The 144,179-nt window shown below is 37.4% G+C and overlaps 11 protein-coding genes and 3 pseudogenes across 15 annotated transcripts in view; 6 read left to right on the top strand and 8 right to left on the bottom strand.

Annotated features, from left to right (window-relative positions):
- The window catches only part of LOC110627979 (rhamnogalacturonate lyase), a 5,153-nt gene extending 4,284 nt beyond the window's left edge, over positions 1 to 869 (bottom strand). The window contains exons 1-2 of one of the 2 annotated variants that reach the window (XM_021774404.2): positions 529 to 869; positions 278 to 391 (exon numbers count right to left, since the gene is read on the bottom strand). In XM_021774404.2, coding sequence (XP_021630096.1) covers positions 278 to 375 — 98 coding nt within the window. In that variant the 5' untranslated portion in view covers positions 376 to 391; positions 529 to 869. The remainder of the gene's footprint in view (positions 1 to 277; positions 392 to 528) is intronic. The other variant, XM_043948662.1, reaches the window with a different exon arrangement.
- Positions 870 to 8,182: 7,313 nt separating this feature from the next.
- LOC110627415 (L-type lectin-domain containing receptor kinase IX.1) lies at positions 8,183 to 10,656 on the bottom strand. The gene has a single exon (XM_021773712.2). The coding sequence runs from the start codon at positions 10,398 to 10,400 to the stop codon at positions 8,352 to 8,354; it is 2,049 nt and encodes a 682-aa protein (XP_021629404.1). The 5' UTR covers positions 10,401 to 10,656; the 3' UTR covers positions 8,183 to 8,351.
- Positions 10,657 to 11,514: 858 nt separating this feature from the next.
- Positions 11,515 to 14,628, top strand: LOC110627416 (APO protein 4, mitochondrial). 4 transcript variants are annotated; one of them, XR_002489882.2, is made up of 4 exons: positions 11,516 to 11,971; positions 12,230 to 12,504; positions 12,675 to 13,486; positions 14,087 to 14,628. XR_002489882.2 is itself a non-coding variant. In XM_021773714.2 (3 exons), exons 2-3 carry the CDS (start codon positions 12,251 to 12,253, stop codon positions 13,396 to 13,398), a joined length of 978 nt encoding a protein of 325 aa, XP_021629406.1. In that variant the 5' UTR covers positions 11,515 to 11,971; positions 12,240 to 12,250; the 3' UTR covers positions 13,399 to 13,753. The 4 variants fall into 4 exon arrangements, 3 of the variants coding, with proteins under 3 accessions (XP_021629406.1, XP_021629407.1, XP_021629405.1); XM_021773714.2 differs by lacking the exon at positions 14,087 to 14,628 and having other exon boundaries at positions 11,515 to 11,971; positions 12,240 to 12,504; positions 12,675 to 13,753; XM_021773715.2 differs by lacking the exon at positions 14,087 to 14,628 and having other exon boundaries at positions 12,291 to 12,504; positions 12,675 to 13,753.
- A 2,438-nt stretch (positions 14,629 to 17,066) lies between these two features.
- On the top strand, positions 17,067 to 19,583 carry LOC122721308 (serine/threonine-protein phosphatase 7 long form homolog). The gene is made up of 3 exons (XM_043948503.1): positions 17,067 to 17,922; positions 18,690 to 19,092; positions 19,228 to 19,583. The coding sequence occupies exons 1-3, from the start codon at positions 17,365 to 17,367 to the stop codon at positions 19,581 to 19,583; spliced, it is 1,317 nt and encodes a 438-aa protein (XP_043804438.1). The 5' UTR covers positions 17,067 to 17,364.
- A 4,147-nt stretch (positions 19,584 to 23,730) lies between these two features.
- LOC110628053 lies at positions 23,731 to 39,077 on the top strand (annotated as a pseudogene).
- Positions 39,078 to 44,548: 5,471 nt separating this feature from the next.
- On the top strand, positions 44,549 to 68,062 carry LOC110628651 (glutamate receptor 2.8). The gene is made up of 5 exons (XM_021775434.2): positions 44,549 to 44,879; positions 45,602 to 46,890; positions 46,984 to 47,296; positions 66,743 to 67,152; positions 67,292 to 68,062. The coding sequence occupies exons 1-5, from the start codon at positions 44,624 to 44,626 to the stop codon at positions 67,826 to 67,828; spliced, it is 2,805 nt and encodes a 934-aa protein (XP_021631126.1). The 5' UTR covers positions 44,549 to 44,623; the 3' UTR covers positions 67,829 to 68,062.
- A 3,249-nt stretch (positions 68,063 to 71,311) lies between these two features.
- On the top strand, positions 71,312 to 72,574 carry LOC110628645 (glutamate receptor 2.8). The gene is made up of 2 exons (XM_021775426.2): positions 71,312 to 71,827; positions 71,967 to 72,574. The coding sequence occupies exons 1-2, from the start codon at positions 71,516 to 71,518 to the stop codon at positions 72,501 to 72,503; spliced, it is 849 nt and encodes a 282-aa protein (XP_021631118.1). The 5' UTR covers positions 71,312 to 71,515; the 3' UTR covers positions 72,504 to 72,574.
- Positions 72,575 to 73,268: 694 nt separating this feature from the next.
- LOC110628933 (L-type lectin-domain containing receptor kinase IX.1) lies at positions 73,269 to 75,754 on the bottom strand. The gene has a single exon (XM_021775771.2). It carries the CDS (start codon positions 75,451 to 75,453, stop codon positions 73,498 to 73,500), a length of 1,956 nt encoding a protein of 651 aa, XP_021631463.1. The 5' UTR covers positions 75,454 to 75,754; the 3' UTR covers positions 73,269 to 73,497.
- Positions 75,755 to 81,497: 5,743 nt separating this feature from the next.
- Positions 81,498 to 83,879, bottom strand: LOC110628889 (L-type lectin-domain containing receptor kinase IX.1). Its single transcript, XM_021775711.2, has one exon. It carries the CDS (start codon positions 83,601 to 83,603, stop codon positions 81,807 to 81,809), a length of 1,797 nt encoding a protein of 598 aa, XP_021631403.1. The 5' UTR covers positions 83,604 to 83,879; the 3' UTR covers positions 81,498 to 81,806.
- Positions 83,880 to 86,186: 2,307 nt separating this feature from the next.
- On the bottom strand, positions 86,187 to 88,389 carry LOC110627509 (L-type lectin-domain containing receptor kinase IX.1). The gene has a single exon (XM_021773856.2). It carries the CDS (start codon positions 88,284 to 88,286, stop codon positions 86,334 to 86,336), a length of 1,953 nt encoding a protein of 650 aa, XP_021629548.1. The 5' UTR covers positions 88,287 to 88,389; the 3' UTR covers positions 86,187 to 86,333.
- Positions 88,390 to 92,600: 4,211 nt separating this feature from the next.
- LOC110627633 lies at positions 92,601 to 97,599 on the bottom strand (annotated as a pseudogene).
- A 12,730-nt stretch (positions 97,600 to 110,329) lies between these two features.
- On the top strand, positions 110,330 to 112,914 carry LOC110627635 (uncharacterized mitochondrial protein AtMg00810-like). Its single transcript, XM_021773981.1, has 2 exons — positions 110,330 to 110,722; positions 112,810 to 112,914. The coding sequence occupies exons 1-2, from the start codon at positions 110,330 to 110,332 to the stop codon at positions 112,912 to 112,914; spliced, it is 498 nt and encodes a 165-aa protein (XP_021629673.1).
- A 974-nt stretch (positions 112,915 to 113,888) lies between these two features.
- Positions 113,889 to 116,222, bottom strand: LOC110628068 (L-type lectin-domain containing receptor kinase IX.1). The gene has a single exon (XM_021774527.2). It carries the CDS (start codon positions 116,002 to 116,004, stop codon positions 114,061 to 114,063), a length of 1,944 nt encoding a protein of 647 aa, XP_021630219.1. The 5' UTR covers positions 116,005 to 116,222; the 3' UTR covers positions 113,889 to 114,060.
- A 2,885-nt stretch (positions 116,223 to 119,107) lies between these two features.
- Positions 119,108 to 125,622, bottom strand: LOC110627636 (annotated as a pseudogene).
- Positions 125,623 to 144,179: the final 18,557 nt, after the last annotated feature.

Genomic DNA, 144,179 nt, shown 5'->3' with positions numbered 1-144,179 from the left:
GACCTTGTGCTTGTGAGATAAGCAGAGGGTACAATTGAGAGTTTAGCACTATATGGGAAAGAAGCACAAACAATAAAAGAAAGGAGAAGAAAGAATAGGGGCCACCACTCACCTAACAGAATGTGACTCTTAAGGATAATTTCTTTTTTTGAAAAAAAAAAGGTTATAACAATGTTTATTCTTGGAATATATGCCTATCATTTTACTGTTTCATATTAAATCTTAATAATAATGAAAATGGCAGAGAAAAATAACAAAGAGGAAGATGAGGAAGAACCTAACTGGGGTCTTCGCGTAAGAAGCAATGAAGAAGAAGAAGCAGCAAAGAACGATTTCCAGCCAGCGAGACCAGACAAGCAAATGCATCTTTCCCATTTTGTCCGAAGAAATTCTACAAGAGAATGACACAAATCAAAAAACCAGAAAAATAAAGAAGGTTGCCTTTGAAGCAAGAAAAAGAAAACCCAAGAAAGCTGCTATTAGATTAAAAGAATAGATAATTTACAAAACACAAAACATAAGACATACCTTGCTTAATCCGAATGTATGTCTGACGAAAGCTGATCTTTAAAGCAAAAGAAAAAGAATACCAAGGTATCTCATAAAGGGTATAGCTCTTCTTCTCTCTTGCGTATCTCTAAATTTTCTAATTAAATTTTCCGGGAAAATGAGTTAACGTCGATCAAAGGCGTGCAGGTGATCAAAACGAGTGAATGGCCTTTCAATAAGTGGGAAATGGTTCTTGAGCCTCTGCATATGTTGCGGTTATGGCTGCCTTAAATATGGTTTTTAATGTTGGAAAAGCTAAGGAGTCGAAGCTCTCTGCTTTTTGTTGTTTTCCGGCGTGAAGCTCGAAAATACACGAGACCCACAAGTGCTTGAATTGGAGAATAATCTCTGCAGAAAGTTTATATTAAAAAAAACTAAATTACATAAATTTTAGAGATTTATGGAGAGAAATTTTAGAAAAAATAGAAAAAAAAAAAAGATAAATGTAGTTTCACTCTATCATTTTAATATTTATGATTTAATTTACATAAAAATAATATTCTATATTATTATACTGTTAGTAAATAATAATAATTTTTATATATTGTTAAATAATATTAATATACTAAATAAAATATAATTATTAACTAAAAAATATATAAAAAGTTACTATATGATTTAATTTATTTTTATTTTAAAATTTTTTGAGAAAAATTTTTATTTTAAATTTATACTTTAATTTATATCAAAATAATATATTATAATATAATTTTTATATTAACATTCTTAACAATATCTAAAAATTATTAATAATTATTAACATTAGGATATGATAAGATACTATTTTAATATAAATTAAATTATAAGTTTTAAAATAAAAAATTAATAAAATTATATTATAATTTTTTATTATTTTTATTAAAATTTTATAATAAAATTATTATATATATAATGTTTTTGTTATGACCAATAATTATAATACTTTCTATATAAATTTTATAATAAATAATATTTAATATGTAATGTTGAAAGTATAATGATTGCATTAAATAATTTTTTTATCGAATATTATACTTTAAAACTAATTAAAAAACGTAAATTAAGAAAATCTAGATAGATCCAAAGTAGGAAACCTAATAAAAAGAGAAAAAATGCAATCTTAATTAGATACATCCAAAATAGGAAACCTAATAAAAAGAAAAAAAATTGCAATCTTAATTAGAATTGAAAAATAATAACTAAATAGAAATAACATTAAAAATTTTAAATTAAATAAGAATATAAAATACAATATAAAAAAATCCTATTTGGATTGTATTTTCAAAATTTTACAATATAATCGATATATATAATACTTATATATTTATTCTAATAATAAATATATCTAAATAAATTTAAAAAATTTCAAGTTTTACTCTCTCAATTTTTATTTTTTTAAAAAAATAATAATATATATAATAATTTTATTATAGTATTAATTATGTAAATTTTATGATAAATTATTAATATCTAAGGACTATATATATATATAATAATTTTTCATTTTAGGACTGAGTCATTAGGAAGAATATCACGTTCAAAGTTTCTTGTGCACAATTTTGACGATCTTGTCTCATTTTGGCATATGTTATATTACCGAGTTGGAGAGCTAAATATTCTAAGTCCAATTACAACCTTTGGTTGTTTAATAACGGTAAAGACTTGAGTCGGCTAACATTTTTTTTTTTTGTTAAAATTAGTCTAAAATATTTAAAATTTATTAATTTGACTAATTTAAATATATTCAGAATATATGCTAAACGTGTTTATTAATTGAAAAAAAAAATTACTATTTAATTTTTATAATATAAAAAATTCACTAATTAATTTTTTAATTTTAAAAAGTATATTAAAACATTTTTAACATTTTAAAAGCTTACTAATTAATTTTTCATTAATTTTTCGATTAAATATTTTATTATTTAGTCTCTATAATTTTAAAAAATTTATTAATTGATCTTTAAAATTTTTAAAAAATTTATTAATTAGTTTATCCATATTAAAAATATCTTAGATTTTTTTATAATATCTAGCTACTCAACTAACGGAGACACTAACTAATAAATTTTTTAATATACGAAAAATATTTTAATGTATCTTTTAAAATTGAAAAATTAATTAGTAAATTTTTTCCTATCATAAAAATTAAATAGTAATTCTCCATTAATTATATAAAAAATGGCTTTTAAATTTTTAAAAATTTCATATTTAATAGTCTTAACTCATTTCAAAATTGATTTATATATATATTTAAAAACATTAATGGCACAAGAAAAAAAAGTCAATTATTATGCCGAACACATGAAAGCATGTTTATTTTGTGAATTTGAAAGAAAATACATTTATTGAAATACTTATGTTTAGACCATACTGCGTGGAATTAATAATATTTTAAGTAAAAAAAGGTCATTGTAAGATTCTCATAAGCATCGCCATTTCACATTCAAGATTCAACTAATCTTTTTCTTAACGGTAGATGTTTCTGAATTCTACAATAGACTTTTCCATCACAAGAAAAACCCTCCTGCCACTGATTTCGGTCTTTGTGAATATTAGCAAATAACTTATATATTTCTAATATTTAAAATATTTATATAAATTTTAAAATAATTTATTATTTGATATAATTAAAATAGAATTGTATTAGAATTGATTAATTCAGCAAAAAAAAATATGAAATTGTTGGTGTTTACGATAATCCTTCCGACGCTTAAATTAATAAATTAGAAAAAAAAAATAAACATAATGAATTGTTTAAATTTTAATAATAATAGTAGTAGAAAAATATACGTTTGTTTCTGTGATTGTTGGCCTTATTATACTATAAAATGATGAAATTAATGATAATATTTTTTAGAAATTCGACAAGTGCTCGCTAAGAGATTTACTGTCTAATTGATCGGAGATCCCAAAATTATTTGTGTAATGAAAATTTATTGGATTGTGTCAATTAACGGTAATTTTATTAAAAATTCGCCTTGTTTAGAGGGGCAAGTCTCGATAAAGAGTCGGACGTCATGGTATCCAGGTCTTTTTTTCCATAGGTAGAACTGCATATTAATTTATCGTACTATTATAATGTGATTCTATCTTATAATAATAATTTTTCACTCTGATCGATTATTGTGTTAATCACTATTTAATTTTTATAGTACAGAAAAATTTACTAATTAATTATTTTATTTTAAAAAATACATTAAAATATTTCTAAAATATTAAAAAATTTATTAATAATTAATTTACAACATTAAAAGTTATACTATCGTTTGTGGAAGCGGCTGAATTCATGGAAGCATCGTGCGCTGTCCCAAACAGTTAAAGAGGTCTTCTTGAAAACAGTCCTCCAAGTTTTGCCAAACTATGTTATGAGTTTGTTTTTACTGCCTCAGACTTTATGTGTTGATTTGCAGCGTATGATGACCCGGTATTGGTGGAGTAAGGGTACTGATCAAAATCGTGGTATTCACTGGCTAGGTTGGCATAGAATACAGACTGGACGGCGGGTTAGGGTTTAAATCGCTCCATGAGTTTAACTTAGCCATGCCTGGTAAGCAGGGTTGGAACATTATTACCAGGCCTCATTCTTTAGTGGTCCGCGTTCTTAAGGCTCGTTATTTTCCGACAACGTCTTTTTTTGAAGCTTCTTTGGGTCACAATCCTAGTTTTTTGTGGCGTAGTATATGGGCAACTCGGAGTCTGGTTAAAGCTGGTGCTTATTAGAGAATTGGGAATGGCATGTCAGTTTCTATTTGGTCTCACCCTTGGTTGAAAGAGGCGCCCGATTCATTGGTTTCTACACCCCCTCCTTCGAACTGTACTTTTTCTGTTGTTGCAGATCTTATGATCGGCCATAGATGGAATGAGAGTTTAATAGCTCAATTGTTCAATGACAGAGATAGAAGTTGTATTTTGAACATCCCTCTAAGTCTTTCTTCGCGCCCAGATGCGTGGTGCTGGAAGTTTGCGTCCAAAGGTCACTATTCTGTCAAGAGTGCTTACAGGTTGCTGGGTTTCGACATAGGGAAGGTAGCGAGATATGGAGTCGTTTTTGGAAGACGAAGGTGCCTCCTAAAGTGCTTAATTTCTACTGGCGTGCTTTAGTTAATGTTGTTATTTGCCTCTCTTTACTTCAGTCCAAGAGAGTTCCGGTTGATTCGATGTGTCCGTTATGTCATGAGACTCCTGAGACTGTCTTGCATATTCTTGTTCAATGTCCTTTTGCCCGCAGTTGCTGGTTGAGTTCGCCTTTGGGTTGGCCTGCATTCTCTGCTGCCTCTCTTAGGGAGTGATTCTCTTTAGCCTTCCTTATTGCTTCTGCGGAGAATGCTTCCCTTATTCTAATGATATGATTGGGCTTTGTGGCATAACAGAAATAATGTTGTTTGGAAAGCTTAGGGTCGAATTGCAAATGGTGTGTTCTTCATAGCACTGAATTTTTTGCAGCAATGGAGGGGGCCCTGTTCTGATTCTACCAGCTGCACCAATGTTGTGTCGGTTTTGACTGTCTGGTCTCCTCCACCGGAGGGTTGGATTAAGGTTAATATTGACGCCTCTTTAAACTCGCAACGAAGTTCACTAGGCTTCGGCTGTATAGTCCGAATGCGAATGGTAGATTTATGGCGGTTAAAGCAGGCTGTTTTTGCAGTCAGATGGAGGTTAAGTGTACTGAGACAATGGCTTTTCGAGAGGCGTTGAGCTGGATTAAAGAGTGCGGATGGGATCGAGTTTTTTTCAAATCGGATGCTCAAGTTCTTATTGTATCCATTAACAATGCTTCGTTAGATGATTTATCACCTTTTGGTCTTTTGGTTCAAGATTGTAAATTGCTTCTATCCAATTATGAAGAAGTAAGATGTGGTTTTATTCATCGGTCTGCGAATGATGTCGCTCATATTCTAGTAACATCGGCTCATTCTGAGTCAGGTCAAGAAGTTTGGGTTCATGTCCCTCCTCCTCATATAGTTTCTTTGATCGTTTTGAATTAATATCCTTTTCAAAAAAAAAAAAATTGACCTATCAATTTGATAAAAATATAAATTAAATAATTTTTTAAATTAAAATTTTTTTAAATATTTAATGATTAAAATTAATGGAATAATTAATTATTATATTTTTAATATTTTTTAAAATCAAACAACTATGAAATTTTTATATATTTTATGATTAACAAATTATAACCCATTGTGATTATATAAAAAAAAAAAAAGAAAAAGAAAAGCAAGAAGTTGCAGACCCCCTGGTGAGCCCACAGTTTGGAAAATGAGGGTCGGCTATATATAAATTCATATGAATTTTCCACTAAACTCAGCGATGCCGATGCCAAAAATTGCAGCATGGAAGCCACAATAGCACTAATTGGGCGGCCGATAAAAATTATTTTCAGAGCTTTAGGGCTTGTCTGCTGCATGGGTTTTCTTTATGGAAAAATATTATTTATTATTTAAAGAGGCAATTTCAGGACAAAACACAACAGGAATGTGGCAGTAGTTCTTTCTTCAAGGTTCAATAGTTTAATGTGATTAAACCTTAGTGGTATAGACACTTTAATATGACGTGCAACAATGAAGAATATTGTGAATCTTCTTCTTCTTTTTTTTTTAATTAATAATTTTCTGTCTTGAGTTCTTAAAGTCATTGAGCATATACAAAAGTTGTTTATTATTATTATTATTTTATTTTTAAAGTAAAACCATCCATTATTCATAATTTTTTTATAATAAAAATATTTTAGATTTTTTATCGTGACTTTTTAAATTTTAAAAATATTTTAATATATTTTTTAAAATTAAAAAATTAATTAATTAATTTTTTTATATTATAGAAATTAAGTAATAATTTTTTTTATTTTATTAAAATGTTATTGTATTATGCAAAATAGTTAATTCAAAAAAATTAAAATTTAATTTTTTATTAATCACAATTGCATTTTATTAGGACAGAGCAATATTGAAGATTATTTATTCTAACTATGTGCGTTCTTAAAATCGCTTGAAGATAAAATTTAGTCATAATATACGAAATTATCCCAAATAAGCAATTATTTAATAATTGGAGTCGAATTTTTTTCTAAAAAAAGTAAATATAAGAAACTCATAAACTATATTATGGATGGAGCAGAATTCGATTCTTTTCGTATTCGGTTCAAATTTAAAAAATTCATCAAATTGAATTAATTTAAAATTTTGATTTAATTTTTTATTTATTTTAATTTATTTAATTTTTAATTTTAAAATTTTAATTAAATTTTATTTAAAAAATTAAAAAAATCAAATTAAATTAATTAATGATAATAAAATATTATTTTTATAATATAGAGAGATTTGATTATAATTAAAATTAAAATATTTTAATTAAATTTTAAAATACTAAAAATAAAATATATAAAATAATAAAAAAATTATTAAAAATTTCAACTGAAGTAAATTATTCCTACTAATTCCATTCAAATTAATTTTTATTTAAAATTATTTTAATTTAATTTTTATAAATATTAAAATTTTAATTTTTAATTTATTCGGTTAATTTTGCTTTATGCATACATATGTGATGTGTAAATTCTTTGGTATTGACTTGTTGACCTTATACATAAATATATGATGCGTATATTCTTTGGTATTGACTTGTGGAAACATTGATTCATCATGACCTCATGGTTAGAACCAGGCTTCGAGTTGCAAAATAATTAGGGCAGGTAACAGTTTCCGGAGGTTGTTCTTATTATTATTATTATTTTTTTTTTGACTTTCTAGACAACATAGACTGACATTTTTCAAAGGATTAGGGATGTTAGGAATTATAGATTAAGAACAAGAAATCATAATGAAGATAGTTAACTTGTTTTTGGTTGAACAACACAAGATTTTTTTATTATTATTATTTTTTTAATGAATTTGTTGAATACTAACCCCAATCCTTCCTTTTACTTTCGGACATTAGTTGGTCAACCATCCTAATAGATTATGACTCAGTTTTCTAAACTTTGTAACTCCTTAGGTTGTAAAGTCAACAACTTTAACTAATCCCTTTGCCATCATTTCTATTTGCAATAATCAAATTTAACCAATAATATCATTATTATCTCATTAATTAATTAATGATATCATACCCATTCCATATTCTCCCATCCTAATTGGAAAAGAGTAATGAGAAAAGACTTCGGCACCTCGTGAGGACCTAGTAATCCCAAAAGGTACAGATAGGATGCCAAAGAGGATCCCACCTCCACCCTTTGTCATACTTTGTGGATCTGAAAATTCTTTCCATGGTTGATGTTCCTAGTATTGACTTTGGGCTTTCACACAGCTATTGGTGAGGTTTGCCTTTTGTGCATGCAAGATTGAGTTCCTCCACCATGATGATGGTGGGTTGGGCTGTGATGGGGTCCTTCCTTGCTAGCCAGTAATGGGATCAGGCTCTATAAAGCTATGCGATTCATTGATGCAGTGGATCTGCTGCTGGAAGATTCCAAATGAGCCGCAATAGTTGCCTCAATCTCTCTAGATTTGCCTTTTGGGTCTTGACCCTCTCTAGGGTTTGTTTTCATAATGCCTTTGGGCCTCTTATGCTTCATTGGATTGGGTTTAGGCCTCAAATTAGGATGTTCTGTATATGGGCCTTGCTCTAAATCTAAATTTAATTGCGCAGGTAAATGAAATATTGTGAATTTAAGACAATATATAGATCTCACTCTGTGTGTACATGCTCTGATAACTCGTCAATATAACCGATGAAAAATTAAACTCTATAAGCTTAATATGGAAATTTACAAGCACAGATACAGTACAAGGAAAAGTTGATTCTTGAAGCTTGTAAACTTGAGAAAATCAGACACTAGGTTTCTCTTGTTTCAAAAGTGATTTTGCAGACCCACCTGACGTGAGCGAGGAATTCGTAGTGCAGCTGCCTTCAGAAGTTGTCAAGCCAGAAGATGCGTATGAGAAGTTGCATAGGTTCATGGGTGGTGCATAGTACATTGGAACTGGCAACTTTGCAGGAAGGCTAGGCAATGGAGCTTCAAAGTTGAGAACATTTATCACTTGCCTTATAGATGGCCGACATGCAAAATCAGGGTGGCAGCACCATAATCCAACAATCATCAAGCATTCCAATTGTCGCTCATCAAATTCTTTACTCAATCTCTTGTCCACAGCTTCAAGAAGCTGCCCTTTTCCATACAGGTCCCATACCCATTCCACAAGCCTCACCTTGCTTGGCTCTTGCCTTGCATCGACTGGCTTTCTTCCACATGTGATTTCGAGTGCGACCACTCCAAAACTGTAAACATCTGATTCTTTACTGGCTTTGCCTGTGGTGACGCATTCTGGAGCTAAATATCCCATCGTGCCTGCCAACACTGTTGTCTGTGAGCCCAGCTCATGGTCTACAAGTCTGGCAAGACCAAAATCTCCAAGCTTAGCATTGAAATTTGAATCCAACATGACATTGCTGGACTTGATATCTCTATGCACTACACATTGTTCCCACTCTTCATGGAGATATAACAGTGCAGAAGCTAACCCGTGAGCGATTTTGTACCTGACACTCCATATTAACACAGTTTCCCCACCAAACAGATGGGAATCAAGGCTTCCATTGGGCATGAACTCGTACACGAGAAGCAACTCACCTCTTTCATGGCACCAACCAATAAGTTGAACTAAATTTCTGTGTCTCAAACGACTGATGATCCTCACTTCTGATACGTACTCCTTTTTACCTTGTTTTGATCCTCTTGAGACCTTCTTAACAGCGATTTTTGTGTTGGATTCGCTCAACAATCCCATGTAAACTCCTCCAAATCCTCCTTCCCCTAGCTTTCCATCCTCAGCAAAGTCGTTTGTTGCGCGACTTAGCTCACGAAAAGTGAACCTCTTAGGTCCAGTTCCTTTTTCAAATTCATCATCCATGGAAACATCCTCAGGCTCATCTTTGTTTCTAACGACATACCTTTTTCTCCAAAACACAAACCAGAATACACCTATGACAGCACAACCCAAGAATCCCAAACCCACAGATATTCCGACAAACAATCCTGTTTTGTTTTTGGCTTTCTGATTAACTTCCAACGTCGAATTAAAATCCCAAGAGATAATGTCATGTAGTTCAACCCAAGAACCTGTAGAAGCAGAGAAACCTACCCTAACCCACTCGGGCAAAAAATCCCTCAAATCAACGACATATGAAAGACTAGAATTACCACTAAACACAGGATTCTGTGCATAACTTAGAAAAACACTTAGATTTTTGGTAGTAGAGTTATAACTCACCCACGCATTAGCCTGTGATCCGTTCCTGATGCTGCTTTTCCATGTTACGTTCCTTACAGATACAATCGAATCCACAAGGATGCCCACATGATTATCGTCTGGATCCCATGGATTTTCAAAACTATCAAACTCAACTGCAACGATTTGATTTTCTTTGGAAGCATTGAACGCAGTATCAGGACTAAACAATGCAAGAAACCCACCACTCGAATTTTCTGGGATCTTAGAGTCAAATGGCGCGAGGAAAAAAGTCATTCCATCACCAAATCGATCTGGGTCAAGCGCTTTCATGGTGAAGGAGAAGTGGGTGGTGAAATCTGTAAGCCTTCTTGTCTTTGCATCCCAGATTCGCACCGGCTGCTTATACGAGGCTCGACCAACGCTACTTCTGAGATTAGCACCTTGTTCATTCTTTGTAAGTTTAAGAACATTACTGGACGAGAAAGCGTCACCCTGGAAGTTTATATCTTCCATGTTGGGATCAAAAGAAGTGAAATTGAAGGACAGAGAGTTTGCAGTTGGCAGAAACAACATGAACAAGAAAATGGAGATTGCCATGACAAGAGTATAGAGAAGGCATGAACTTGAGCTATGAAGAAGATCCATGGCTGAAAATCATAGAGGAGAGAAAGAAGATGAAACGGGTGGAGAGTCTTAAGGGAGTTAGTTCAACTATATGCAATTGTCTGCCGCAAATCTTTTGATTTTCTATTGACATTTTATGAATATTGTACTCATTCTTTGGCCAAGTCTAATCTTACTGAGATAGATTTGTTAATATATTATCGCAATCTTAATCGGAAATTGGATTTGGTTAAAATGTTACGGCAAAGCCGATTGCCCATTACTGGCTGCTGGTGCAGAGAAAGATTTCTATTTTGTCTCTTATTTTATTTTAAAAAGCAATTTCTATTAAAATGAACTCTTTCAGTGAGAGTACCGAAGCAAACATCAAATTGTTTATGCTATTAAATGACCTGATTGCTTACATTTGGACAAGCTAGAATGAGCAAAGAAGATGTTGATGTAACCACTGAAAATGAAATTTAGAATCAGAAGAAAGAGATTCAGACAAGCACATGAAGTTGATTCAGTATTAGACCAAATCAAGATTAAAAGAACAATAAAATGCCGGTTGGTTGCCGTCTTTGGTTCTGAACTTACAAGGGAACTGTTCAGATAGGACACAGGCAATTTGCCTCAGCACTCTTACTTAATTGAAAACAATAATGTGTGGGAAAAACTTCTCCATTAATCCTGTTCATTACCACCAGACATCACAATGTATCTCTACCGAAATCACTTTCATATTTTTGAGTCAAGACTATTATTCATTGTTATTTGGATTAGCCTATGGCATTTTAAACTCTCAGCTGTCCTTTTCTCATCAAGATTATAATTCTCTCTATCCACCAGAAGTAAATTGATTGCATGGGAAAAGAAATACGAAGCATGAATAAGACTTTTAAAACTTGAAATTAAAGACAATTGAAAGATAAGTGATTGTCAGTGCACTGGCTATTTTAGCTTTTTAGTTAAATTAATCCAAAATTTTTCATTTTATCTAATTAAGCCTATTTTTGGCAAAAAAAAAAAAGTTACTTTTCTATTTTTCAAGATAAATATTAATTTCATTATTTTGAAAAATGATTTTCAATAAATCAAAAATTAAATTGGAAAAAAAAGGGAAATAGTTAACTAACTTCGCTTTTTTCACAGAAGCCAGCCGTTGTAGGCCGTGGCAGTGTGGCCTTTTTTCTCACTGGCCGTTGCTATTCATTCCTTTTGATCATCCAACGCCATCTCGTTTCCGAAGCGAAACTTATTCAGACCAGAGTCAGTACGCAGTAATAAACAAGCATCAAGCAGGAGCACATGAAAGGCCAAGAAAGGCAAAGTTGCCAGCGAAAGCATCACTTGGACTGGTTGTGATGTTGAGCAAGGAAAACGGCGTCGCATAAGGGTTACAGCTTTGAAACGGTGTAGTTTTAATGCGATAACTATTTTGTGTCAGCGTCACACGAGGAAGAGGAACAGAAAAGCCCAGCAGCTCACGTCTGGATCGCGCTAACCCTACCCTTTGCCGATGTTGTATATTCCAATTTGATCCCAGGAGAAGCTATTCGCTTGATTTTGATCTCATGCAACAACATATTATACATTATCTACGATTACCAGTAAGTTCCTATGGATGAAACATCGTCTTCGTCTTCCTCGTCGTCTTAGCTGTTTAACCGATCCTCTCGCTGGGTTCTGAAAATGTTGTTAATTTTCTCTTCTTTGCCCAATAATTTTCAATTACCAAATGATGCTTTCTAGAGTATTCTATTACTTTGGAATTGTGTTTACTTGTATTGTTTTTATTCCCTCGATCACCAACTGTTTGATCTAAGGCCTATTTTTTTTTTTCTTTATGTTTTGATATTTCGCGCAAGTCTGTTTAAGGAATGCTTTAAATGGCTTTGAGGAAGATAATGTGGCAAAATCTTGCGGCAGATTGCAGTAGATGCATTACGCAATTCAGATGTTATAGCTCCCAAATTGTCTGGAAAGAACTGCGGCCTATGATGCTGAAGAGAATAGAAGAGCGACCTAAGGACTATCCTATACGGGACATGGTTCCCGTTGCTCGAGATGTCCTCAAGGCGAGAATGCTTCTTATTCAAGGGGTTTCCACTCTCATCCAAGCGATTCCCGTAGTTGCTTGCAAGTAAGTAGCTGAGTGTTTGTTGTTTGTGGTTTGATCGAGTATTAAAGATAAAAAGAATTGGCAGGATTTATGGGCAAGAAAAAGATAACTCTTTCTCTTTGTTTGATGACCATTTCCATTCCCATATCAAAAGGCCCATTTCTTATTTCCATCTAAAAATGCATTTGCAGGTTCTGTCCAGAAGTATATATTGGAGAGAAAGGTCATTTAATTCAGACTTGCTGGGGTTACAATAGACGTGGCGCTAAAAATCGGGTTCATGAATGGATTACTGGTGGTTTAAATGATATACTTATCCCAGTAGAGACATTTCGCCTGAGTAATATGTCCCAAAAGGTTATTAAACATAACCAAAGATTCAATTTTGATCGCATTCCTGCAGTTGTTGAGCTATGCAGGCAGGCAGGTGTTGATCTAACTACTGAGAATTTGTACCCCAGTACAAGTACTTCCCAATCTGGTCTCGGTGGTATTGATGGAGCTGTCTCTTTGTCATCTGGGGAGCTTAACTTTGTAGCCAATAGAACATTGAGAGCATGGGAGACCCTTAGATCAGGGGTGCAAAAGTTGTTGGTTTATCCAGCAAAAGTTTGCAAGTATTGTTCAGAAATTCATGTAGGCCCATCTGGACACAAGGATCGCTTTTGTGGTATATTTAGGCATGAGAATTTGCATCCATCACACTTATGGAGGAAGGCAAGGGTAGATGATCTGGTGCCTCCTAAGATTGTTTGGCGGCAACGACCTCAAGATCCTCCGGTTCTCTTAAATAAGGGGCGGGAGTTTTATGGACATGCACCAGCAGTGGTGGATCTGTGCACAAAGGCTGGTGTTATTACACCACCAAAGTATTCTTGCATGATGAAAGTTCAGGGGTTGTCAGCACCAGTTTGATTTTGAAGAGCTCTACTAAGCGAATAAGTAGGGGGCTGGGCGTCTAGGTATTCTGTTTTGGCAGTTGGAACTCTAGGTCATACTCAAGGTATACTAGTTAGTGCTTTGTATTGCCTCCAATCTTAAATTTTATTCATTAACACTATCCTAACCCTATACTTTATTTATACGAGGTGAACCTGAATCCATCAACTATGATCTCTGTACTTGCAGATAATACTTTATATACATTTATTACCTGCAGCCTTTTGTTTTGTATACATTTTTGTGGCACTGAAGAATGTGAACATTCTCTAAATTATCCATGTTGAAGCACTTGCATTTCAGAATTAGGAGAAATCTTGGTTCCATTTCTAGCCAGTCTGATAATTAAATGTTCATTGTTTCTTCCCATTGTGCACACGTAAATGTAGAATTCCTCGACTTTCCAAGTGAAATGATGCATCTATCAGAGAGCACCTTGGTTTCAAAATAAATAAAATTGTGAACCTATCATCGTTTAACTGCACGAGTATCTGAATACGTTCTAAAGCAGACATGGAGGAATACAAGTAAATATTGGCTACAATACGAAATATATGCCAAATATTTTGTCTTTCAATTGGAAAATTAACATTTTCTTGTTTATTGCAATTTTTTTCCAACTTCGAAAATTCATCTACTTTCCATTTCTTCTCTTTTGTTTCAGTCGGAAATAAGTTACAAGCGCAAAAGCAAAGCAGATAATGGACGTTTCACCGCGATGCAAGTGATACTGGAATGTGACATGCATAGCTTTTGAATTTCTACTGTAAATTTCGATATTTCTAATTGGAAAATCTATTTTGAGAGGCCTTTGCAATCTATTCATTTGCTGCAAAACAATGGACAGTAAATTCCCTTCTTGTTTTTTTTTTTTTTATTTTTTATTTTTTTTATTTATTTTTATTTTTTTTTTATAGCCGTATGCTATTCGTGGACGGCATCATGTGCGACTCGAGTTCGGGTCTTGGCGAAAAATACAACCTTTTCTTCTATGTTGTAGTCCTGGAGCAGTCAATTCTTTGAATTCTGCGTCCCACAACAGAAGGAAGTGGCTCTATACCATAACATTTTTCAGCCACAACAACTAGTAAGTAATAATAGAGGCTGGAAGAACCTTGTAGTGAAGGGCAAGCATTTATGTGTGCAATGGAATATTGAGACCTGAGGCTGGTTTCCGCAAAGCTTGAAATCTATTATTGTTATTTTTTTTTTTTATCGAAGACAAAGGGAGCTCATAGAAAACAGAATAAGAGCCCTTAAAGAATAACTGGAAAACCGATTGTTTTAAGGTTGTTTTAGCAAAATTGTGCATCATCTTGTTCCCTTCCCTTTTCCTTTTAATAAAACTGAAAGAGATAAAATCTTAGAAGGTGGCTATACCCTTAATGTCGTTAATCACATTTGCAAGGATAGTGGATAGAGAGTATCTTTCAAAATAGAAATGAGGAACAAACAATTCCCTTTCACTAAATTATTCATCACATCTTTGATTCGATAGTTTCAGAATCGGGCTTTTTGCAAAATAAAGTTAAAAAATATATATATTTCTTAAACCCTGGTTTGCAGAAAAAATTTTCCTGAACCAGGGTGAATCAGTTACCGCACTTATAAAATGCAGTAGAGAGCCGTTGAACCAAAATTATAATTTTTTTTAAATAAAAAAAATTCTACCGCACTTTTGAAGTGCGGTAGAATTTTTAATAATTTTTTTTAAAAAATCTACCGCACTTCAAAAGTACGGTAGAGCTCTGCTAGGTGCAGGAATCCCTGCACCTGGCAGAGAGGGCAAAGACAAGACCCGTCTCTGCCCCGTCAGCAGGAGGCAGGCACGCTTCCTGCCTTCTACCGCACTTTACAAGTGCGGTAGAATCTCTGCCAGGTGCAGGGATTCCTGCACCTGGCAGAGAAAGTCCTCTACCGCACTTTAAAAGTGCGGTAGAGGAGAGAATATATTCTACTCCAACCCACTATAAAACCCCATCTTCTTCCTGCTCCATACGTCCTACTCCCCATCTTCTTCCCCCATCTTCTTCTCTGCTCCCCATCTTCTTCCTGCTCCATACGCCACCTTCTTCTCTACTCCACCTTCCTGCGCCACCTTCTTCCCTGCCTTCTTCCCTGTGCTACCTTCTTCTCCTGCTCCATACGCCACTTTCTTCCCTGCCTTCTTCCTTGCTCCACCTTCCTGCCACTTTCTTCCTTGCTCCACCTTCCTGCCACTTTCTTCCCTGCTCCATATTTATTTTCTCTCCACGCTGCAATTTTTTTTCTCTCCAAGTTTCACTGCTTCTCTTTTCTTTTAAATTTCTCTCAACCCATCTCAATCCATCTCAAAAAAAAAAAAAATTTCAATATTTTCTCTATGCACAACCCATCTCACCAAATTTTCAACAAAAAAGTACGTGTTATATTAATTTTTTTTATGAAATTTAGATAAATAAAAATTTATTAATATATATACATTAAGTACTTATATTTTTACCTTTCAGCTAATCAAAATCAGAAGCGAAAATTTTATGATGCAATGAATAAGATACGGGAAGTCAGTCCTGAAACATTTGAGTGGACCCTTAAAATACCTTTAGAAACATGGACACGGTCACATGATGGAGGAAAAAGGTATGGATCCATGACAACAAATACAATTGAATCTGTCAACGGGATGTTGAAGGGGTTTCGCGCATTGCCCGTCACAGCTATGGTTGAAAAACTATTCTACCAATGTGCTAACTACTTTGACATACGTCGCACAACGTATTTGAATTAAATGCAAATGGGGCACACTTTTATGCATGCATGTGCAGAAGTAATTAGAAACAATGAGATGAAAGCAGCAAGACATCGGGTGACACGATTTAGTAACGAAACTTTAGTTTTTAAAGTTCGTACCAGTGGCACCGGGAATAAGCAAGTTGTTAAATTAATAGAAGGTACATGCACTTGTGGTAAGTTTCAAGAGATGCGAATCCCATGTTCACACGCCATAGCAGCTTATCTGTCAAAATCCATGGATTATGATCAATATGTTGATACATACTACACATTGGAACGTACTTTAAAATGTTATGGCAGTATGTTCAATCCATTGGGTCATTCTGATTACTGGCCAGAACCAGACGATAAACCTCTAATTCCTGATATGCAAAGAATTAGAAAAAAGGGTCGACCAAGAAGTAGCAGAATTCAAAACGAGATGGACTGGAGGGCATCAAAGGTTTCTTCAACTTCTAAAAACCATTATACTATATGTGGAAAGTCTAGTCATAATAAACAAACATGTATCGTCAGACGTTGTTAAACTGATTTATGTGACTTTAATTTGATAATTTCTCTATATTGGACGGATTAATAAAGCACTGCTAATTAAAATACATATTATTTTTAAGGGTGTTGATGATAATGATTTTTTAAAATATTTGCAATGTGTTTTGACATCTAAGTTGTTAGTGATTAAAATATATAACATAAGCATAGTACAATTTAGAAAATGTACCAGAGTACCAATCCGATGTGCCACTGTCGGATGATAATTGTAACAATTGAAAAGAATAGTAGAATGGTTTGTAAAATGTTAAAGTGAAAAAAGATATTTGGTACCTTTCTTTTGTTAAGTAAGAAAAAATTATTGATCATAATACATTCACGGTATATAACATAGTAATACATAGCACATACAGTCCGCATATTAAAATTATAACACATCTAATTGTAAATAACATAACAATACAATTAGTTGCCACCACAAGTATTAAAATGTGACAGTAGATAACAGTTACTCTTCATCAGACATCTCTTCATCAGATGCATAATTTGGATTATTCATTATATTTCTTATCTCAGCTTCTGTGAGCTCATAATTTGGATTATTCATTGCATGTGACTTCTCTGATAAAATTGCATGTTACTCGTACTTATGTTTTTAATAAAAATTATCATCAATTTATGACATATTTATTAACATTTTATTTCACAGATATGACGGGCAGACAAAATTATCATGATTACACGAGTCTGGGCCCTCTTGACCAGTCTTTATTGACACAACAGCAGTCTCATGGATCACAGTCGGTTTGGAATGAGGAGATTGAAAATGAGCCACTACTTTGTAGGCAATCAGCGAGTGTTTTGAAGCAGAATTTCCACCCCCGTATTGAAGCCTATCTCAGAATTTCTGGATTCTATGGTGCTGTCAAATTAGGCTACTTTTCACTGGATCATCATTTAATTACATCACTGGTTGAGAGATGGCGTCCTGAAACACACACATTTATGATGCCAGTGGGAGAGTGTACAATTACTCTCCAGGACATCTGTGTTATTTCCGGCCTACCTATTGATGGAGATGCTGTTGTAGGTAATTCTATTATCAATTGGATGATGTACTGTCAAAATACTTTAGGACTCGTACCTCCCACTAATATTATGCAGGGTAGCTCATTGCCATTAAGTTGGTTAGTCGAAAATTTTAATGAGCTACCAGATGATACTGATGAAGAAGTGGTCTAGAGATATGCCCGTGCTTACATTCTGCGGATCATTGGGGGTTACTTATTTACTGATAGGAATCCTAGTAGGGTGAACCTAATGTTTCTGCCTCTAATTGCTAATTTACATAGAGCAGGCATGTATAGTTGGGGTTCAGCTTGTCTTGCCTAGTTATATCGAGAACTTTGTCGGGTCACTGATCCGAGCGTGTCTCAATTAGGTGGAGCTTTACACATTCTGCAGATATGGGCATGGGAACGATTTATTTCAATATCACCATCTATAAATATACGAGACCCACATAATGATGCTCCACTAGGAAGTCGATTAGTATTTTATGCTTATTATGACATTATTATGATTTGTATGTTATGCATTTATATTAAATTCTTGTATTTTTTTAATAGAAAAAATTACTTTTTAGTCCCTGAGATTTAACGTAATTAACACTTCTTCTTCTTCTTCTTTCACACTAAGAGAAGGGTATTTCTGGAAAAAATTATCACCTCTCACTTTTGACTCTTTGACCAAACGGTTTAAATAGACGGAAGGACTACGAATTTGGACGGAAGAGAAAGTGAGGGACTTAAGTGTTGGGTCGCCAAAATAGAGGGACAGAAGTGTTAATTACGTTAAACCTCAGGGACTAAGAAGTAATTTCTCCTTTTTAATAATATTTTCAGGTGGAGTAATGCACGACGTATCACTCAAGTCGTAACACATGTCTTGATATGATATTTTTAACAAATTTCTAATAAATATATATATATTTTTCATTTCAGATGGTGTGGGAGCCATATTCCGATGAACTCCTTGCATCATTGCCATTATATTGCATGCAAGGACGTGATATTTGGAGAGCAGTGGTTCCCTTGATATGCTTCCACGTGGTAGAATGGCATCAACCTGATAGAGTGTTGCGCCAATTCGGGATGCAACAACCAATACCACATCCACCATACCAGCCAGCTGATCTTCATAACACATCTCTATTATCATCCGACAGTAATTGGATTACAATTCATGCACATTGGATTGCCATTTGGGAAGATAGATGGCAAAGGTTGGTTGAAGCAGCACCATTACATGGGCCACTACATTATCATTCAGAGTACCTCGAATGGTATAGACGAGTTTCTCATCGATGGATATCGCATCGTGGTGCAGCTATTGGCACTATGGTAATATTTAATTATTCATTACATTTACATATGTTTATTTTTTTAAAACATATCAATGTTTAATTTTTGTTTTGCCAACAGGAGGATGGTATCGAGAATATACATTTAATTAATCGATAGTTTTCTAATTCGGGCACAGATCTTATTGAAAGACAAACAACAGCAATGTTCTATGCCATGGAAGAAGAGAAACGAATAACAAAGATACTTCCACCACAGCCAGCACCTCGGGCGCAACCTATGCCAAATGACCCTGAAGAGCCTGTTGACCCGCCGAGGAGGCCTAGGCGTAGACGTAGCTCTCGCCAACAAGCTAATCCTGATGTATATACTATTGTCCCGGCAAATGTCATTATTCCGGCACCCGTTTATTCCACACTCATCGATCATTTGGTGAGATTGGACAGTATTCAGCAGGACCTAGTGTTCCACAAGAAGGTGTATCACAATATACAACGTGGATACATGGTAGTTATATGCCACCACCTCATATAACCCCAACATAGTGGTCCTTCCAGCAGGTTGGTATTCAAGATAATCCATTTCAGATGCAGACCCCGATAGGTAGTACCTTTGATGCTTTTGCACGACATAGTAGCTCCATTAATGCATTTTCGGCTAGACATTCTGTGAATATTCCTTCATCTAGCCTAGGCACACAACCATTATCTGGCAGTTTTGTACAGTACACATCGGGCCAGCAGTACTCTACTTTTGCATTTGATGATATCTATTTACCATCGCATTATACTGCAACACGAGATCCGAGCTCGGTAGCTCCTGATCTTAATATTAATCCTACTGCTGCTGAAGGTGAGGGTACAAGTGGTGACCGTCGGCCATATAGAACTCGACGTCCACATGAACGAAGGGGACGTCCATGTGGCACGGGAGGACATTTGGGACATCATTATCATTATTTTTTTATTTTATCATTTGTAATTATATTATTTTATTTTATTACATTCTATAATTTTAATTATTTATATGTTTTTTTTAAATTTTTATGATTCTTAAATATTTTTTTATTTATTTATAAATATAATTCTATAAAAATAATAAATTCTATGAATAAATATAAAATATATGATATTATATTTAAATAAATATAATTATAATGTTATATATATAATTTTAATTATTAAAATAAATTTTTATATCATTATTATATTAAATTTTAATTATATTAAATAATTAATATTAATATAATTTTTATAATTATCTATAAATTTCATATATAAATAAATAAATATAATTAATATAATATATTTAATATAAACCCTACTATTATCGCTTTAAAAGTGCGATAATACCTAAAATGAGAAATTGATATTACCGCACTTTAAAAATGCGGTAATACGTAAATTGAAAAATTAATTCAATTATTTAAAATTATAGAAATTTTCAATTATTGTAAAATTTAACATTCTACTGCATTTTTAGTTTGCGGTAGAATTTTAATTATTAAAAATAAATTTAAATAAAATTCTACCGCACGGCAAAAGTGCGGTAAAATTTTATTTTTTTAAAAAATTTTATTTTTTATATTAACCACTTTCTACCACATTTTATAAGTGCGGTAAAGTCTACCGCACGTATAAAATGCGGTAGAGATCTGATTCACCTTGATTTAGAAAAATTTTTTCCGCAAACCAGGATTTAAGAAATATATTTTTTTTAACTTTATTTTGCAAAAAGCCCTTTGGAATCCCTACCTTGTCGTGAAGCAGTTAAACTTGCAGCAATAAAAGGCTGGAAGAACCTAGGCTGGAAGAACCTTATAGAGGAAGGGAATTTTTAGTCCCTCATTTTTAGTTTGAAGGATGTTCTTATCCATTTATCTTTGCAAATGGGGTTAACGACCTCAAGGACATGATCACCTTTTCAGATTTTATCTCTTTCAATTTCATTAAAAGGGAAGGGAAGACGATGGCGCACAACTTTGCTAAATGAACCTTAAGACAATCGGATTTTCCAATTATCTTTCAAGACTCTTATCAAATTTTCCAGATATCCTTTAAGACTCTTATTCTATTTTTTATCTATCTGTCTGAGTAGAGCTCTCTTTGTATTCGTTAAAAAAAAAAATTTCAAGTTTTGTGGAAACCAGCCTCAAGTCTATATTCCATTGCACGCATAAATGCTTGCCCATGTTTAGAAATAATATTTTAGTATAATATCATATACTTGACAATCAAAGAAATTTCTTGGAACCATGCAACGCCATTCAATTCTGTCTCTATTTCCTGCATCTTCGTTCTACTTCACAAATAAAAGAACTTTATGCATTAACGTTGAAATTTGAATTTTTTTTTTTTTTGATTTTTTTTTTTTTGAGTTGGAGATTTGGGAAAGTGGAGAGTCAGAAACTTGGTTTACCAAATGCGCAATATGCTTTTAGCATTGAATCAAATTGGGGTTAGGCTTTCAAATACATTTCTAATAGTTTTAATTAATAAATTAAGACAACAGGTTAAACAACAATATCATATAGATTTTTAAGTAACCATTTCTAGATGGATTTTGGAGTGTTTATATTTTGAGATTATTAATTGAAAATATTTGATAAATCATTTTGATATTGGGTGTACTGGAAATGAAAAATTCAAAGATGGGAGTACGCCGATAAAATTTTTGGTTGGAAATTTATGAATTTTTGTCAAGTTTATGAATTAGTTTTAAATTAATAAGACTACAAATTGAATATAACTTAAACAATAAAAATTTAAAAATAAAATTTATTCTAATAATATATGGATTATTTTAATAAGAATAAATCATTTATTAAAATATATTATTATATATAAAAAAATTAATTATTATTCATAATAATTTCAAATTTCCATTTTAATATTAGTAAAATAATAATTTTACAGTTTGCTGCTAAAATACCATTATTTAAGTGAACCCTTGAAAATCTTGATATCAAAGAATTGAATGTATATGATTACAAAAAATTATTAAAATACCCACTATAATTGAGATAATATACACTGAAAACATTTTAGAAAATTCCAAACTGAAATTTAACGTTACCTTGGTTTGCATGTATAATTTATTCAATAGGCTATGATTTTCATCTTGCTTTTAAAATTAATCATTTTATCCTTTGCATTCATAATAATATATCAAATAATTAAAACGTTATTCAAAAAAAAAAAATTATTAAAACGTTACTCTTCATTTTGTGTGGGATTTATTGTCTACTATAGCTCAATTTCACCCATCTATTTATTGTAGAAGTTAAATTTAGCTTATTTTTACTTTTTTTTTTGTTCAATTTACTCATTAAAAATTATAATTCCAGCTCAATGTAACCAAAAATCTAAAATTAAGAAATTGAACTTTTTAGTTTTAGACTAAATCAAAGAAATAAAGAAGTGTAGTAAAATTATAAAAATGAGATTCTTATTTCTTTTTATTTAAGTCAATCAATTAAGAAATTTTGCATAAAAATATATTTTAGGCTAAATTGAGCTTAAATTAAAAAAAATTGAACTAAGGGAGATAAATAGTTAAAATAAACTAAGTTAAACTTTTTATATAAGTGCATGAATAAAATTAAACATTTAACCCATATGTTATTATTATTTAAAAAATATATAATAATAAAATATAAATCAAAGATAAATACATAAGTTTTTTTAATAATTCTATTTCAAATTCACTTGAAAATTATATTAGCAAGTGATACAAGTATAACCGTTTTCTATATTACAATTCACTTCTTTAAAAAAAGAGTTAGAGGATTTGTGATTAAAGTGTTAAATATGAGACTTTTCAAATTTAATTAAATATATTTATAAATTATATTTACATTATAACTATTTGATTAATCATATTAAATAGCTTTTCTTTGCAGGTTTACTGACTTTATATAATTTTTCTGATTTATTCTTCTGTTATTAATAGTAATAATTTAATTAAAAATATATTAAATAATTTTTATACTCATTTTTACTTGATTTAAAAAAATTTTTAATAGTTATAAACTAGATCAATAGTTTTACTATTTCCCTTTTGGAGCCGACGTGGGACTCATTCTCACAAATACTCTTCATTGTAATGCCGACTCCTCTAATATGTATATATCCTTTGGCTGTTCAATGATCATCATTAAAGAATGGTCTAAGATTCAGTTCAAAAAAAAAAAAGAATGGTCTAAGACAAGATGGCTTTTTTAAATTATATATTTAATTGGAACTTTTTAAAATAAATATATATATAACTACATGTGGTAGGCAAGTACGTAGGTAAAACACAGATGACAGTCCAATAGAGAATCAGCTATTTAATTAGTTATGATTAGCCAAACTAATTAAAAATTAATGACACAATCATACTTCGTATCTACTCAATGACTTTTGGGAAAAGCTTATCATCAACCACAAAAATAGTGGGATATTCTTATTAAATTCTTTCAAGCATTTGAGTGTATATATTCGTCTAATATAATTCTGGAACGTAATTTAAAATTAAAAAAAAATCTCATCTAAATATTATAAAATTTATATATTTTCAATTGTTGGATGTACAAATCTAACTTATACGTTCAGATGCATATAAATTTTTTTTATAGATACCTAAATGCAATCGGAACATTACTCAAGTTTTCTCCATTCTCTCTTTCAATTTTCAAACAATGGATATTCAAAAGCTTCTTTCACTTCTATTTTCTCAGCTGATTCTTGTCTTCCTGCTCTTATACCTAACAAATTCTCAAGTGTTACAACTAGGGTTCTATGACCAGTCATGCCCAAATGCAGAGAGTACCATCCATGGTGTGGTTCAACAATTCATTTCCAAACAATTGCTGCCGCTTTACTGAGAATTAATTTTCATGATTGTATCGTTAGAGTATGTTTCCTACAAATTTATCTATAGTTATCACAATTCAACTTATATCGATGAACATGTTGCATGAACGTGACAGGGATGTGATGGTTCTGTGCTGTTAAATTCTACAAGCACCAATCAAGCTGAGAAAGAAGCACTCCCTAACCAAACCTTAAGAGATTTCTACGTGATTGATGCTATAAAATCTGCAGTAGAAAAGAAATGGCCTGGTGTGGTTTCTTGTGCTGATATTTTGGCTTTGGCAGCTAGAGATTCAGTTGAGCTGGTATATATATTGATGATCTGAGATCCAATGGAATAGGGTTTTACAAGGGTTTTGTATTACTGAATAAGGCCTCCATTTCCTGAGGAGGGGACTCCTCTTTTATACATTGTCTTGCTTGCCGGTGACGTGTAAAGGTCTCTCCAGGATTGGGCCACGCGTCTCTGCCATGCGGATTCGGAGGTACTAGGGTATCAGCCGCCTGCTCCATGCGTAACGGCTTCTGATTCTCCTCGTGCGTACGTTCAAGCGGATCTGCCAGGCTGTCTGGTGAATATTATTCTGGATCCTGGGCTGGGCTGAGAGCTGGGCCGGATGCTAAGCCTGGGTAGAGAGGGTCGGCTTCGTGCGGGCCGGGCCAGCTTGAGGAAGATGGGCCGAGCCCGGCCTTGAAGGTTGGATGAGCCAGGCTTGTTATGCACATCAGGTGTGTGGACCCCTACATCGTGGGCCTTGGGCTGTGGTCAAGCCCCTGGTCCGGGGTGAAGGAATCCAGCGGTCATCAATTGCCCCTTCACCTTCTCGGCAGTTATTGCTCCAACTGCCGAGGGGGTGAATACCAAGAACTATTATGATCGCGTCTGTTCGGGTTCAGGTACCTTAAAAACATCCTTTCATCTTTCAGTCGTTGCGCAGTTTCTGAATTCTATCTGCTCTTTCCTCTTTCTGTCTTTTTTTTCTATTTTTCTTGTCCTCTGCCGCCTTTACTTTCTTGTCATCATTATCTGGACATCTCCTTTCTTTCCTTTTCTGTGAATATCTTTTAAAAATCTGACGCCATTAGCTTAGAGTCTAGTGTAGCTCTGTCCCGTGCTAAGTCTTCAGGCTCCGAGTATATATCAGCGCCAGCTTTTATTCATTCTTGAGCCTTCTGTTGAAGCGAGAAATTCTTGTTTTATCTGTGGCAGGTTTATCCGACGCCCTCTTCAAACAGGTTGCCTTGTGCCCCAGAGTTTTGCCTTGATTGTGCTCTTATCATCTTAAGGGAGAACTGTTTCTGACTTGTCCCTGTTTTGAAACTTTTTGCCGTTCCTGAGATAAATATGGGTCAGTTCAAAATTCTTGAAAATTTGATGTTACCTCTAAGGCGTCTGAAGGGTGCATTGAAGATCCTTCGGGTATGGCAGGCGAAGGGCGGGACCATCCAGCAAGCTGCTGAAACTGCTTTACCCAGGTCGTCTGGCCGGCCTCCTTCTCTGCTTGTTGTCCGGGCTCCAGAGAAGTTCTAGACTGTTGAGGGGTTGGATCTAACTTCGCCTTTTTCCACAGAGAAACAGGGAATTTCCTCGATGCCCCTGTTGTCCTCTTTTGATATAAATGGGAGTGGTGCCGGCGCTCAGCTTGTTGTTCTTTTTGGTGTGAAGTACCAGTATTATTATTCCCTTTGGTGTGAAGTACCAGTATTACGTGAGACTGGGATCTGCTGCACTCAGTCAGGTCTCCAGCGATTTTTTCGAATGTGTACTTCGCGATCTCTTCGGGGTCATAGCCTCGAAGACTTATGTTTTTCATGTGTGGTGCACGGCCGGCATACCATATCTGAGCTTGTTCGAATGTACCGTGCATCACATTTGGGTAACCGGACGTTCGCCCAGGGGAACAGTGAGAAATGCTTATGGGAATCAACTTGTTCAGTTCCCCTGTAATAGCGAGACAGATCTTGGCCTTTTCTGAAAAACTCTCATTCCGAGCTACGAGAAGTCCTCCGAGCTGAAGACTAGAATAGTAGGGTAGGTGATAGTCGTAGATGAGGAAGTATCTGGATATGTAAATTCTTTAAGGATAGTCTTTCATCCCGTAGTGTAGGCCTTTGTAACGTGCTGTAATGTGCTTTTCTTTTAATGAAGTTCTTGTTCTGCTCTCATGCTTAAGCTGTTCTTTTTTTATTATGTGTGAAATACTTTAGATTGCTCGCCTTATAGTTTTAACCAACTGAGCTCTGTCCTGCTTTTTCCCGAGCTAATCTAACCTATCTGCGAGCTCTGATGAGTTGAACTCCGGATCCACTTAGTCAACTGGGCTTTCAAGTTTTTCGAACTGGGCTGTCTGACCGACCTGTGAGCTCGGTCTTTACTTCGATGAATTGAGCTTTGAGTCTCCTTCATCCGTCCGGGCTCTCAGGTCATGTTGTCCGAGCTGAACTGACCGACCTGAGAGTTCTGTCTTTGCTTAGTGAAATGAGCTCTGAGTTTCCTTTAGCTGGCCGAGCTCTCAAGTCATGCTGTCTGAGCTGGACTAATCCGACCTCTGAGCTCGGCTTCTGATGAGTTGAACTCTAAGCTCTCAGCTTTGTATGACTCCGAGGTGCTTTTGGCGCTTCTTTCCGATCTCCCACCCTTTGTTTAGTAGCGGTAAATCAAATCTTATAACTTTTTAAGTGATGCGCAAGTCTGACCTTTATCATGCTCCCTTTTGCTTGTACTTTTGAGTCTTTTCATAACTTGCCCCTCTGTTTCCTCGGCATTTACCATAGGGATGGTAAAGTAGTAGGCTCAGTTGCTCTGACTGATGAGTTGGGCCTGTATTATGTGGGTGGCGAATGGGCTTTTAAATGATGGACTGTCATCGTATACTTGGCCCTTGATAGATGTAGAGAAGCCCAGCGATCATCCTTTTGCCCCTTTACCGTCTCGCCGGTTATTTCCTAACCGTCGAGAGGGTAAATTTCGAGAACAATTAATGATCGCACCGCTCCAAGACAAAACTGTTCAGTATCAACGCTTTGCCTCATAATAGCCTTTCTTTCTTTCTTTTCGAATTCCTTTTGTCCTTTGAAGAACTAGCTCTTGGTTGCTCTCTGTCTTCCTGCAATTCCTTCTACGTCTCTTTTTTCATCCCATCGTGTTCTCAGGTACGCTTCCTTGTTCTTCTATGGCAAGTTTAAAGCTTCCTGATGTTTTTGATCTTGAGTCGCATATTACCCCTTCCAACATAACTAATCACATTTCCCGGAGGCTTTTAGATACTCCGTTGTATCTTATTCGAGCACCTCTTCCAAATGAGAGGATAGTTCTTCCTTACCCTCGCCCTCCTGGTTTAGTGGATCCTCAGGAGGTTCGTAGCATAGTGTTTTTTCTGAAGCAGAGAGAATTTGGTCTACCGCTTCCTTTTACCCCTTTCTTTGTTGAGGTTTTTGAATATTTTGGGGTAACTCCTCGAATGTTATCTCCAAATTCCATTTTATTCATGTCCTGTTTCGAGTCTATCTGTCTGGGTTGGGGTTTCGCCCCTACGGCCTGTCTGTTTGTCACTTTTTTCCGCCTGGTTAGGGCGAAGCAAAACTTCTATTACTTTTCCCCCCGTAATGGGCTGTCTCTTCTTACGGGCTACAAGGATTCTATAAAGGGATGGGTAGAGAATTTCCTTGTGGCGGAGTTGAAATTAGGGTCCTGCCGATCGTGGGATGTGGACCTGAGGTGGGGGGAGATCTTTCCGGGCTGCAACAATCTGCCCGAATTGAGTCTTATTGAGCAGGTCGGGCTGCTTCGACTGACTTCTGTTGAGAGGAAGTATGATGTCGAGAAGTGTATGTTTGCGTCAAACCTTAGGGATATCCAGGACACGGGTATAGTGCTTTGTCCGGTTATTCTGTTTTTTCTTTGCTCATGATATCAGGAAGTATGCTGACTCTTTATAACTTCTTGTTTCTCGCAGCTTCCGAGGTTAGAATGGATGGCATCAAATTCCCCAAGAATTTTGACCTGTCTCGGGAGAACATGCATGCGATTTTTGACGCCTTTGGGGATGGGCATTCTGTAACTGAGATTGCTGCGGAGCTGTCGCAGGCCGCTTCTTCCAAGAAGATCAGCCGACCTCCTGTCAAAGCCTCTTCTCGGACTTCCAAACCGGGCTCTCGCAGCACCAAATCAGCTCGGTCATCTAGCCATGGTGGGTCGAGCTCGACCTCGACGCCTGCTGAAGGGTTTAGATCCGTTCCAGCCTCCTCAGAGGTCGTGAGGGAAACTTCCCTAGCTGTTGTGGAGCAGACCCAAGCTACTGAACAAGTGGGGCAGGGTGCCGTTCGTTCTACTGAGGAGGCGTTAGGGGGGAAATTTAAGTCCCCCGTTGAAGATAAGGAGATCTCTAGGACAGGGATGGAGATCGTCCTCCTGGAGGATCAAAGCCCGGAGGTTTCTGGTGAAGGTGCCCCTGCCCCTGTGAGGACTGAGCCTGAGGGATCTGAGGGTGTCCCCTCAAAGACAGGGGGCAAGCGTCCGACCCCTTCTGGAACGCCCGTCCCATCTCCTGCTCGGAAAAAATCCCGGACTGCTGTGGGTCCTTCCCCACCTCTTCCTCCCATTGGGAAAGGGAAGGGTGTTTCTGCTGTTCCTTCGTCGTCCCCTACTGACAACATTCTGGACCTGTCAAGCATTTCCTCGGAGTCTCTGGCCTCCGCTGTTGCCGCACTTCTCCGGGAACGGATGTTCGGCGGGATAACGGAGGCTTCGGATCCTCGTCTGCTGGCCCTGACTGGTCACTTGGCCAGTTCTACCAAGGAGCAGGTGTCCTTCCAATCTCGCTCTCGTGAGGAGCTCGGATCCACGATTGGAGAAATGCTGCTGATGGTAAGTTATTTTTTCACCTTTCTTTGAGTTTGCTTTGTTTCTTTTCTTGACAATTGTTCTTCCGTACTAGGTGTTAGGCCTGGTTATGGAGGTGGATGCCCGTGATCTCTCTCTCCGGGAGTCCGTGGACCGCCGGATCGAGGAAGCGCGTCGTGATGAGAACCTGACTGCCACCAGCGACGCGAGGGGCCACCTGGCAGCCGCCCGGGAGCAGATCCAGTCTCTCCGAGTGGAGTTGCATTCTGCCCTGGAGGCCTCTAAGAGAGTTGAGGACAAAGCAGTTGAGGCGGCAGAGCATAGCAAATCCCTGGAGTCAGAGCTATCTCATACTCGCAGAGTTCTCCAGGAGTCTGATGAGAGGGCAGCTGAAGTGGAAACTCGTTGTGTAGAGGTTGTAAAACAGCTGTCCTCTATGACGACGGCCCTTCAGGAGAGGGATGAGGCTGTAAGCCAAAGGGCTGAGGTCCAGCGCCAACATGAGGCCTTAAAGGCTGATTTTGAGGGGCTTCAAGCTCACCTGAGTGAGGTGAAGGCTCAGAAGGAAAGTGCCCTAGCCCGGGTGGAGGTCCTTGAGCAGGAATTGGGCACAAGTTCTGAACGTATCAAAGATCTGTCTTCATCGGCTGAAGAGTTCAACCTTCGCCAACAACAGCTGAAGAATGAAGTCAGGGCTTTGGAACGTAAATGTTTAGCCCTGCTTGAGGTGGTAAAGTATGCGGAAGGGAAGGCTCAGCTGAAGCGTGAACAGTATATAGCGGAGTATCAGGAGTCTGATGAGCTGAAGGTTAAAATTGATCAGGCCTGTGAAGCTCATCTTCAGGACTACAAAGACTCTTCTGAGTTTAAGGAATTTGTGGCTGAGGCTTGTGAAGAACACCTTGATGAGTATAAAGCGTCTGGTGAGATGAAAAAGGCTATCCTTGATAAGGCCTACCGCATGTATGTAACTGGCTACAATCGCGGTTTAAGAGAAGCTAGACAGGCTCCTGATGTTCCTTTGGCCAAGCTTCGGAGGCGCGAAGTGGACTCAGATGGCGAGTCAGTGCTATACGGGGAGGATGATTGCCCTTTGCCCCGAGGAGATTCTCGGAGGAACATAGACCGGCCATCTGAGTCTTCGTTAGAGGAATCTGAGGTAGGGTCGGAGGAAGATGATCTTGATTCTGAGAAAGACGGCCTCCACCCTAGGTCAGAAGTGGCCCCTACTATTAATGTTGAGAGCTCTGGCCCCAGGGACACCGAGCTTCCTTCGGGGATGGCTGTAAATAGAGATAATGCAGGCGAGGGTGTTCTTACTGTTGTAAGTCCTTTAAGGACTATTTATCCTCCTTCCTCGCCGGAGAAATAAATTGTAATAGTTAGTAATGCAATATTAGTTTCTTTCTTGTTTTTCATATTTCTTGACATTTATCTCTACTCTTTGTAAACTATATATTTTCATTCAGAAGCTCTGAATTAAGCTTAAGTTGCGAGCTCAGCTCTTAGCTGATGATTTGGGAGATCAAGTCTCGTACCTTTAATGACAACTATCATGTCAGTTTTTGGCTTTTAGTCCTGCTTTCTGCGCTGTGACTTCGTATATTTGTTTCAGATAAATTGATTTAGGCTTTGATTATAGCCTTTTTTATCCTTCTAAGGATATCTTCATTTATGAGTCCTGCTATGGAGGGAGCTCGGCCGTTCTCTTTGGCCTTCGTATCTGGATCCTTTAAGGATATAAGTCTACCCGAGTTGAGGGCTCGGTCGTGGGCCTTTGCTAACATCGGTCCGAGCTGGGAGTTCGACCTTGAGTGTCGTAAGAATATAAGTCTATTCGAGCTGGGAGCTCAGCCCTTTTTTTTTTTTTTTTTTTTTTTTTGGGAGGCTCTTAAGTCCTTTACCGACCTATTTTCGATTCTAGGAGATCTTACGGGATCCTGGTTTTCTTTCCGGGACGACCTCGGGGCCTCGCCGGTTGTTTTTGTCTCCAGGAGATCTTACGGGATCCTGGTTTCTTCCGGGACGACCTCGGGGCCTCGCCGGTTGTTTTTGTTTCCAGGAGATCTTACGGGATCCTGTTTTTTCTTTGAATTTTCGGGACGACCTCGGGGCCTCGCCGGTTGTTTCTGTTTCCAGGAGATCTTACGGGATCCTGTTTTTTCTTTGAATTTCCGGGACGACCTCGGGGCCTCGCCGGTTGTTTTTTGTTTCCAAGAGATCTTACGGGATCCTGTTTTTTCTTTGAATTTCCGGGACGACCTCGGGGCCTCGCCGGTTGTTTTTGTCTCCAGGAGATCTTACGGGATCCTATTTTTTCTTTGAATTTTCGGGACGACCTCGGGGCCTCGCCGGTTGTTTTTTTGTTTCCAGGAGATCTTACGGGATCCTGTTTTTTCTTTGAATTTCCGGGACGACCTCGGGGCCTCGCCGGTTATTTTTGTCTCCAGGAGATCTTACGGGATCCTATTTTTTCTTTGAATTTCCGGGACGACCTCGGGGCCTCGCCGGTTGTTTTTGTTTCCAGGAGATCTTACGGGATCCTGTTTTTTCTTTGAATTTCCGGGACGACCTCGGGGCCTCGCCGGTTGTTTTTTGTTTCCAGGAGATCTTATGGGATCCTGTTTTTTCTTTGAATTTCCGGGACGACCTCGGGGCCTCGCCGGTTATTTGTAGAAAATTCAGGCTCATTGGCCTTACTGTCGCTTCGTCATCTCAGCTGGTTTTTGTGCCTAACTGAGGTCTTGTTTGCGAGGGATCTTTCTGAGCCCTGTTCTTTTCTTTATCATGAAAAATGTTTTTTCACAAAGATAATCACATTGTATAAACAATTTTCATTTATTCACATTTGTCAAAATACGATGTTTTTTCTTTACAAATATTTCAAGGAAAATACCTTTTTAAGTGCTGGATGTTCCAAGCATGGGGCTCGGGGTTTCCTTGCATATCTTCAATTCGGTATACCCCGGGCTTAACCACTTTTGTCACCTTGAATGGACCTTCCCAGGTCGGTGCTAGTTTGCCTGCAGCTGCTCTTTTTCCGGTAGCTTCCAGGTTTCTTAAAGTCAGGTCTCCCACCTTCAAGCTTCTTTCTCTGACCTTTTGATTGTAATATCTTGCTGCTCGTTGTTGATAAGCAGCAGTTCGGACTTGGGCTTCTTCCCTAACTTCTTCAAGAGCATCTAGGTTGCTCCTTAATTTGTCCCCATTAGCGTTCTCACTAACGAATTGAACTCGATGAGTGGGGATCTGCAATTCAACTGGGACTACAGCCTCTGTGCCGTATGCAAGTGCAAACGGGGTTTCTTGAGTGGGCGCTCTGGGAGTGGTTCGGAGTGCCCATAGAGTGCTATTGAGCTCTTCTGCCCAATTCTCCTTTGCGCCATTCAGCCGTTTCTTTAATCCTTGAAGGATAGCTCTAGTAGTGACTTCCGTTTGGCCATTAGTCTGAGGATGAGCCACGGAGGAGAACTTGTGCCATATGCCCATGTTCGTCGTGAAGGCTCTGAAAGTGCTGCAGTCAAATTGTCTGCCGTTGTCTGAGATAAGTACTCTTGGTATGCCAAATCTGCAGATGATATGTCCCCATACGAAATCTATCATCTTGCGAGCTGTGATTGTGGCTATTGCTTCTGCCTCTGGCCATTTCGAAAAATATTCCACAGCCACCACTACGAATTTCCTTTGCCCCGTAGTCTTGGGGAAAGGTCCCAGGATGTCAATTCCCCATTGTGAGAAAGGCCATGGACTGGATATGCTTGCTTGAGGAGTGGCAGGGGTCCTGATGGCATTAGCAAATCTCTGACATACGTCACACCTCCGAACAAACTCTTCTGCTTCTTTTTTAACAGTGGGCCAGTAGTATCCTTGCCTGAATATTTTGTTAGCTAATGTCCCTGCTCCCTCGTGAGCTCCACATAGGCCTCTATGTATTTCCTCTATTACCTTTGCAGCTTCTTCCGGACTCACACACCGGAGCCATGGGCTGGATTTCCCTTTTCTGTATAAAGTTCCCCTTATTACTTGGTAATTGGCAGCTCGAGCTGCTATCTTTTTGGCTTCAACTTTATCTTCGGGGAGTTCGCCCTTTTCCAAGTATCTCAAGTATGGAGTCATCCAAGTTGGGCTCTGCTCTACCTGCAGTACTGTATATATTTTCTTGAAAGCAGGTGTGCTGACATGCTGTATGTAGACTTCATCAGAGAGCTGCTCTAACTCTTCTTTGGTCAGCCGACTAAGCAGGTCTGCCTCCTCATTTTCATCTCGAGGTATCCTCTGAAATCTCGTAAATACTCCTCGGCGCGTGAGGTCGGCTTCCACAGCTTTTACTTTATCAAGATAACTCTGCATGATGGGATCTCTGGCCTGATATATTCCCGTCACCTGGTTGATCACCAGCTGAGAGTCACTATTTACTTCGAGGTCGGTTACCCCTATTTCCAAAGCTACCAACATTCCGTTCACCAAGGCTTCATATTCGGCCACATTATTAGAAGCTTTGAATTCTAGCCGTAAGGCATAACATACTTTGAAGCCCTCCGGCCCCTTAAGTATTATCCCAGCGCCACTGCCCTCAGAGCCTGATGCTCCGTCTACATATAGCTTCCAGCTGGACTCTTGGGAAAGCTCTCCCTCTCCTTCTTTGCTTGGTATCTCCGAGGATGATCCTTCCTTCTCCTTGTTGAACGAGCATTCTGCTATGAAGTCAGCCAGCGCTTGAGATTTTATAACTGTCCGAGGTCGGTACTCCAGACAGTAAGGGCTGATTTCCACGGACCATGCTAACATCCGTCCTGAAGTTTTCGGCCTACGTAGGATCTTCTTTAACGGTTGGTCCGTCATCACAACTCCTTGGTGGCCTTCCAGATAAACTTTGAATTTCCGGACTGCTAACAACAAGGCATACGCCAATTTTTCAATGTTCGAGTATCTGACCTCAGTGTCTCTGAGTACCTTGCTAACGTAGAAAACAGGTTTCTGCTCCCCTTCTTCCACTCTTACTAGTACTGCGCTGACTGCTTGCTCTGAGGCTGCCAAGTATATCAAGAGTTCTTCCCCTTTTACGGGGCTGCTGAGCACGTGAGGTGAGCTGAGGTATTCCTTAAGTTCTGTGAAGGCTTTTTGGCAGTCTTCTGTCCATTCAAAATTCGGGACCTTCCTCAATTTTTTGAAGAATGGCAAACACTTTTCTGCCGACCTTGACATAAATCGATGAAGCGCCACTACTCTCCCAGTTAATCTCTGGACGTCCCTTACACAGGTCGGCTCTGGCATATTCAATATGGCTTCCACTTTCTCCGGATTGGGTTCAATGCCTTTTCCACTCGCCATGTACCCCAAGAATTTTCCTCCCCTGATGAAGAAAGCGCACTTTGCTGGATTCAGCTTCATCCTGTATTGATCTAACATCCCAAATATCTCCCTTAAATCCGTTATATGTTGTTGAAAAGTTGAACTTTTAACCACCATGTCATCCACATACACTTCTACATTCCTGCCGATCTGATTTTTAAAGATTTTATTCATTAATCGTTGGTAAGTTGCCCCGGCGTTTCTTAATCCGAAGGGCATAGCTCTGTAGCAGTAAGTCCCGTCTTCAGTTATAAATGAGGTCTTCTCCTCATCCGTTTTTTCCATTGGGATTTGGTGGTAACCAGACATAGCATCCAAAGAAGACATATAATCAAAACCAGCCGTTGAGTCGACCATCTTATTAATATCGGGGAGGGGGTAACAATCTTTAGGGCAGGCCTTATTCAGGTCGGTAAAATCTATACACATCATGTATTTGCCATTGGCTTTTTTGACTAACACAGGATTTGCCAACCACTGTGGGTACATAACCTCCCTAATAAAGCCTGCCTCTTCTAGCTTCTGCACCTCTTCCTGGGTAGCTTGCTGCTTCTCTCTTCCCACTACTCTCTTCTTTTGCTTTACTGGTCTAGCCTCGGGGAGGACATTCAATTGGTGTGTCATCACTTTGGGGTCAATTCCCGGCATGTCTGAGGGCTTCCATGCGAAGGTCGGCGAGTGACTTCGGATCAGGGCCATGGCTTCACCTTTTTGTTCTTTGGTGAGGCCGGCATTGAGACTGAAGACCTTACTCGTTTCTTCTTCTGATAGGGAGAAAGTCTCCAGCTCTCCAACGGGCTCTGTCCGGGCTTCCTTTGTCTCATCCCTGACCTCCAAAACTTCCGAATCAAGCGCTTCTCCGGTTGAGTTCGGTTCCGTCACTGTGGCCAAGTATACTGCCCTTGCTTCCTCCTGGCTTCCCCGGACCATTCCCACTCCTCCTTCCTTTGGGAACTTGAGTGCCAGATACCTGATGCTAGTGACAGCTTCGAAACTGAACAATGCCGGCCTCCCCAAAATCGCATTGTAGCTCAGTGGGAGTTTGACCACCAAGAACACCTCATAATGGGTGCGAGCTTTGGGTGCTTCTCCCAAGGTAAGGGTCAGCTTCACCTTCCCTTCTACAAGTACCGGTGCTCCTCCGATCCCTTTGATGGGTGACTGGTCCCGAACCAGCTGTTCCTCTGGGATTCCCATCTGCTGGAAAACCCGATATGGCAATAAGTTAACCTTACTCCCATCATCCACCAGAACCTTCTTCACCCGAAAATTATGGATGACTGCTTCAATGACAAGCGCGTCATCATGGGGCATCTGAATGCCCTGTGCATCCTCCGAAGAGAAAACGATGGTCATGGGAGAGTGTTCAACGATCTGCATAACCTCGCCATTACTGGTCTCCCCTTCCCGGTTTCTCTTCTTTCCTCGACGGTTCATCCGTCCTCCAGTTCCTCCAACAATCATATTAATAGTCCCACTGGACCCATCATTCACTGGTCCAGCTCCAGTTCTCCTGGGCATCTGGGCTGCCGGACCGGGTTGAGGCCTCTGCCCCTCCGGTTTCTTCACAAAATTTTTGAGATGCCCCCTTTTTATCAATCTTTCAATCTCCGCGATTAACTGAAAACAGTTATTTGTATCGTGGCCATGCGTCCGGTGGTACTGACAATACTTGTCAGGATTCCTCTGATCTGCTTCCGACTTCAAAGGTTTGGGCCACTGGAGAAACTCCTTATCCTGGACAGCCATGAGCACCTCGGCTCTGGACGCATTTAATGGAGTCGGTTTCTCCGGGACCCAAGGAGGGAGCACTCTTGGTTCGAGAACCCGAGGAGGAGGAGGCCTTTGATCCTTTCTTTCCCAGGCCTGCTTGTACGGCTCAGGCCTTTTTCCACGCTTCTTCTCGTGTTTCTCCGACCTCCCCTCCCCCGGGGCTTTCTCTTTTCCTTCCCCCCCTTTGGCAAATCTACTCGTTACTAAGGCGTCATCCTGCCTTATATACTTTTCCGCCCTCTTCATCAACTCGGCCAGTGAGGTCAGAGGTTTCCTGCTCAGAGAACCAAAGAACTCGGCAGAGGTTGTTCCCTTTTGCATGGCCTCTACCGCCCTTCCTTCGTCAAGCTCGGGAATCTGCAGGGCCTCCGTATTGAAACGGGTGACATACTCTCTGAGGGATTCACCAGCTTTTTGTCTCACTGTTTCCAGATAGCTCGTCTTCCTATCTGCTGGCACCCCGGCTACGAACCGGCTAATGAAGCGGGTGGCCAGATCTCCGAAACTTTTAATGCTTCCGGCCTCCAGGCTGTTGAACCATGCCCTCGCTGGCCCCGAGAGCGTTGTTGGGAACACCTTTCACATCAGAGCATCTGACAGAGTTTGCAACTCCATGAAGGTCTTATAGTTCATGACATGCTCTCTCGGGTTACCAGCTCCATTATAGGCCGCCATCGGCGGCATCATAAACTTTTTGGGAACGGTCTCCTGCTGCATTAACTTTGAGAAGGGAGAAGAAGTAGGCAAGGAGGTTTGACTCTGATCTTTCTTACCTAGCTCGGCTAGGAGCTGCTCCTTCAACCTTTTCAGCTTTTGGTTCATTTTCTCGTCTTCCGGGCTGGATCTTTTGCCCAAATTGCATTCTTCCTCCTCTGTTTCAGTTCCCGTTTCTCTGGTTGTTTCGGCAGAATAGTCGTTCACCTCTTCATTTTCTATCAACTCTCTTGCCCTTCGCCCATGAATTCGGGCCTCCGGTTCTTCCTCTTCTCCAGCATCGTGGTTGTTAGTTCGGAGGCGGGCAGAGGTAGGTTGGGGTTCATCGGTTCTGGGTTCCTCCACTACTGGGAGTGCGTTTACTGGGGTGCTAAGTCCCCTTTGTTGCATTATCTGGCCCAACCAGTGAGCAGTGGTTTGTAGCTGGAGAGCCATGGTTTGAATGTCTTGGTTAGACAGGGTCATGGTGGGAGTATTCCCTGCCAGGCTTGGCGAGGGATTAAGAGAAATAGGTGTTTGGTTATTCAACGTTGTAGGGCTAGAAAAGGAGAACTGCTGCCCATCTTGGGCAGAGCTCAGGTCATTTGGAATATTAAGGTTACTGTCTTGGTGGTTTGCCATCGTGGATCTCAGTGGGTTTTGAAAGTGAAAACTCCGGTGATGAAAAGATCTCCTTCGTTTCCCACAGACGGCGCCAATTGATGATCTGAGATCCAATGGAATAGGGTTTTACAAGGGTTTTGTATTACTGAATAAGGCCTCCATTTCCTGAGGAGGGGACTCCTCTTTTATACATTGTCTTGCTTGCCGGTGACGTGTAAAGGTCTCTCCAGGATTGGGCCACGCGTCTCTGCCATGCGGATTCAGAGGTACTAGGGTATCAGCCGCCTGCTCCATGCGTAACGGCTTCTGATTCTCCTCGTGCGTACGTTCAAGCGGATCTGCCAGGCTGTCTGGTGAATATTATTCCGGATCCTGGGCTGGGCTGAGAGCTGGGCCGGATGCTAAGCCTGGGTAGAGAGGGTCGGCTTCGTGCGGGCCGGGCCAGCTTGAGGAAGATGGGCCGAGCCCGGCCTTGAAGGTTGGATGAGCCAGGCTTGTTATGCACATCAGGTGTGTGGACCCCTACGTCGTGGGCCTTGGGCTGTGGTCAAGCCCCTGGTCCGGGGTGAAGGAATCCAGCGGTCATCATATATATATATATATATATCATCTCCTTGCACAAAATTCATCAAAAAATTTTACCCATATCCCATTGATCATGCCTAATGATTGATCAACGATTTTGGTTTTAGGTTGGTGGACCATCTTGGGTTGTTCCAACTGGACGTAAAGATGGAAGAATCTCTCTTGTTTCAGAGGCTTCAGCACAATTACCATCTCCCTTCGCCAATATCGACCAACTAAAGCAACACTTTGCTGCAAAGGGCTTAAATGTGAAGGACCTAGTGGTTCTATCTGGTATCTACAGTTCATTTCCTTAGAAAAAAAATACCAATAAATTTTTATTAATATTATAAAATATTATGATATAAAATTATAAACACTACTATATTATCTTAAATTTGTGACTCATACTTTATTAGAATTCTTTTTTTTTTATTAGAGTGAGATTCTTAATTAAATTAAAGATGAAAAGTCTAACACAAGATTGTGATTGATAAATTATCTAGTTTTGTCCACATTGCATGGGTGGAAAAGGGTTCTTGGCAATTGATAAGGAGGGTTTTTAAGAGAATGACTTTTCTTTATTATATGGAAAGTGATTTTTACCAAAGTAATGCAATACACGCAATGTAGAGAAAACTTTATTCATGTAGCTGGAGAAAAATTTTATTCATGTAGCTGAAGAAATTTTTATCGTGTATGATATAATTATAATAAATATATTGAATTATTTTTAGAAAAGAAGAGATTAAATAAATAATATATTTATTATGAACGGCAAATAATAAATAGTTGATTGGATATAATTAGAATGATGGTAGATAATATGAACTTCTAATTGAATATTTTATTGAAATACATTAAAATTTGTGGGTAATTACCACAATATTATCGTTCCAAATACTCCTTTATATTCGCAGGCGCACACACCATTGGAATTGGACGTTGCTCCACACTCAATAATCGGCTGTACAATTTCACTAGGAAAGGCGACACAGACCCCTCATTGGACCCAGCATACGCAGCTGAGTTGAAGACAAAATGTAAGCCTGGAGACACCAACACAGTTGTGGACATGGACCCTGGAAGCTCCAAATTATTCGATAGCAATTACTACAGTGTTGTAGCTAGAAGAAGAGGGATGTTTCAATCTGATGCAGCTCTTCCCAATGATATCCAAACAAGAGTTTGTCACTCTTCAGGCTTCAACAAAATGAATCACTTTCGCTCGTGATCTTGCTGTCGATGGTGAAAATGAGCAAAATTGGAGTCCTCACTGGCAGCCTGGGTGAAATTAGGACAAGGTGTGCCTTTGTAAACTAATTGAATTAATTAATGTTTGAGTGTGTGATATTCTTAATTTGTATTGATTTTCTGCATTTGCACCAAGTGGTTGCTGTCAAATTTGGGTAAGACCTATCTCACTGTCAAATTATGAGAAGCCCAATATCAGATAGGAGACTCTGATACCATATTAAATTTGAATCAAGTCTAACTCACCCAAAAAGAAATTACCCTTTCTACAATCCACGTGAAATTCAACTGTTGCAAAGCATGATCTTGTAATTTTGATCTGTGTCTTGATTTCTTAATCCTATTTATATCGTTGGAATTACAACGGTTACAAAGGATGATCTTGTAATTTTGCTTTGTGGCTTGATTTTTTAATTTTATTTATATCGTTCGAATTAGATGGATTTATAATCGGGAGTTTTTTTCTGTTGTCGAGACAAGTGAACGCATAACTTAATATAATATATTAAAAATAATATTAAACTTAATTAAATAAAAAAATAAATTAAATTTATTTAAAATTTAATAAAAATATATAAATTTAATTGAATTTATTTCTAAAAGAAAATAGTATAAATTATTACAAATTATTTAACTAAAAAACATAGATTAAAATTTTTGTTTTAACAATACCATCTGTACAATTATAAAATTTCAAGTTAAATAATTTATTTAATGACTTGAATTTACTAATTACATAAATAATTTATTTATAAATAAAAATATGAATAGTGAATATGATGTAGGACTATTTAGACTCCGTCAGGAGTTGTAACTAATATCGTTTGGTTAAGACGAAATAAGAGAAAAGAAGGACTATTTAGACTCCGTCAGGAGTTTTAACCAATATCGTTTGGCTAAGACGAAATAGGAGAAAAGATAAGCTGAAAGACTAAAAGTCTTATTGAAATTTCTCAAAGATTGAAAAGTGAAAAGTCCCTTCCTAATAGCCAAGGGAGGCTATTTATAATAGAAATAAAATAATCCTAATCCTAATAGGAGTCTAAAATCCTAATAGCCAAGGGAGGCTATTTACAATAGAAATAAAACTCTAATATGCAAAATAATCCTAATCCTAATAGGAGTCTAAAATCCTAATAGGAGTCTAAAATCCTAATAGCCAAGGGAGGCTATTTACAATAGAAATAAAACTCTAATATGCAAAATAATAAAAATACCCAAAATATCCAAAATAATAATTAAAATATAAAAGTTAGCCCCGGTCCAACTCTGCCGTAAAATCCAAGGCTAGTTGCCCCGTATCATTCCCTTCCACTTGTAAAGAACTCGTCCTCGAGTTGTCATCAGCAGGGTAGTACTGAAATAGATTTGACACATTAAACGTTTTGAAAATTTTCATTTCATGTGGGAGGTCAAGAACATAGGCATTGTCATTGATCTTCTGAATGATCCGGAATGAACCAATCTTCTTGGCGTCAAGCTTTTTCTGTCCTCCACCACGCTCCTTGCGTAAATACACCATAACTTGGTCACCAACATTGAAGGACTTGAAACGCCTATATTTATCAGTTGTAGCTTTATATTTGTCATCGGCTTCTGTAAGGTATTGTTGTACCTGTTTGAAAACATCCACGTGCTGCTTTGCCAAGTTGCTTGCTGCAATACTGTTGTAAGCAAATTCCACCTGGTCTTGGAGGATTTCACTCTCCTTTGGACTCATCTTATAATGAGGCAGATTCGGTAATTTTGATCCAGGAATGAGATCAATCTGATGTTGGATATCCCACAGGGGTGGAAGCTTTGATGATTCCTCCACCATCTTAGGAAACTCCTTTAACAACTCTTTGACGGGCGGTGGTAAAGATGGTGCATCCTCCATTGTACTTTTTTCTTTCACCAATAAAGTCTGTGTGTCCCCAGATTTCTCAACTGCGCCTGATAGCTTCTGCACTCCCGTAGAAATAGCAACAACATTCTTCTCTTTCACTTTAGAATGTTTCGCAGAACCGGAAGGCAAGATAGTAATCTTCTTTTGATTCCACGTGAACATATATGAGTTCTCCTTCCCTTTATACAAAGCATCAACATCGAACTGCCAAGGGCGGCCTAGCAAAATTCCACAACAATCCATATCCACAACATCACAATTAACAAGTTCAGTATAAGATTTACCGATCGAGATAGGCACGCTGCAGATTCTGTTGACCTTAATTGTCGGACCTTCCTTAATCCATCCGACTTTGTATGGCGAAGGATGCGGCTGTGTAGGCAACTGCAATTTCTCCACCAATTGCTTAGCTATCAGATTCTCACAACTGCAGCTATCTATAATTAGCCTGCAAATTGCCTCTCCTATTCGACACTTTGCTTGAAAAATCTTCCTCCTTTGCGTTTCATCCTCCTGTTTTGTTGAACATAAGATTTTCTTCACCACATAAGTGACTTCAGGATTGGCGGCCACAGGATTGGCGGCCACATGAGGATGTGCGGCGGCGGCGGGTTGGTGGATTCCCTGTTGCAGGGTTAGCTGTCCGATCATCTCCCTCAATTCTGCCAAGGATGCCTCAATCGCAGCAAGTCGCGCCTCTTGGTTATCTGCCATGGTCGAACTTCGCTCTGATACCAATCTGATGTAGGACTATTTAGACTCCGTCAGGAGTTGTAACCAATATCGTTTGGTTAAGACGAAATAAGAGAAAAGAAGGACTATTTAGACTCCGTCAGGAGTTTTAACCAATATCGTTTGGCTAAGACGAAATAGGAGAAAAGATAAGCTGAAATACTAAAAGTCTTATTGAAATTCCTCAAAGATTTAAAAGTGAAAAGTCCCTTCCTAATAACCAAGGGAGGCTATTTATAATAGAAATAAAATAATCCTAATCCTAATAGGAGTCTAAAATCCTAATAGCCAAGGGAGGCTATTTACAATAGAAATAAAACTCTAATATGCAAAATAATCCTAATCCTAATAGGAGTCTAAAATCCTAATAGCCAAGGGAGGCTATTTACAATAGAAATAAAACTCTAATATGCAAAATAATAAAAATACCCAAAATATCCAAAATAATAATTAAAATATAAAAGTTAGCCCCGGTCCAACTCTACCGTAAAATCCAAGGCTAGTTGCCCTGTATCAGAATACTTGATGACCTTTTATTACATACAAATAGAATTAGTACAAAAACTATTTAAACAAAAAATTTTTTTATGCCATATAAAACTATGTGTATTTATAGTATTCCTTCATTATATAATTTTTATTTATTTATTTTAATTATTTTAAAATTATTATCTATTTTTTATTATAATAATATATAAATTAATTATTATAATTATTTTATTTTATTTTATTTTTAAAAAATTTTAAATTTTTTTTAATATTTAATAAAATTTAATATTTTTGAAATTGATATAATTAAAAAGTTAATAAAAAAATTTTATTTTTTAATATGTATAAAAAATAAAGTGAATAAAAAAAATTATGAAAGATAAGGAAGGAATATAAATTTATATATATTTTTGATATAGGCAAAATTTTTCCAAGATCAAGATTTCAACTAAACACATTTTAGATTTCCTCACTATCTTTTTCTCCCGACTTTTCTCTTCCCCTCAGTCTTTTCCTCGTTTGCTGTCACCATCTTTCATTTTTTTTAAAAATATTTATATATATTTTTTAAAATTAAGACAATAACTAATAATTTTTTTATTATAAAAAAATTAAATAATATTTTTTTATAGAGATAGTGCATATTTTTTAATTAAACAGAATTCTTTAAAATTAAATTATAAATGTAATTAATGAATATAAATAACGTGAAATACCACGTTTAAAAAATCAAAAAATATATAAAAAAGTAAGAAAACAATAAAATAATATGCATATTTCAATTTATTTATAAAGAGTGAAAATAACAGAAAGGTCATTTGTCAAGAAATTATAGTCCTTGGCCTATAGCCCACTTAAGCCATCATGTCATTCAACATCACATTAATTTGTTTCTGTCTGGAGGGACGACTTTCACCCATTGGGTCAATCCACGCATCCCAGAATGTCGCACCTATGCCTAATTGTTCTGAAAATTGAAAATTTCAAATATCAAATCAAACCTCATTTTCTTCTTTATCTTTAAAAAAAAATAAAATTAAAAAAAAATCGAAATCACATATTCAAAAAAATAAAACTGCGTTCAAATTTGATTATTTATATCACTTATTAAAATTATAAACTCTGCATCTAATGGAAACTAATTTTGCAAATGAAAAAAAAAAAAAATCTCATACGCATCTATGAGTATAGATCCATTTAATAAAAAATTAACATAAGACTTAAATTATAATTATAATAATATATATAAATATAATATTCTAATTTTTAATTAATTGATACATGACATTTGACAGATTCATTAGAGGAAATGTCATAAAAGCTCCTGAAGTCTACTGGTTGAATAGTGTCAGTTATGGTACCAACCTTATCCGATTCTTGTACACTCATATTTCACTCACTCAGCCGATAAGTTACTTATAGTATTTAACCTTTAAAAATTATTTTTTAATTTTTCAATTTATAAAATCCAACACTTTTATCCCTTTAAATTTTTAGATTTCTTCCCACACACTCATCATTATCTATGTCTATCCCATATCAAAACTATAAAGTTTATATATAAAAAAAAAACCTATTTTGCGATAATTGAAAAAAAGATAAGAATCAATTAATAACACGAGCGACTAGTGACCCAAGTAGCAAGTAATACGAACGATCAATGAACAACGATCGATGCAAGCGGCTGGAGATGAAAGGAGTGGGCAATACAAGTGGTTAAAAATGTAAGCAGTCGCTCGTTGGAGACCCGATCAGTGAACACAACTGACTGAAGACACGAGTAATGAACGACGCTAGTTGTTGGAGATGAAATCATCAAACAGTGTAAGTTGCCAAAGATGCAAAGAGCAAAGCGAGGAAGGGGGATGAGTGGCAAGCAATGAAAATGACTAGCAATTCAAATATCAAGCAACTGGAATAATGAACGATGAGATGTAATTGATAGCGAATGAGATTATAAAAATAATTTTTATTGAATTTTAAATTTTTATTTTTGATAATTTAAATTTTATATATTTTAATTTTTATTATATTTATTGAGTTTGAATCTTGAATTTATTAAATTTTTATTTGTTCGTTGAGATTAAGTTTGAAATTTTTTTTTTTAAATTTTGACATAATTAAATTTAAGATATTAAAACATTGAATTCAAAAAATAGAAAGATAAATTTATTAATTATGTTATATTTTAAAAATAAAAAATAATTATTTTTAATTTTTATTATATTTATTGAGTTTAAATTTTAAATTTATTAAAATTTTTATTTATTTATAGAAATTGAATTTAAAATTTTCAGTTTGTATTTTGATTTGTAAAATAGAATTTTGTTGATTTAATTTTTTGAGAGAGAAACCGTTGGACTAGTTAATGCAAACACTGTTCAACTTGCTCCAGTAAGTCCAAAAGTGTAAGGCTGGCTAGCTTATGAAGATGTTGACCCATTAACTTGCTCTAGTTTTAAGTCGAAAAAGGCTTGCTAGCTACTTGCAATCTTGATTCTTGAAAATGGCTGAGCAGAGATGGATATTCTCTCTTCTCTCCATTCTATTGGTTACTCTGAGGTTCGAGTGCTTGATAGGGAAAGAGATTAAAGTGCCAGTAGGAATAGTTCTTGATCAGAACTCAACAGTAGGAGAAATGGCAGAAAACTTCATGGCCATGGCAATCTCAGATTTTTATGCTGCAAATGATAATTATCAAACAAGGCTCTCTCTCATAAAGAGAGATTCCAGAGGTGATGTTGTTTCTGCAGCTTCTGCTGGTAATTTTTTCATACTCGTTAAGCGTATTTCATTATTTATTTTTGGTGAAAATATATCATTCAATAATGCAATCAATGTAAAACCTCGTATTTTTTATATGAGACTTGCTATTTTTCAGTAAAATGTAAGTTGTTGATGAGTTGGTGTACGCATCTAGCTGCAGGCAAGAATTACTCGAGAGTGGGTTGGCGGAGATTTTGATTAATTAAGCATATTGTTTCTCAATATCAATCTCTTTTTTTTTTATAAATAAAACTATGATATTCTTTACTCTTCATTAATATATTTTCAATATATATTCATGTATTTATACATTAAATTATAGAAAATAAAATAACAACGTTCAAATTGATCAAAATAATTTTTTAATTCATTTTTATTTGGCGTAAATTTAACAGTTTAAAATAATTAATTCAAATTACTTAATAATTTCATGCTAACTATCGTATACAACTTTAATAACTTTAATTTCCTGTAAATCGCTAGTGTGGGATTTTTTTCCCAATCAAGTAACTGAACATCACAAAAAATCTTTAACATGTGATAATAAATTTTTAGATTAAGAGAATAAAAATTGCCTTAAATATAATAAAAATTTTTTTTTTATCAATTATATCAAAATTGTAAAAATATGCTTTGCATTTTCTTTAATTAGGCCTATAATTTTTCCTTATCTTTTTCTTTCTAATATAATTTCATTATAATTATATGAAATATGCAGTGTTGGATTTAATGGAGAATGAAGAAGTGCAAGCCATTATAGGGCCTCAAAGTTCATCACAAGCTAATTTTGTGATAGAGCTAGGAGGAAAAGCACAAGTTCCGATCATTTCCTTCTCAGCCACTAGTCCTTCTCTTTCACCAGCCAAAAGTCAATACTTTGTCCGAACAGCTCATAATGATTCATTTCAAGTGAAAGCCATTGCCAGCATTGTGCATGCTTATGGTTGGCAGGAAATTGTTATCATTTATGAAGACACAGATTATGGAAATGGTTTGATTCCATATTTGTTAGATTCTTTCCAAGAATTAGGCACTCGAATCTTCTGTAGGATCAACATTCTTGCGTCTTATACAGACAATGAAATCACAAGAGAACTCAATAACATGAAGAACAAGCGCAGAAGTATTTTTGTTGTGCACATGGCAGCCACCAATGGAGCTAGGCTTTTTTCACTCGCCAAGAAAGTGGGGATGATGGGAGAAGGCTATGCATGGCTAGTGACACAAGGATTATCAATCTTATTAGATCCTGTAGATGAAAAGGTGATGATGGATTCCATGCTAGGTGTATTGGGTGTAAGGCCATATATTCCCAATTCAGAAAAGCTTAAAAAATTCAAACCTAGATGGGAAAAAAATTTCTCTTCAAATAGGAAGTTAGATGAATTAAATCTCTTTGGTTTATGGGCATATGATACAATTTGGGCAATAGCAATGGCAGTGGAGAAGACTGTTGATAATGTAAAATCAAGCAGCTTGAAGCATAATCGCACTGGCCAAAGCACAAGAATTAATCTTGAAGCTGCCATAGGAATTTCTTCAATGGGGCCAAAACTCTTGAAATCTATACTGAGTACATCTTTTCAAGGGCTAAGTGGGGAGTTCCATTTAGCTAAGGGAGAGCTGAAACCTAAAGCCTTGGAAATATTCAATGTGATTGGAAACAAAGAAAGAATTCTCGGATATTATAGTCTAAATGGAGTGCTTTCAAAAAGCTTAACTTCGAAAGACAAATTCAAACAACCATTATGGCCAGGAGACACACTTGAGCAACCAAGGAAATTAAGAATTGGGGTTCCAGTGAAAACTGGATTTAGTGAGTTTATGAAAGTGAAATGGCATCCTGAAACTGCTGAGCCTATTGTTTCAGGATTCTCTGCAGATGTTTTCCGCGAAATGCATAAGATGTTACCATTTCCATTGCCATATGAGTTCATTCCCTTTGCTGATAAAGACAGGAAGAGTAGAGGAACTTATGATCAACTTCTTGATCAAATCAGAAAACAGGTTGGTTGATGATCATCTGATTTCTTACACTTATAACTCCATAATTTTATCAAATATATGTTAAATTTATAATCAAAACAAAATGTGTGGCAGGAAGTTGATGCTGCTGTGGGAGATATAACAGTAGTGGCTAAACGTTCATTGTTTGTAGACTTTACATTGCCTTTCTCAGAATCAGGAGTTTCCATGGTGGTTCTGATGAAACATGATGAAAGGGACAATATGTGGATTTTCTTAAAGCCACTGAGCCGGAATCTTTGGCTGACAACTGCTCTAGCTTTTATCTTCACAGGTTTAGTGGTATGGGTGCTCGAACATCGAATAAATACAGATTTCAGAGGGCCTCCAGATCAACAGTTCAGCACAGTTTTCTGGTTCTCCTTTTCAACACTAGTGTTTGCACACAGTAATTTCTCTAAATTTTTCTCCTTTATTATTACTTTTCTTTTTCAATTTCATCATTGGTTATTAAATTTAGGCTACATGTATATAGAAAACTAAATATTTGTAGTATAGGCTGAGAAATAGAGAAATATTAAAATTAATTTTATGTATTTAAAAAAAAATTATTATTTAAATCATTCACTGCAAAAAATGCTAAAAGCAGTAGCAAAATTTTTTTGCTGCAAAAATATAAACTTTTATAGACAACAGTATAGGATTGTTGTATACCATGCTACATGATGATTGAGATTCAAAATTAGTCTCGGATTAGGTGTGTGTGTATTTTTTTTGAGTTCCTTTTTGTTTGATATTCTCCATTTTATTTTTATTTTTTTTTTCTTTTTCGGGCGTGCATCCTACACCTTTACTTGTCTGCCACTTTCATGCGGACAACCTATTCGTAAGTACAAAATACTGATTATCGTCAGACGGCTATTTAATTCCTCTGGGCCCCTTTTGGACACGATCCCTATTATTACGGACTTTGTTCTCATGCCATCATTAGTAATTAATTGGGTTCATCTGCCTGAACTCCTTCGAACCTTATTCGGCCCATGGACTCAGATCAACCCATGGGCTCAGACCTTAGTTGGTCTAAACCTCATTTTATGCAACGCGCTGTGGGCTTATATTGGATTGGTCCAGGCCCTTTTTTATTTGCGTTGTAGCAGGCTTGGCGGTCCGAGACCCATTAGGCATCAAGTGCCCCTTTATTCCTTTACCAATTATTCAATGATTAGTGAGAGAGTAAATTTTGAGACTTCCATTACTTTTACTCGGCTCGAGGAAGGAATTTTGATAAGTGTCATTTCTTTCTTCTTTCCCAATTTCGAATCTCGCTTTTCACCCATTGCTCTCGTTCTTGCATCATCTCTGCTATTTCGCTCTCCCTCCTTCTGTTGCTTCTGTAACAAATTCTAATAGTATAGTTAGATGATGAATAATATTTCAACTTTCTTAGTTATTTCCATAATCTTAGTTTTTTAGTGCTTGTTTGAGTTTTGCTTTATTTTGGTTTAATATGCTTTGATACTTTACTCGCAGATTTAAATTGACATGGCTGTTGTCTTAATTGTATTTTATAACTGATTAATCTTAAACTAGCTTTCCGAGTATCCGATCTCTACCGTTCACTGACAGGAATGCAATTTATTAATGCAACTAATTTCCACACTGGAGATTATTTAAACCTCATGACTTAAATGATTTTTCTGTTTCTTTGACACTAGAACCTCTTTTTGAGGCTGATGTTTGCTAAGTTTAAAATTTTATGTGTTCGTTTTGTTCCGCAACTCGGTTTGCTTAGTGTCAAGGGTCAATTTTCGAGATCGACACTTATTGTAGTTGGACTTTTCTTTCTTTTCTCCTGCAACTCGGCTTACTTAGTATCAAGGGTCAATTTCTGAGGCCGACACTTGTTGTGGTTGATCTTTTCTTCTTTTCTTTTTGTCCTGCAACTCGGTTTACTTGGTGCCAGGGATCAATTTTCGAGGTCGGCACCTACCGTTGTTGGTATTTTATTTCTTGTATCCTGCAACTCGACTTACTTAATGCCACGGTCAATTTCCGACCGGCACCACCGTGGTTGAACTTTTTTTTCTTTTATTCCGCAACTCAGCTTACTTGGTGTTAGGGGTCAATTTCCGAAGTTGGCACCTGCTGTAATTGGGCTTTCCTTTCTTTTGTTCTGCCACTCGGATTGCTTGGTGCCAAGGATCAATTTCTAAGGACGATACCTATCGTGGTTGTACTTTTCTTTCTTTTGTTCCACAATTTGGCTTACTTGGTATTAAAGGTCAATTTCGAAGGCCCGCACTTGCTATGGTTGGACTTTTCTTTCTTTTATTTTGCCACTCAACTTACTTGGTGTCAGGAGTCAATTTCTGAGGCCAGCACCTGCCGTGGTTGAGCTTTTCTTTCTTTTGCCAAATTTTTATAACCGAAAGCTTTTAGGAGGAGAATGAACTCATAAAAGGAATTTCATTTCTTTCATGTTAATATTACATCAAATTTTCTATTGGAAATACCTCTTTAGATGTTGGATGTTCCAGGTGTAGGGCTCCGGGTTTCCTTGCAGATTCTCGATTTTATATAACCCTAGCTTAATGACCATCGTGACTCTGAAGGGGCCTTTCCATGTCGGCGCTAGTTTACCTATAGCTGCCCTTTTTCCAGTTATTCTAGTATTCTTAGGGCCGATTCACCTACCTTAAATTTTCTTTCGCGAACTTTCTGGTTATAGTACATGGCTGCTCTTTGTTGATATGCTGCTATCTGTACCTGCGGTTCATCTCTGATTTCCTCAAGGGCGTCCAGGTTGCTTCTCAGCTTCTTGCTATTGAGGTCTTTGTCGTTGAACTGTATCCGATGTGTTGGTATCTACAATTCCACATGAATTATAGCTTCTATTCCATATGTCAGTGCGAATGGAGTCTCTCCTGTGGGAGTCCGGGATGTAGTCTGAAATGCCCACAAGCTGTTGGGTAGTTCGGACGCCCAACTCTTTTTGGCCACATCTAACTGCTTCTTCAGTCCTTGGAGAATATCTCTTTTTGTTACTTTTGTTTGGCCATTCGTCTGTGGATAGGCCATTAAGAATAACTTGCAATCAAACTGCTTTTTGTTATTTGATATAGCGTCCTTAGTATCCCAAATTTGCAAATGATGTTTATCCATACAAAATCTATCATTTTTCTAGCCATGATGTTGGGAACTACTTTTACTTTGGGCCATTTGGAAAAATACTCCACAGCTACTATCATAAATTTCTTTTGCCCTACGGTTTTCAAAAATAGTCCTAGTATATCTATTCCCCATAGTGAAAATGACCATGAGTTGGATATACTTGACTATAGAGTTGCTAGCGCATTGATCACATTTGCAAATCTTTAGCAGATGTAACATCTTTTTACAAAATTTCCCGCTTTCTTCTTCACTATCGGCCAATAATAATCTTGTTGAAAAATCTTGTTTGCTAGCATAGTAGCTCCTTCATTGACCCCAAAAATTTCTTGGTATATTTCTTTAATTATCCTAATCCCCTCCTCAGGCCTTACACATCTTAGCCACTGGCAGGATTTCCCTCTTCGATACAATGTCCCTCTTACCACCTGATGGTTAGCTGCCTTAGCTGCAATTCTCTGAGCTTTTATTTTGTCCTCTAGTAACTTTCTTGCCTCAAGATATTCAATATATGGGCTCATCCAGCTTTGTTCCTCATCTATCTTCATTATTGAAGCCGGTTTTTCGAAGGTTAGGGTACATTTCTGCTGTACATACACCTCATCTGAGAATTGTTCTAATTTTTTTGCTAATAGTTCACTATGCAGGTCTGCCTCTTCATTTTCATATTGGGATATCTGCTCATACCAAACTACAATTCCTTGTTCACTCAATTCCCTTTCCAGTGCTCGTACCTTGTCCAGGTACTTCTGCAAAATTTGGTCCTTCACCTGGTACACTCCCTTTATATGATTTACCACTAATTGCGAGTCATTGTTCATTCGGAGGTCGGTTACTCCCACTTCCATGGTTATTTGTATGCTGTTTAACAAGACTTCATATTCAACCATATTGTTGGATGCTGGAAAGTCAAACTGTATAGTATAACATACCTTAAATCCATCAGGTCCCTTTAAAAGGATCCCTGCACCATCCCGATGCCCCATTGATGGGTGTCGAAGCCACCAAAAAATAACCTATTAAAAATCAACAAATATGAATTATGTATAGAATAAATAGGGTTGAATCTACAAGGAATTGACATTAAAAATTTTCAAACAATGAACTAGGAAAATAAACAATAAAAGTAAACAGGAGGGGTTTTTAATGATGAGTTAAAATAAAAATCAAAGCGATTAAAGAAAGCGATAATTACAATAGAGTAAAATCAAGGCAAGTAAATTCTAGTTGAAGTTCAGGATTCAGTTTTGAAAATTGATCATAGAAATAAAATTACCTTTGTCCATTCGAATAAATCAGTTCTAGTTATGGAAGATACTCCTCATAGCCAATCTATCTTTAGGTATAAATTAATTAGGAAACGTTCGCTAATTAACCCTAGTCAATAAATCACTCAAAGAATTTCTTTGAAATTTTAATTTATCAACCGACTTAAGAATTAGAGAGACCCAATTCTAATCAATAAACCAAACCGCGTGGTGAGTTTAAGCTAGATCATGCAATTTCTTGGTGTGTTACAAATTGTTACGTATTGTTGAATAACTCAAACAATTACGGACTTCAAGCATCCAAACTAACAATATATCACTTTGAAAATATAAACAATGGGCCCTATTGATCAAATAACAAAGTAATAATAATATTAAGAACTGAAATTATATAAATATTGGAAGAATAAAAGATGAACAATTATGTTTATATCTCACAATTCATGGATAAACTAAAATTTCAATCTGATATCAACTAGAAATAAAGAGTTTAGCCATTCATGACATTGAAAGAAAATACAAAAGAGAGGAGAAGAGATTCAACTGGAAGAGATAGCAAAAGATGATGATCCACCGTTGTCCAGAAAAACAAGGGTAAATAGGTGTTGAACCCTAATAGAATCCTTTTGGGAATAGGAATTCTTTTATTCAATTTAGGAATCCTTCTTTTAATATGTTTTCACTCAGGAGAGGACTCCTTAATTTGAGGAGGATATCGTGCCATACTGAAAGAGGAAAAATTGAGTGGGGTCCCGTAGCTTTGAATGAGAAGACCTAGTTTTTTTTATTTCAAATTTGAATTATTTTTTCATTCACTATCAGGTCTCTGAGCAAACTGTTTGATTTGCCCAATTGTTTGGGCAAACCACTACTCCAATATTCTAACTAGAATATAGTTAACTTAACTCGAGAGTCTGGACTATTCTGGATTCTGTGAAGCATAATCATCTGGTAGGTTTGCCCAAATCGCTGGTCAAGTCAATTTCAACGCTTTTTAACACATTTTTATCAAATCCACTTCTCTTTTGCTTTTCTGTGAAATATCACCAAAAAAATACAAAATTAGTTAGAAAAATACTCAATTTAATGCTAAGTATAGTATGAAAAATGTGTTGAAATTTCATTTGATCACCCATCCACAAATAGGTTTCACGTAAACTTGGGCTCAGGTCTGTTCTCTATTTCCCCTTTCTCTGGTAGTGAAGGCGCCTTATTCTGCTCCTTCTCAACTGTACTAACTGAATGAGCACTCACCTATAAAATCTGCTAGAGCTCGCGCTTTGATTGCTGTTTGAGGCCGGTAAATGAGGCAGTACGGCTGATCTCTATCGACCAAGCTAGTTCGTCCTTAAGTCTCTAGCCTATGTAAGATCCTCTTTAGGGGTTGATCTGTCATTACAATTTCCTGATGGTCTTTTAGATACATCTTGAACTTCCTTACTGCTAACAGCAAGGCGAACACTAGTTTTTCTATGTTCATGTATCTGATTTCGATACCTTTAAGTACCCTGCTAATGTAGAAAATTGGTTTTTGGACCCCTACTTCCTCCCTCACCAGCAAAACACTCACGCCCTATTATGATGCAGCCAAGTAGATCAAGAGTTCTTGCCTTGCTAAAGGGTTGCTGAGCACGTGTGGAGAGTTAAGGTATTTTTGGAGGTTTTTGAAAGCTTAATGGATATTGAAGCTACAAAAAATAACAAATATGAATTGAAGCTACAAAAAATAACCTACTAAAAACTAACAAATATGAATTTTTTATAGAGTGAATAGGGTCGAATCCACAGGGAATTGACACTAAAAATTTCCAAACAATGAGCTAGAAAAATAAACAATAAAAGTAAAAGGGAGGTTTTAATGATAAATAAAAATCAAAGCAATTAAAGAAAGCGATAATCAAAAGAGAATAAAATCAATATAAATAAATTCTAGTTGAAGTTTAGGATCCATTTCAGTTTTGTAAATTGATCATAGAAATAAAAATATCTTTATTCATTCTAATAAATTAGTTACAGTTATGGAAGACGTTCCACATAACCAATATCTTCTTAGATTTAAATTAATTAAAAAATGTTAGCTAATTAACCTTAGTCAAAAAATCACCTAAAGAACGTCTTTGAAATTTTAATTTATCAACCACCTTAAGAATTAGAGAGACCTAATTCTAACCAACAAACTAAACCGTGTGGTGAGTTGAAGCAAGATAATGTAATTTCTTAATGGATTACACTAATTGTTACTTGTTATTGAATAACTTAAACAATTACGGACTTCAAGCATCCAAACTAATAATATATCACTTTTAAAATATGAATAATGGGTCTATTGATCAAATAACAAAATAATAATAATATTAAGAATTGAAATTGCATAAATATTGAAAGAATAAACATGAACTATTATATTTAGATCTCACAATTCATAGATAAACTGAAATTTCAACCTAAATTCAACTAGAAATAAAGAGTTTAGCCACTCATGACTTTGAAAGAAAATACAAAAGATAAGAGAAGAAATTCGGCTGGAAGAGATGGGCAGAAGATGATGATCCACTACTGTCCGAAAAACAAGGTTAAATAGGTACTGAACCCTAGCAGAGTCCTTCTCAGTATAGGAAATCCTTGTTGCTTATTTAGGAATCCTTCTTTTAATACGTTTCCATTTGGGAGAGGACTTCTTGATTTAAGGAGGATATTATACAGTGCTTAAGGAGGAAAAATCGAATGGGGTCCCGCGGCTTTAAATGAGAAGACTTGGTGTTTTATTTCAAATTTGAATTAATTTTTCGTTCACTGTAAGGTCTCTGTGCAGACTGTTGATTTGCCCAGTGGTTTGGGCAAACTGCTGCTTCAATCTTTTAATTGCAATATAGTCAGCTCAGCTCGAGAATCTAGGTAATTCTTAGTTCTGTAAAGCATGATCATTTGGTAGATTTATTCAAATCGTTGGTCAAGTCAATTTTAGTATTTTTTAATCCCTTTTTATCAAATTTAGTTCTCTTTTGCTTTTTCTGTGAAATATTATCAAAAAATACAAAATTAATTAAAAAAATACTCAATTCAATGTTAAAAACAGTATGAAAAATATGTTGAAATTATGATTAATCAAATACTCCCACACCTAACTTCTTACTTGTCATCAAGAATAAGACAATTATGACAATGAAATCCTTTTCGACTTTATCCTGTTTTCCACTTAGTTTACTACTCTAGACCCCTAAACTGAATCATCATAGTGTAGCTAACATGCACTTGTTAGTGTATTTGCCTTAGACCATTATCTTAGACTTTTTGTATGTCATTTTGTTTATTAATAAAAGAGCTTTTATTATCATTATTATTTATTTGCATGTTACATAATAATGATTAACATCCTTGATTACTTATTATTATGATGATAATAATAAAAAATGACTAGTATGATTATTGATTGATAATCATGAGATGATTATGTGTATGTTGATATAAATCAATAATCATAAATACTTGTTAGAGAATAAAGTATTTGATGGACTCACACTGAGATCACTACATGAGTTATTATCATAAGTGAATCTTAAGATATTTATGTTTTAATCCTTTGACTTGAGATTGCCATAGTTTCCAACATAAGGACTGTTATATTTTGACATAACCAAATATTGTCTTTAATCGGATAATCATAAAGGTTATGATTGAGCATAATAGAAATTATATAGATGATATTGAACAATCAAGATAGAATTTGTCCCTTTCTTTGAGAAAAATATCTTCTAGGTGCCTCGATAAGTGAGACTGAGAAATGCATTGCCGTGCTCAAATGAATTGATAATGTGATCATTATCATTTGATTTTATCAGTTTACTTAAAGATCGAGAAATCATAAGTTTGAATATTATAAGTTTGACAATGACCATGACTTATGTTTAAACTAGATATTGTGTGACAAAAAGATTAATACTGTAACGACCCGGAAACCGGACCGCTACCGGCGCTAGGATCCAGATCGACTTAAGGTCGCCGGGACCCGTAGCAAGCCTAACATACATCCTGTACAAATGGTATAATCCCATACATGATCAACATTTTCACTAAACTTTAAAACTTTTCATTTTACCAAGCTTGACCTGTACATGCCCTATGTCTGAAACCATAGAACCCTTATACTGAGCCCTCATCAAATGCTCAAGTAGGGTCAGCATACCACATGTCAAGCTCAGTCCATAAACATTACATCACTAAACATCATTAAACATACATAAAGATCATGTGAAATAGGAACAAACCATAAACATTAGGGCTAAGCGCAATACTAAACCTCATTACAATTCTTTACTATAGATCCTTTTACATCATTACATAATTTTACATTCCATCATGTCCACTACTATTCTATTACATATCTTAACCAAAACCATGACCTACTGACCTCCTGAACTATCTCTGACCCTGCTGACCCTGCAAACCTAGGGTTAGGGGAGAGGAGTGAGCTATAAAGCCCAGTGAGCAGAACAATAATAAAAAGCATTTAAACATATGCTTTCATGAAATGCATCACATCACAAACATATCACATCAAGGATGAACTTGTCACCAATAGCCCTCTACATGTCGTAACATGTCCAACTGTGCCAGGGGCGATACGGCCACGCCTGGTCTTCTCTTACGTAACTCATATCATAACATGTCCAACTATGCCAGGGGCGATACGGCCACGCCTGGTCTTCTCTTACATATACATATTGCCAGGGGCGATACGGTCTCACCTGGACTTTCCATCTCATCTCATATCATATCATATCATATCGTATCGAGGGCTAGAGGATCATTCAATATTCATCCACATCATCATCATCGTATTATGCAATGCATCATATTCGTGAATTCTAATGCAAACAACCTAACATATACATGTTATTCATGATGCATATCTCATGCTAAAACATTTGATTTAATTTAAAAACATAAGGTTCAGTTCTACTCACCTCTGACTAGCTCTGGACTAACTCTGAAGCAGCTAACACTGCTGACCACCTCGGTTCCTCAGGTCCGATCCTACACAGGTTGACTCGAATGAGGGACCAAACAACTCTAACATAACGCTAAACATCTCCCCAAAAACCCCTCTAAAACACCTCAAAACATGCATGCAAAACAAGCAAAGGAAGGCTGGACAGGGCACCTTCGGCGGCACATTCGGCGGCCGAAAGTCTCCTCCAGAGACGAAAGCCATGCAGGTTCGGGGGCACTTTCGGCGGCCGAACCCTCACTCCAGATCCGAAAGTCAGGCACTTTCGGCGGCCGAAAGTCTGCTCCCGATCCGAAACTCCACTTTCGGGGGCAAGGTTAGGCGGCCAAACCATGCATCCACAGGCAGGTTCGGCGGCCGAAACTTCCTTCGGCGGCCGAACCTGAGTTCATCCAGAACTCAGCCCTTGTGCATACAAGCCTCCCAACCCTCCAAAACAAACCAAAACCTCACATACTCTCTCCCAAACATGCATACACACTCCTACAAGCATAAAGGGACATAAACCAGCATAAACTCCTCAACATAACATCATATAAGCAAACATTGGGCATAAAACCCACATAAACCCTAACATGCATATCTACCCAAACTCAAGCGTTAAAACTCCTTAAACTTACTTAAAACTTCATTAAATATAAAGGGAAACAAGGATCTACACTTACCTCTTGAAGATCGAGGGTGGTGCGATCCCAAGCTAGAGATATGGAGAACCCAAGCTCCAAAACTTGAATTTTGAACTCAAAACTTCAAAACCCAAACTAAAACTTGTTAAAACTTGAAGGATTTGAAGAAATAACTTAAAATGAACCAAAGGAGGACATGAACACACCTGAGCTCAAGAATAGGGAGAAAACTCGCCCATTTTCGGTCTGAGGGCCTTTTATAGGTGGCCTGGTCGACCACCTTCGGCAGCCTAACGTGCCTCCTAAACTCATGCATGTTCGGCGGCCGAACTTGAGGTTCGGCGGCCGAACCTGGCTTCTGCCCTCAACACTTTCGGAAGCCTAAAGCACTCCCGAAACAGCCCCATGTTCGGCGGTCGAATTTGAGTTTCAGCGGCCGAACCTGGCAAATGCCTCATTGGCCTATTCTTTTAAAAACTCAATTTCTTTTCTATATAAAACCATAAAATCATGTGAAGATATTTTAGAAAACACATTTTACCCCTCTAGAAGACTCTGACATCTTCAGAATTCTAGATTCCAACGGAAATTCCGCCGGAAGGTAGGGATTCCGATGTCGGAATCTAGCCGGATATTACAAATACATATTCTGTTTATTAGGTTTTATCGGACTATCAATTCTCATATTAATTGGTTAGTCATAATGTCTTATTAAAGTCCGTTTATGATTTATGGGTCTTGTTGGACTAGGCCTATTATCAATTAATGTGAGCCTATTGGGTCACACACAATAGAACGTCATTGATGTGCTATGTCATATTAATGGACTAAGAGCCCATTAGTATAATTAATTATAATATTAATAAAGATGTTATTATAACTAATATTAATTATTTGTAATTATTATAAGATAATAATATCTGCAGCCTATCTGTAACGGTTAAAGATAAAAGGTCTTTTCATTTTTTTTGAAAAGGACTTATTGCACAGATATATTGGTATCGCGATTGTGTACCTGTTGCGATTACTACAACTCTTTTATGAAAAGAAAAGTGTGAAAACGAAAGGTTTTTGAGAGAAAATGAGTGAACAAAAACACCTTCTTTGAGTGCTTTACAGAAAGCGTGAGGAGGGTTTTTATAATCGTTTTCTGTGTTACAAATTTGGATCACATAGCTAATCCATCCGTTCAGAGAGCTAGCACTCCAGACAAAAATATTCTTGTGGATACTATTGAGAGTGTTCATTTCGGAAGCAGTACCATCAGTCCTAATAGGATTTTCAATATCTAAAAGGTTAGTTTATTTATCATTCTTTTTGAATTAAACGAAACACTTGAATCCTAAAAGGGGAAATTTTTTTTTTTTGCTGCGTATTTTTGGGTTGCAGCGATCTCTGGGCTTGCTTTCAGCACTAAGATAATCTCTCCCCTCTTTGTATCTTTTTAACAACTATGGCTCAAAGGTGCCTTCCTCAAAAGAGAGCGAATTACTGTTTTCATTCATACACAAATACTCTTTGCTTTGACTATGCAGCTTTTGAGACAACTAGCTACCCTTACCATTTCAATATATTTTCAACTTTAAGTACTTATTCTTGCTTATAATTTCATCAACCTTTTTACGCAAAGATGCATATTTGTAATATCCATCCCGGTTATGCAGTTGTCACATTGTCAAGTAGCTACTAGTGCTGCTCATAGTCTTTGATCAAGGCTACATACTTTTCATTTTTTGCTTTTATTTTCTTATTTTTTTTTCGATTTGACTGTTGTGGTTGGGGTAAGTCCGTGCAGCAATCACTGTATATGCCATTCCTAATACGCACAATTATCATATTTGCTCATCTCATTATTGATTAGTGACAACCATTTAAACCACGGTGAGCAAAAAGTCAATAAAAAGAGACTCCCAAAAATGAATGCAATCCACTGTAAGTGATTTAATAAAGGTTTAAAGGGTGAGCAAATAAATGGAATCATGATAGAGAGGCTTTGATGACTTTATTATCGTGTTTGGTACATGTGTGCAAGAAAAAAAATTGTTCAAAATGTGTGAACAAATATCGTACCATTTGAACCAGTCAATTTTAATAAACCATTCAAAAAAATTTTTTAACTGAAACCTTAGTTTCCTGGAATATTATTGAGACTCACTGCAGCAGGTTAAGGTAGAATTTTAAAATGCACTATTGGTCTTTTAACAAACAATATCGATTTACTTAAATATAAGGTTGAATATTTCAACTCATAAAGAAAAATATTAGAATCCCCTCATAATTTGCATAGAAAGATAAGAGAAACTCATTTGTGTTAGCTACCTAAAATAATTTAATTTAACACTGAAAGTCATTTTTTTCTCTTGTATCTAAAAAAGAAAAGAAAAAGAAACTATAAATAGACAAATGAATATAAAACAGAAGTTAAAACATAATAAAAGGTAAAACAAAAATAGAATAATAAAACAAAAAAAATCAAAGCTAAAATAAAATAAATAAACTAAAAAGACCAAAGCTGGACATCATGGACATAGATATATGCTCTTTAAACTTCTCCCCCACACTTAAGTCACATTACCCTTAATGTGGAATAAATCTATATAAAGCAAGTTATCAGAAATATTTTTCTCCCACGCTTAAAATTCTTATTTAAATCAACAAATAATAGAAAATAGAAATTCAAGTACTTATCTTGTGGGTGGAGAAGATCTACAGATGGACTGGAGGAGGTTTGCTGATAGTTTGATAGTGTCGTAAGTTTAGTTATGGGCATAACCAAAGGCACAAACATTCTTCCTGTGAGCATATCAGATAAGAAATCATTCTGAAAGTGTTGTGCATATTATATCTTCATGTTCTTACTTTTCTTTCTACTGAAATAATTTTTTTCTATATATTTTTAATAAAGTTAAAGAAAATAAAAAAAATAACTAGAAGGATAAGGAAAGAAATAGTTCTAATTTAATAGTCTTAGCTAGACTTTATTTGAATATCATAACCATCAAACAATTGGTGTTGGGTCACTTAAAGTGACCTTCTTAGTTGGTTCCACCTTAAATCTTTCATAAAATGAATTAAGAAATACTTATTGAAATGATAATTTCAAATTGTCTAAAGTGCAATTATCATTCACGAATGGAGGTGGTTGACCAAGCAACGACTTCAATTCCACTTTTGGTTCCTCCACTTTATAAAATCTCTTAACAATCTCATTCTCTTGTCTCCTTTTTAGACTTGGCTAACCTTTTAGGAAAAGGAAGTTTGATTATCATATCATCTTGTTCAACTTGTTTATATGCTGGTGTCGATTTACTATTTGTTTCAAGTGCTGGAATTTCATTTTCTAGGTCTGCACTTTCATCGTGCCCAAGACTTATCTCACGAGGATTTTGCAGCAACTCTTTTTCACTTCTCAATATAACAACACTTACATTTTTCTTTGAGTTGACTATTGTTTGGGAAGATAATGCTAGTTGGCTCATTTGAATTTTCAAATTTTGAATCCTTTTCCTTGTTTCCTACTGAAATTCTTGAGTGTTAGTTGCTAAACTTTTGACAATGACATACTTGAATTTGATGAAGATGTTGGTTGTTGCTGAGATTATTGAGGATTTTGGGAATAGGTCAGTGTTGCTCCATAGTCGAAATTTGAATGATCTCTCTATCCTTGATTATAAGTGTTCAAACAAGCATTATATTGTTTTTGAGAAGGATCATAAAGTTCACCCCTTGCATCTACTTGCTGTTGCAAGTTTCTTATAGCAATACCTTGTACTAAAGTTGCCAAATATGAAAGTTGTGATGCAAGAAAAGAAAAAGATAGTTCTTAAAAGCTTAGATTTGGATACATCACGTTGCCGCAATACATTCCTATAAACAAATTCAAGATTTAGCTGTAAGATTAAATAAAGTCATTCAAAAGAATTAACAACCAATTAAAATCAGTCCTCGGTAATGGCGCTAAAATTTGATTGGCGTCGAAACTAATAAAAATAAATCCAAATTAATTATAATCAGTTATAGATATTGAAGATGCTTCATACGTCCACTCGTTTCTTAAATTTTAAACTAGCTAAGAGATACTCGTTAACTTGTTCTAATTCTTGGATAACTATAGGAGATACTCCTAAAGTTTAACCAATTACAACATTAAGAATTAGAAAGACCTGATTCTAACCAATAAATACGAGATATTCGGTTCATTTAAGTTAGATTATATTGTTTCTTAGAAAAGTCTTAGACAACCTAATTCACTACTTAATTCCAGTTTAATTAAACGATTACGGATTAAATTAACCTAAATAGTAACATATTATTCTATCAATTGAGCAATGGCGCATTAATGCAACAACCAACGGAATAATAATAAGCAATAGACACGAAAGTAAAATAAATTTCAAGAATAATTAAGGAAATAATAGAATTACATAAATCTCACAACCAATTAAACTGAAACCTTAATTATCTTTTAACTGAAAGAAAAAATTATCCATACATTTTCATGATTAAAATACCACAATAAGAATAGTGTTTTTAGCCTCCTAAACTAATTAAGAATGATAGATGAGAGATGAAATGCCTCTATACATCAGAATATCCTCCTTTTATAGTGCTAAGAGTTATAACTAAATCTAAATACAAGTAGCTAAAATCAAAGTCGAGTGCATCTTGGTAAATGAGAGTTATCTGTTTATTTCTTAGATTTTAAACTGGACTCTAATTCCTTTCATCAAATATATTATGCCCATAACATAGTTCATAACACAGCAGTTTGGGAGTTAGAGTTTAAGCATGACTCTACTTTTTATTCTTCTGTGAACTTGGTTACGCTCATGATTCTTTTAATTTTAGAATGTAGAGTCCAAATTGGATTTTTCTCTCGTTATTCTCCAATCCTTATTTAACCTACCAAAATATCAAAATTCAAATGAATCAACCTGTTTTAAATAAAATCAAACTCAATATCTAAGTATTTTATAATTTTAAAACTACTTAAATGTGCATATTATCATCATCACTTTTATCTATCGAAATTTGGTAGTATCCCGACATGGCATTCAAAGACGATAAGAAATCAAAGGCATCCACGGAATCAACCAATTTATTAATGTTTGGAAGTGGATAACAATCTTTAGGACAGACCTGGTTTAGGTCGGTAAAATCTATACACATTTTGTATTTCTCATTGGCCTTCCTAACTAACACAGGGTTAGTTAACCACTGTGGATGCATGATTGCTCTAATAAACCCTACCTCTCCTAATTTTTCTACCTCTTTTTTCATGGCCTCTTGTTTCTCCTTGCTGAAGACCCTTTTCTTTTGTTTTACCGGCTTTGCATCGGGAAAAATGTTAAGCTTGTGAGTCATTACTTCAAGCTTAATTCATGGCATATCTAAAGGCTTCCAGGCAAAACTCGACGCATGCTTTCTAATCAAAGCCATTGTCTGTAACGACCCCAAAATGGACCGTCACCGGCGCTAGGATTCAGGTCGGCTTAAGGCCGCCAGAACCCGTAGCAACCATTCTTCGGCGGCCGAAACTGGGTTCATCAGCAAGGCAGAACCTTGCTCTGCCTCACGCCAAAATGCACAAAACTCTCCCAATCTCAAACACCTCAATTCCTTAACTTGCATACACCCAAGTATATGCTCAAAGGGGTCAACAACTACCTGAAAACCCCAACAACACAAACACATAACACACAAACAAGCTTTTCGTACAAAAAATAGCAAAAACTCTCCTTTAACCCTATTCATGCAACTCTCTCCCAAAACCTCATAAAACCTTCAGAAAACATAAAAACAAGGTCAGGATCTTCACTTACCTCTTGAAACCAAGAAGATGAACGATCCTAATGTGAAGTTTTGGAGCAACTCTCCTTCAAACTCTCCAAACTTCCAAATCTCAAGTTTTTAGCTCAAAACCTTCAAAATAACATAAAATCAATCACACCTTTGCATGATTTAATGAAAACATGAAGAAAAACTTCAGAAGGACAGGGTCTCACCTCAGAAAGTGAAAGAAGACGGCAAGAGTTATCCTTTCAACCGACTGAGGGTCTTTTATAGGTGGCTGGCCAGACCACCTTCGGCGGCCACACGTGAAACCGAAAGCCATGCATGTTCGGCGGCCGAACCTCAACTTCGGCGGCCGAACCTGGCTTTTCTGCCTTGGTTCTTTTCTTTCAAAAACTCTTTTAAGTTTAACTTCAAAACCTTCAAACATACTATATTACTTTAGAAAAGACATAAATCTTACCTGTCTAGAGAATTCCGACATCCGGGATTCCACCGGTCGACAGGAATTCCGATGTTGGACTCTCGCCGGGTATTACATTGTCGTTGCCTTTTGGCTTTGTTCTAGGCCTGAGCTTATATTGAAGACCTTATCGTTCTGCTGCTTCGACAGTGGGAAGGCTTTTACCTGATCTACAGGTTCAATTTTGGGTTCCTTTCTTTCGTCTCAAATCTCTATAACCTCAGGGTTAATCTCTTTCTATTTGGTACTCTACTCCTCTACCGTGGCCCAGTATATGGCCCTGGCTTCCTCCTGTCGTACTCAGACAATGCCAACCCCTTCATCAATTAGAAAATTCATGGTCAGGTATATGATGCTCGTTACGGACTCAAAGTCATACAATGTTGGCCTTCCCAAAATGGCATTGTAACTTAATGGTAATTTTACCTCCAAGAACACGACATAGTGTATCTGAGACAGGGGAGGTTCTCCCAAGGTGAGATGTACCTTCACTTTCTCTTCTACTGCCATAGGGGTGCCTCCTATTCCCTTGATTGGAGCTTGGTCTTTCACTAATTGCTCTTCTGGTATTTTCATCTACTGGAAGACCCGATATGAGAGCAAATTCACTTTACTTCCTTCATCCACCAGCACCTTTTGAACTCTGAAATTATGGATCATTGCTTCAATAACCAGGGCATCATCATGTGGCATCTATATCCCCTATGCATCCTCTAGGAAGAAGAAAATGATTTAGGGTGTGCGATGAGATTTGCATAACTTCCATATTGCTCTCATCTCCATTCCTTCCCCTTTCTTTTTCCTCTCCGGCTCATTCGGCCTCCGGTTCCTCCCACTATTATATTGATCTTGCCACTACAACCATCATTCATAAGCGCTCCGATCTGTCTCCTTGCTCTTTCCTCAGTCCCTCTCGGTTGTGGCCTCTATTCTTCCATCCTCTTCATGAAGTTTTGAATATGACCTCTCTTGATCAATCTCTCGATCTCATGTATCAATTAGTAGCAATTATTTGTGTTGTGCCTGTGAGTCTTATGAAATTGGCAATACTTGCCTAGGTCCCTTCTTTTTGGATTAGCTTCCAAGGGTTTGGGCTATTGTACGTAGTCTTTGTCTTAGACTGCTATGAGCACCTCAACTCGTGATATATTCAATGTGTAACCTCCGCTGGCATGTGGGCTTGATATGGCTATTAGTCTTTCTTCTCCCATATATGCTTGTTCAGTGCTTCTAGCCCTCTGTCTATCCATCTTTCTAGAATATCTTTTCTCTTGCCATCAATGCTTTTGCCCCTTTCTTTATCTTTTCATGCAAATCGGCTGTTGGTTAGGGCATTGTCTTGTCTTATATATTTTTCAACTCTCTTCATTAGCTGTGATAAGGTGTTTGGTGTCTTTCGGCACAAGGACCCAAAGAATTCTAAAGAGGTCATTCCCTTTTATATGGCCTTTACCGCTCTTGCTTCGTCTGGTTCGGGTATCTGCAAAACCTCCAAGTTGAATCTGGCTACATACTCTCTCAAGAACTCGTTTCTCCTTTGTTTAACTATTTTCAGGTAACTTGTCTTCCTTCTTGCTAGGACTCCGGTAATAAACCTACTGATGAATACATTGGTTAGATTGACAAAGTTCCTTATACTTCCTAGTTTTAGGCTATTAAACCATGTCTAGCTGGTCCTGTCAAGGTCGTGGGGAAGACTTTGCACATCAAAGCATCAGAGTGCGTTTCCAACTCCATAAAGGTATCACGTCCCACAACAGTAAATTACGGAATAATGAAATTGAATATAATAGCTAGCACGAAACTACTAAATAACTTGGGTTAACCATTTTGGGCCAAGTGAAAAATGAATCCAAAAGTTATTTAGGTCAGTTTGGATCGAAATGTTTCAATTGATATAAGAGTCACCCTAGGTCAAAAAATTATGCAGAGCTAGTGGGTCTGCAAGGAAAAGGCTACTCGTACAGAACGAGGTGGAGCCGCCCGAGGCATTAGTGAACCATAATACCCGAGAGTCTAGTCCTGGCATATCAATTGTATCCAATTCAGCGTAGCAAGATCACAATGGGAACATTGCTGAATCTAGTGGAGGAGAGTTGTGGAGCCCACTTTGCTTGTGGGATGATTCCCACATATTAGCTAAGTTATACACTACTAAATAGCTTGGGTTAACCATTTTGGGTCAAGTAAAAAATAGGTTCAAAAGTTATTTGGGTCAGTTTGGGCCGGACTGTTATAATTGGTATCAGAGCCACCCTTGGTCAGAAAAATTATACGGAGCTAGTGGGCTTGTGAGAAAAGGGCTACCCGTGTGAAACGAGGAGGACACGCCCGAGTCACTAGCGAACCATAATACCTGGGGGTCCGATCTTAGCATATCAATTGTACTCGATTCAGCACAACTAGATCACAATAAGGACATTGCAAAATTGAATAAGGGAGAATTATCACATCCTACATCGGCAAATTACGGAATAACAAAATTGAATATAATAGTTAGTATAAAATTACTAAATAATTTAGGTTAACGATTTTGGACCAAGTGAAAAATGGGTCCAAAAGTTATTTGGGTCAGTTTGGGCCGGACTGTTATAAAAGGTCTTGTAATTCAACACGTGATCCCGTAGTTTTTCTGCTCCATCATATGTAGCCAATGTCGACATCATAAACTTTTTTTGTATAGTCTCGAATTGGACCCTCTTGACAAATGGTGATGAGGCCGACATCATGAACTTCTTTGGTATAGTCTTGAATTGGACCCTCTTGATAAATGGTAATGTGGTCGGCAACATTGGACTGACATTATCCTTGGCTCTGAGCTCCATCAACAACTGCTCTTTTGTTTTCCACAAACGACGCCAATTGATGATTGAAATCTAAAATGGTTTTGGGATTAGGTGCATTTTTTTTAATGAGCTCCCTTGTTGTTTGATCATTCCCCTTTTTATTTCTATTTCTTTTTGTCTTTTTCAGGCGTGCCTTCTCCGTACTACACCCTTACCTGTCTGCCACCTTCATGCGGACAACATGTTCATGAGTATGAGATATTGATTCTCGTCAGGCGACTATTTAATTCCTCTTGGCCTTTTTGGACAGGATCCCTATTATTGCAGGCTTTGTTCTCATGCGGTCGTTGATAATTAGTCGAATTCATTTGCCCTGAACTCCTTTGAACCTTATTTGGTCCATAGGCTTAGACCATATGCGCTGTGAGCCTGTATTGGATTGGCCTAGACCCTTTTTGATTTGGACTGTAGCAGGCTTGGCGGTCCGAGACCCATTAATCATCACTGCAAAATTGTGATCATAGTCATTTTGTAACAAAATTATAATTACTCTTAAAAGAATAATTATTAGTAATAACAAATATGGTTACTAAAAAATTTTTTTATTGATGCCACCATGATTTTTGGTGATATAATTATTTGTATTATTTTTATATATTAATTAATTTAATAGTAATTAATATTCTTATAAATTTTTTGCCGTTAATTCTTGTATTTGTTGTAGTGATTTGATTTTGACGAAATTTTATTCCTTGGAAAAAATATTTGATGACGGGTGATAGGGGAGAAGTTGTTGGGCAGCTGGACAAGATTTGTTGTGATCATATGGTTTTTTGTGGTGCTAATCATATCCCAAAGCTACACTGCTAGTTTAGCTTCAATGTTAACAGTGAAGAGAATGCAGCCTACCTTTGCTGATGTTAAAGAGATTCAAAGGAATGGTCATTTTGTAGGATACCAAAGCAATTCTTTTGTGAAGGATTTCTTAATAAAACAGCTGAACTTCAGTGAGTCCAAGTTGAAAAATTATAGCACCCCAGAAGATTATGCTGAAGCATTGTCTCTTGGAATCCACAATGGTGGTGTTGCTGCTATTTTTGATGAAATTCCTTACATCAAACTCTTTTTGGCCAAATTTTGCTCCAAATTCCAAATGGTGGGGCCAACCTACAAAACAGATGGATTTGGCTTTGTAAGTCATCTCTCTAGCTCCACCTATGCTCATATTTTCGTATGTTATATTTTTATTCACCGTCTTAAAAAGATGGGGAGATTTATAAAACAACGTACTGGATACCATTATAATTGAATCACTGTTTTTTCTGTGTTAGGCCTTTCCACTTGGGTCCCCATTAGTTTCAAATATTTCAAGAGCAATCTTGAATGTGACTCAAGACAAAGGTAAAATGGACATAATTGAGCGGAGTAACTTTCCTGACGAGAATGCATGTGATGATCAAATTGCCCCAAACTCTTCAGGTAGTCTTAGTGTGACCAGCTTTGGGGGCTTGTTCATCATCACAGGACTTGCTTCCATTTTTTCTCTATTGATTCATATCATGAAGTTCATTTGGTTTCATTGGCCTATTTCAAACACCACCCACCACCCAGAAGGAATATCTTTTTGGTTAAGAATTCTTGAGTTGGCAAAGCATTTTGACCAGAAAGATCCCTCTGTTCATCATGATTCTAGAGTTCATCCCACAACAAGTCCTGCAGCTACAAGTGTTGGAGCTTCACCTGATCATAATTTTGATGACCATACACATAATCTTTCCAGGATCCCTTCCCAAGGAGCTGAGGTTGTTGCTAGATATCAGGACAATCAGAATGAAACGACAGCTACAATCCCCCCTAACTCACCATAGAAAATTACTTTTATGTTTATACTAATGGCAATTAAAGGGGTAAGATTTTCGATATTATTTGTATTTTTCTTTCCTTTGATTAGGGTTTTAATTTGCTACCCCTTATCCAATAATAATAATAAATATTTAAGGAAGTTTTCATGTATGTTTCTGATTTGGATTTTTTAAATAGGAATAGCGGATGTATTGCCAAACAAAGGTGTTTATAGCATGATTGTGGCCTGATGTTTTCCATGTTGATGGTCTGTTGTTTTATGCTTTTCTGTATCTGCTCCAATGCTTCTTAGCTACTGTTTTGTGGAGGCTTCAATCCATTTGTTGCTGCTGTTTTCGAATGCCTGGGTTTTGCTTTGATTTTAACTATGCGTGGGCTCATCGTCAATATGTATATTATGAAATAGGCCGAGAAAAGCTAGCTTGCTGAATTTTTCTTGTCTATAAAGCCTAATTATCATCAATTTTAAATATAAATATGTTAAATTTTAATATATACGTCAGTTTTGTCTAAACTCACTTTGCTATGACTCAAGATATTGGATATGTGAGTCTTTTATGAAAAAATTAAATAGAATCTTCGTTTATATATTTTGGTTACATTATTATTTATTTAAAAAAAAATTATGATTTATATATAGAGTTCAAACATAATATATACGAAAAAAAAATTATTTAAATTCAATGTACCGTAAATCTAGATATAAACAAGTGAATCTCTATGAAAAAATTAGATAGAATCTATTTTCATGTGTTTTGGTTATATGATTATCTGTCTAAGAATTTTTCATATGATTCATATAAATTAACACAAAAATTTTTCATTCCATCAAATTTTATATTCAAAAATTGAACAAATATATATTTTAGTGCCGATTTTTATAAAAAAAAAAATCAATTAACACAATAACTTTTTAATATTAATAACCTTTTGACTCTAACCGTTTAATATTTAACTTTTTTTTTTTTTGAAATAACAAGAAAACTTCATTAATTCAAAGAGAACAAAGAAATAATATGAGGAGGAGGGATATCAATCCAAACTCCTTGACCTGACTCAGAATGAGCCGATATTGCTAGAACATGAGCGACATCATTCGCAGATCTATGAACAAAAACACACTTTGCTTCCTCATAACTAAATAGAAGCAGTTTACAATCTTGAACCAAAAGGCCAAAAGACGATAAATCATCTAACAAAACACAATTAACTGACATCACAAGTACCTGAGCATCGAATTCGAAAAGAACTCGATCCCATCCACACTCTTTAATCCAGCTCAATGCTTCCCGGAATGCTATAGCTTCAGCACACTTTGCATCCATCTGGCTATAAAAAGAGCCTGCTCTAGCAGCCACAAAACTCACATAATATTATATATTTTTCAACTCTCTTCATTAGTTCTGATAAGGTGTTTGGTGGCTTTCGGCATAAGGACCCGAAGAATTCTAAAGAGGTCATTCCCCTTTATATGGCCTTTACCGCTCTTGCTTCGTCTGGTTCGGGTATCTGCAAAACCTCCAAGTTGAATCTGGCTACATACTCTCTCAAGAACTCGTTTCTCCTTTGTTTAACTATTTTCAGGTAACTTGTCTTCTTTCTTGCTGGGACTCCGGTAATAAACCTACTGATGAATACATTGGTTAGATTGACAAAGTTCCTTATACTTCCTAGTTTTAGGCTATTAAACCATGTCTAGCTGGTCCTGTCAAGGTCGTGGGGAAGACTTTGCACATCAAAGCATCAGAGTGCGTTTGCAACTCCATAAAGGTATCACGTCCCACAACAGTAAATTACAGAATAATGAAATTGAATATAATAGCTAGTACGAAACTACTAAATAACTTGGGTTAACCATTTTGGGCCAAGTGAAAAATGAATCCAAAAGTTATTTAGGTTAGTTTGGATCGAAATGTTTCAATTGGTATAAGAGCCACACTAGGTCAAAAAATTATGCAGAGCTAGTGGGCCTGCGAGGAAAGGGCTACTCGTACAGAACGAGGTGGAGCCGCCCGAGGCATTAGTGAACCATAATATCCGAGAGTCTAGTCCTGGCATAGCAATTGTATCCAATTCAGCGTAGCAAGATCACAACGGGAACATTGCTGAATTTAGTGGAGAGTTGTGGAGCCCACTTTGCTTGTGGGATGATTCCCATATATTAGCTAAGCTATACACTACTAAATAGCTTGGGTTAACCATTTTGGATCAAGTAAAAAATAGGTCCAAAAGTTATTTGGGTCAGTTTGGGTCGGACTGTTATAATTGGTATCAGAGCCACCCTTGGTCAGAAAAATTATACGGAGCTAGTGGGCTTGTGAGAAAAGGGCTACCCGTGTGAAACGAGGTGGACACGCCCGAGTCACTAGCGAACCATAATACCTGGGGGTCCGATCTTAGCATATCAATTGTACTCAATTCAGCACAACTAGATCACAACAAGGACATTGCAAAATTGAGTAAGGGAGAATTATCACATCCTACATCGGCAAATTACGGAATAACAAAATTGAATATAATAGTTAGTATAAAATTACTAAATAATTTAGGTTAACGATTTTGGACCAAGTGAAAAATGGGTCCAAAAGTTATTTGGGTCAGTTTGGGCCGGACTGTTATAAAAGGTCTTGTAATTCAACACGTGATCCCGTAGTTTTTCTGCTCCATCATATATAGCCAATGTCGACATCATAAACTTTTTTGGTATAATCTCGAATTGGACCCTCTTGACAAATGGTGAGGAGGCCGACATCATGAACTTCTTTGGTATAGTCTTGAATTGGACCTTCTTGACAAATGGTAACGTGGTCGGCAACATTGGACTGACATTATCCTTGGCTCTGAGCTCCATCAACAACTGCTCTTTTGTTTTCCACAAACGACGCCAATTGATGATTGAAATCTAAAATGGTTTTGGGATTAGGTGCATTTTTTTTAATGAGCTCCCTTGTTGTTTGATCATTCCCCTTTTTATTTCTATTTCTTTTTGTCTTTTTCGGGTGTGCCTTCTCCGTACTACACTCTTACCTGTCTGCCACCTTCATGCGGACAACATGTTCATGAGTATGAGATATTGATTCTCGTCAGGCGACTATTTAATTCTTCTTGGCCTTTTTGGACAGGATCCCTATTATTGCAGGCTTTGTTCTCATGCGGTCGTTGATAATTAGTCAAATTCATTTGCCCTGAACTCCTTTGAACCTTATTTGGTCCATAGGCTTAGACCATATGCGCTGTGAGCCTGTATTGGATTGGCCTAGACCCTTTTTGATTTGGACTGTAGCAGGCTTGGCGGTCCGAGACCCATTAATCATCACTGCAAAATTGTGATCATAGTCATTTTGTAACAAAATTATAATTACTCTTAAAAGAATAATTATTAGTAATAACAAATATGGTTACTAAAAAAATTTTTTATTAATGCCACCATGATTTTTGGTGATATAATTATTTGAATTATTTTTATATATTAATTAATTTAATAGTAATTAATATTCTTATAAATTTTTTGCCGTTAATTCTTGTATTTGTTGTAGTGATTTGATTTTGACGAAATTTTATTCCTTGGAAAAAATATTTGATGACGGGTGATAGGGGAGAAGTTGTTGGGCAGCTGGACAAGATTTGTTGTGATCATATGGTTTTTTGTGGTGCTAATCATATCCCAAAGCTACACTGCTAGTTTAGCTTCAATGTTAACAGTGAAGAGAATGCAGCCTACCTTTGCTGATGTTAAAGAGATTCAAAGGAATGGTCATTTTGTAGGATACCAAAGCAATTCTTTTGTGAAGGATTTCTTAATAAAACAGCTGAACTTCAGTGAGTCCAAGTTGAAAAATTATAGCACCCCAGAAGATTATGCTGAAGCATTGTCTCTTGGAATCCACAATGGTGGTGTTGCTGCTATTTTTTATGAAATTCCTTACATCAAACTCTTTTTGGCCAAATTTTGCTCCAAATTCCAAATGGTGGGGCCAACCTACAAAACAGATGGATTTGGCTTTGTAAGTCTTCTCTCTAGCTCCAACTATGCTCATATTTTCGTATATTATAGTTTTATTCACCGTCTTAAAAAGAAGGGGAGATTTATAAAACAACGTACTGGATACCATTATAATTGAATCACTGTTTTTTCTGTGTTAGGCCTTTCCACTTGGGTCCCCATTAGTGTCAAATATTTCAAGAGCAATCTTGATTGTGACTCAAGACAAAGGTAAAATGGACAGAATAGAGCGGAGTAACTTTCCTGACGAGAATGCATGTGATGATCAAATTGCCCCAAACTCTTCAGGTAGTCTTAGTGTGACCAGCTTTGGGGGCTTGTTCATCATCACAGGACTTGCTTCCATTTTTTCTCTATTGATTCATATCATGAAGTTCATTTGGTTTCATTGGCCTATTTCAAACACCACCCACCACCCAGAAGGAATATCTTTTTGGTTAAGAATTCTTGAGTTGGCAAAGCATTTTGACCAGAAAGATCCCTCTGTTCATCATGATTCTAGAGTTCATCCCACAACAAGTCCTGCAGCTACAAGTGTTGGAGCTTCACCTGATCATAATTTTGATGACCATACACATAATCTTTCCAGGATCCCTTCCCAAGGAGCTGAGGTTGTTGCTAGATATCAGGACAATCAGAATGAAACGACAGCTACAATCCCCCCTAACTCACCATAGAAAATTACTTTTATGTTTATACTAATGGCAATTAAAGGGGTAAGATTTTCGATATTTTTCTTTCCTTTGATTAGGGTTTGAATTTGCTACCCCTTATCCAATAATAATAATAAATATTTAAGGAAGTTTTTATGTATGTTTCTGATTTGGATTTTTTAGATAGGAATAGCGGATGTATTGCCAAACAAAGGTGTTTATATCATGATTGTAGCCTGATGTTTTCCATGTTGATGGTCTGTTGTTTTATGCTTTTCTGTATCTGCTCCAATGCTTCTTAGCTACTGTTTTGTGGAGGCTTCAATCCATTTGTTGCTGCTGTTTTCGAATGCCTGGGTTTTGCTTTGATTTTAATAGTTCGCTGTTTGTTCTTTGTTTTGTTTTTTCTTTGTTTCGAGGAATCTTTGGTACAGTTCTATAGCTGCTTTTAGGAAGTTTTGTTGCATCCTTATTGATGCGTGCTGGTTATATTCTTAGCCTTATTTATCTATTGTATCCAGGTTTTTTCACGTTTTTTTCTTAGCATGTAAATAGCTAGGTTGGGGTTAGTTTTGTTCGGGATGGTGAGATTTTCCATGTCCTGTTATCTCTTTCTTTAGGTCAATTCTTTGAGATATTGTTGGCAGTTGTATTCTATAGTAATAAGGGAAAATAAAATCAAAGAATGTTTCATGTGTGAAAGAAAACTAATTAAGTTATAATTCTTAACGGTATTTAATTTTAATTTACGATATTTTTAGAAATTGATCAATAAGAAAGATAAATAAGTTGATATATAAAAACAGTAAGCGAAAATGTAAATGCAATGTTTTTATTAATAGGGTGTATAAATAGGATGCTTGTAAGAATTACTTATTAAAAATACAAAACTAGTATTATTACCAAAAACAATTGTAAACAACAAAAATTATAAGGCTTGAGATATATAAGGAATAGTGGTAATGAACAAATGCATCAAAGATTCAAAATGAAAAACAAGAAGGAAACGACTGCCTGCTTAACGACCGACTCCAAAACTTGAATGCGACATAGCAGGTTCACCAAAACTAATCGATGGCCTCGCTGCATTAGTTTCAGAATCAGTGTTCATCGCTCGAAGATTTGGCAACTCGGCTTTAAACTCAAGGACTTGAATTGCCTGCATTATTGAAGGCCTCTTATTTTTGTCAGGATACGCACACCACAGCCCCACAATCAACAAACACTTGACTTGTGTCTCATCAAAATCTGTAAGTATCCCATCAACTGCTTTGTTTAGTTCCCCAGTTTCATAGAGATCCCAAACCCATCTTACTAAAGTGATGGCTTCATCTTCCTCCCCAATGGGATCTACCGCCATTCGTCCAGTAACAATCTCTAAAGCAACCAACCCAAAACTGTAAACATCCGACTCCTTACTAGCCCTGCGTGTGCGTATATATTCTGGAGCCATGTAGCCATTAGTGCCTGCCAACCCTCTCGTCTCTGGCCCTAAATCAGGCTCCATGAATAGAGCTAGTCCAAAATCACCAAGCCTGGCTTCCACATTTGAATCCAGCATTATATTGCTTGCCTTGATATCGCGATGGAGAACACACCTTTCTGGCCCTTCATGAAGGTAGAGCAAAGCATTAGCTAATCCAAGAGCTATTCTATATCTCGCAGTCCAAGTGAGAGGAATCTTCTTCTTGAAGAGGTGAGAATCAAGACTACCATTGGGCATGAACTCATAGACAAGAAGGAATTCACCTTTTTCATGACACCAACCTGTGATAGGTACCAGGTTTCGATGCCTCAACTGGCTAATGATCTTCACCTCTGCCATGTACTCATTTCTCACGTCTATATTTGAACGCTTTGTTATTTTCTTCACTGCAAAAGCCTTTCCTGAATGGATATTGTATCCTTTGTAAACAGCTCCAAATCCTCCCCGACCCAACCTCCTCTCCCTTGAAAAGTTGTTGGTAGCTAAAACAAGATCTTCATAAGAATATCTTCTTGGACCAGCTACGCTTTCAATCTCATCGTTCATTAATATTAATTTCATTTTCTCTTTTGTTTTTTCTCTCTTCTTCTTCCTCATCCAGAAAACGAGGAAAGCTCCCACTGCAACCAACAGAAAACCTCCTGTAACTGATAAACTCGTTGTCAGAATAATCTTTTTACTATTATTTTCCTTTTCTTCATGCATCTCCAAAGTTGAATTGAACTTCCAGGATTGAAGTACATGCCGCTCGATTCGATTACTTGTGCTAGCGGAAAATCCAATGGCGACCCACTCAGGAAGAACAGTAGTGAGATCGATAATAAGTGAAAGGCTGGTGTTCTCTTCAGGAAGAGAAGTAGTTTGATATTTCCATGACAAGCTGAGATTCTTGGTTGTAGCATTGTAAGTGATCCACACATCAGCAGGATCTCCAGTGTGGAACCTAGCATTCCAACGGGTAACAGCGGCAGATTGAAGTGAGTTGTTGTTAATCCCGACGTGGAGGAACAGAGGATCCCATTCACGGTTGAAGTAAGAATCAAATTCAATATGAACAATCTGACTCTCATAGGAATAAATGTTGCTAAAATTGTACAGCCCAAAGAAACCTCCTGCTGAATTGAGTGGAATGTGAGATCCAACAGGAGCAAGGAAGAAAGCCAGCCCAGATCCATACTGGTTACGACCTTGGATGTCAATGAAAAAAGAGAAATGGGTAGTGAAATCAGAGAGCTGTTTAGTTTTGGAATTCCAGATAGGCACCTTCTCAACATAAGTGGCTCGACCAACTTGGCACATGAAATCGACGTTCGTAAATTCAACATTTCCAGCGGTAGGCACTGCACCTCCCTCGTAAATTATGCTGGTGTCGTTGGGATCAAAGTGCGTTATTTCAAAGGATATTGGATTAGTAAAGGGCAGGAGGAGGATGAACAGGAAGTAGGAGTAAAAGGGTGACGTTTTTATGTTGTGATAAGAGGTGGCCATGGTGAGAGAGAGAGATGTGGAAGAGAAATGGAGGAGGAAGATTATCAAAGTGACACCCTTCGATCAATATTGTAAAAAATAGTTTTGGTGATTTTCTAGGAATTACAAGAGGTGACGATGAGATTCCAAGAAGGTTTTGCAATTCTTGCCTGATCATTGCTCCGCTGAGAATTAATTAAGACGGAGACAATTAGGTTTCTGTACGAAGCTGCGGACCTATTTTCTCATTCTTAATTTTTTTTTTTTCTAATTTATAAATTTTAGGAGATGGTGTCTCCTTCGGCTATGTTTATGTTTTTAACTATGCGTGGGCTCATCGTCAATATGGATATTATGAAATAGGCCGAGAAAAGCTAGCTTGCTGAATTTTTCTTGTCTATAAAGCCTAATTATCATCAATGTTAAATATAAATATGTTAAATTTTAATATATACGTCAGTTTTGCCTAAACTCAGTTTGCTATGACTCAAGATATTGGATATGTGAGTCTTTTATGAAAAAATTAAATAGAATCTTCGTTTATATATCTTGGTTACATGATGATTCATTTTTTTAAAAAAAATTATGATTTATATATAGAGGTCAAACATAATATATACGAAAAAAAATTATTTAAATTCAATGTACTATAAATTAAAATATAAATAAATATACTATACATGAAAACATTATTTAGATTCAATTTACTGTGAATCAAGATATAAATAAGTGAATCTTCATGAAAAAATTAGATAAAATCTATTTTCATGTTTTTGGTTATATGATTACCCGCTTAAGAATTTTTTTTATGATTCATATAAATTAACACAAAAATTTTTCATTCTATCAAATTTTGTATTCAAAAATTGGACAAATATATATTTTATGTAACGATCCGGAAATCGAACCGCTACCGGCGCTAGGATCCAGATCGGCTTAAAGCCGCCGGGACCCGTAGCAAGCCTGACATACAACCTGTACACCTGTTTAATCCCATACATGATCAACATATACATAAAAATTTAAACTTTTTCCTTTCATTCATCAAACTTAACCTGTGCATGCACAACTCATAAACATAAACCACACACTGGAGTTCTCATCAAATGCTCCAATGGGGTAACATAAATGCATAAAGCCTGGTTTACATAAACATCAATAATTCATTTCATTAAACGATCATGTACTCAAAAAGGGATAACCATACATATAGGGTCAAGCACAATTCTAATCCTCAATATCATTATTACATGACTATTCAATACTTTACAATTCATCATATCCACATCTAACTATTACATAAACATAGCTTTACTCTTGAGGACTTCCTGATCTATCCCGTACCTGCAAACCTGGGGGATTAAGGGAAAGGGGTGAGCTACTAGAGCCTAGTGAGCAGAATAATAAAACATCATATTTAAAATTCATGCTTTCATGGAATGCATCACATCACAGACAAATCACATCAAGGATGAACTTGTCACCATTTTGCCCTCTACACAGTCTAATCATGCCAGGGGCGTAGTGCAGGCACACCTAGACTTCCATAGCATACATATCCAATCGTGCCGGGGGCGTAGTGCAGGCACGCCCGGACTTTCTCTTACATAGTGTCAGGGGCGTAGTGCAGACACGCCTGGACTTTCATATCCTATCATCATTATATCATGTCATAACATCTGAGGGCTAATGTATCATTCAACATTCATCCACATCAACAACATAATATGCAATGCAACATATTCGTGAGTTCTAATGCAAGCACCCTAATATATCTCATGGCATTCATGATGCGTGAGTCATGCTAAAACTTTCATTATTTACTTTGAATCATAAAGAGTCATTCTACTCACCTCTGGCTAGCTCTGACAAGACACTGAAGCAGCTGACTCACTGCTGGGGTCCTCGGTTCCTCGGGTCCGAACAACCTATACAGGTGGACTCAAATGAGGAACCAAACATACATGAACATGACTCTAAAATATTCCCCACAAACCCCCCAAAACACCTTAAAACAATCATAGGAATCATGCAAAGGAGGGCTGAACAGGGCACTTTCGGCAGCAGGTTCGGCGGCCGAAAGTCCCTTCAGAGCTGAAAGTCATGCACCTTCGGCGGCACTTTCGGCGGCCGAAGGTTCCCTCCAGAGACGAAACTCATGCATGTTCGGCGGCACCTTCGGCGGCCGAAACTCCCTTCCAGAGCCGAAAGTCCAGCTTTTGGGGGCAGGTTTCGGCAGCCAAAGGCTTGCCTCCACAGGCAGTTTCGGCTGCCGAACCTGAGTTCCTCCAAAGGGTAGAACTCAGCCTCCTACATGCACAAATGCCTCTCAAACTACACAACTCAACCAAACCACTTCCAAAGCATGCATACACACATACATAAGCTCCTAGGGGCTTCAAACTATACTAAACCCCAACTACAACACATCAAACGTACATAAACAACCCACATTGCTCAAAACTCAACATAAACCCATAACTCAAATAAAACCTAAACATGCATTTCTACCCCATAAATCTTCATAAAACTCATTTAAAACATATAAGAATAGTAGGATCGAAGCTTACCTCTTGAAGATCTAGAGGAGAAACGATCCTAACTTGGAGATGGGGGAGATCTCAACTCTTTGGTCTCCAAGCTCCAAAACTTGCTCAAATATCTTCAAACCAAGATAAAGCTTGTTAAAACTTGAAAGATCAAAGGAAAACATCAAAAATCAACCATGGGAGAGCATGGACTCACCGTTGGCCGAAAATGGGGAGAAAGCTCGCCCATTTCGGCCATGGAGCCCTTTTTATAGGGGCTGCCAGACCACCTTTCGGCAGCCTAAGGTGCCTCCAAAACTCATGCAAGTTCGGCGGCCGAACATGAGGTTCGGCGGCCTAACCTTGGCCACTTTCGGAAGCCTAACTTGCCCTCCTAAACTATCCCACGTTCGGCGGCCGAACCTGGAAATGCCTCCTTGGTCTTTTTCATTCAAAAATCAATTTTCATCTTACTTAAAATCATGAAATACATTAAAACATTTTATAAAAACATGATTTTGCCCTTCTAGAGGTTTCCGACATCCAGGATTCCACCGGACGGTAAGAATTTCGATACCGGAGTCTAGCCGAGTATTACATTTTAGTGCTGATTTTTATAAAAAAAATCAATTAACACAATAACTTTTTAATGTTAATAACCTGATAAAGAACTAATTATATTCATCTAGGAGTTTTAATTAATATCGTTTGCCTAAAACGATATAAGAGAAAATATAGGCTAAAAAACGAAAAGTCTTATTGAAATTTCTCAAAAATTGAAAAGTGAGTTTCTGATATCCAAGGGAGGCTATTTATAATAAAAATAAAATCCTAATATGTAAAATTATGAAAATATCTAAAATATCCAAAAAAAAAAAACTAAAATGCAAAATTGACCCTTAAATGATGAAATTTTCATATCGAATTTTGTGATAGGCCTTCGGCACTCGTCACACTTTTAAAAGTCGTGCGTCTCGAAATTTTCTTTTCAAAAAATTATCGTGGATCTCTATCGGACGTCGGCAGCAAAAGTTAGACTTGGTCCAAGTCTACCGTAAAGTCCAAAACTAATTACTCCATATCATAATCTTTTGACACTAACCGTTTAATATTTAAATTTTATAAATTATAATTATTCAATTACAAAATGTAATTGCTTAACTCTTGAAAATTTGAAGCGCATTTAAAGTATATATATACTTAGTGATCAAACGGTTATGCTTTTAAATGTGTTAAAAGTTAATAATAAAAAAAATTAGAAGTTATTGATTAAATAATTATTTGGTTTTGGTATAGTTTCAGTTATCAGTATTGAGCTAAAAGCTATCCTATATGGGATCTTGGCTATCAAATAATATGGCTTCAAAATGGTGGTAGTTGAAAGTGACAATTTAGAAGTTATTGATACGCTAAATGCAGATATTCAGGTGCGTGATGTGAAAAAATATTTCATATCAGTAAATTATCAATTCAATTAGTAATATATAAATCCTGATTTAATACTACTCAATAACTTGGATTAATTATTTTGCGCTAGATGAAAAGTAACTTCAAAAAGTTATTTGGATCAATTTGAATTTCAATTGGTATCAGAATCACCTAAATTAGAAAAACCTGCAAGATCAGAAAAATTATATAGAGTTCGTGAAACTGCGATGAAAGAACTATTCGTATGATACAAAGTGGAGCCACTTAAAATATTAGCAAGTTTGCTTCATTTCATTAACAAAGATTGCACCAGCTTTTCTAATGATCCTTTTAACTCTACATAATTTTCTTTGATAAAAGAAATTTGTGTCAATTAATTTTTTAAATAAAAATCAAAAATCAAATTATATATTCAACTAAAAAACGTTCAATGATAATTTTTATGCTTTACGAAAGAGAGCCAAATTTTTTGCTTTTAATTTATTTTATTGTCTTCACCAGTAAATTAGAGTTTATTGTAAAATTTAGTTTAATAAAAAAACAAAATTATTGTAAAAACTCTTGAGAGCAAATATTTAATTAGCTATCACTTTGGAATTTCCTATAAATAAAAAAAGCCAGGAACTTATTTGAATTAATAATATCCTGGATTCTAGCTACTAATGAATTGGAAAAAAAAAATAAAAAATACAAAAGACAAAAAGGTTGTTCAAGGCAGACTGCTCGCTAAGTCTTAACAACAATGTTGTCACAATGTGCTGGAATGCACATCGGACGACGATACATGAGTATTGTCGTATAGTAAAGCAGGACATATGATGAGAAATTAATTTATAAATTCAAAGAAATGCAAAATTAAAAACACAATAATATAAATTAATACTAATGAATTGAAAATCACTATATTTATTTCTATTATTATAATATAATATAAAGTAGTAGTTAATTTATTTTTTATAATAAATAAAATTACAATTAAAATTATAATTTTATAAAAATAAAAAATAATTTATTAAAAATATATTATCATATATAAAAAAAATTAAATTTTTATATTACTATTTAAATCTCAAAATGTAGTACAGAATTACAGTGCAAAATTATTTATATAAAAAAAATAATTTATACTATTCAGAAAAAAGTTATTTATATTGACTCTATATATAGATTTACAGTGCAAAATTATAATATATTTATTTCATAAATCTATATATGCAATTTAATAATTAATTAGTCATAACAAACTTTGCCACAATATATTTTTTTTTTCAAAATTAACACGGGTTGGATTAGCTTCAAATCGGATTAGTTTCACTTCAGTATACGATTCATGGACTATTTTATATTAACTTGTTAAATATTTAAACTAAAATTTAATTTACTAAATATTTAAATTTATAAAAGCCGTATTAACAAAAATTCAAAATTAACTATGTAATTTATAAAAAAAAATTAATAAAGATTTAGACTAACTATTTAATTTAATTTATTATTAAATGTACTTGAATTTTTATTAATAAATTATTAAATTTTTATAGAATAATAATTTTTTTTTTGAATCAATAGAATAATAAAATTATAAGTGTAACTTTATTGACTTATAAAAATTTAATAAAGATTTAAACTAAGTATTTTGGATCAATAAAAGAGAATTCAAAAATTATTTGAATTAATTTAAATTGAACCGTTATATAAAATCATATTAATCCCTAAATTTTATTTATATATTTTCCTCGTACGAGTTAAAATTATTATTTTTAATCCAACTTGACCTAGTTCATTTATTGCAAGAGAAAATTTTTTTTTAACTGAGAATTGAGGATTGGGCTGATTTATACATCTCTCTCTTACGAACTAAAATTATTATTTTTGATTCGAAATTGACCTAACTCATTTATTGTAAGAGAAAGTTTTTTTTTTTAAATTGAGAATTGGAGATTGAACTGATTTATATATCTCCCTTTTACGAGCTAAAATTATTATTTTTGATCCAAAATTGACCTAGCTCATTTATTGTAAGAGAAATTTTTTTTTTTTTCAAATGGAAATCGGAGATTGAGAAATAGAATATGAGATCTCTTAAGTTTACTATAACGTATTCAACTCAGGTGTATTTACCACTAGACTAAATTTATGAGTGTTATTACAAGGTATAGCATATTCAAACCTATGACAGAAAGATACATAGTCAAAATTCAAGCTACATCTTAACATTAAAAAGCAGGAAAAAAATGACAGTTTGAAAATAGATGGTTCGGATATAAATCACTAATTTCAAATTATTTATAACCTAAATTGCTTGTGGTATAGCAATTTCTTGCAGAACTTCGTCCTTCGCAAGTTTTTTTCCTTACCAGACAAGCAATGTTCCAGATAAGCTAGCCGACGGAATGATAAATTATGCAGAGGAGGAGACATCTAATTTATAGGAAGATTGGGCAATACAGCATTGAAATTAAGAACATGAATCGCTTGTCTCATTGAAGGCCTTGAGCCATGATCTTGCTGAGCACACCATAGTCCAACTATCATTAAATATTCCATTTGTTTCTCGTCAAAATCCATATTAAGTCTCCTATCAACAGCCAATCTAAGCGTCTTGTTTCTGTAATGATCCCACACCCACTCCACCAAACTTATTTCAGGTCTGTCTTCAATGGGATCAAGCACTCTTCTTCCCGTCGCAATCTCCAAGGCAACCACCCCAAACCCATATACATCTGATTCTCTACTAGCCTCGCCTGTGTTTTGTGAAACAAGCTCATGGTTCAATAGCCGAGCTAATCCAAAATGACAAAGCTTCGCATTAAAATTTGAATCTAGCGTGATATTGCTTGCATTCACATCGCCATGGACTAGACATTGTTCCAATTCTTCATGAAGGAAGACCAAAGCAGAGGCCAATGCAAGAGTTGCTCTATATCTTACATCACAAGGAAGAGTAGTAGTCCTATTCCCAAATAAGTGAGAATCAAGACTCCCTTTTGGCAGAAACTCATAGACAAGCAAGAGCTTCCCTTCTTCATGACACCAACCTAGGAGCTGTAAAAGATTTTGATCTCTCAATCGGCTTATGATCTTCATCCCTGTTATGTATTCCTTTTTCGTCTGTGTTAAATCCCCAAGGTATTTTGTCACAGCAACTGACATTTTTAGACGAGGAAGGTGTCCTTTGTGAACAGAATAATAATACTCTCCTTCACCCAACTTGGTGTCAGTTGAGAAATTGTTGGTGGCTAAAGCGAGCTCATTATAAGAAAATCTTTGCAGACCTCTTCCTCTTTCAAGGTCATCGTTAAGTGACGTTAAGTTTATTGTGTCTTTTATTCCCACCATCATCTTCTTTGTCCACCAAATGCTTAATGCTATAACCACTGCACCTATCAGTACACAAGCTGCTAGGACAAGAAGTACTACAAGTCTTATCTTTTTAGCATTTGTCTGGTTTCCATCATCTGTGTCCAAGCTTGAAGTGAACTCCCACGACAGAATTGCATGGCGTTCAACATAATCTCTTGTAGCAGACGAGAAGCCAATTGTAACCCATTCAGGAAGAACCTCTCTGAGATCAACAATGGTGGAAAGACTGGTAATCTCTTGAGAAGTACCTGTGAGAAGAAATCTCCAAGACACGCTCAGATTCTTGGTTCTACTATTATAATTGATCAAGACATCAGTATTATCACCGCTGTGTAAAGTGACATTCCAACGAGTATATGTAGACGAATAAAGTGAATTGATGTTAATAGCCACATGCTCAAACTGAGGATCCCAATCCGGGTCTGGGTTTGTGTCAAATTCAATGTGAAGAATTTGGTTTGGAGAGTTGATAGTTGTGACATTATACAAGCCAAGAAAGCCACCGGCTGAATTCGTTGGTACTTGAAATCCAACAGGAGCAAGGAAGAAAGTGAACCCAGAACCATAAATAAGACGGCGCTGGATGTCTACGGTGGAAGTGAAACGGGTGGTGAAGTCTGAGAGCTTTTGTGTCTTGGAATCCCAGATTTGTACTTTCTCTATATAAGTTGCTCGACCAACCTGACACTGGTAAGCATCATTGTTAAGTTCAATGGCACCGACGAACACAGCCGCACCACCTTCATAGATGAAGCTAGTGTCAGCTGCGTCAAACCTTGTTTTACGGAAAGATAATGAATCAGCAGAGGGAAGAAGAAGAAGAAGAAGGAAGGAGCGGAAGCTAAGAATTGACATTCAGAGACTCAGAGGAAATTGAATTAAAAAAAATAAAAAAAAAAAAAAAAACTCACGAAGCAGAAGGATGAAGGTCGATCATGCAAAATTGGTCCTTTAAAATCTCACAAATCACAGCTGGAAATAATTCCAGTTTCCCTCGTTATAGCATAGAATCCATCGTTTCTACTTCATAAATTAATTTGTCAGTGTAGCACAAGACAAAAGAATAAATCCACATAGAGAATGCACAATACTTCCAGTCCATCAGAAATTACGCCAAATTTCTGATTTCTTTTGCAATTACTTGACAACATTTTGGATTTCATTCAAATCTCTATTTGTCTGTTAATGATTTCCATTTTCTACAGTGGATTTTGCAATGACGTTAGAATGAACTACTGCTTAGTAAGCTTGTAATAATCTATAAGTAAGTTCATTAATATCAATACCATTCTGTTAATTCAAATTTCCGACCCATTATTAGAATAAAGCATTTTTTCTAAATTTATTTTGAACTTAAGATTTTTTATTAACTGTGAAAAATTTCATAGTCAATATTTTTTTTTTGCAATAACATAATTGGCAAATGCAAAAAATAAAAAATGCATAACAAAAAATCCATAGTTGGTAACTGCCGGCCTTTCTATATGTGGGACAAGGACGGACCCTAAAGAAGAACGCATGCCTAAGGCCCATCAGGCATTTCTCAAGCAAATCAGTCCCACGTCGCATATCCCAGTCTGGTGACGTGAAGCAGGCCGAACAGGCCACGCGTGTGAGCCCATCCGAAGAAAAACTAATCCGGTGACATAACAAGAGGTAAGAAAGTAGGTCCAGTCACTTCACAATCCTATCAGCATGCACGCTGGGAGAATTAAATAGGCCGCCTAGTGTGAAAATGGATTCTGACACATTTGTACGTACAGATTTGAGTAACAAAAATAGATAGCATTATAGCAGAAAAACGGTTAGATTTCACTAGTAGATAAAAGAAAAAAAAATAAACGAAGATAAATGTCTTTTTCTCCAACCAAACTTACACACTTACTATAAATCATATTTTTTAAATTTCAAAACATTCATAATAAATTATGCTGAGCTTAATTCATAATTTAAAAAATAATTTTTTTATGTAATTTTTTTTAATAGAGAGCAGAAAATGAAAAATGCAATTTAGATATTTATGCTTGAATTTAAGGGTTTATATGAATTACACATGTTTTTGATTCATACGCATTTTGATTTTTACGGGAAATAAAATAATTACATTTTGTAAGTTTAGATATTTAATAATTATATTAATATTTTTTCAATTGTCCAATAAAATGCAACTAAAGTGAGATGTGAATTAACTTTTAAAATAAAATTCAAAATGAAATGATTTATTCCGCGTAAAATCATTTAATCAACTCATTTTGCTTTTTTGTATATTCAACAAGTTTTAAATCATAGGGCGGCTGGACCTAATTCCGCAACAGGTGGCAGACAATTTGGCGCGTCTCTTTAGTTAGGGATTATATTTTCAAAATCAGTCTAAATATTCAGTTTAATCTATTTGAAATTTTGATTTGATTTTGAGTAATAGTAAGTTTTTATTAAATTTTAAAATTAATATTTTTATTAAATATTCGTCATTATAAACTAATAGGTTTAGATATTATTTAAATAGTAATAAAGAATTAAATTTTAACCAAGTTTTAGAAAATTTAAAATTTATTTTAGAAGTACTAAGAACTATTTTTCGTAAAAATATATAGAGTGAATGGCATTGATTTATTTTTTGATTAGTAGTCTTAAGTTAATCTCCAAGACGTCTGAAAGGAACTCTTGTCGCGTAAAAGACAATATATATAATGTGTCACTAGCACCAAGTCAATAATTAATGTCAATATTGAAGGCTGTATATGATGCCATCTTAAAATTTTATTATTCTTTCCATCATAGACAGAAACGCTGGAAAAGCAACACTTATAAATTAAAAAAAAAAATTATTATATCCAATAGTTATATAAGTCAATTCAATTCAAAAATTAAATCAAAATAAATAAATTAAAAATTAAAATTTTAATATTTATAAAAGTTAAATTGATTTTAAGAAAAACAAATTTAAATTGAATCAGTTTGTCAAGCTTTAAATTCATAGGCCCAATCCATATGGAAGTAAGGAGAAGAACGAGAAGGAAAGGAAAAAAACGGAGAGAAGGAGAAAAATAAGAGAGAGAGAAACAGAATTGTTAGATATTATTCAACTAACTTTTCTGATAATTTCTTTCTCACTTTAATCGTTATTCTTAATACAGTTTGATTCAATTTGATCGGTTAAATTTTTGAATGAAATTTTTATTTTTTACACCTTACGTTTAGTATTCTAAAATTTAATCAAAATATTTTAACCTTAATTTATGGTCTAATATCTTTAGATCGTTAAAAATAATATATTAATTACTTATTAATCGATTTGATTTAATTTTATTAATTTTTTAATTAAAATCGAACTGAATTGAAATTTTAAAAATAAAAATTGAATCGAATAAAAAATAATAAAAAATCAAATTAAATTTTTAAATTAACTCAACTCGGTTAATTTTTTTAAATTGAATATGATGAAAACTATACCAAATATCATAATTATGAACTATAATACAAGCATTATGCATACAACATTTATATTATAAAATTTCTCTCAACTTAAACATGTAGTGTTTATTGAGTTGGTTTACTTGGACACATTAAAGAAGCCATAAATGTTCAGACACCCAAGCCTAGGCCGCTTGAACTAGTTGTAAATGATTGACCGTTGCTCACAGATGGGGACGGTGCACGAAACGTAGGCACGGGCATTTTAGCAGGTAGCTTTGGCAATGGAGCCTCAAAGTTTAAAACTTGAATTGCTTGTCTTATTGATGGCCTCAAATTGTGATCAGGATGAGCACACCAAAGTCCAATAATCATTAAACACTCCACCTGTCTCTCTTCATAATCCATGTGAAGTTCCTTGTCAGCAGCCAATTGAAGGTTCCCATGTCCATAAAGTTCCCAAACCCACTCTACCAAATTCATTTCGTGGTCCTGATCACTGTGATCAATTGCTCTTCTTCCACTGGCAATCTCTAATGCAACAACTCCAAAGCTGTACACATCAGATTCCTTACTAGCTCTTCTTGTGCTTATATATTCAGGAGCCAAGTAGCCTAGAGTTCCTGCTAATCCAGTTGTTTGAGGACCAACCTCATGGTCTGTGAGCCGAGCTAGGCCAAAGTCACCCAGCTTGGCATTAAAGTTAGAGTCTAGCATTACATTGCTTGATTTGACATCTCGGTGAACCACACACTGCTCCCACTCTTCATGAAGATAAAGCAATGCTGAGGCCAACCCAAGAGAAATCTTGTACCTCACAGCCCATGTAAGAGGTCTCCTCTCGCCGAAGAGGTGAGCGTCTAGGCTACCATTTGGCATAAATTCGTAAACAAGTAGAAACTCGCCTCTGTCATGGCACCAACCCAAAAGTTGTACCAGATTCCGGTGTCTCAGTTGGCCAATGGTTTTCACTTCTGTAATATACTCCTTCTTACCTTGTCTAGATCCTCTTGAAATTTTCTTCACAGCAATTGCTAAATCCATGTCGATTAAGTATCCCTTGTAAACAGCACCAAATCCTCCTTTCCCCAGCGTCCTTTCATCCGAAAAATTATTTGTAGCTGAAGCAAGATACTCGTAAGAAAATCTTCGTGGTCCAGCTCTTCTTTCAAGGTCTTCATTGATTGACGTCAAGTTCCTTGTGTGTCCTTCTCTCCTCACCATCATCTGTTTCTTCGTCCTCTTCCTGAAAGAAATCAAGATTCCGGCGATTGCCCCACCTGCTAGGACGCATACTGAAACTGCAACACCAACTATTATTCTGGTCCTCTTTGAACTCTGTCTATTTTCTCCCTGGAAATTCAAACTAGAATTGAATTCCCAGGATTGAAGTTGGTGTCGTTCTCCGAATTGACCTGTAGCAGCTGAAAATCCAATATTAACCCATTCCGGCAAAACCTCCTTCAGATCAATTATGTAAAACAAGCCAGTATTCTCTTGAGCATTGGAGGTTCTCTTGTAAGTCCAAAACACACTCAGATTTTTAGTATTAGCATTGTAAGTAACCCATACATCGGCGGTATCTCCACTGTGAAAGCTAGCATTCCAGGGAGTATGCACAGCTGAAATCAGAGAGTTGTTGTTGATCCCCACATGCTCAACCAGAGGCTTGGGATCCCATTCAGGATTCGGAAATGAATCGAACTCCACCATAACGATTTGGCTCTGAGGCGAATCCATAGTTGAGGTGTTAAACAAGCCCATAAAGCCACCAGCGGAATTGGGTGGGATTTCAAATCCAACCGGACCAAGGAAGAACGCTAGCCCATGGCCGTATCGAGAAAGACCTCGAGTGTCAATGTTGAAAGAGAAATGGGAAGTGAAATCTGAAAGCTTTCCTGTGGTGGAGTCCCAAAGCATGATCCTTTCGGCATAGATGGCCCAACCAACTCGGCATGTGTAGTCGTAATTGCTGATTAATTCAACGATACCACCAGATGAAGGCTTTGCATCGCCATGATAAAGGAGGTTGCTTAACTCAGGACCGAAGCGAGGTATATTGAAATGAACTGAAATAGCTAATGGAAGAAGCTGAAGGAAGAAGAAGAAGACGAGCAAATGCATTGTCAGCAAAAAGGAATTAGGAGGCGTGCAGCAACTGAGCCTTCCCTATATATACAAGAAGACAACAAAACCAGCGGAAACATCAAGGAACGACGTCGTTGCAGACTCCATGACAAAGAAAAGACGGGAACTTAAATGAATACATTACAAAACTTTTATGAACTAAATTAGTGTAACAGTTCAGTCCAAACTGATTTAAATAATTTTTAAATTTATTTTTTATTTGATTCAATTTAAAATAGTTAACTCAAATTATTTATTAAATCAACATTTATATATTACCAATTGAATTGGTAATTTGCCGATGTGGGAAGTTTTTCCATGTTAAGCAGCTGAATATTACACTCTTTCCAACTAAATTTATAATATTCTCGTCGCAACTGAATATTAAATAGAATTCAATTACTAAACTAGGACTGAACCCTTGGATATTGTGGTTCGTTAGTACGTCAGGCGGCTCCACCTCGTCTTACATGAGACCCAAAGTGGTTTTGATACCAATTGAAACATGCCGACCCAAATTGACCGAAATAACTTTTAAACCTACTTTCCACCTGGTCCAAAATGGTTAACCCAATTCATTTAATAGTATTAAGCCAACATTTATATATTACCAATTGAATTGATAATTTGCCAACGTGGGATGTTTTCCCGCATCAAATGGCTGAATATCACAATTACTTTTTATATATTTTATATTTCTTAAAAACTTAATCGTTCTTTTTTCACGTTTAGTTGGAATTTTCTTTTTAAGAGAAATTTTTTTATCAGAAAGATATGGATCCATTAAAATGTCAACATGTCTAAAAGATTAGAGTACTAATAGATTACAATATTAATTTATGAAGAACCAAACATAGTCCAAGGTACTAGAGCCTATCTAAATAAAAAATGAACAGAAGCATCAACCTTATACCCGTTAGAGCAGTTTGACCCAACACTCAACCCGGAAAAGCTTAAGGAAAAGCATCGCCCATCATCTCTAAACTTTTCGCTGCTGGTGCCGACCAAAACTGAAATAGAAGCGCTACTATTCTAGCATAGCTGATGTAATGTTTAATCTTATTGCTGGTTGTTAGTTTGTTTACTATTATTTGTTTTTTCATATTGCATTAGTTGGTTATTTTTTGTATAGCACGTTGTTTAGTGTATTATGTGTTGGTTAGTTATTGGTTAGTCATGGATTTGCTGGAGCAAATCTTTAGGAACGTGGAGCATTACATGACATTTTATTTTGTATTTATTCTTCAAGTTTGTTGAATAAAACTTAATTGAGAGAAAAACGGTGTTGCTATTACAACTCTAGAAAAAAAAAAATTAATCTAAGTGTCATGTTCATCGTCTTCTTCACCTGATTTTTTATTTTTGTTTTTATTGAGTTTTGCGTGGGTTGTATATCTGACATTTGGTATCAGAGCCTTGCTCTTGTTTGCCTAAGTACATACCAAGAAGAATAATTAATTAGCCATCAAGCTCTACTAGATTCGACAATGGAGATCTAACCGACACGACGACGTCGCGGATGACATCTCGAGAAGGGAGTGTTAGAGCAACTATCCTACATGGGCAATTAAAATAGAGGTGTACATGGAGGCCCAGGGCATGTGGGAGGTTGTTGCATTTGATGATCCTATAGAACCATGCAAGGATAAGATGGCATTGGCAGTCATCTATCCAGGAATCACTGAAGAGACCCTATTGCAACTTGGTGAGAACAAGACCGCGAAGGAAGCGTGGAATTCCTTGAAAACCATGCACCTCGGCTTAGCTCGTGTGATGGAGGTGAAAGCACAAACTCTGAGATGGGAGTTTGAGAGTCTTTACATGGATGATGATGAAGCCATCGATAATTTCGCTGGCAGGGTGTCTGTGAGCCGAGCTAGCCCAAAGTCACCCAGCTTGGCATTAAAGTGAGAGTCTAGCATTACATTGCTTGATTTGACATCTCGGTGAACCACACTGTGATACCCAGCCCATTAAAAAAAAAGAAGAAAAAAAAAAGAAAAAAGAGGTCCATAAACATATATTTATATATAAAAAGAAAATTATTAAAATAAGAAATAAATAAATTAATTTAAAAAAAAAAGAAAGAGAAGAAAAGAGCATTAAAAGCTCTGGTTTCAAGAAAGTTCTGTCCCAAAACAAGAGCAAGCTCTCTTCTTCCCGAAGAAAGCAGAAAGAGCAACCCTCTGTTATTAAAAAAAAAAATTTCCTCTTTCAACTCCAAATCTCCTCCCACTCAACCCAATCAAACCATAAACTTCTGAAATCCTCAGCTAGATCCTATTTTAAACCTATATCCTGCTCATAAATTCAATATTTTCTTCCAGCGGTTCCAAAATTGGGTAGGTGAGTTTTATCCTTTTTATTCGATTTATTGCGATATAATTTATTTTCTCTACCTTTTAATAGTGATTTTTGGTGATTTGAGAATAAAAAGGGTAAGATCCAATTAATGAGTTTTAATATTTATTTTTGGGATTAATGATTTTCATAGGTTGATTTAAATAATATTTACAGCTTATTGAGTATTTTTGTTGAGTTTGGGTATTTTTGGGAGGTCTAGCTATGTCGAAATACTGCCCAAATTTTCTTAAAAATATAATTAAAATTTCGTATTTTACGTTTTATATTATTGTTCTAGAGCATTTTTTATTATTTGATATATTATTTTATTTTCTTTTTAATTCTAGGAGAGGATCCAGCTTCCAGGATAGATAATATGGGTCCTTCTGCGACCTAGGTCTTTTGTCCCAAGTATTCTGGTGAGTGGATAAATATATAACATTGATATTTTTCTTAAATATATTTATATGTGTATATGTTACTTTGTTTAGTTAAAATGGGAAAGGATAAAGTTAATTTATATTTCTGAAATAAATGAAAATTGAATTTAAAGCACAGTTGAATAAATAGCCGATTACACTCTGTATATGCACCGAACAGATAACACATTGATGACAGGTTATTTATTTTCAGCATGATATATATATTTATACTGTCTTTGGGACAGCGCTTGATATACAGACAGCCTTTAGGGCGTATGTCAGGTGGTCACCCTTTGGGGGTAGCTCTGCACATGTGTATGACCAGCATTTCATTAACTCTTGGGCCAAATTTGTCATTATAGAGCCTAAGATGTCAGCATTGCTCTCAGGCTGTTATTATTTTATTATACCTGAGATGCCAGCATTATCTGCAGGGAACATATTATGAGTGTATGCGGATTCTATTTTTCACAGTTTATTTTATATTGATGGAATTAAATTGTATTTGTTCAGCTGACTTATTTTAGCTAAATATTGGGTACTATTAAGTACCTAAAGTTATCTTTTTCCCTTTGTTATTTATTTATCAGCTCACTGAGTATGTTGTACTCACCCCTTATATTTCTTTTAATATTTCAGTTCCTTTTTGGTGATCCGCTCAGCAGTCCTCATCTCCTAGTTTATCCTTCCTTCCACCTCGTCCACTCAGAGTCTAGAGGAGGTCGGACCAATCCTAAGTCTTTTGTCTTTTCTTTTTGTAATTTTGATAGATCATGTATAGATTGTACAGCCCAGTGGAAAAGGTATTTTGTTGATTGTAAATATTTTATGAATTGACAGGTCCAACTATCAGTTTTTCTCTTATATGCTTAATGTTTTGAAATTATAGCAGGTTATATGTTTTATATGTATAAATATTAGGGGAAGTTCTGTCAGTTTTTCGGGTCATATCCGTCTCTACAGTTTGGAGATTGGGTGTGACAATTTTTAGCCTTTGGGGAGTATGTCAGGTGGTCACCCTTTGGGGGTAGCTCTGCACATGTGTATGACCAGCATTTCATTAGCTCTTGGGCCAAATTTGTCATTATAGAGCCTAAGATGCCAGTATTACTCTCAGACTGTTATTATTTTATTATACCTGAGATGCCAGCATTATCTGCAGGGAACATATTATGAGTGTATGCGGATTCTATTTTTCACAGTTTATTTTATATTGATGGAATTAAATTGTATTTATTCAGCTGACTTATTTTAGCTAAATATTGGGTACTATTAAGTACCTAAACTTATCTTTTCCCCTTTGTTATTTATTTATCCGCTCACTGAGTATGTTGTACTCACCCCTTATATTTCTTTTAATATTTCAGTTCCTTTTTGGTGATCCGCTCGGCAGTCCTCATCTCCTTGTTTATCCTTCCTTCCACCTCGTCCACTCAGAGTCTAGAGGAGGTCGGACCAATCCTAAGTCTTTTGTCTTTTTTTTTTGTAATTTTGATAGATCATGTATAGATTGGACAGATTATAGCAGGTTATATGTTTTATATGTATAAATATTAGGGGAAGTTCTGTCAGTTTTTCCGGTCATATTCGTCTCTACAGTTTGGAGATTGGGTGTGACACACACACTGCTCCCACTCTTCATGAAGATAAAGCAATGCTGAGGCCAACCCAAGAGAAATCTTGTACCTCACGGCCCATGTAAGAGATCTCTTCTCTCCGAAAAGGTGAGCGTCTAGGCTACCATTTGGCATAAATTCGTAAACAAGTAGAAACTCGCCTCTGTCATGGCACCAACCTAAAAGTTGTACAGATTCCGGTGTCTCAGTTGGCCAATGGTTTTCACTTCTGTAATATACTCCTTCTTACCTTGTCTAGATCCTCTTGAAATTTTCTTCACAGCAATTGCTAAATCCATGTCGATTAACTATCCCTTGTAAACAGCACCAAATCCTCCTTTCCCCAGCGTCCTTTCATCCGAAAAATTATTTATAGCTGAAGCAAGATACTCGTAAGAAAATCTTCGTGGTCCAGCTTTTCTTTCAATGTCTTCATTGATTGACGTCAAGTTCCTTGTGTGTCCTCTCCTCACCATCATCTGTTTCTTCGTCCTCCTCTTGAAAGAAATCAAGATTCCGGCGATTGCCCCACCTGCTAGGACGCATACTGAAACTGCAACACCAACTATTATTCTGGTCCTCTTTGAACTCTGTCTATTTTCTCCCTGGAAATTCAAACTAGAATTGAATTCCCAGGATTGAAGTTGGTGTCGTTCTCCGAATTGACCTGTAGCAGCTGAAAATCCAATATTAACCCATTCTGGCAAAACCTCCTTCAGATCAATTATGTAAAACAAGCCAGTATTCTCTTGAGCATTGGAGGTTCTCTTGTAAGTCCAAAACACACTCAGATTTTTAGTATTAGCATTGTAAGTAACCCATACATCGGCGGTATCTCCACTGTGAAAGCTAGCATTCCAGGGAGTATGCACAGCTGAAATCAAAGAGTTGTTGTTGATCCCCACATGCTCAACCAGAGGCTTGGGATCCCATTCAGGATTTGGAAATGAATCGAACTCCACCATAACGATTTGGCTCTGAGGCGAATCCATAGTTGAGGTGTTAAACAAGCCCATAAAGCCACCAGCGGAATTGGGTGGGATTTCAAATCCAACCGGACCAAGGAAGAACGCTAGCCCATGGCCGTATCGAGAAAGACCTCGAGTGTCAATGTTGAAAGAGAAATGGGAAGTGAAATCTGAAAACTCTCCTGTGGTGGAGTCCCAAAGCATGATCCTTTCGGCATAGATGGCCCAACCAACTCGGCATGTGTAGTCGTAATTGCTGATTAATTCAACGATACCACCAGATGAAGGCTTTGCATCGCCATGATAAAGGAGGTTGCTTAACTCAGGACCGAAGCGAGGTATATTGAAATGAACTGAAATAGCTAATGGAAGAAGCTGAAGGAAGAAGAAGAAGACGAGCAAATGCATTGTGAGCAAAAAGGAATTAGGAGGCGTGCAGGAACTGAGCCTTCCCTATATATACAAGAAGACAACAAAACCAACGGAAACATCAAGGAACGACGTCGTTGCAGACCTTCCATGACAAAGAAAAAGACGGAAACTGAAACAGTTCCGTCCAAACTGATTTAAATAACTTTTAAATTTACTTTTCACTTGATTCAATTCAAAATAGTTAACTCAAATTATTTAATAGCATTAAATCAGCATTTATATATTACCAATTGAATTGGTAATTTGCCGATATGGGAAGTTTTCCCAAGTCAAGCAGCTAAATATTACACTCTTTCCTGCTAAATTTGCAATATTTTCGTCGCAACTGAATATTGAATAGAATTCAATTGCTAAGCTATGACCGAACTCTCGAGTATTGTGGTTCGTTAGTATATCGGGCGGCTCCACCTCGTCTCACACGAGACCCAAGGTGGCTCTGATACCAATTGAAACAGGCCGGCCCAAATTGACCGAAATAACTTTTAAACCTACTTTCCACTTGATTCAAAATGGTTAACCCAATTCATTTAATAGTATTAAGTCAACATTTATATATTACCAATTGAATTGATAATTTGCCAACGTGGGATGTTTTTTCACATCAAATCGTTGAATATCACAATTACTTTTTATATATTTTGTGTTTCTTAAAAAATTAATCTGTCTTTTTCTCGTTTAGTTGGAATTTTCTTTTTAAGAGAAATTTTTTTATCAGAAAGATATGGATCTATTAAAATGTCAACATGTCTAAAAGATTAGAGCACTAATAGATTACAATACTAATTTATGAAGAACCAAACACAACCCAAGTTACTAGAGCCTATCTAAATAAAAAATAAACAAAAGCATAAACCTTATACCCGTTAGAACAGTTTGACCCAACACTCAACCCGAAAAAGCCTAATGAAAAGCATCGCCCATCATCTCTGAACTTCTCGCTGCTGGTGCCGACCAAAACTAAAACAGAAGCGCTACTATTCTAGCATAGCTGATGTAATGTTTAATCTTATTGTTGGTTGTTAGTTTGTTTACTGTTATTTGTTTCTTCATATTGCATTAGTTGGTTATTTTTTGTATTTGTTTCTTCATATTGCATTAGTTGGTTATTTTTTGTATAGCACGTTGTTTAGTGTATTATGTGTTGGTTAGTTATTGGTTAGTCATGGATTTGCTGGAGCAAATCTTTAGGAACGTGGAGCATTACATGAAATTTTATTTTGTATTTATTCTTTAAGTTTGTTGAATAAAACTTAATTGAGAGAAAAACGGTGTTGCTATTACAGCACTAGAAAAAAATTAATCTAAGTGTCATGTTCATCGTCTTCTCCTAATTTGTTATTTTTGTTTTTATTGAGGTTTGTGTGGGTTGTATATCTGACATTTGGTATCAGAGCCTTGCTCTTATTTGCCTAAGTACATGCCAAGAAGAATAATTAATTAGCCATCAAGCTCTACTAGGTCCGACAATGGAGATCTAACCGACACGACGACGTCGCGGATGACATCTCGAGAAGGGAGTGTTAGAGCAACTATCCGGCATGAGCAATTAAAATAGAGGTGTACATGGAGGCCCAGGGCATGTGGGAGGTTGTTGCGTCCGACGATCCTAGAGAACCATGCAAAGATAAGATGGCGTTGGCAGCCATCTATCAAGGAATCACTGAAGAGACCCTGTTGCAACTTGGTGAGAAGAAGACCGCGAAGGAAGCGTGGAATTCCTTGAGAACCATGCACCTCAGCTTAGCTCATGTGATGGAGGTTGATCAAGCACAATTTAGCCACATTTTTATTATCTCTTTTATTGCTTATTTACACATTTTCTAGCTTAATTTATGGTTTTTATCTTGTTTTTACAGAAAAGGAAGAATCTGGAAAATGGGAGAAAAAGTGCAGAAAATTTGCAAAAAGATGATTTGCCCAGTGATTTGCCCAAAAATCTGCTCCAATCACTGCCCAGATCAAGCTAAAACAGATATCCAGAGGCAACAGACAGCAGTGACATGGGCAAGCGATTTGACCAAGACAATCGAGAATCACTGGCCAAATCACTCGCAGAGGCATAGAGGACTGACTCATAGAGAAGCGATTTGCCCAAGAAACTGGTCAAATCGCCGGGCAAATCACTTTGATAGCAGAAAATTACAGCAGAGCGGGAAAATGGACAGCAAATAGAAATCCGAATTTTCAGAAGTCCAAATCCAATCCAATCACTACCAACACTTATCCAAGAGCCACGAAAGAACTTCTCATCCAAGGAAATCCAATTGCAATCAAATTCAACATCAAAAGAGGAGTCCAACATCAAATCAAAAAGGGATTTCAAAACCCTAGACAATTCTTCAGCTATAAAAGGGTAGTCTCAAAACCAGCAAAGGATTATCGAGATAGCAATTCAGCATACTCTCCCCTTCGCCAGAAGCTCTGCAACTTTTCCCTTTTCTCTTCTTTTAATCTTTTTGTGTATTTTAGTCACCATGAGTGGCTAAATTCATTATTTTCTAGTTGAAGTTGAGAATATTCATATTTGTGATGAATTGAGAGGTTTAATACTCCATTGTTGAACTCTTGTTTGTTTCAATATTTATGCAAACTGATCTTTTCCATAATTATTACTTTGCTTTTAGAATCAATAAGGGCCCATTGCTTTTAAATTGCTTAAGTAATATTGTTTGAATGATTTAGGTCCGTAATTGCTTAGGTTGTTCAAATACACATTTAATCAAGTTGCATAATCTAAACTTGACCACGCGGTTGGCAAGGATAGAATTGGGTTTTTCTAAGTCTTAATGCAATCAACAGTTGTTCGATGCTACAATGCCCCAAGGACGTTCCTTGGCAACTTGTTGATTAGTGTTTGATTAGCGAACGTTTCCTAATCAAACTAGAACTAAGGAAGAATTTGGATTGTGAGAAGCGTCTTCCACAACCAAAACTGATTTATTGAAATCAAATAGGAGTCTTTAATAATCAATGATCAATTCTGAACAAACTGAATTAGACTCACACTTCAGCTAGAATCTCTTTCTCATTGAAATTCTCATCTATTTAAATTATTGCTTTCTTTTGCTATCATCAAATCAAACCCCCATCTTTTAATTATTTGTTATTTACTCATCTTGGTTATTATTAGGAAGATCTTTAGTGTCAATTCCCTGTGGTTCGACCCTATTGCCACTATCTACAAGTTTATTGTTTATTGTTTAATAGGTTTATTTTTGACGGCTTCGACAACCGCCTATCAAAAATTGACGCCGTTGCCGGGGACTTGATTTAAACTAACGTATTTTCCCTTTATGACCAGGTCTGACCGTAAAGACACTCTTCTTTACGACCCGGAGATTGAAAAGACTGCCAAGAGCTTAAGGAAGCAAGCAAATTTGAGGAACCAAGCCTCAAAACCATCTTCATCAACAACGCCACCTCACAGACCACCTACTGCCCCTGCTAAAGAAATTTCTGCACCAGCAGAAACTTCCATCACCGCACCTGCTACAACAGAATTTTTCCCAGAAACTGAATTTCTGGTCATGGCAGAAAATCCAGCAATGGCAGCACCACCTGCTGCACATGTAGAAGCTGAAATTCAAGCTGGAAACGTGCCCATTCAAGCACCTCAGCCACGAGAAAGAACTCTCGGAGAGTTGGTTGAACCAGCAGGAGATCAAGCACCCTTATGCATTGAATATCCCCTATTGACAGCACCATTCGAGCTAAGGACAGGTCTGATTCATCTCCTTCCTAAATTCAGAGGCCTAGAAAATGAAGATCCTCACAAGCATTTGAAGGCATTCCACGTTGTGTGCTCAACCATGAGACCTCAAGGCATTCCAGAAGATGATATCAAGCTTAGAGCTTTCCCTTTTTCCCTTGAAGACTATGCCAAAGAATGGCTATTCTACTTGCCACCGGGATCCATCACATCATGGGCTGATATGGTAAGAGCATTCTTGAGAAAATTCTTTCCAACCTCAAAAGCCATAGGCATCCGTCGAGAAATAAGTGGCATAAAGCAAAAGCACTCTGAAGGTTTGTATGAGTACTGGGAGAGGTTCAAAAAGTTGTGCACAAGCTGCCCTCGGCATGATATTTCTGACCAATCTCTCATTGAGTACTTCTATGGAGGTTTGCTACCCTCGGAGAGAAAATTTATTGACGCAGCCTGTGGAGGAACAATTGAAAAAAAATCACCTCGAGAGATGAGGGACTTGATTTCCTCCATGGCTGCAGCTTCTCAACAATTTGGAGACCAAGAGCTGCCAACAAGGAATGTGAATGAGGTGAGTAATTCTATTTTATCATCCCAACTTTCTGAACTCACCAATGCTGTCCGTAGCCTTGTTGTGAGTCAAACCCAACATGTCCAGCAGATTCAGCAGCCCAAGACATGTGGAATATGTGCTAACAACCACCCAACTGATCTATGTCCTTCCCTTCAAGAGGAGGACCAGCAAGTCAATGCGGTTGGAGGCTTTAATGGGCAAAGAAGGTATGATCCCTATGCAAATACTTACAATCCAGGTTGGAGGGACCATCCAAATTTCAATTATGCAAGGGGACAGCAATATCCAAGTTACCAGCAAAGAAACCAAGCTCAAGCTGCACCTCAAAATTCTAATACATCCCTTGAAGAGATTGTGAAAAATTTGGCAAATACTGTGCAGAATCTTGAGAAACAAATGGGGCAAATGGCTTCATCCTTAAACAAGATTGAATCTCAAGGAAAGTTACCTTCCCAAACTGAGATAAATCCAAGGCAAAATGCTAGTGCCATCACATTGAGGAGTGGAAAGGAGTTGCAAGACAATAGGGCTGAAAAAGTGCAAAAACAGGGCATGGAAGAAATTCTGCCAGAAAGTGATCAGGGCAGTGATTTGCCCAGTTTGCTTGTAGAAACTGACCCGATCGCTGGGCAAACTAAGCTGTCCAGCAGTGATTTGCCCAATTCTCCAGAGAAGGCAGACAGTGATTTGCCCAAATCAACAGACCAGGCAGAATCCAGCCAAAGGCAGAAACAGCAACCTATGGAGAAATTCAAGGTACCTCCTCCCTTCCCAAAGAGATTTGCAAGGTCCCAAAAGGAGAAAGAGGAAAAAGAGATATTTGAGACACTCCGCAAAGTGGAAATCAACATTTCCCTACTTGATGCTGTAAAACAAATTCCAAGGTATGCCAAGTTTCTCAAAGAGCTATGCACCAACTGAAGGAAACTTGCTGAACGTGAAAAGGTAAGTGTGGGGGAGTGTGTTTCAGCTGTCATCCAAAGGAAACTACCAGTCAAATGCAAGGATAGAGGAATGTTTGCGGTTTCATGCAAAATAGGCAATGTGGGAATAAAGAAGGCCATGTGTGACCTTGGAGCTTCAATAAATGTCATGCCTCTGTCTATTTTTAACTTGTTAAATGCAGGTACACTCAAAGGCACCAGCATTGTGATCCAATTGGCTGACCGATCCATTGTCTACCCTAAAGGAGTGCTTGAAGATGTGTTGGTGCAAGTGGACCAATTAGTCTTTCCAGCAGATTTTTATGTTATTGACATGGAGGAAGACAAGAGCAACACCACCTCTGACATCCTACTTGGGAGACCATTCTTGAGTACAGCAAGAACAAAAATTGATGTGCATGATGGCACATTGACTATGGAGTTTGAAGGGGAAGTTATCAAATTTAATGTTTATGATGCCATGAAATTCCCCAATGATGTTTCTCATGTTTATGGCCTTGATGTTATTAATGATTTAAGTCAAGAAATTTTTGATTTTGATCAGGAAAACTTACTTTATGAAGGTCTTTGCAGGAAAGGAAAAGTGGACAGCAACATCTCTGAAGAAGACAAAACAGCAGACTGTTGTAACTTGCTGGATATGGGTGATTTGCCCAGAACACCAGAAAATCTGCTCAAATCACAGCTCAAATCAGACAGCAGGTAGACAGAGAACCAGCAGACAGAAAATGCACCAGATTTGAAACCCTTGCCTAATCACCTCAAATATGCCTACTTGGGAGCTGGAAATACACTTCCAGTAATCATATCCAACCAGCTCAGCCAAGAAGAAGAGGAAAAGCTCCTGGATGTGTTGAGGAAACACAAGAAGGCAATTGGGTGGACATTGGAGGACATAAAGGGTATCTCACCATCAACATGCATGCATAGGATTCTCATGGAGGATGAATGCAAACCTGTTCGTGAGGCACAAAGAAGGCTGAATCCACCTATGATGGAGGTTGTAAAGAAGGAGATTGTGAAGCTCCTAGACATTGGGGTAATCTACCCCATTTCTGACAGTAAATGGGTGAGTCCCATCCATGTGGTACCAAAGAAGACCGGGATTACCATTGTCCCTAATTCTGAAGGAGAGCTAGTACCCACTCGTGTGCAAAATGGGTGGAGAGTTTGCATGGACTACAGGAAACTCAACACAGCCACAAGGAAGGATCACTTTCCCTTGCCCTTCATGGACCAAATGCTTGAGAGACTTGCTGGAAAAAGCCATTACTGCCTCCTTGATGGATATTCTGGATTTTATCAAATCCCCGTTGCACCAGAAGATCAAGAGAAGACCACTTTCACATGCCCATTTGGCACATTCGCATTTAGGAGGATGCCCTTCGGTCTTTGCAATGCACCAGCCACTTTCCAAAGGTGCATGATGAGCATTTTTTCTGACTATGTGGAGAAGATCATTGAAGTCTTCATGGATGACTTTACGGTGTATGGCAACTCATTCCATGAATGCCTAGCCAACTTGGAGAAGATACTTCAAAGGTGTTTGGAGACAAACTTGGTTCTCAACTATGAGAAGTGCCACTTCATGGTCAGCCATGGCTTAATCTTAGGCCATATTGTTTCAGCAAAAGGGATTGAGGTGGACAAAGCCAAAATCGACACCATCAAAAATCTGCCCTACCCAACCAGCATTAGGGAGATTCGATCATTCCTTGGACATGCTGGTTTTTACAGGAGGTTTATCAAGGATTTTTCTAAAATAACTCAGCCTCTTTGCAGATTGTTACAGCAGGATGTACCATTCAACTTTGATGACAGCTGCAAATCAGCCTTTGATTTGATCAAATCACTCCTAATTTCTGCCCTAGTCATCCAGCCACCTGATTGGACCCTTCCATTTGAGATCATGTGTGATGCCAGCAACTTTGCTATAGGTGCAGTATTGGGACAGCGCATAGGTAACTCTCCTCATGTCATTCATTATGCCTCACGCACCCTAGATGCTGCACAATGCAATTATTCCACCACGGAAAAAGAGTTGCTGGCTGTTGTGTTTGCATTGGAGAAGTTTAGACCCTACCTACTTGGTACAAAGGTGATTATATACTCAGATCATGCTGCACTAAGGTATTTAATCAAGAAAAAAGAGTCCAAACCTAGGCTGGTGAGATGGATATTGCTGTTACAAGAGTTTGACTTGGAGATCCGTGACAAGAAAGGCAAGGAGAACCTTGTGGCTGATCACCTTAGCAGAATTCTGACCTAGATGGAGACATGCCCCATCAATGAGACCTTCCCCGATGAGCACCTCTTTGTTGTCCAAGAAGAGGAACCATGGTATGCTGATATTGTTAACTTCCTTGCCATAGGTGATTTGCCCACTGATTTGCCCAAACACATAAGAGACAAGATCAAGAAAGAGGCAAGGTATTATGTGTGGGATGAGCCTTACCTATGGAAGCATTGTGCAGACCAAGTCATAAGGAGATGCATCCCAAACCATGAGATCACATCTGTCCTAACTTTCTGCCACTCTTACAGCTGTGGAGGTCACTTTGGGCCACGCAAGACAGCCTTGAAAGTCCTTGAAAGTGGATTATTTTGGCCTAACATATTTAGAGATGCTTATTTATTTTGTAGGTCATGTGCAAGATGCCAACAAACGGGAAACCTTGGCAAAAGAAGTGAAATGCCACAAGCACCCATTATGGTGTGTGAAATCTTTGACATATGGGGCATTGACTTCATGGGACCATTCCCACCTTCCTTTGGCAACACCTACATACTACTTGCTGTGGATTATGTGTCTAAGTGGATTGAGGCCAAAGCAACAAGAGCTGATGATGCAAAAACAGTGTGTGATTTTGTAAAATCCCACATTTTCTCAAGATTTGGACTGCCCAAAGCCATGATCAGTGACCGAGGCACCCATTTTTGCAACAAGGTAGTAGAAACTCTCCTCAAGAAGCACCATGTCATCCATAGAACATCTACTGCCTATCATCCTCAAACCAATGGGCTGGCTGAAGTGTCAAATAGAGAGATCAAGTCCATCTTGGAGAAAACGGTCTGCCCAAATCGAAAGGACTGGAGTACACGCCTCAATGATGCCTTATGGGCATATAGAACAGCATACAAAACTCCAATTGGGATGTCTCCATATAGGCTGATTTATGGGAAAGCATGCCATCTACCTGTGGAACTTGAACATAAAGCCTATTGGGCTGTGAAGAGCTGTAATCTTGATGAAAAAGAGGCTGGAGTTCACAGAAAATTACAGATTCAAGAGCTAGAGGAAATTCGGCGTGATGCATATGAAGCTTCATGGGATTACAAAGCAAAGACCAAAGCATTCCATGACAAAAATATCTCCAGAAAACACTTCCAAGTTGGTGATAAGGTCTTGCTTTTTGATTCCAGGTTCAAATTATTCCCTGGAAAGCTTCGGTCTAGGTGGATTGGGCCATTCTTGGTTGAGCATGTTTATCCACATGGAGCTGTTGACATACGGAGTCCACAAACAAGCAAAGTTTTCAAGGTTAATGGGCATCGTTTGAAGAGATTCTATGAAGGTTTTACTGTCCATGTTGTGGAGGAGGTTCCCTTGGATCCCCCTTCCCAAGACTGCTGAGCAAGACACTGAAGTCCAGCCCAAGACAGAAAACAGGGCGCTACTGGGAGGCAGCCCAGAGGCAGTGATTTGCCCAGTGATTTGCCCAATACTTGCCCAAACCGCCGGGCAAATCGACTGAATGTACCATAATCACAAGTGATCAGGGCAGTGATTTGCCCAATTGCCCAGATAATTTGACCAAGATCACCGGTCCAATCGCAAAATCAAGCACATCATCAGAAAAGGGCGTGAACAGTACCAGCCCAGCACCTGCAAAGGAGAAGCGGTCTGGCCAAGTGATTTGCCCACTGCTTACCCAAATCACTGGGCAAATCACCCTGTCATAAATCCAGAGGGCTAGCATTTAATGATCAGGGCAGATCACATTCCCTAATCACTTTAAGTAGTATTTTCTTTTATTTTTAATCTTTACGCTAAACTACTGTTTTATCTCTTCTTCTTCTTCAAGATTTCTCCTCTCCTCTCCGACCACCACTCACCCACCGGCAGACTCAAAGACCACCATGGTAAGAATCAAGATGAAGGCCACCGGCGGACCATTCATGTGGAAGAAATTAGGGCTGCCGAGACCCACACCCTCCGACAGTGATGACGAGGCGTGGGACACACCTCCACCAGCCACCGCCAGCGCCGAAACACCACCAGCCACAAGCACAGGAACAGGACGCACCGATTCACCGGCCGTCCAGATATATCGCCGGCAAAAGAAACGGCCAAGAACGCCGCCATCCACATTAGCCCCGACGGCAAGCCCTGAGGGCAAAAAGTTCCCCGAAACCACCACTCCCACCGGCCACAGCCAGAAACGGCCAAGAACTCAGTCGCCACCGAGGTTCGAGCCAGAACCGGAACCTACCATCACCAAAGACACTGATGCGCCAACTGATTCCACCAGCGATGTGCCCAACGCTGTGCCCAGCCATATGCCAAGCAATGTGCCTAGCGATGCGCCTACTGACTTCACCAGCGCTATGCCCAGCGATGCGCCCAGGGACTTGCCAAGTGATGTGCCTAGCGATGTGCCCACAGACACACTCAGTGATATGCCCAGCAATTTGCCCAGCGATTTGCCCAGGCCAACACACCCAGATCACATCGTCAAAGCACTGACATTCAACAAAATTTCTGAACGCACCAGGCTGCTTAAAATTTCATCCTTACCATATCATCCAGGTAAGTATATCCATCATGCCACCCTTGGAGCACTGAAACTACATTCCCAGGTACGTTCTCTAATTTCTGCTATTGGCTGGGACACTTTCTTCCTCCTGCGCATGCCATCCTTCCTGGAACTCACACAGGAGTTTTTCACCACATTTTATTTTGATAAACCTGCCATGCACAACATACACACACCTGGCACCATTGGATTTAGATTGTTGGGGAAGCGATTTCGCTTATCCCTGCAGGAGTTCGGCATAGCCATGGGCTGTGAATGCCCACAGTCAACCTGGGACTTCCCTGCTGAGTTTGATCAAAACTCTGCATACTTGGAACTCAGTGATAATCCACCTGACTCATACTCACCCACTAGGTCCAAGGACCTATACCTCAGCAACCCCAGTCTGAAATACCTTCACAGATACCTGGCCTACACATTCTCTGGGAGGAAGGATGCCTCCAACATCCTGACCAGAACTGAGTTGTATTTCCTTTGGTGCATGCACAGGGGCAGGAAAATACATCTTGGATATTGGGTTGCCACCCAACTCTCCAGCATTATACAATATAATAGGCCCTTGATTTTTGGTCCTTGGATCACTGCCATTGCAGTGAATCTCAAGCTATTGCACCCCGCATATACTGACCTCTCCCCCACCCCCAAAACAACCCCCTTGGACTTACGCACATTAGATGATATGGGGTTGCTTTGTAAGGTGGGGGATGTTTTTTCTATTGCACCTGCAGGTCCAGTAACGCCACGCCATGAGCGTGTTTTCAGAAGGAAGAAAGTCACCATAAGCACCAGCACACAGCAGCCAGCCTCCACCGCAGAACCAGTAAATGAGGCAACCCAGGCAATAGGCCAAGGACCAGCAAATGAGCCACCACCAGCAGCCCCTCAGCAGGATGCTCCTCAGCCACACGAAGACGAAGCCCCCAACCAGACAGTCGAGGCTCGTCTCAGTAGGATTGAGGACCAAATGCAGAGGATGGAGCACTTGTTGAACCTGCTGGTGGACCACTTTCTGCCCCAGCACCGTCACTGATAGCGATCTGCCCAGTAATTTGCCCAGTACTTGCTCAAGTCACTGGTCAAATCACCCCCAGGCCAGGAAATATCTTTCCCTTTCCTTTTTCATTCTTTTATATATATACTTACACATTGAGGACAATATGTGGGATAGGTGTGGGGGTACTGGAGAGTCTTTATTCCATTCTTTTGATCTGTCAATCCTTTTGATTTCTTTTTGTTTCTTTTTGTTTTTTTTTACCCCTTTTTGCACACACCAGAATTTTTTCACACTCCTAGCACACACACACAGAATTTTGTAGCTAGTTGCTTTACTCAACATAAATAACAAGGTTGAAAGAGTGCCCTTATCTCATGACCCCATTGATTGGCCACCCCTCTAAGCCTTAGTTGAATTACTCACAGTATGCTACCTTCACTTAGGAAGTTCTTCACTTGAATTGAACCCTTAAACTTGTTGTGGTCAAGGGAAATTAAAATACAAATACATGCAAACACAAAGTGAGTGTAACTCCCTATGAGCTGATTTGCCCAAATTATCATGAAAAACCAGCACAAAGCACAAATCACAAACTTGTTCCAATGGTCTAAGACTATGAACTGAGCCTAATAGCCACTTGGAGAAGTAACTGACTGAGTAACCGGGGGTGTATCACCCATGTACACAATCGCGTAAAAAGGTCAGTAATTTTTTCAAGCAAATAAGTTTCGATGGTCTAGACTATGAACAGAGCTAGTAGCCACTTGAACAAGTGACTAACTGAGTAACCGGGGGTGTATCACCCATGTACACAATCGCGTAAAAAGGTTAGTGACTTTTTCAGGCAAGAATAAGAATAAGTGCTGCTGAAAATAAAAATATAAATAAAAAGGAGAAAGAGAGAAGGTGGCAGGTCACTCCTAGGGGTTGCATTAAAACTAACATAAAGGAATAAGCATGATTGATTCAAAAACCTTTCTCTTGACCATGGTAGGTGAAAGGAAACAAGGAAAGGAGAGGATGACCTTAGTGCATGTACTCTATACTGTGATAATTCAGATTAGGAGTCTAGGGGGAGCTGATTAAGTGGTACTTAGGCTCTAAGGAAAAAGGGGCTTGATTGGCTAAGTTATTTGTTGCTTGAGGACAAGCAAAAAGCTAGGTGTGGGGGTATTTGATCAAGCACAATTTAGCCACATTTTTATTATCTCTTTTATTGCTTATTTACACATTTTCTAGCTTAATTTATGGTTTTTATCTTGTTTTTACAGAAAAGGAAGAATCTGGAAAATGGGAGAAAAAGTGCAGAAAATTTGCAAAAAGATGATTTGCCCAGTGATTTGCCCAAAAATCTGCTCCAATCACTGCCCAGATCAAGCTAAAACAGATATCCAGAGGCAACAGACAGCAGTGACATGGGCAAGCGATTTGACCAAGACAATCGAGAATCACTGGCCAAATCACTCGCAGAGGCATAGAGGACTGACTCACAGAGAAGCGATTTGCCCAGTGATTTGCCCAAGAAACTGGTCAAATCGCCGGGCAAATCACTTTGATAGCAGAAAATTACAGCAGAGCGGGAAAATGGACAGCAAACAGAAATCCGAATTTTCAGAAGTCCAAATCCAATCCAATCACTACCAACACTTATCCAAGAGCCACGAAAGAACTTCTCATCCAAGGAAATCCAATTGCAATTAAATTCAACATCAAAAGAGGAGTCCAACATCAAATCAAAAAGGGATTTCAAAACCCTAGACAATTCTTCAGCTATAAAAGGGTAGTCTCAAAACCAGCAAAGGATTATCGAGATAGCAATTCAGCATACTCTCCCCTTCGCCAGAAGCTCTGCAACTTTTCCCTTTTCTCTTCTTTTAATCTTTTTGTGTATTTTAGTCACCATGAGTGGCTAAATTCATTATTTTCTAGTTGAAGTTGAGAATATTCAGATTTGTGATGAATTGGGAGGTTTAATACTCCATTGTTGAACTCTTGTTTGTTTCAATATTTATGCAAACTGATCTTTTCCATAATTATTACTTTGCTTTTAGAATCAATAAGGGCCCATTGCTTTTAAATTGCTTAAGTAATATTGTTTGAATGATTTAGGTCCGTAATTGCTTAGGTTGTTCAAATACACATTTAATCAAGTTGCATAATCTAAACTTGACCACGCGGTTGGCAAGGATAGAATTGGGTTTTTCTAAGTCTTAATGCAATCAACAGTTGTTCGATGCTACAATGCCCCAAGGACGTTCCTTGGCAACTTGTTGATTAGTGTTTGATTAGCGAACGTTTCCTAATCAAACTAGAACTAAGGAAGAATTTGGATTGTGAGAAGCGTCTTCCACAACCAAAACTGATTTATTGAAATCAAATAGGAGTCTTTAATAATCAATGATCAATTCTGAACAAACTGAATTAGACTCACACTTCAGCTAGAATCTCTTTCTCATTGAAATTCTCATCTATTTAAATTATTGCTTTCTTTTGCTATCATCAAATCAAACCCCCATCTTTTAATTATTTGTTATTTACTCATCTTGGTTATTATTAGGAAGATCTTTAGTGTCAATTCCCTGTGGTTCGACCCTATTGCCACTATCTACAAGTTTATTGTTGATTGTTTAATAGGTTTATTTTTGACGGCTTCGACAACCGCCTATCAGAGGTGAAAGCACAAACTCTGAGATGGGAGTTTGAGAGTCTTTACATGGATGATGATGAAGCTGTCGATAATTTCGTTGGTAGGGTGTCTACCGTCGTCAACAAGCTGCACGGACTTGGTGAAAAATTAGACGAGGAGTACATAGGGAAGAAGATGTTGCATGCAATGTCACTGAAATTCATCCAAATTGCCTCTATAGTTGAGGAGTTCGGTGATCTGAAGAGCAAGATAATGGAGGAAGTGACTGGTTCACTTAAGGCTCATTAAGAGCGCCTACACAACCGTGGCATGAAAAGAGGTGAGCATGTACTCCTAATACGCATGGAGTGGTATGCGCATGAGAAGATGGTGAGCTCAAGAGCTGGTTCACCGAAAGAACATGCCAAAGGGTGTGATAATGGCGGTGCTCGTGGACATGGTTGTGGGCATAGGCATGGTGGCTCAGAGCGCGGCCGTGGACGAGGATGCGACAACAATGAGAATTGGAGATCTAAGAAATTTGATATAAAAAAAGGTACGGTGTTTTAATTGTAATGAGTTTGGGCACTTTGTGTCGAACTTGCCTCCTAAATACAATGATAGAGGTATGTTTACTATTTCTTGCACCATTGGTAATCTTAGATTTAAAAAAGCTATGTGTGATCTTGGAGTCTCAATTAATATCATGCCTTTATCTATATATAATTCATTAAAAGCTGGTCTCTTAAAGAAAACAGGTGTTGTCATCCAACTTACTAATAGATCTATTGTGTATCCCGAGGATATTTTAGAAGATGTTCTAGTCCAAGTTGATGGGTTAATTTTTCCTGCAGATTTTTACATCATTGACATGAAAGATGATAAAGTTAAGATTACATCTGATATTTTGTTGGGTAGGCCTTTTCTTAGCACGACTAAAACTAAAATAAATGTGCATGATGGTGCTCTCACCATAGAATTTGATGGAGAAGTAATTAAATTTAATATTTAACGATCATGGCAATGACAAGGAGTCTCTTGAAGAGCAAAGAGATGCCTACCATGTTTTGGGCAAAAGCGGCATGAACGACAGTCTACCTTTTGAACAAATCCCCAATGAAGAGTGTAGAAAGGAGGACACTGTATCAAGCACCTACGTATGTTTGGATGCCTAATGTACATCACCTATGTGTGTTTGGATGCCTAGCACACGTGAAAGACATCTCTCCACATCTTAGGAAATTGGAAGACAGAAGTAATACAATGGTCTTTATCGATGATGAACCTGGGACTAAAGCTTGCAGAGTTTATAATCCAAAGACAGGAAGAGTGCATGTGAGTAGAGATATCCTATTTGAGGAAGACAACCAATGGAGTTGGGAGTCCACTCCAAGGGAAACTCTATTTAATTCAGGTAAAAAACTAACTATATATAATGAGTTTAGAGAAGGTATAGGGAACGGAGCTAAACGCATCGCTCATTCTAATGGACGATATGAAGAAGACGCGAGCCCAGCAAGGAGTGTGCTGCAAACATCTGTGAGCTATGATCCGAAAAGGAGTGTGCTATGAATGATGCCAGTGAGCTGTGATCTGAAAAGGAGTGTGTCACGAACGCCGAACATCTACGATCTGAGAAGGAGCATTCCTGCAAGGAGTGTACCGTCGATGTCAACTTCCTCAAGTGAATTCGATTCCAGTTCAGAAGATGTCTGGCGATACCGATCATTGCAAGAAATTTATGATGAACAAAGGAGATAGAAGATGAGGTAGGGCTCTATTTCTTATCATTGGAAGAACCAATAACATATGAGGAAGTAGCTTGCAATGAAAATTGGAGACAAGCTATGATAGAGGAAATGTTGGCCATTAAGAAGAATGGGACTTGAGAGCTCATAGAATTGCCGAAGGGACACAAAGCCATAGGTCTAAAGTGGATTTTCAAAATTTAAAAAAATCCATTTGGACACATTGTCTGGCACAAAGCTCGGTTGGTTTTAAAGGGCTACGTACAGAAGCAAGGCATAGACTTCAATGAAGTTTTTGCCCCGGTCATGAGATTGGAAACAATGAGAATGTTTTTGGCACTTGCAGCGCATAAAGTATGGCAGGTACATCACAGATGTCAAGTCAACATTCTCAAATAGTGAACTTGAAGAAGATGTATACGTAGTGCAGCTGGCTAGGTTTGTAGAGAAGGGTCAATAGGATAAAATGTTAAAGTTGAACAAGACTTTGTATGGTCTGCGTCAAGCTCCCAGGGCATGGAATGCAAAGCTTAATAAGAGATTACATGACCTTGGATTTGTGAGATGTCCAATTGAATATGTTGTGTATACAAGGTCTATGGAGGGTGCGATCACTTTGGTGGGAGTCTATATGGATAATCTCATCATCACAGGTTCAAGAACAAATGAAGAGTCTATTCTGGTGGGAGTCTATATGGATGATATTGCATACTTCAAGGATCAAATGAAGAGTCTGTTCGAGATGAGTGATTTCGAATTATTGAGCTATTATCTAGGGATCAAAATATCGCAAGAATAACAAGGTATTACTCTTTGTCAAGTAGGTTAGGCCGTAAAAATTCTTGAAAAGATGGATTTAGCCGATTGCAAACCTTGCCAGGTTCTAATGGAAGCTCGATTGAAATTAAGCAAGCTAGATGACAGTCCATCAATGGATTCAACTCTGTACAAGAGTGTAATAGGCAGCCTAAGATACTTGGTAAATGCAAGACTTGACTTGGCATATTCAATTAGTGTTATTAGCCGTTATATGAAAGCACAAACTACAACCCGCATGGTTATAGTTAAACAGATTCTGAGATATGTGAATGGTACAATCAATCATGGATGCCACTATACACATGGAAAGGATTCAGGTCTGAAACTGACAGGATACAGTGACAATAATCTTTCAGGTGATGTTGATGATAGGAAGAGCACCACGGGTGTGATTTGTTTCCTTGGGGATAATCCAATCACATGGGTGTCCCAAAAAAAAAAGTGGTGGCACTATCGTCTTGTGAAGCTGAATATATAGCCGAGTTTATTAGTGTGTGTTAGGGAGTATGGCTAGCAAGATTGTTGGGTGAAATTTAACAGGAGAAGCAGGATAGCGTAGTGTTAAAAATTGACAACAAGTCTGCCATTGCACTCACCAATAATCTAATTCATCATGAGAGAAGTAAGCACATTCACACAAAATTTTGTTTTATACGTGACTGTGTGTAACGAGGAGACATAGAGGTGGAGTATGTGAAGACACAGAAACAGTTGACTGATATCTTAACGAAGCCTCTTGGTCACTTAAAGATGGAAGAGCTACGGTTCGGAATCAATAACTCCAGTAACCGCAACAAGATTAGGAGGGTGACTATAGTGTTTAATCTTATTGCTGATTGTTGGTTTGTTTACCGATGTTTGTTTTTTCATATTGCATTAGTTGATTATTTTTTGTATAGCACATTGTTTAGTGTCTTATGTATTAGTTAGTCATAGATTTGCTGGAGTAAGTATTTAGGAATGTGGAAGATTACATGACATTTTATTCTGTGTTTATTCTTCAAGTTTGTTGAATAAAACTGAGCTGAGAGAAAAACAATATTATTGTTACAAAACCAGAAAAAATTAATCGAAATGTCATGTTTATCGTCTTCTTTATTTAATTTGTTGTGTTTGTTTTTACTGAGTTTTGCATAGATTGTATATCTGACAGCTGAAGCCATAAATAACAAATTGGAAAATAGAAAGGAGCACCACGATCGGCAAACACTCCAAAGCTAGATTGGCCCAAAAAATGATGGATGGCACAAGGATTATTAGGAACCGCAAACAATACTAGATCGAGTGTTAGTAGTAAATGTCGGACACTTAAAAAGGAGAAAGATATAACTTCTATGATCGAGCTCAGGTATCACTATTAAAGTCAAGTGAGAGCCACATGCCGATGAAAAAATGGAGGTTATATAGTCAAAAATATCTAGTCTCTGGATAAGATTTTAGGATAAGCAACAAGCAAAATCTATTGCCTTTAACTTTTGGAGCACCAAACTCTTCATAAAAATGTCATGATTGCCATTTTTCCAATTCTGAAAGAAAAACAAAGACAACAACCTAAAATACTGTAAATCTAACCAACGAAAATTCTCATTATTTAGTACCGATCTATCTTAAAAATAACTAAACAATAATTATTTAAATATAAAATACTTCACCCAAAAGGAGAGGAGGGTAATCCACTTTCGGGACAAGAGGATAAAGGGAGGACCTGAATTAAAAAAAAAAAAAGAAAATTTGGAATCTAAAATAAAAATATCAAAAGAAAAAAATTCTCTCACTAAAACGTGAGAGAGAGAGACCTCTTTACAGGTCAATTTATACACTGCTTCTTTTTAAGAGAATGCCCGAACAGTAAAGGAGATATTTAATAATAAATTTATAATTAGTCAAAATATTAATCGAATAATGAAGACTCATAAGTGGACAACGAGTAAACAATAATGATAGCTTTTGATAGTGGAGACGGCCAATTGTATCAAAATAAATGAAGACTTGATTACCCTTCAAGCGGGGGCCAACGCTGCTGTCACCGACAATTATTCCTGACCCAAGTCGTCCGAAAACTTGTCCAGCTTGTCAAGTTTGACCTTTCATTTCAACTATATGAATTCCTATCGACTTTACTCGAAATACTCTTTACTTTATTGATTAAAAAATATTTATTATATTTTTTTCATTAATTAATTAATTATTAATTATTATATTTTCTATTAATAAGGTAAAAAGCATTCGACAATTACATTTATCTGATTTTCTTTGGGTAAAGGAGGAGGAAAATGGAAAGAGGAAACTGATATGCATGTCGTATACAAGCGGATGCTAGACGAGCTGTCACGCTGAGCAAATACATGCGATACATGTCGTTTATATAACAAGTAATGTGCACTGGATTCCAAACGATTATGTAAATTTTTGCTTTTTCATCATATTTACAATTCATATTAATCCTTATATATATTTACTATCTGTGTAAATGTGTTATAGGAAAATTTTCAAGTTAAACAATGATTATAGCCTGAAGACTTGATCACGCACTTGAAGCGGGCGAGAAGGCTTGTTCCTGAAAATTACTCGTTGCGATCCAAATCATCAGAAATTTGTCCAGTTGTCAGGGTTTAAACAAATAGAGGTTAGTGTCTTAAATTTGGGATTTGCAAGTATAATGAATTTAAAATGTAATGAGGTTGAACCATAAGCTAACCTAATGAAAATGAATTCAGCTGGCCCAACACGTTAGTACTGAAGGGCAGAGTTAACATTGTCAAACCCAAGACACTACAAAGTGCTATTTGGGCCAGAAGAGGTGAGCTTGTTCCACATCTTTACGAGATTAATTAAGGACTTTATAATTGTAAAGCAAATCGAATCAAGTCATTTTGATGATATATAGTATAAATTTCAGAAGCTAACAGCATTTTGAAACTCCCTCCCTCACTAACTTTTAAATTGAGGGTTTTTTACCTCTTTTTCGGTTCTCATAATATTCTAATATCTTTTTCTCTATCGTTTTAAATAGAAAATAATTTCTTCTAATATCTTTTTTTTTATCGTTTTAAATAAAAAACAATTTCTCTCCCGGTTCTCAATGTGAAATTCTCTCCGTATCTCTAGTATAAATTATACATTTATTTTAATTTTTGAGTTACATATCAATTATTCAATCATCATTTAAAAAGTTTTTTAAAAATTTACTATTTTTACCATTTTTAGACACGACTTTTTTAAAAACTCACATGAAAATAAAAAAAATTTTAATCACTGTGAATATAATCAAATTAACAAATCATATTAAATTTGTGTATGAATTATTTTTCGTACTTAATTTTTAAATTGTATGATTATTGGATTCTTAACCTTATCTTTACCAATAAAAAAAGATATCAAAATCATTTGCTTAAAAATTGTAAAAAAGATATCGAAATCATTTGCTTAAACAATTTCTAAGTCAAACGTTATAGCTACCCTCCATTCTTTTACAATTTAAAATTTTCCCATCTCCATCTCTTGCCCATGATAACAACTAACCCACCTAATTAAATAACTAAACAAGTTTTACTTAGGAGGCACTCCATTATCACACAGAGATATAGTCAAACATCATATAAAATTATTTCAATTTAAGCCCAATATTTTCAATTGCAGTCCTTCCTGCAAAGCAAGTTCTTTTCACACTGCTCATCTTGATTTTTCCAGCTTTTTGTCTCACATGCACAATGTCAAAAGAAACAAAATTAATTTATTACAACAGGAAGGTGGAGTCAGGAATTAACGACCTGCCTCAATGCTTGAACATGAAATTAAAGGTTCAGCAGAGCAAACTGATGATGATGTTGGCACATGATACAAGGGAACTGGCATTTTTCCAGGAAGAATTGGCAATTCTGCTTCGAAATTAAGAACTTGCATTGCTTGCCTTATTGAAGGTCTCAGATTGTAATCAGGATGAGCACACCATAATCCAACCACCATTAAACACTCTGCTTCTTTCTCATCAAAATCCTGACGAACTCTTTCATCAGTAGCTATTCTCAGTTTGCCACTTCCATAAAGATCCCAAATCCACTCTACCAATTTCTTGTCTGAATTTTGCCCAAAAGGATCATTTGCTTTCTTTCCGGTAGCAATCTCTAATGCAACGACACCAAAGCTATAGATGTCTGACTCTTTGCTCGCCCGGCCTGTGCTTATATATTCTGGAGCCAAGTAGCCTAGAGTTCCAGCCAACCCTGTTGTTTGCGGACCTAGCTCATGGTCCATGAGTCGAGCCAACCCAAAATCTCCAAGCTTTACGTTAAAATTCGAGTCAAGCATTATGTTGCTTGATTTTATATCCCGGTGGACCACGCATTGTTCCCACTCTTCGTGAAGGTAGAGCAGCGCAGCGGCCAAGCCAAGAGCTGCTCTGTATCTGACGGCCCAGATGAGCGGACTCTTCTTCCCGAAGAGGTGAGAATCAAGACTACCATTTGGCATAAACTCGTACACAAGAAGAAATTCACCTCCTTCATGGCACCAGCCGATGAGCTGCACCAGATTCCGATGTCTCAACCGGCTGATGACCCTCACCTCGGTTATGTACTCCTTCTTCCCCTGTTTAGAACCCCTTGAAATTTTCTTCACAGCGACTGCCATGTCTAGATTAGCAAGGTAGCCCTTGTAAACAGCTCCAAACCCTCCTTCTCCTAGCTTCCTCTCGTGTGAAAAGTTTTTGGTAGCTGAATCAAGGTCATTGTAAGAAAATTTTCTTGGGATTGCTCCTCTTTCAAGGTCTTCATTAATTGATGTTAAGTTCATCGTCTCTGGTGTTTCTCTCCTCTTCTGCTTCCTTCTCCACAAGATTCCAAATACAAGAACCACAGCAGATATCAGAACAGCTAATGGAACTGCTAGGCCAACTATCAATCCTACCTTCTTAGAATTTTCGCCATTTGTTTCCTTCATCTCCAAACTCGATTTAAACTCCCAGGATTGAAGTACATGGCGTTCTATCAGATTACTTGTAGCAGCTGTAAATCCAATCTGTATCCACTCAGGCAGAACCTCCCTGAGATCAATAATATACGAAAGGCTGGTGTTCTCATTATAAGCCTGAGTTGTTTGATATTTCCAAGACACGGTCAAATTTCTGGTTGAAGCAGCATAAGTGATCCACACATCAGCAGTATCTCCAGTGTGCAAACTAGTATTCCAATATGTATACGTAGCTGAATGAACTGAATTGTTATTAATCCCCACATGCTGAACCTGAGGATCCCATTCAGTATTCGGGAAGGAGTCAAATTCAACGTGAACGATTTGGTTTTGTGGGGAGTCACTAGTTGTGATATTGAACAGGCCTAAAAATCCTCCAGCTGAATTGGGTGGTATGTGAAATCCAACCGGAGAAAGGAAGAAAGCAAATCCAGCAGCGTAAGAACTTCGACCTTGGACATCAATGTAAAAAGAGAAATGATTAGTGAAATCAGTGAGCCTTCTGCTTTTGGAATCCCAGAGAGGCACCTTGTCAGCGTAAGTGATTCTACCAACTTGACACATATAAGTGTCACTGTTGAATTCAACAGCTCCAACAGATGCTGTTGCACCTCCTTCATAGATTATACTGGGGTCAAGAGAATCGAACCGCGGTTTCTGAAAGGAGATTGAGTTAGCAGGAGGAAGAACCAGAAGGAGCAGAAAAAGCAAATTTTGCAAGCTCCAGAGAGAGGCCATGGTTGGCAAAAGGTAAAGGACCAAAACAATTATATAATGGTGTCAGGATTTTGAAGTTGCTCGTTCCAATCCTAATCGAAATTCAATATAAAAAAAAAATACAAAATGCCGAGTTAGTCTAAACATTTGAGGCTTACGTTTCAACTACCAATGGCAGTGTATGTTTGAAAGAAGCACCACTGAAAGGAATCATGCCATAAAAAAAAATACGGTGAAAGAAGCAACCAAGCAAAGTTTATCTGAAATGAAGAGGCCTGGTACCATGTTCAACGCAGCTCCAATTTTAAAATCAAGCATAAAATAAACATTTAACTAACTCGCTCTTCAATTAAGGGAACCCAACGCCAAGAAACCTTAAGAAATTCCCTACTTCTTGTTTTATTTTAATATTATGAAATGATATTGTGATTTGGCCTAAAAAGGAAGTATAAAAATCTTCTTCTTTTTTTTTTTTTCGAATAAATAGGAGCCCGGATGAAACCATGTTTAGTTTGGTGGTAGATATTTTATACAGTATGAAAGGAATCATCAATTTAAAAAATATATTAAAATATTATTTAGCTGATGAAAAATTTAAAATATTTTTAATATTAATTAATATATTTTTTAAAAAAATTTAGAGATATCTCAATATATTTTTTAAAATTAATAGAGGTTATATTAATGAATTTTTCGTACTATAAAAACTAAATAGTATAATCGATTAATTAATAAATTTTGTGGAAATTTAAAAGTATTTGAATATATTTTTAAAATAAAAAAATTAACTAATTAAATTTTTTATATTATAAAAATTAAATAATAAATTTTACTTATTATTTTTTTTTACCACGAGAAGGTAAACTCCATCAATTTTTAAAGGGAAATGATAAATTATTAATTATCTAACACATTAATTTAGAAGTGATCATATCGTTTCACCATTGTTCCAAAATCGAATTATTATAACAAATTAAAAAGTTATGTAATCGAATTAGGCTTAAATGTTAAAAACAATTCATTTAATGGAAAAATAATTAATTTGAGAGAAACTGAAAAGTTATCTCAATAATATTTTAAATAATATAATATTTTTAATCATAAAATATTATATTTATTTCATAAATAATATTAATAAATATATTTAAAAATATAACTTAGACATAAAAAAGAAAATTTCCATAAATTATATTATGTAAAATAAATAAATATATTATTTTTTAATTATACTAAGAAAATATTAATTTTAAATAATTTATATTAAAATTAGTTAATTAACTATAATTAAAATAATAATTTAAAATTGGACTATAATAGATAAATATCAAAAAAATTTTAAATTTTTACTATGAAATTTTTAGCCACGTCAGCAATATCAAATAAAATATTAATAGTCAGCTACTATATTAACAATTCTCAATTTTAATTTTGACTTTAAGTTAAAATTAATACTAAAGTTTTAAATTAATCAAAATTTAATAAGAAAAAAAATTGACTAAATTGACAAAAAAAACTAAAGTTTTGAATTTTTAAGATATTTAAGCCATTGAATTATAAACTCTCTCTAATTTTTAGAGAGAGGATTTTCTCTTTTAATAGCTAATTTTCATAGATGTATACCTTCATTTATAGGGGATTACAGGGGTGTAATCGAGCCGAGCCGAACCGAGTTTTGTAAAACTCAAACTCGTTTATTAAAAAAGTTTGGAAGCTCGAGCTCGAGCTCGACTGGAGCTCTAATATTTGATTCGAGCTCGGCTCGAGAATTAAATATTATAATCGAGCTCGATTCGAGCTCGACTCGTGAAAGACTCGTTCGATTTAATAACGAGCCTAATTCGAGCTCGAGCTCGAAAAGCTCAATTAAGAAACTCGTTAATAAAACTCGAGCTCGAACTCGGAAAGCTCGATTAAGAAACTCGTTAAAAAAGCTCGAGACCGAGCTCAAAATTAAAAAGTTTGGTTTGAACTCAAGTTCAGGCTCGAGCTCGAATTAATAATTACACTTTAATCAGTTTTTAATCATCATTAATTTCAATAATATAAAAAAAAGAGAGTGTACATAAAAAAAATTACATAACACAATTTATAACTAAAATAACACAAATAAATATAAATTCAACAACATAATAAAATTAGATTACACACAAAGTTTAATATCAAACGAATAAAGTTGATTCCAACTTCCAATAGTTGAAACAAACTAATATAATTTAATTATCTTTATAATCATCTTCATGCTTGTTCAATTAGTTAACTTGAATTTCAACTTCAATATCCATATAACCTTAATTAATTATTATTAATATACTTTGATAATTATTATCATCTTTTATATTGTATGCTTAATTATATACAAAAAATTTTTATAATTATACTTTAATTTTAAAATGTATATAATTTTTACAACTCAATTTATCATGTAGTACTATAATTTTAAAGAATACTTATTATAATAATTAATATTAATTATTTGTGATTATACATTAATTTTATGGAATCTTATTATAATAATTATATACAAAAGATTTTTATAATTTAATTTTAAAGAATATTAATTATAATAATTAATCTTAATTATTTGTAATTTTCAATACTATAATTTTCAAGTATTTATAATAGTTTAAATTTTATAACTTTATAGTTATTTTTATTTTTTTAATAATATATGAACTTGTTCATAAATTTATTTAACGAATTGGTTCACCAATTTATTTAAACAATATTACTCACGAGCCTATTTAACGAGCCTGCTCGTGAGCATTCTCAACGAGCCAGCTCGCGAGCCTAAAAACGAGCCAGCTCGCGAGCCTTAACGAGCCGAATACTATGGAGCTCAAGCTCAGCTCGTTTAAGTGACGAGCCTCAAAATTGAGCTCGAGCTTAGCTCGTTTAAAAAACGAGCCGAATTCGGTCGAGTTTTTATCGAGTCGAGTCTCGAGTAGCTCACGAATAGCTTGGCTCATTTACAGCCCTACTCATTTATTTATTTTGACTTTTCTTGCCCATTCTGAATATGAAAAGCTCCTTGCCTACCATATGAATTTATCTTTCCCACGGAAGTAATTTTAACTTTGGATAAAGGAATAAATTTCCTTACAATATGGAAGATTTTGGTATTGACTCATACTTTTTGTATCAATTTAGATTTTTTTAATGAAATGAAATTTGAGTTTCCATTTACAATTTGTATCTTCTTTATTTTGGTGATGGAAGCTTCAGTAGAAGTAACTGCTGGTGAAGTCACAGAGCAATACATAGGAACAGGCATTTTAGGAGGCAGATTTGGGATGGCAGCCTCAAAATTTAACACTTGAATTGCTTGTCTTATTGATGGCCTGGCTTTGCAATCAGGATGAGCACACCATAATCCAACAATCATCAAACATTCTATTTCTTTCTCATTATACTCTGTAAGAAGCTTCTTGTCAATGCCCATTTGAAGCTCTCCACATCCATAAAGATCCCATATCCATTCTACCAAGCTTACGCCTGATTTCTGTTGAATGGAATCAGCTGCCTTTCTACCACTCGCAATTTCTAGGGCTACCACTCCGAAGCTGTATACGTCGGAGTCTTTGCTAGCTCTTCCTGTGCATACGTATTCTGGGGCCAGATACCCAAGTGTCCCGGCCAATTCTGTTGTCTGGGGACCAAGTTCATGATCCATAAGCCGAGCTAAGCCAAAGTCTCCAAGCTTCACGTTAAAGCAAGAGTCTAGCATTACATTGCTTGATTTAACGTCTCGGTGGACAACACATTGCTCCCACTCTTCGTGAAGATAGAGCAATGCTGAGGCCAAACCAAGTGATATCTTATACCTCACTGCCCATGCAAGAGGACGAGACTTGCCGAACAGGTGATAATCAAGGCTACCATTTGGCATGAACTCGTAAACCAGTAGAAACTCACTTCTGTCGTGACACCAACCGATGAGCTGCACAAGATTCCGGTGTCTCAGTTGGCTGATGGTTTTCACCTCTGTGATGTACTCTTTCTTTCCTTGTTTAGAGCCTCTTGAAAATTTCTTCACAGCAATTGCCATGTCTTTGTCATTGAGGTATCCTTTGTAAACAGCGCCGAACCCTCCTTGGCCTAGCTTTCTGTCTTCAGAAAAGTTGTTGGTGGCTGAAACAAGTTCCTCGTAAGAAAATCTTCTTGGTCCCGCTCCTCTTTCAAGGTCTTCATTAATGGAAGCTATGCCTGTTGCCTCTGCTTCTCTCCTTGTCCTGATTCGTTTTCTTCCTCGTGAAATCAACAACGCTAGGATAACTCCAGCTATCAGCAGACCTCCAGCTGAGACTGATACACCAACTATTATTTTGTTCTTCTTTGATTCGTTTCCATGTTTCCTGTTTATATCCAAACTTGAACTGAACTCCCAAGATTGAAGTGTATGTCGTTCTCCATTTTGACCTGTTGCAGCAGAAAATCCAATAGTGACCTGCTCAGGCAAAACCCTCATAAGATCAATTACGTAAGATATACTAGTATTTTCCTTTGGATTTGTAGTTGTTTGATACCATGAAGAGAATAGCTAAAATTGGGAATGAAAATTGAGAATTTTGTATATTCTTGATTTGGAGATTTTCATGTATATATACACATTTGGAGAAACTGAATTCTAACTATGTTCTTGACTTTTCTTGAATTTTCTGGATTCCTCTGACGTAAGTTACATTTATATATGAAACGGTGCCGATTTAATTGCTTTCTTTACGGGCGTCGTCTTGCTTCTGGATTTGCACCCGTCTTTTGCTTTCCTGCGACGTCGTTTGGCTCTGGTGGTATATAACATCTCTTCAATAACTCCAAAACACACTCAAATTCTTATTTGTAGCATTGTAAGCAATCCATGCATCAGCAGTATCTCCACTGTGAAAGCTAGCATTCCAAGGTGTGTATACAGCAGAAGCAATAGAATTATTATTGATCCCAACATGCTTAACCGGAGGATCCCATTCTGGATTCGAGAAAGAATCAAACTCGACAGTAACAATATGATTCTGAGAAGAGTCACTAGTTGAAGTATTAAATAGGCCTAAGAACCCACCAGCAGAATTTGGAGGAATTTGAAATCCCTCAGGAGCAAGAAAAAACACAAGTCCATGGCCGTAAGATGAACGACCTTGAGTGTCAATGATGAAGGAAAAATGGGTTGAGAAATCAGAAAGCTTCCCTGTTTGAGAGTCCCAAAGCTGCACACTTTCTGCATAGGTGACCCAACCCACACGACATAGATAAGTAAGCTTGTTAATTAATTCAACAGCTCCAACAGAAGGCACTGCATCACCTTTGATACAGGACTATTTAGACTCCGTCAGGAGTTATAACCAATATCGTTTGGTTAAGACGAAATAAGAGAAAAGATAGGCTAAAAGACGAAAAGTCTTATTGAAATTTCTTAAAAATTTGCAAGTGAGTTCCTAATAGCCAAGGGAGGCTATTTATAATAGAAATAAAATCCTAATATGCAAAAATAATCCTAATCCTAATAGGAGTTTAAAATCCTAATAGTCAAGGGAAGCTATTTACAATAGAAATAAAATCCTAATATGCAAAATTAATCCTAATCCTAATAGGAGTCTAAAATCCTAATAGCCAAGGGAGGCTATTTACAATAGAAATAAAATCCTAATATGCAAAAATAATCATAATCCTAATAGGAGTCTAACTGTTCCATATCATTCCCTTCCACTTGTAAAGAACTCGACCTTGAGTTGTCTTCAGCAGGATAGTACTGAAATAGATCTGCCACGTTAAACGTCTTGGAAATTTTCATCTCATGTGGAAGGTCAAGAACATAGACATTGTCATTAATCTTCTGAATGATCCGGAATGGACCAATCTTCTTGGCGTCAAGCTTTTTCTGTCCTCCACCACGCTCCTTGCGTAAATACACCATAACTTGATCACCGACATTGAAGGATTTGAAACGCCTATATTTATTAGCTGTAGCTTTATATTTATCATTGGCTTCCGTAAGGCATTGTTGTACTTGCTTGAAAACATCCACGTGCTGCTTTGCCAGGTTGCTTACTGCAAGACGGTTGTGATAACCTGTGGGAAGTGCAATAAGATCAACTGTATGCGCTGGGACTTTCCTGTACACAACAGCAAATGGTGACATCTTTGTGGAGCTGTGAATCGCACTGTTGTAAGCAAATTCTGCTTGGGCAAGAGCAAGATCCCAAGCAGTTTTCTTGTTACTGCAGATGCAGCGTAGAAGACTGTCAAGCGTGCGGTTTACCACTTCAGTTTGTCCATAAATTTGGGGGTGAGCAGCACTGCTGTATCGAAGTTCAGTCCCGAAGCGTTTCCATAAAGTCACCCAGAAGTGAGCTAGAAACTTCACATCTCTATCAGAAGTAATGGTTTTGGGGACACCATGTAAGCGAACAATCTCCTGAAAAAACAGTTTTGCTACATGGGAAGCATCATTAGTTTTCTTGCAGGGAATGAAGTGCGCCATTTTAGAGAACCTGTCAACAACAACAAAAATGGAATCAGATCCACGTTGAGTACGTGGAAGACCAAGAACAAAATCCATAGACAAGTCCTCCCAAGGATGGGCTGGAATAGGCAGTGGAGTGTATAAGCCTGTATTCTGCGAATGTCCCTTCTGAGTTTGACACACTGGACACTTCTGAACCATTCGACCTGTATCCTTTTTTAATTCAGGCCAGTAAAAACGTTCCTCCAACCCAGCAATAGTCTTGTCACGCCCCAAATGACCACTCAAACCTCCTCCATGGATCTTGCGAATCAACTTCTCCCGCAAGGAAGATCGAGGGATGCATAACCTGTTCTCCTTAAAAAGAAAGTCATCATGTATCAAGAACCCATCAGTAGGCTGGTGAGTCTGGACTCTAGCCCATATATCAGCAAAATCATTATCTATAGCATACAAATCCTTCAGGAATTCAAAACCTACAACCTCCTGATTAACTGTAATCAACAGAGCAGCCCTCCTACTCAAAGCATCTGCCACCTTATTACTATGGCCAGCCTTATGTTTGATGACATAATAAAAGGCTCCAAAGTAAGCTGCCCATCGTGCATGCATCTTATTCACATGTTTTTGAGTTTTAAAATGGATCAGAGACTGATGATCTGTGTGAATAATAAATTCTCGTCCCGTCAAATACTGCTCCCAAGTTTTAAAAATCCGGAATACTGCATATAGTTCTTGCTCATAAGTAGACCACTTCTTTCTAGCTTTATTCAGTTTCTCACTAAAGAAGGCAATAGGCCTTTTAGACTGTGACAATACTCCTCCAATCCCAACTCCACAAGCATCACATTCAATCTCAAACAGTTTATCAAAATCAGGTAGAGCAAGAATAGGGGCAGAAGTAAGCTTATCTTTAATCTCTTCAATGTTCTTGTTGGCAGCTTCAGTCCATGCAAATTTCTACACTCTCTCTTTCTTCAAGCAATATGTGATAGGGGCAACGATGCTGCTGAAATTTCTGATAAACCGTCGGTAGAAAGTGGCAAGGCCATGAAAGCTGCGAACTTCAGAAATAGTTTTGGGGATGGGCCAATTTCGTATTGCTTCTACCTTCGTCTCATCAACATGTATCCCTTCTGCACTAACAACGAATCCCAGGAACAGAACGCGCTCCGTCATATAGATGCACTTCTTAAGATTAATAATCAACTCACTTTCTTGTAGGACTGTCATGACTTGACGGAGATGCTGAAGATGTTCTTCCTCACTGCGACTAAATATCAAAATGTCATCAAAATAAACAACCACAAATTTGCGTAAGAAAGGACGCAAAACCTAGTTCATGAGTCGCATAAAAGTGCTAGGTGCATTTGTTAAACCAAAGGGCATAACCAGCCACTCATACAAGCCTTCCTTAGTCTTGAAGGCAGTCTTCCATTCATCTCCCTCCTTGATCCGAACTTGGTGATAGCCACTTTTAAGGTCGATTTTAGAAAAGACTTTAGCCCCGGATAGCTGATCTAGCATGTCATCCAATCGTGGGATAGGAAATCGATATTGAACTGTAATTTTGTTGATGGCCCTGCTATCCACGCACATTCTCCAAGTCCCATCTTTCTTTGGAACTAATAGGGCAGGTACTCCGCAGGGGCTAATGCTCTCCCGAATATGCCCCTTCTTTAGTAATTCTTCCACCTGTTCTTGGAGGATTTCACTCTCCTTTGGACTCATCTTGTAATGAGGCAGATTCGGTAATTTTGATCCAGGAATGAGATCAATCTGATGTTGGATATCCCGCAGGGGTGGAAGCTTTGATGATTCCTCCACTATCTTAGGAACTCCTTTAACAACTCTTTGACGGGCGGTGGTAAAGATGGTGCATCCTCCATTGTACCTTTTGCTCTTACTAATAAAGCTAGTGTGCCTCTAGATTTCTCAACTGCGCCTGATAGCTTCTGCACTCCCGTAGAAACAGCAACAGTATGCTTCCCTTCCACCTTAGAATGTTTTGCAGAACCGGAAGGCAAGATAGTAATCTTCTTTTGATTCCACGTGAACATGTATGAATTCTCCTTCCCTTTATGCAAAGCATCAACGTCGAATTGCCAAGGGCGACCTAGCAAAATTCCATAGCAATCCATATCCACAACATCACAATTAACAGGTTCAGTATAAGATTTACCGATCGAGATAGGCACGCTGCAGATTCTGTTGACCTCAATTGTCGGTCCTTCCTTAATCCATCCGACTTTGTATGGTGAAGGGTGAGGCTGTGTAGACAACTGTAATTTTTCTACTAATTGCTTAGCTATCAAATTCTCACAACTACAGCTATCGATAATTAGCCTGCAAATTGCCTCTCCTACTCGACACTTGGCCTGAAAAATCTTCCTCCTTTGCGTCTCATGCTCCTGTTTAGTTGAGCATAAGATTTTCTTCACTACATAGGTGACTGCCTTTCCCTTATTGTCGACCACAAGATTGGCGGCCACAGGATTGGCGACTGGTTGGGGGTGTGCGGTGGCGGCGGGTTGGTGGATTCCCTGCTGCAAGGTCAATTGTCCGATCATCTCCCTCAATTCTGCCAAAGATGCCTCAATCGCAGCAAGTCGCGCCTCTTGGTTATCTGTCATGGTCGAACTTTGCTCTGATACCAATCTGATACAGGACTATTTAAACTCTGTCAGGAGTTGTAACCAATATCGTTTGGTTAAGACGAAATAAGAGAAAAGATAGGCTAAAAGACGAAAAGTCTTATTGAAATTTCTTAAAAATTGGCAAGTGAGTTCCTAATAGCCAAGGGAGGCTATTTATAATAGAAATAAAATCCTAATATGCAAAAATAATCCTAATCCTAATAGGAGTCTAAAATCCTAATAGTCAAGGGAGGCTATTTACAATAGAAATAAAATCCTAATATGCAAAATTAATCCTAATTCTAATAGGAGTCTAAAATCCTAATAGCCAAGGGAGGCTATTTACAATAGACATAAAATCCTAATATGCAAAAATAATCCTAATCCTAATAAGAGTCTAACTGTTCCATATCAACCTTGATACAATATGTTGGTTGCGTCGTTATCAAAGCGATTTATGTTGAAATTAACGCAAGGGGTTGGATCAAGAAGTAAAAGAAAGGTAAACAGCAAAGATATAGGTAGGGAATCAAAGAAGAAGATGGCCATGGCTAGAGAGAAATGTAAGCATGTAGCTGGCTGAAACTATCTTATCGCATGGAATTGGCTGAAACTATCTATTATAGAAGTTGCTTAGATAACATTAATGCTTGCAACAAGCCATTTGAAGCTACATAAATAAATCTAATTATGCATTATTTTGATATTCCATATATATCTTTAGTTGCAGGTGAATTGACATTGCACAACTGGACTCGGAGTTGAAGCCGAAATTATTGGTGATTGAACATTATATTTAATCTGCTCTCTGTTATAGGATACAAACATGAAGGCACATACTCAAGAACCAATGAATTTGGAGTCTTACTTGTAGAATTTAAACAAGGCCCTTTTAAAAAATAATTGGATATATAATTATTTGTGCTTACTGTTTATATATACTGCCCATTTTTAGTTTAAAATAATTATTTATTTTTGAAAAATATTTTTCTGAAAAGTATTTTTTATTTTAATAGTATTTTAAATATTTAAAAAATGTTAATAAATGAAAAATATTTTCTTAATCAAAGAAAAGAATAAATCATTTTAAAAAAATATTTTTTTTTTAAATAAAGAGTTATTTTTTCCTTTTAAGATTTTTATTAAGATTTTTATATATAAATTTAAAAATTATTTTCCATGAAAAATATTTTTTATAGAGAAAATTTTTTTAAAAATAAGTTATTTTTCACCGATAAACAGAATTTAAATTTTGATTTTAGCAGTATAAATGTACTGAGTTTTAAATAGTTAAATTTTGAAAATTTTTTAAGTTTTGAACCGAAAATAAACTTAACTCATTTTGAATTTAAATTAAATATTAATATATTTTAAATTTGATTCGTTTAACAAACTAGTTGAGATATACTAAATTTTTAACAATTTAAATTTTAAATACCTCATGAGAAATTTAATTTATTTATGAATATGATAAATTTTAATTTAAAATAATTAATTAATTAACTTTAAATAATTTTAATTAAATAAATATATTTATAAGTTAGCTCATAAATGAATTTAAAATGAAAAAAATACTTTCACATCTATATATAATCAATCGCTCAAAAGTTAGTAGTATAATAGCAGTAGTTATTTTCTTAGCCTCTCCCAATGATTTTTAATAGTTACTAAAACTTCATGCTTATGAATTTTGAGGAATTTTGTGGACTATACTCGATAAGATATAATGTAAATTTTTAATGTAATGAAATAAGAAATGTTAAAATAAGTGATTGCAATTATATGTATTTTTTCTTTGAAAATATGAATTTTTGAATTTACTATCTGATGTAGCCGAAAAACAAGATATAAGTGAAGTGGTGGGTGGTTATAGCAGCTATTCTGACACTCAAGTCAATATACTAGAGAAAATGACGAATGTAATGAATTGCTTAGAACTTAAGTATTGTGAGAGAATAGCGTATCTTTATCTTTGTGATTATTCTCCTTTTATATTGTTATAAGGTGGAGATAAATATAGCATTTTTTGATAATCCGGCAATTATGTGTGATAAGCGGTTGTCGAAGCCGTAAAAAATAACCTATTATCAATCAACAAATAAATTTGCAGATAGTGGCAATAGGGTCGAACCACAGGGAATTGACACCAAGTATCTTCCTAATAATGATTAAGGCAAGTAATAACAAATAAGTAAAAGAGGGGGGTTTGTTTTGATGAGTTAAAAGCTAAAAGCAAAAGAGAAGAATAATTTAAATAAGTGAGAATATCAATGGGAAAGAGATTCTAGCTGAAGTGTGAGCCTAATTCAGTTTGTTCAGAATTGATCATTGATTATTAAAGACTCCTATTTGATTTCAATAAATCAGTTTTGGTTGTGGAAGACGCTTCTCACAATCCAAATTCCTCCTTAGTTCTAGTTCTATTAGGAAACGTTCGCTAATCAAACACTGATCAACAAGTTGCCAAGGAACGTCCTTGGGGCATTTAGCATCGAACAACCGTTGATCGCATTAAGACTTAGAGAAACCCAATTCTATCCTTGCCAACCGCGTGGTCAAGGCTAGGTTATGCAACTGATTATATTTATGTTCAAACAATTTAAGCAATTACGGATTTAAATCATTCAAACAATTTATCACTTAAGCAATTTAAAAGCAATGGGCCCTTATTGATTCTAAAAGCAAAGTAATAATTATGGAAAGGATCAGATTGCATAAATATTGAAACAAGCAAGAGTTCAACAATGGAGTATTAAACCTCCCAATTCATCACAAATCTGAATATTCTCAACTTCAACTAGAAAATAATGAATTTAGCCACTCATGGTGACTAAAATACACAAAAATAAAGAAGAAAAGAAAGAAGGAAAGTTTATGCTGTGTTGCTGGAGAATTTCCGAAGATGGCAGATGCAGAAAGATATCTCCTTTGCTGGTTTGGAGGTTGCTCTTTTATAGTTGGAGAATTTCATCCATCTAGGGTTTTGAAATCCCTTCTTGACTTGGTCTTTGATTCCTCTTTGGATGTGGATTTTAATTGTAAATTTCTGCTGTGTTGCTGGAGAATTTCCGAAGATGGCAGATGCAGAAAGAGATCTCCTTTGCTGGTTTGGAGGTTGCTCTTTTATAGTTGGAGAATTTCATCCATCTAGGGTTTTGAAATCCCTTCTTGACTTGGTCTTTGATTTCTCTTTGGATGTGGATTTTAATTGTAAAAGGAATTCCTTAGGTGAGAAATTTTCTCGTGGCTCCTGGAATTATGTTGGTAGTGATTGAGTTAGATTTGGACTTCTGATAATTCGAATTTCTAATTTCTGCACTTTTCCGGCTCTGCTGTCAACTTCTGCTGTCAAGGTGATTTGGGCAGTTTCTGCGAGTGATTTGGGCAAATCACTTGCCCAATCTGCCCCAATCGCTTTCTGGGATTCAGTTCAGTTTCTGTCTCTGTCTCTGCGAGTGATTTGGCCAGTTTCTGCGAGTGATTTGGGCAAATCACTTTGACCCAATCACTTTTCCAGCTTTTTCTTCACTTTTTCTCCAACTTTCCAATTTCTTCCTTTTCTGTAAAAACATAACAAAAACACAAATTAAGCTAGAAAAATGTGTAAATAAACAGTAATAAATATAATAAAAATGTGGCTAAATTATGCTTGATCAAATACCCCCACACCTAACTTTTTGCTTGTCCTCAAGCAATAAATAACTTAGTCAATCAGGCCCCTTTTTCTTTTGAGCCTAAGTACCACTTAATCAGCCCCCCTAGACTCCTAAATTGAAGTATAACAGTATAGAATACATGCACCAAGGTTGTTCTTCTCTTTTCCTTGTTTCCCCTTACCTAACATGGTCAAAGGAAAGGTTTTTTATTCATTCATGCTTATTCTCTTTATATGAGCTCAATGCAACCTCTAAGAGTGACTTGCCCTTCTTTGAGTGTTTTATTTTATTTTATTCAGCAGCACTTTTTATTCTTGCCTGAAAAAGTCGCTAATCTTTTTACGCGAAGGTGCATATTGGTGATACCCACCCCCGGTTACTCAGTCAGTCACTTGTTTAAGTGGCTACTAGCTCTGTTCATAGCTTATTTGGCCATTGGAACAGTTTTTATGATTTGTGCTTTGTGCTGGTTTTTCTTTTTCTTTTCTTTTCATAACAGTTTGGGCAAATCAGCTCTCAGGGGGCTACACCAACTTTTTATTTGCATGTATTTATATTTTTATTTCCCTTGACCACAACAAGTTTAAGGATTCAATTCAAGAAAAGAACTCCCTAAGTGAAGGTATTAAACTGTGAATGATTCAATTTAGGCTTAAAGGGGTGGAAAATCAATGGGGTCATGAGATAGAAAGCTCTTTTAACCTTGTTATCTATGCTAAGTAGGGCAAAAGCTAAGTCAAAATTCTGTGTGTGTGTGTGAAAAAAAATGTGTGAAAGAAGAAAAAATTTTGGTGTGTGTTTATGGGGCAAAAAGATGCAAAAAGAAGCAAAAAGACACAAGTAGAAAGCAAAAGATGATGGAATCAATGCATAAAGAACCTAACAGTACCCCCACACCTATTGCAAACATTGTCCTCAATGTTTAAATATAAATATGAAAAAATTAATAAGGAGAAGGAAAGGGACTGCCTGGGATGTGGGTGATTTGAGCAGGTGATTTGGGCAAATCACCCGGCCAAATCACTGGTTGTCATGGTCTGTGGGCAGAAAGTGTTGAACCAGCAGCTGCAACATGCTTTCCATGTGCTGCATCCTGTCTTGAGCCTCCACCGAATGGTCTTGAGGTGCCTTTTATGTCCTCCAAGGTCCACCCAATTGCTTTTTTGTGCTTCCTTAACACATCAAGGAGCTTTTCCTCTTCTTCTTGGCTGAGCTGGTTGGAAATGATTATTGGGAGTGTATTTCCAGCCCCCAAGTAGGCATATTTGAGGTGATCTGGCAGGGGCTTCAGATCTGGTACACTTTCTGTCTTTGTCTCAGCCTGCTGTCTGCTGGTTGATTGGGGCAGATTTCCTGTTGATTTGGGCAAATCATCCTGTGATCTGGGCAAAACTCCTTCTGTCATGTCTGTCTGCTCACTGATTTGGGCAGATTGCCTGGGTGATTTGGGCAGATCACTCGCAGAAACTGCCCACATCACTGTCTGGTCTGTCTCTGAGCGGTTTCTGTCCATCTCTTCATATTTGCACAAATCGGCATGGAGTGTTTCCTCTAGATCAAAATCAAAGACTTCTTGGCTCAAGTCATCAATGACATCAAGGCTATAAACAGGAGAAACATCTTTAGGGAATTTCATAGCTTCATAAACATTGAATTTGATAATCTCCCCTTCAAACTCCATGGTTAATGTGCCATCATGCACATCAATTTTGGTTCTTGCTGTGCTCAAGAATGGTCTCCCAAGTAGGATGTCAGAGGTGATTTTGCCCTTATCCTCCTCCATGTCAATCACGTAAAAATCTGCTGGGAAGACTAGTTGGTCAACTTGTACCAACACATCTTCTAGCACTCCCTTGGGATGGACGATGGATCGGTCAGCCAATTGAATTACAATGCTGGTGCCTTTTAGTGAACCTGCATTCAATAAATTAAAAATAGAGAGGGGCATGACATTGATTGAAGCTCCAAGGTCACACATGGCTTTCTTTATCCCCACGTTGCCTATCTTGCATGAAACAGCGAACATCCCTCTATCCTTGCATTTGACTGGAAGTTTTCTTTGAATAACAGCTGAGACACACTCCCCCACACTCACCTTTTCACGTTCAGCAAGTTTCCTTCGGTTGGTGCATAGCTCTTTGAGGAACTTAGCATACCTTGGAATTTGCTTTACAACATCAAGTAGGGGAATGTTGATTTCCACCTTGCGAAAGGTCTCAAGTATTTCTTTCTCCTCTTTTTCTTTTTGAGACCTTGCAAATCTTTTGGGGAAGGGAGGAGGTACCTTGAATTTTTCTGCTGGTGGCTGTTTCTGCTTCTAACTGGAATCTGCCTTATCTATTGTTTTGGGCAGATCAAGTTCTGCCTTCTCTCGCAATTGGGGCAGATTACCGCAGGTGATTTGGGCAGATCGATCGCAGAAACTGCCCTGATCACTTTCTGGCAAATTTTCCTCCATGGCCTGTTTTTGCAAGTTTTCAGACCTACTGTCTTGCAACTCCTTTCCACTCCTCAATGTGATGGCACTAGCGTTTTGCCTTGGGTTTATCTCAGTTTGGGAGGGTAGCTTCCCTTGAGACTCATATTTGCTCATTGAGGAGGCCATTTGACTCACCTGTTTCTCAAGACTTTGCACAGTATTCGCTAAATTTTGCACAATCTCTTCAAGAGCTACTTTGGAGTTCTGAGGTGCAGCTTGAGCTTGATTCCTTTGCTGATAGCTTGGATATTGATTTCCCCTTGCATAGCTAAAATTTGGATGGTCCCTCCAACCTGGATTATATTGCAGATCTCTTTGGTAGTCATGGTAGTGGTCTGTCCTAGCATAGCCATAGTTCAGATTGTCTCCCCAACCTGTATTGTATGTGTCAAGGTAGGGATTATGTCTTGGCTGTCCATAGAATCCTTCAAATGCATATGCTTGTTGAAGTTGTTGAACTTGTACAGCTTGACCATAATTTCTCACAATAGAGGTTAGTTCAGAAATTTGAGAAGAGAGAAAAGACATACTTACCGTAGCCATGCTTGTAAGGTCTTGGCAGTGCGTTCAATTTCTAGATCGTAAAGAATAGCTTCTTTACGATCAGCCCTGGTCATAAAAGGAAAATACGTTAGTTTAAATCAATTCCCCGGCAACGGCGCCAATTTTTGATAAGCGGTTGTCGAAGCCGTCAAAAATAACCTATTATCAATCAACAAATAAATTTGCAGATAGTGGCAATAGGGTCGAACCACAGGGAATTGACACCAAGTATCTTCCTAATAATGACTAAGGCAAGTAATAACAAATAAGTAAAAGAGGGCGGTTTGTTTTGATGAGTTAAAAGCTAAAAGCAAAAGAGAAGAATAATTTAAATAAGTGAGAATATCAATGGGAAAGAGATTCTAGCTGAAGTGTGAGCCTAATTCAGTTTGTTCAGAATTGATCATTGATTATTAAAGACTCCTATTTGATTTCAATAAATCAGTTTTGGTTGTGGAAGACGCTTCTCACAATTCAAATTCCTCCTTAGTTCTAGTTCTATTAGGAAACGTTCGCTAATCAAACACTGATCAACAAGTTGCCAAGGAACGTCCTTGGGGCATTTAGCATCGAACAACCGTTGATCGCATTAAGACTTAGAGAAACCCAATTCTATCCTTGCCAACCGCGTGGTCAAGGCTAGGTTATGCAACTGATTATATTTATGTTCAAACAATTTAAGCAATTACGGATCTAAATCATTCAAACAATTTATCACTTAAGCAATTTAAAAGCAATGGGCCCTTATTGATTCTAAAAGCAAAGTAATAATTATGGAAAGGATCAGATTGCATAAATATTGAAACAAGCAAGAGTACAACAATGGAGTATTAAACCTCCCAATTCATCACAAATCTGAATATTCTCAACTTCAACTAGAAAATAATGAATTTAGCCACTCATGGTGACTAAAATACACAAAAATAAAGAAGAAAAGAAAGAAGGGAAGTTTCTGCTGTGTTGCTGGAGAATTTCCGAAGATGGCAGATGCAGAAAGAGATCTCCTTTGCTGGTTTGGAGGTTGCTCTTTTATAGTTGGAGAATTTCATCCATCTAGGGTTTTGAAATCCCTTCTTGACTTGGTTTTTGATTCCTCTTTGGATGTGGATTTTAATTGTAAAAGGAATTCCTTAGGTGAGAAATTGTCTCGTGGCTCCTGGAATTATGTTGGTAGTGATTGAGTTAGATTTGGACTTCTGATAATTCGCATTTTCTAATTTCTGCACTTTTCCCGCTCTGCTGTCAACTTCTGCTGTCAAGGTGATTTGGGCAGTTTCTGTGAGTGATTTGGGCAAATCACTTGCCCAATCTGCCCCAATCACTTTCTGGGATTCAGTCCAGTTTCTGTCTCTGTCTCTGCGAGTGATTTGGCCAGTTTCTGCGAGTAATTTGGGCAAATCACTTTGACCCAATCACTTTTCCAGCTTTTTCTTCACTTTTTCTCCAACTTTCCAATTTCTTCCTTTTCTGTAAAAATATAACAAAAACACAAATTAAGCTAGAAAAATGTGTAAATAAACAGTAATAAATATAATAAAAATGTGGCTAAATTATGCTTGATCAATGTGGCTGACTACTTGATACGTTAATAGGTTGGTGATCCTGTAATTACAGGCGTAACATAGATCTTTGGACTGTCCTTGTTTAATGGTAACTTTATACTGAGACTCGACTCCTCCAGGAGAGAGCGAGTCTTGATGAAGAACAGGGTGTTAAGGTGTCTAGATTTTCCTTACAGAGCGTGATTACATCTGCACTCTCCTGCCCGTGTCACATTATCACATCTGGTTGGCCTTTCTTAGTGACGCACCGCGCTTCCCTGATTAGGTTGGCCCACTCCAGCTGCACGTATAAGAGCAGCCACGACGCTCCATCTGAAGTCGCCCTGCTTTTAAGCTGGCTCCATCTGAAGTCGCTTTGCTTTTAAGCATCACCGATTCAGGAAGGTCCAGCCCCACATCTTCTTTGTTTGCTTTCATTCTCTACATATTTTAAGGAATTGAAATGGTAAGAGGGCAACACATGTGGTGAATGACTACATATGTGTGTGTAGAGGCAACAATGAGGGATGAGCATTCGGAAATCCAGTTGGTGAAAAAGTGAAATTGAAGGATGGTCTGATAGATTCATTTAGCGTTGCAATGGTTCAGCGGTAGATTGCACATCTTGTGAGCCGATGAAGCGCAAGGCTTCGTTTCATGACATTATTGAGAGTTCTTATGAGAAAGATGTTCACATGGAGGATTTGATTGATGATCCTGCTAAAATATCAGATAGTGAATCTGTCGATGAAGAGGACGAAGAAGATGACCCTGCATGTCCCACAATTAGGGTGTCAAAACAAGATAAATTGTGGATCCATGAGTCATGGCGCAACACATTGATTTTGAAAGTTCTTGGCCGATCGATTGGATTTGGATTTCTCCAAAGACGTCTGAAGCAAATCTAGCAAATAAAGGCTCTATTCGAAATTCTTGATTTGCCCCATGGTTTCTTCTTGGCCAGATTCTCCAATAAAGAAGACCATGAGTTAGCTCTCTTCAGAGGCCCTTGGTCAATAGCCAATCATTATCTCTTGTTAAGAAGTACCACAAGAAAATCATGTCCCTCTTTCTATTTCTGTACATAATGTAAATGATAGTCATATCAGGAATATAGTTTCGATTGAGATCACAGAGAACTATAGCCCGTGGATGCTTGTTCAACGGTCGGCACGCAATCCTGATCGATTGAATTGAACCTGTGTTAGAGAGGGGGAGTCTATTAGAACTAATACTCCATAGACCGAGCTTATAAATAGCAAAAGATTCCAATTTTCAATTTTAGAGGAGGATGATATTCAGGATTAAAGAGGTGGTGGTGCTGAGGTCCTTCCTACACAACAAACGAGGCTTGGCTCATCTTCTAACCATAAATCATTCAACAACTGCCGCATCATCCAAAGACTTCAAAACAAGGTTCCTTTCAATCAAATAGGAGAGATTCTTCAGTTTCCTTCTCTCAACAAGGTCAAATATGAGTTGGTACTACTACCACTGTTGTCACACCCATTCTCTAATCTGTAAAGACGGATATGACCAGGAAAACTGACAGAGTTCCCCCTAATATTTATACATATGAACACATTTAACCTGCTATAATTTCAAATTATAAAACATATAGGAGAGGATTGATAGCTGGACTAGTCAATCCATCATATATTTACAATAAACAAAATACATTCTTCACTGGGCTGTACAATCTATACATGATCTGCCAAAATTACAAAAGAAAAGACAAAAGACCTAGGATTGGTCCGACCTCCTCTAGACTCTGAGTGGACGATGTGGAAGAAATGACAAACTAAGAGATGAGGTCTGCTGAGCAGATCACCGAAAAGAAACTGAAATAATAAAAGTATAAAGGTGAGCACAAAATACTCAGTGAGCGGATAAATAAATAACAAAGGGGAAAAGATAAAGTTTAGGTACTTAATAGTACCAAATATTTAGCTAAAATAAGTCAGCTGAATAAATACAATTTAGTTCCATCAATATAAAATAAACTGTGAAACATAAAATCCGCATACACTCATAATATGTTCCCTGCAGATAATGCTGGCATCTCAGGTGTAATAAAATAATGATAGCCTGAGAGCAATGCTGGCATCTTAGGCTCTATGATGACGATTCTAATTGTCTTTCCCCTACCTCATTCCAACACAATGGTGTTCTGCATCTTCTCCCATACAAAGCTTCATATGGAGCCATGCCGATACTCGAATGATAAGTATTATTATAAGAGAACTCCATTAAATGCACATACCTATCCCAATTTCCTTTAAACTCCATCATACAAGCTCTCAGCATATCCTCCAATGTCTGAATAGTTCTTTCTGATTGACCATCAGTTTGAGGGTGAAAAGAAGTGCTAAACTTCAACTTAGTGCCTAAAGCATTTTGCAAGCTAGGCCAAAAACGAGAAGTGAATCTTGGATCTCTATCTGAAACAATAGAAACTGGAGCACCATGAAGATCAACCTAAGAAAATCATTAATCCCAAAAAGAAAAATAAAACCCCATTGATTGGAGCTAACTAAAACATAACCCATTTTTATCCTCAAATCACAAAAATCACTATTAAAAGGTAGAGAAAATAAACTATATCGCAATAAAGCGAATAAAAGGGATAAAACTCACCTACCCAATTTTGGAACCTCTGGAAGAAAATATTGAATTTCTGAGTAGGATATAGGTTTAAAATAGGATCTAGCTGAGGATTTCAGAAGTTTATAGGTTGATTGGGTTGAGAGGAAGGAGATTTGGATTAAAGAGAAGGATTTTTTTTTTTAAACTAACAGAGCAAGCTCTGTGTTTGGAGGAGGGAGACGGATGGGTTTCGCGAATGTTTCGGGACATTCCCGAAACCAGAGCTTTAATGCTCTCTCCTCTCTTTTTTTTTTTATGGCCTGTGCCTGGGCTTTATAACTGTATAGGATCCAAGTGAATCATCCCGGTAGCCACGCTTCTCGACTACCACTCGCAAAACTGCTATAAATGATATAGCCGTAGAAAAGCACGTAGTAGTGTTTGGTAAAGCTGGGATCGGAAATGTGAGCTTAATGGTGGTTCCATATTCGGATGTAGCTAAGAGCAAAAATATCTCCCTAGGATACCCACATTTGAACAAAGAAAAGAGTTTATTCACTATTATAGATGAGACTTTTGAATGTACTTTTGAATGTGGGTTGCAGTAAACACAATTTGCATTCTCTAAGATTTTGTTTCAAAAAATAAAATACAGTTTTGTGCTATTATAAAACTAAAAGTGAAAGGTGAAAGGGCTAATTGGAATTCTCTACAGTTTGGGTTTAGTTGTTGGGTCCGAGTTTAGGCAGTTGGATTCACTGATGGTATTTGGCTCTTCTGGTGTAGCTTGGATTTCTCTGTCGAGATCTTACATACACATTCTCAATTCATGCACTGTAGAGTCTCTACAAATAACAATAGAAGCTAGTTTATTACTATAGTCCAAAAGAATATTTACGTAATATGCTTTTTTTCAACCATTAGTAGTCTGAATATCCCAGTCTCTGTTCCTTGGGTGTTGGGAGGTGATTTTAATGATTTTCTAGAACCATTAAGAACTATCAATGTTAGTGCTCAGGCTTCTGCATGGTCTTTGAGGTTTAGAGAATGGATCTTGAATATGGGGTTAATTGATTTGGGTTTTTCTAGGCCTACTTTCACCTGGTAGTGAGGAAAATTTGATAATTGTAATACCCGGTTAGACTCCGGTATCGGAATTCCTACCGTCCGGTGGAATCTCGGATGTCGGAAGCCTCTAGTAGGGTAGGAACATGTTTTCATAAAATGTTTTAAAGTATTTCATGGTTTTAAGTATGAAAATTTAATGAGTTTTTGCATGAAAAGTCTTTGGAGGAAAACCCAGGTTCGGCCGCCGAAAGTCAAGTTCGGCCACCGAACATGCATGCGTTTTGGAGGCACGTTAGGCCCCCGAAAGCATGAGTGAGGGAAGCCCAGGTTCGGCCGCCGAAAGTTAAGTTCGGCCGCCGAACATGGCATGCATGCGGAGGCATTTTCGGCCCCCGAACGTGGCCTGGCCAGCCACTATAAAAGGGTCCCTTAGGTCCGCACGGGCGAGCTTTTTCTCCCCCGTCGTCGGCCAAGGTGAGTCTCCGCCACCCCTCCCTCGATCTTGAGTGTTTTCCTTAGATCTTCCATGATTTTCACAGGTTTTAACTTCTGTTTTGAAGATCTGTGAGTAAAGAGCAAGTTTTGGGTACTTGGAGGTTCAAAGAGCTCAATCTCTCCATCTCCAAGCTAGGACCGCCTTTCCTCTCGTTCCTTCAAGAGGTAAGCTCGGATCCACCCTTGTTATGTGTTTTAAACAAGCATTAAGTTGTTTTATGGGTAGAGATGCATGTTTAGGCTTGTTGATGAGTTTATGGGTTTTGATGTTTTGATGAACAATGTATGTTGATTTTTGTGTGTTTGAAGTGTTGTAGTTGGGGTATTGATAGTTTGAGACCCCTAGGAGTGATGTATGATAGGTATGCATGTTTTAGAACAAGTTTATGCATGATTTGAGAGTTGGGAGGCAAATGTGCATAAAGGAGCCAAGTTTCTGCCCTTTGGCAGAAACCAGGTTCGGCAGCCGAAGGCACTTTCGGCCGCCGAACATGGCTGGGGAGGCAGGCCTTTCGGCTGCCGAAGTTGCCCCCGAAAGGAGACTTTCGTCTCTGTCTGGGACTTTCGGCCGCCGAAGGTGCCGCCAAACATGCATGAGTTTCGCCTCTGTCTGGGAGTTTCGGCCGCCGAAGGTGCCGCCGAACCTGCCTGACTTTCGGCTCTGGAGGGACTTTCGGCCGCCGAACCTGCCGCCGAAAGTGCCCTGTTCAGCCATTCCTTGCATGTTTTTATGTAGTTGTTTTATGATGTTTTAGGGGGGTTTTTGGGGAGTATGTTAGAGTTATATTTATGTATGTTTGGTCCCTCATTGGAGTCCACCTGTGTAGGTTCGGACCCGAGGAACCGAGGACCCCAGCAGTGAGCCAGCTGCTACAGAGTTTGTCAGAGCTAGCCAGAGGTGAGTGGAATAAACCTTAAGTTTTAAATAAATGAAATAGAAATTTTGAGCATGATCCATGCATCATGAATGCCATGAGATATAGTAGGTTGCTTGCATTAGTATTCACGAATATGTTGCATTGCATTTATGATGTTGATGTGGATTGGTTATTGGATGATCCTTTAGTCCTCATATGATATGATGATGTTATGGCATGATATGGTATGGAAGTCCAGGTTGTACCCATTCTACGTCCCTGGCACGATGTAAGAGAAAGTCCAGGTTGTACGCATTCTACGTCCCTGGCACAGTTGGACTGTATGATATGTTATGTTAAGGGAAAGACCGGTTGTACCCATTCTACGTCCCGGCACAGTTGGACTATGTAGAGGACTGTTGGTGACAATACCATCCGAGATGTGATTTGTTGTGATATGTTGCATTCCATGAAAGCATGAAATTTTAATATATTGTTTTCTACTATTCTGCTCACTGGGCTTGTTAGCTCACCCCTCTCCCCTAACCCCAGATGTGCAGGTACAGGGTAGACCAGAAGGATAGCCAGAGTTTTGAAGTATGTTGATGTAATAGTTAGATTGTGGACATGACATTTGTACTGATGTAATGTAAGAGATTTCAGGATGATATGTAATGAGGTATATTGAGGTTATAGATGTGCTTGACCCTATGAGTATTGTTATCCCTTGTGATACATGATCTATAGAAATGTTTTATAATGTTTATGTTTAAGCCAACTCATCTCATGTTGTATCGCCCGTTGGGGCATTGAGGAGATCCCACAGAGGGATCATGATTATGATCAGGACTATGTACATGTATGTTCAGGTTGAGTTGGATGTTTAAAAGAAAAGTTTTAAATTTTTATGCATGTTGTTGATCATGTATGGGATTATACAGGTTTACAGGTTATATGACAGGCTTGCTACGGGTCTCGGCGGCCTTAAGTCGACCCGGATCCTAGCGCCGGTAGCAGTCCGATTTTCGGGTCGTTACAGAATGGTATCAGAGCCCTAGGTTCATAGGATCGGACCTAGAGTGTCGGGCTCATAGATGTTATAGAAGGTCAAGCACAATAGGAAGGTCATGTCCACTAGGATAGGATGTGGAGTCCTGTCTTGTATGATGATGTGTAATGCTATGAATATATACATGTGCATTGATGCTATGATATGAATGATGTATATGTGATGAGGGTTCATGTGTGCCCACATGAACCATGTGATGCTAATGTTTGTATGATGTGTACTGTTTTTTAGAAAACAGGATGAGAGGAACTCGTCGATCTGCACGATTGACTGGAGTGCCACCTGAGGATGAGGGCACGAGCGCCCGTCCTCCTACATTGCCTAGGGCAATGTCTTGTAGAGCCAACAGAGAAAAGGTGTCAAGGGACCCTAGAAGGTCTTTTGATGTTAGCAGAAGGGGGACAGATAGAGGAGGAAGTCCTTCAGATGTGAGGGAGGTTACAGGAGAGGATCAGAGGAGGGATGGAAACCTGGATGTGAGCATGGAGGAAGAAGGGACAGGGGAGTCTCAGGGAGGCGTTCAGGCCTCGGGGTATGGTTTTCCACCCCATTATCCACCCTTCCCACAGGGTTCGGGGTATCCGATGGGAGGTACATCGGATTACTCCAGCTTTAACCCCTACCCTACCTACATGCCTTATCCACCTTTCTATCCACCTTACACACAGTACCCAGCTTATCCACCCTCACCCTTCTATCCAAACCCGGCAAACCCCACCTCGGGGAATGCTGCACCTCCACCTCCACCAACTACAGAACCAGCAGCCCTAGTTACTCAACCTCCTAGACCTAGCTCAGCTGATGGGAGCAAGGTAAAGATGACAGATTACCTCAAGCTAGATGCTCCCAAATACAATTCAGGGGATGACCCCTTTGAGTATCTGAGAGTGGTGAAGACAATAACTGATGAGCTAGGGGCAAGTGACAGCAGGGCCATTCAGATGGCAGGGTTCACTTTAAAGTGCAAGAAGGCACGGGAATGGTTCAAGTGTTATGTGGACCCGAGACTAGACGGTATGACATGGGAAGAATTTGCGAATGAGTTCGCTGGATGGGCTTTTCCAGACAGTTCCAGAGAACTGAAGATGATTGAGTTTGAGCAACTGAGGCAGTCAGAGCATATGGGTGTAGAGGAGTTCACGGATAAATTCTTGGAGCTATTGCCTTTTTCAGGGCAAGCTCTAGATACGGATACGAAGAAAGCCAAGAGGTATGTTATGAAGCTGCATTCCAGGTACTCCTCGTTGATTCAGTCAGCTGAGAGAGAAAGTTTCCACACTGTGGTGGATATGGCTCGAAGAATGGAAGCAAGTGCTATAGTTGAGGGATCAGTGAAGCAGTCAGTGACCCAGTCTTCAGGGGTTAAGACCCCAGGCAGAGGAGGACCAGGTTTCTCTTCTCAGAGCTCAGGTAAGAAGAGGTGGGATAACACCACCAGGAAGCCGAAGAAGAATAAGTTTTGGAACAAGTTGAAATCCGGTCTGGGATTTGGCGGTGGCTCGAGCTCAGGCTCAGATGGTACAGAATGCCAGAGATGTGGAAGACCGCACAGGGGAGTGTGTCGAGCTGGGACTAATACATGTTTCAGATGTGGACAGGAGGGACACATAGCTCGGGATTGTCCTAGAGCGCCTTTTATGGGCCAGCCCCAGCAGACAGCTTCTGGTAGTGTGGCACAGCCAGCAGTTCCAGCCACAACTCAGGGCAGTGGCAGAGGTAGAGGGAGAGGGGCAGCCTCTTCTTCTGGTTCCCGAGGTGAAGGTCCATCAGCTCCAGCCAGGATCTTCACCATGACACAGCAGGAGGCTAACACATCCAACACCGTGGTGTCAGGTAATCTCGTCATTGGGTGTTCTGATGTGTATGCATTAATGGACCCAGGCGCATCTCATTCATTCATTGCTCCGAGAGCCGTTGAGAGGTTGGGTCTGATAGTCTCTGGGTTAGAGTGTCCCCTATGGGTCAGTGGACCCAAGTGTGACCCGTCAGTGGCAGTGTCAGTCTGCCAGTTCAGTCCAGTTTTTGTTGAGGGAAGATGCCTCTCCGCCGACCTTGTGGTTCTAGATTTGACAGACTTTGACGTCATTCTAGGGATGGATTGGCTATCTACCCATGGTGCTACCTTGGACTGCAGGGACAAGGTAGTCAGGTTCAGAGATCAGAACGGGTCAGAGGTCGTCTTTAGAGGAGACAAGAGGGGCACACCTAGAGGTCTGATATCAGCTCTTCAGGCTCGTAGGTTGCTTAGGAAGGGATGTCAGGGGTACTTAGCTCATGTGAGAGAGCTAGACAGTCAGGTCAGGGAGCCGGCCTCGGTGCCAGTTGTCAGAGAGTTTCAGGATGTTTTTCCTGATGAGCTTCCGGGTTTACCACCTGCTAGGGAGATAGAGTTCGAGATAGAGTTGGTGCCTGGAACTAGACCGATCTCTATCCCTCCCTACAGGATGGCCCCAGCAGAGTTAAAGGAGTTGAAGGAGCAGTTGCAAGAGCTGGTAGAAAAGGGTTTCATCCGACAGAGTACCTCACCTTGGGGTGCTCCGGTCTTGTTTGTGAGGAAGAAGGATGGATCCCTTAGACTTTGTATCGACTACAGACAGTTGAACAAGGTCACTACCAAAAATAGGTACCCTCTGCCAAGGATCGATGATCTATTCGACCAGCTAGCAGGAGCGGGTTGTTTCTCCAAAATAGATCTGAGATCGGGGTACCATCAGCTAAGGATCAGAGAAGAAGACGTGCCGAAGACAGCTTTCAGGACCAGATATGGGCATTTTGAGTTCCTTGTAATGCCGTTCGGGTTGACCAACGCCCCTGCAGCATTCATGGATCTCATGAACGGAGTGTTTAGCCAGTACCTGGATCACTTCGTTATTGTCTTCATAGATGATATCTTAGTGTATTCCAGGAATGCAGAGGAGCATGCCCATCATCTGCGGTTGGTCTTGCAGACTTTGAGGGAACATGGCTTGTATGCCAAGTTCTCTAAATGTGAGTTCTGGCTGAGGAGCATTTCGTTCTTGGGGCATGTAGTGTCAGAGAATGGGATTGAGGTGGACCCCAAGAAGACAGAAATTGTGGCTAACTGGCCTAGACCCACTTCAGTGACAGAGATTAGAAGTTTCTTGGGTTTGGCAGGTTACTACAGGAGGTTCGTTCAGGACTTCTCAAAAATAGCAGCTCCTCTGACCAGACTAACCAGGAAGAATCAGAAGTTTCTGTGGACCGACCAGTGCGAAGAGAGTTTTGAAGAGCTTAAGAAGAGGTTGACTTCAGCACCAGTTTTAGCTCTGCCATCTAGTGATGAGGACTTTACAGTCTTTTGTGATGCGTCCCGTGTGGGATTGGGTTGTGTACTAATGCAGAAGGAGAGGGTGATCGCTTATGCTTCTAGGCAGCTAAAGAAGCATGAGTTGAATTACCCCACACATGACCTGGAGATGGCAGCAGTAATCTTTGCACTCAAGATGTGGAGGCACTACCTCTACGGGGTAAAATGTGAGATCTTCACAGATCATAAAAGCCTGCAGTACATCCTGAGTCAAAGAGATTTGAACTTGAGACAGAAGAGATGGGTGGAGCTGCTGAGTGACTATGATTGCAAGATTCAGTATCATCCGGGTAAAGCAAATGTCGTGGCAGACGCCCTAAGCCGGAAGTCACTAGGCAGTTTATCCCACATATCGGCAGAGAGGAGGCCAGTGGTGAAGGAGTTCTACAAGCTTATTGAGGAAGGTCTACAGATGGAGTTATCTGGTACAGGTGCCTTGGTGGCCCAGATGAGAGTGACACCCGTGTTTCTGGAGCAGGTGGCTCAGAAACAGCATGAGGACCCGGAATTAGTGAAGATTGCCAGGACTGTTCAGTCAGGCAATGATAGTGAGTTCAGATTCGACAGCAAGGGGATCCTCCGCTATGGGAGCAGACTATGTGTACCAGATGAGATTGGGCTAAAAGGAGACATTATGAGAGAGGCTCATAATGCAAGATACAGCATTCACCCTGGGGCCACCAAGATGTATCAAGATCTAAAGAAGGTTTATTGGTGGCCAGCTATGAAGAAAGAAGTGGCACAGTTCGTGTCAGCCTGCGAAGTGTGTCAGAGGGTGAAGCTGGAACATCAGAAGCCGGCTGGAATGCTTAACCCGCTACCTATTCCAGAATGGAAATGGGAGAATATAGCTATGGACTTCGTAGTTGGGTTACCGGCGGCGTCCAACAGAGTGGACTCCATATGGGTGATTGTGGACAGACTCACCAAATCTGCTCACTTCATTCCTGTCAGGAGTGGCTACTCTGTGGACAAGTTGGCGCAGGTGTATGTGGATGAGATCGTCAGGCTGCATGGGGTTCCTGTTTCGATAGTGTCAGATAGAGGGCCCCAGTTCACCTCCAGATTTTGGCGGAGTCTGCAGAATGCCATGGGTACTAGGTTAGATTTCAGTACTGCCTTCTACCCCCAGACTGATGGACAGTCAGAAAGGACCATCCAGACTATCGAGGATATGCTCAGAATGTGTGTGCTGGACTTTGGCGGTTCTTGGAGGCAGCATCTACCTTTGGTGGAGTTTGCCTACAACAACAGCCATCATGCTAGCATCAGGATGGCTCCATATGAAGCTTTATACGGAAGGAAGTGCAGATCACCTGTTTGCTGGGAGGAAGTTGGAGAAAAGGTCTTGGCAGGGCCTGAGCTAGTAGAGATCACCAGCAGGGTGGTACCCATAATCAGAGAGAGAATCAAGACTGCTGCCAGCAGACAGAAGAGCTATGCAGACGTCCGCAGGAGACAGTTAGAGTTTCAGGAGGGGGATC

The sequence above is a fragment of the Manihot esculenta genome, chromosome 12 (assembly GCF_001659605.2).
Source record: "Manihot esculenta cultivar AM560-2 chromosome 12, M.esculenta_v8, whole genome shotgun sequence".
In the NCBI taxonomy this organism is placed as follows: domain Eukaryota; kingdom Viridiplantae; phylum Streptophyta; class Magnoliopsida; order Malpighiales; family Euphorbiaceae; genus Manihot; species Manihot esculenta.
This window is presented reverse-complemented; position numbering and strand designations above follow the sequence as displayed.

What these genes read in the sequence shown, in the direction of transcription:
- LOC110627635 (XM_021773981.1), top strand. Translation starts at nt 110,330, where the DNA reads ATGGATTTAGCCGATTGCAAACCTTGCCAGGTTCTAATGGAAGCTCGA. An exon ending in GGGATAATCCAATCACATGG is followed by an intron (nt 110,723 to 112,809) that starts GTGTCCCAAAAA and finishes CAATGATTATAG; the next exon opens with CCTGAAGACTTGATCACGCA.
- LOC110628889 (XM_021775711.2), bottom strand. Translation starts at nt 83,603, where the DNA reads ATGTCAATTCTTAGCTTCCGCTCCTTCCTTCTTCTTCTTCTTCTTCCC.
- LOC110627416 (XM_021773714.2), top strand. Translation starts at nt 12,251, where the DNA reads ATGGCTTTGAGGAAGATAATGTGGCAAAATCTTGCGGCAGATTGCAGT. An exon ending in ATTCCCGTAGTTGCTTGCAA is followed by an intron (nt 12,505 to 12,674) that starts GTAAGTAGCTGA and finishes ATGCATTTGCAG; the next exon opens with GTTCTGTCCAGAAGTATATA.
- LOC110628645 (XM_021775426.2), top strand. Translation starts at nt 71,516, where the DNA reads ATGTTAACAGTGAAGAGAATGCAGCCTACCTTTGCTGATGTTAAAGAG. An exon ending in AAACAGATGGATTTGGCTTT is followed by an intron (nt 71,828 to 71,966) that starts GTAAGTCTTCTC and finishes TTTCTGTGTTAG; the next exon opens with GCCTTTCCACTTGGGTCCCC.
- LOC110627415 (XM_021773712.2), bottom strand. Translation starts at nt 10,400, where the DNA reads ATGGATCTTCTTCATAGCTCAAGTTCATGCCTTCTCTATACTCTTGTC.
- LOC110628068 (XM_021774527.2), bottom strand. Translation starts at nt 116,004, where the DNA reads ATGGCCTCTCTCTGGAGCTTGCAAAATTTGCTTTTTCTGCTCCTTCTG.
- LOC110627509 (XM_021773856.2), bottom strand. Translation starts at nt 88,286, where the DNA reads ATGCATTTGCTCGTCTTCTTCTTCTTCCTTCAGCTTCTTCCATTAGCT.
- LOC122721308 (XM_043948503.1), top strand. Translation starts at nt 17,365, where the DNA reads ATGACATATTTATTAACATTTTATTTCACAGATATGACGGGCAGACAA. An exon ending in ATGATACTGATGAAGAAGTG is followed by an intron (nt 17,923 to 18,689) that starts GTCTAGAGATAT and finishes TTTTCATTTCAG; the next exon opens with ATGGTGTGGGAGCCATATTC. An exon ending in AGCTATTGGCACTATGGTAA is followed by an intron (nt 19,093 to 19,227) that starts TATTTAATTATT and finishes ATTCGGGCACAG; the next exon opens with ATCTTATTGAAAGACAAACA.
- LOC110628933 (XM_021775771.2), bottom strand. Translation starts at nt 75,453, where the DNA reads ATGGCCACCTCTTATCACAACATAAAAACGTCACCCTTTTACTCCTAC.
- LOC110628651 (XM_021775434.2), top strand. Translation starts at nt 44,624, where the DNA reads ATGGCTGAGCAGAGATGGATATTCTCTCTTCTCTCCATTCTATTGGTT. An exon ending in TGTTTCTGCAGCTTCTGCTG is followed by an intron (nt 44,880 to 45,601) that starts GTAATTTTTTCA and finishes TGAAATATGCAG; the next exon opens with TGTTGGATTTAATGGAGAAT. An exon ending in TTGATCAAATCAGAAAACAG is followed by an intron (nt 46,891 to 46,983) that starts GTTGGTTGATGA and finishes AATGTGTGGCAG; the next exon opens with GAAGTTGATGCTGCTGTGGG.